At 52.3% G+C, this 138,483-nt stretch overlaps 2 protein-coding genes across 6 annotated transcripts; both read left to right on the top strand.

Moving 5' to 3' along the window:
• The first annotated feature begins 16,625 nt into the window (after positions 1-16,625).
• DTX2 (deltex E3 ubiquitin ligase 2) lies at positions 16,626-84,653 on the top strand. Of its 5 annotated transcripts, XM_050929111.1 has the most exons (12): positions 16,626-16,712; positions 17,810-17,872; positions 35,082-35,471; positions 40,449-41,043; positions 56,329-56,387; positions 65,494-65,625; positions 78,028-78,072; positions 80,098-80,168; positions 82,238-82,396; positions 82,551-82,712; positions 82,895-82,984; positions 83,891-84,653. In XM_050929111.1, the coding sequence occupies exons 3-12, from the start codon at positions 35,165-35,167 to the stop codon at positions 84,113-84,115; spliced, it is 1,845 nt and encodes a 614-aa protein (XP_050785068.1). In that variant the 5' UTR covers positions 16,626-16,712; positions 17,810-17,872; positions 35,082-35,164; the 3' UTR covers positions 84,116-84,653. The 5 variants fall into 5 exon arrangements, with proteins under 5 accessions (XP_050785068.1, XP_050785069.1, XP_050785071.1 ...); XM_050929112.1 differs by lacking the exon at positions 78,028-78,072; XM_050929114.1 differs by lacking the exon at positions 65,494-65,625 and having other exon boundaries at positions 77,986-78,072.
• A 7,927-nt stretch (positions 84,654-92,580) lies between these two features.
• Positions 92,581-119,561, top strand: LOC127037668 (uncharacterized). The gene is made up of 12 exons (XM_050929683.1): positions 92,581-92,729; positions 95,209-95,358; positions 97,516-97,738; positions 100,557-100,633; positions 101,280-101,409; positions 101,800-101,955; positions 110,552-110,655; positions 113,351-113,503; positions 114,716-114,941; positions 116,761-116,840; positions 117,649-117,778; positions 118,955-119,561. Exons 1-12 carry the CDS (start codon positions 92,669-92,671, stop codon positions 119,058-119,060), a joined length of 1,596 nt encoding a protein of 531 aa, XP_050785640.1. The 5' UTR covers positions 92,581-92,668; the 3' UTR covers positions 119,061-119,561.
• The last annotated feature ends 18,922 nt before the right edge of the window (positions 119,562-138,483 follow it).

Below are 138,483 nucleotides of genomic sequence, written 5' to 3' on the forward strand. Positions count from 1 at the left end.
CCTTGGTCTATAACAAACCGGGATCGATTAGAAGAGCTGAGAGGCGGTGGGGTGCTCCGTGCCGCCGCCCACGCTTTCTGAAGGCTGTCATCTGCTTCCTGCTCAGTCTGGAACTGTTCCCTTGAGGCTGGGGTCACCAGTTCTTCCTCAGACTGTGGACTTGGGCTTGGTCCCTCTGGAAGCGATGTAGGTGATGGGGTTGTTTCCGTTGCTGGTGAACCGCTCTCCGCTGGTGCACCTGAGGGTATTTCAGGCTCTGGCTGAGCCTTTTGGGTATGGTTGTCTTTTGCTTCTGCCAGTTCTGGCTCGCTGGCGCCCTCTGGCGTTGAGTTTGAAGATGTGGTTGCACTTGCTGGTGCTGGTTGCTGTTCCAGTTCCGGGCCTGGGACTGGAGGTGCTGTGGCTGTTTCAGTGGTTGGCATGGAATCCGGGTCCACTACCTCTGTCTGGGTCTCTGGTAACACAGACGGGGCCTCTGTGGACGGTTCAGGAACAGGAATGGGTCTGGAAGCTTGCCTGGTTTGGCTACGTGTAACCATTCCCACTCTCTTGGCCCGCCTCACCTGGTTGGCCAAGTCTTCCCCCAGTAGCATGGGGATAGGATAATTGTCATAGACTGCAAAAGTCCACATTCCTGACCAACCTTTGTACTGGACAGGCAGTTGAGCTGTAGGCAAGTCTACAGCTTGTGACATGAAGGGGTAAATTGTAACTTTGGCCTTTGGGTTGATGAATTTGGGGTCAACGAAGGATTGGTGGATAGCTGACACTTGTGCCCCCGTGTCTCTCCACGCAGTAACCTTCTTTCCGCCCACTCTCAAATTTTCCCTTCGCTCCAAGGGTATTTGAGAGGCATCCGGGCCTGGGGATCTTTGGGGTGATGGTGGTGTAATGAATTGCACTCGCATGGTGTTCTTGGGACAGTTGGCCTTGATATGTCCCAGTTCATTACACTTAAAGCATCTTCCATCTGATGGGTCACTGGGCCGAGGTGAGTTACTGGAGACTGGTGAGGTTGAAGGGTAGGGTATCTGTGGCTTTACTTGGGTGGTATGTGGGGTCTTTGGCTGTCCTCGGTTGTAGGGTTTATGGTCTGTGTGCCCCCTGGGGTAATCGTTCCCCTTGACAGTAGCTTTCTTGCTTTCTGCCAGTTCCATCCATTTGGCTCCAATCTCCCCCGCCTCAGCGATATCTTTGGGATTTCCATCTTGTATGTACCGTGTGATGTCTTCAGGAACACCATCCAAGAACTGCTCCATTTGTATGAGGAGGTTCAGTTCTTCCAAGGTTTGAATGTTGTTTCCTGTTATCCAGGCCTCATAGTTTTTTGCAATGTAGTAGGTGTGTTTGGGAAATGACACCTCGGGTTTCCACTTTTGGGTTCTGAAGCGCCGACGGGCATGATCTGGGGTTATCCCCATTCGGTATCTGGCCTTGGTTTGAAAAAGTTTATAGTCATTCATTTGCAGCTTAGGCATTTCAGCTGCCACCTCTGCTAAAGGTCCACTGAGCTGTGACCTCAATTCTACCATGTACTGGTCTTCGGGGATGTTGTACCCAAGACAGGCTCTTTCAAAATTTTCCAAGAAGGCCTCGGTGTCATCACCTGCCTTGTAGGTGGGAAATTTCCTGTGCTGTGGAGCAATATTTGGCGCCGGGTTGTTAGGGTTGGCTGGCACATGCAGCCCAGCTTTTGCCAAGTCCAGTTCATGTTTTCTCTGTTTTTCCTTCTCTTCATGTTGTTTTTCCATTTCTTTTTGGTGTTTTTCCATTTCTTTTTGGTGTTTTTCCATGTCTCGGCGGTGGGCCGCCTCTTCTTCTTCTTGCTTCCTTCTGTGGGCCAACTCTTCTTCTGCTTGTTTCCTTCGGTAGGCCACCTCTTCTTCTTCTAGTTTTCTTTTGTGTGCTGCCTCTTGGGCTGCCTGTTCTCTTTGGAAGGCTGCCAGTTTCATGCTTTCTTCCTTTTCTTTCATCTCCATCTCTTTTTGTTTTATTTCCAGTTGTCGCCTGTGTTCAGCTTCTTTGATTTGTTCTTCGGCGTCGATTTTTGCCTTAGAAGTCATGGTTCCTGTTTTCTTGTGTTGGGGTGCCCTCCGGTGTTTATCTTCTGAACTGCAGGTTCTGTTGCCTCCTGAAGTCTGCCTAGCAACAGTGCTTTTTCCTTTTCTCTCTCTAGCTAATGTTCAATGAAGGGAAACCAGAAAAACCACTTTATTTGCATGCCTATAAGTGCTGGTACTTGCCTCCTAATGGGAGGGCTATTGCATGACAAAAGACCCTCAACAGTCTCTTAATGGCTTCTCGCTTAACATGCAAGCCACAAACTGCCAGAGAGAGCAGAAAAAAAAATTCTCTCTGGTTCCCTTTTAAAACCAACTGTTTCTCTCTGCTAAAAAGCCCTTAGCAGAGAAAAGAAAAATATAATATTTCTACTGGCTTCTGGATTCTGTCTATATCCCACCACTGCTACACCATGTCATAACCTTAGTCCCAGATTTGGACCTTAGCGTCCAAAATATGGGGGTTAGCATGAAAACCTCCAAGCTTAGTTACCAGCTTGGACCTGGTACCTGCTGCCACCACCCAAAAAATTAGAGTGTTTTGGGGCACTCTGGTCCCTCTGAAAAACCTTCCCTGGGGACCCCAAGACCCAAATCCCTTGAGTCTCACAACAAAGGGAAATAATCCTTTTTCCCTTCCCCCCTCCAGATGCTCCTGGAGAGATACACAGACATAAGCTCTGTGAAACTACACAGAGTGACTCCCCCTCTCTGTTTCCAGTCCTGGAAGCAAAAAGTACTTTCCTATTCCCCCAGAGGGAATGCAAAGTCAGGCTAGCAATCCAACACACAGATCTCCCCTTGACTTCTTCCTCCCACCAATTCCCTGGTGAGTACAGACTCAATTTCCCTGAAGTAAAGAAAAACTCCAACAGGTCTTAAAAGAAAGCTTTATATAAAAAGAAAGAAAAATACATACAAATGTTCTCTCTGTATTAGATGATACAACACAGGGTCAATTGCTTAAAAGAATATTGAATAAACAGCCTTATTCAAAAAGAATACAAATCAAAGCACTCCAGCACTTATATTCATGCAAATACCAAAGAAAAGAAACCATATAACTTACTATCTGATCTCTTTGTCCTTACACTTAGAAACAGAAGATTAGAAAGTAGAACTACTTCTCCAAAGCTCAGAGAAAGCAAGCAGCCAGAAAAACAAAGACTCAGACACACAATTCCCTCCACCCAAAGTTGAAAAAATCCGGTTTCCTGATTGGTCCTCTGGTCAGGTGCTTCAGGTGAAAGAGACATTAACCCTTAGCTATCTGTTTATGACAGCCCCACTCTACACCATGCTTCCAGTGTACTGCTCTTATCTTGTTTTATCCTGCTCAGAGTGCCGCTGACTTTGCATCCATCTAAGGCACTTACGTTGCCCCATCATTGTAATACCTGAGCACCATCTTTAATGTATTTCTCCACACACTATCCCCGCATGGCAGGGCCCTGTTATTATCCCCATTGTACACACGGGGAGACAAGGCTCAGAGAGGCTAAGTGACTTTCCGAAGGTCACACTGGGAGTCTGTGTCATAGCAAGGACTTGAACCTGGGTCTCCCAACTCCCAGACTAGTCCCCTACCCACCAGTTTCATTGCATCGAAGCCATCAGCAAAGAGCATGGCTGCTGGGGCCACATGCTGTTAGATGTCAAAGACCCTCCTGTTCTGGCCGTCAAAGACCACTTCCCCTGTGAAGAGCGGGAGGTAACAAGGGGGAAAAGGGAGCCCATCCGGATACAGTATCAATCACCCTGACGCTTCACACACAACTTATGCACAAACCTTCCTTCCCACTTCCATGCTCCACTGTGCTTCCCGGCTTGGCGGGGCCGGAAGAGCGGTACAGAAACACTGCAAGACAGGCTGGTTGACTGAGGGCTTGCAACCCAGCCAGAAGTGACAAGCCCCAAACATCTCAGCCGGAAACCAAACTGGGTGAGATCACAAGCCCTATGGAGCCAAGAGGCGTTCAGAAAAGCTTCAGATGAGCAACCGAGCTTCCAGACCAACTTTGCTCCTCGCTAGTTAAAGATTGACTCAAAAACACTCCCCCAAACCGGAATTCCATTAGCTGCCTTGGAAAGAAGCCCCGATGTGGTACAACCAAAGCCTGGGGTACGTGTGTCATGGGCGACCTCAGAGCGAGGTGCTGCATTTGCACTGAGGAGCTAAAGATGCTGGCGACCTACAGACAATAGAGCGAGCGCTTTAGACCTATCGGCACGACGGAGCAAGGGCCGTAATGTAGATCTGTAGAAAATGGAGCGAGCGCTGTAACGTCCGGGACGTGCCACTGTGGAGAATTCCCGACTTCCTGCGCTCTCCCTGCTCGTATGCTGTTCCCTGAGCTCGCAGCGGGGACCCGCCAGCAGACAAACGGCTCCGTTATGAAGGGATGAAAAATAATCTAGTCCCCGCTGGTGTGTTTTTCAATACTCCATTCATCCCTAATGTGCCAAGGCTCCCTTCCGAATAATGGCACCTTTTGTCCTGCATGGCCCGCCCCACCCTCAAACCTAAACTGGCTGAAAGAGGGCAGATGAGGCTCTCCTGGGCCAGCGGCACATACCTGTTCCCTACCAAGAGAGGACGTGCAGCCAGGCTCAAAGGAAACCATCCCAGCCTTCCCCCAACAAGCAAAGCTCCCAGTGCCACCCGCCTTCCCTGCCTCCTCTAATGCACTCAGACAGGGGAGGAGGAGCAGCCTTTCCTAATCGCCTTCCCTACAAATGATCACCATCGGTGACTTCTGTGAAAGAGCCGGAGAGCAATGGACATCCCCTGGCAAGGGCACCGGCAGGCTTTAACCATTAAAATGACACCATCCGGTTCCCAGACTGCAGTGGCAACATCCAGCCTGCACTGTGTTGCTTGTGTGTGTAAAGTGCCAAGCTGCAATTCACTTAATGGATCCCTGCTCCCAATCCCTCTCCACCGGCACCAGTCTCCTCAGCTCCCAACTCCCGATTCAGGATTACACCCACTCGTCTTTAAACCCCAGGGGAAACCCCTTCATGAATCCCCATTGATTGAAAATTAGCTTTAATCCAACCCTGCAACAAGCACTCTCTCCATCCGCTTTTTGAGCCCAATGTGTTATAGAACCTTATTTAAAAGACTAGCATGCATTCTTCAGCCAGAATAGATATATCGCTCACAACCTATAGACTTGCCAAAATATTGGACAGTGCATCTGGAGTAACCTACAGGCAAAGCAACACTGATATTTCACAGGGCATAGAAAGTCCCTACGCTGTCGTTCCACAAACTGATAACTATGGTCTCAAACAAACGGAGCTTTAAAATAGCTCATTTAAAAATCCTGCCTTCGGCTTGAATTGGAAATGCATCAGGTACAGAAATGAGCCTCTGCACCATTGTTCTAGGGTTGGATCCATCTCTTTTTGTAGCCATGTCTCTTCTCGAAACTATTTAAACACGTTTATGAAAAACTAAACTCTTTCAAGCTCTGTTTCCCTGCCCGAGCGCTATGTGTGGGTAATGATCACACTGATAATAAAGGAGTGCCATCAAAATCACATACCTGCTTGGTATTTTCTTTCCAGTGCAGCGATGGTTCTATAAAATCCCACAAATAAATCTCTTCTTTTGAAATAAAGAAAAGAGCTGGCTACTTAATGAAAGGAACACAATTAAAAATAACAATTCAGAAGTCACTATTCCCCCCCACTCTCCGGCACCAGGAAAACAGGAGGGAAAGCAGGAAACTTTGGGGAGAATTTTTTTGCAAATGAAAAAAAAAAAAAAAGGAGGAAGAGGAAAAAAAATGTTTCACCCAGCAACCAACCAGCTCCAGCCTGTCATCTCGTTCACCTTTCGAGAATGGATGTTGCTGCTGTTGGACATGAAGTTGACTTAAAGCTCTATGGTATGGAAATAGCCCTGCATTGATAGCATCACATCCTGGGGTGAGTTTTCTCAAAAGAAGAAGAAAGGGAGAAAGAAGGAAAAAGGGACACGTTTAAAGAGACATAGTGGGGTGGGGAATGACTCAGGTTTCAGGCAGGCAGGCAAGAGATACACTCTTATGTTGGGGTCTAGCTCTGGGTTGCTGATGAAAAGCAGAGGCTGATTTGGCGTCTTGGAGGAGGGGAGACCACGTACTGAAGGCATTTCTATTTGTATGTTTTCTTCTCCTACAAAATGCCTCCGCTGGGAGTCTGCACTAACCGTTCTGCTTCACGCACCTTGGCTGCATCCCTCGGGATGGCCAGCGGCTGTGATGCACCAGCAGGGAACGGGTCCCAGAGTCAGATGACCCCTTGATTAGTGGGCACAACATATGCAGGATTCCTGGCTGAGAGCCTTGCACTACTTGAAGTCCAGCCCATTTACGCCGGGTAAAAGGGACAAAGCAGTTATGAAGGAGCCCTAAAAGTCTCCGTTCCAGCTGGGGGAGGATTCCCCTGGTGAAGGGACTGTGGAAGACAGGTTGTCCTCCAAGGGCCCCCTTGTAAACTCTGCCATAATGGTCGTGCCAGGGGTGAGGATGGGGCAACACTGGCCCCATTAAAGGACACCAGCAAGACTACATCTCCCATGATGCACCCACCCAGTGACTCCCATGATGCATCACCCACACTGTCCAAGAGGGAACACCATGGTGCATCATGGGTGATGTAGTCTAACCAGGCTATAGAGGAAAATGGGAGTATGAGGCACCGTGGCAGAACTGCCAAATCAAAATATTTCAGTTTTCAGCTGAAATTTGCTAGTATTCAAATTTTTTTTAAAAAAAAGTCTGTAGGGTTGAGAGAACCCCTGGTATTTTCCAACCAGTTCTATTGAAAACCTATTTATTTCCCAGAGTATTGCCAATGGATTCATTTTGGGGGCCCTTCTTTAATGGGCCCAGTGTGCTTATTTTTCATTTTATATATAACCTTTGAATTCCTACAGCACTTCCTGAGCACTTTGCTGGGGTGGGAGATGGGGCAGGGGCCAGAGAAAATGCTTTACAAACAACACTGTAGTGATTGTGTTACAGATAATGGGTCACGTCCAGCCCTGTCCGTGTATCTGTGCAACGTGCAAGGATCACGTATGGATGATGCCAACACACGAAACGTGTATCCTGCCTGGAAGGTATCCTCAGCCAAGCATGCTCCTGCCAGCAACGCTCCAATGACTGGTCCCTACATGCCTTGCACTTTTGTCAGCATGAGCTGCTACAGAGGAACTATTCCTATTGGCTGCACTGAGAGATGCGCAGCTTTACACCAGGGCTGAATTTGGTCCATTCTTGTCAAGAAGCCAAAGGGCCAATTCCTGAGCAGTGAGGAAGGTGGGATCGGATGTTCTGAGAAAGAAGCAGAATATCTGCAGTACCTGCTCTGTGCACACTCTGAAATACGGATCCTTAAAGGACAGGAGAGGCCCAAGATCTGGGGGATGTTATGAACCCAAACTGACCAGTATCTAACTAGCAAATCCTGAGTACGGGCTTTGAACACAGGGTCTGCTCCTAGCCCCATTGCAGTCCATGGGAATTTTGCCACTGTCTTCAGTGACACAGAAGCCATCCCCTAGAGTTCTCTCTTTAAACTCCTTTGTTTTGTTTTCAAGCTGAATATGTGTCACTAATTGCACTGTTAACCATCTGTTATGACTTTCATCTCTGGACTCAGTAATTAGCAATTAGGCATTTAACGGCTCTTTCCCAGTAAAATCAGAGTTTTAATTAGGCAGCTCACACACACAAGAGCATTACATTCTTAAGTCTAGTTTGTCTCAACTTTGCTACACTCCCGGCCATCCTGGTCCTTTGCTGGGAGGCATCAGGGCTATAAATAGTCTACATCAAAACTGGATCGAGATCCAAATCCCAAGTTTGAACAGCCCACACCAACTCACCTTAAATCCAGAATTCAGGGGTCAATCCAGCAGCCGAAGAAGCCCTGGACACTAGACTGTTGATCATATAAACTATTGGGGGGATTTCACAGTGAATCAAGACTGTGCTATTTTTAATCTCTTTACTTCCATAGTATCGGTGTCACCTTGCTTGGCAACACTGGGCCCATGCACCAAAGCTGGTCTGGGAACCAGTGAACAGCCCCACCCCTATCCTTGCACGCTCAGGAGAGCACGATCAGCAGCTCCGTCAGCAACACTATGGATTCCAGGTGGGATAAATGTGTTCTGTTCGCTGGACTAGAGAAAGACCCTCACTTGCTGGAACCTGCTGGCTAGGGAACTGCAAGGACTCTGCTAATATTCAGGGCGCTCACACAGCAAGGGAAGTCTCTGGCCTGGCCAGGATTCTGCTGACTGATCAAGGCCATTCTCACGTCCAGCACAAAAGACTAGGGAACGGAGCACCCCACTGTTTCCTCTGGCAGCCCCAGCAGACCACTCCCCTAGTGGTGTGAATGGGACCCAGGGCTGCTGTCTTGAGGGGTCTTCTACACATGCAATCCCCACAATGAGGGAGGAGGAGCAGGAGAGAGCGAGCTCTGGCTGCAAAGCTACCGGGAAATAGCATGGTGATTTATAGCGAAGGGACAGTGCAATATTAAGAACCGGGCAGATTTTTGCTGAGTGGGGAGGACGCTTACCGAGGTATCCTAACGAGCTCTGTTTGCTGAGCTCAGTGATCAGGCGTTTCAGAGTTTATTTCTCGCTGTCGTATGCAGTTTGGAGAGGCCTGCAGCAGAGGAGACTGGAAGGGAGCTGCCGTTAAGGGGGGATTGTCTGGCTCTGGTCAATGGCTTAGAGCCATCCCTGGTTCCAACCAAGGCTGAGCCAGCTCCCCTCTGACAGCTGCCATTGTATGAATTAGTTAGTGGACAGCAGAGAGGGGCCTGACCTACATACTTTGAATGCAGATTTCAACCCCACTGCAGAGCCTGGGGGCATTCTAGCAGGGCAGAGGCTTGGTTCAGGCCTTTAGCTAGTGAGGCAGGTGGCCACAGCAAAGTCGCCATCACTGGTGGCAAGAACCATGGGGACCAGACGCCTACAGGCAAGGCCAGTGCAACCATTTAGGCGGACTAGGTGGTTGCCTAGGGCGCCGAGATTTGAGGGTGCCAAAAAGCGCCCCCAATTTTTTTTAAATGGTTGAGCAGCCGCTGCTGCTTGGACAAGAGAGGGAGTCTGAGCTGCGAGCGGCAGCCGGAAGCCCAGGGTGTCCCCCAGGTCAGGGCGCCTCCGCGGCAGCCGGCAGCCCAGTGTGTCCCCTGGGTCAGGGCGCCTCCGCGGCAGCCGGCAGCCCAGTGTGTCCCCTGGGTCAGGGCGCTGCCACGGCAGCCGGCAGCCCAGGGTGTCCCCTGGGTCAGGGCGCCTCCGCGGCAGCCGGCAGCCCAGTTTGTCCCCTGGGTCAGGGTGCTGCTGCGGCAGCTGGCAGCCCAGGGTGTCCCCCGGGTCAGGGCGCCTCTGCGGCAGCTGGCAGCCCAGGGGGTCCCCTGGGTCAGGGCGGCTTCGTGGCAGCTGGCAGCCCAGGGGGTCCCCTGGGTCAGGGCGGCTTCGTGGCCGCCGGCAGTCCAGGGTGTCACCTGGGTCAGGGCGCTGCCACGGCAGCCCGCAGCCCAGGGTGTCCCCTGGGTCAGGGCGCTGCCACGACAGCCTGCAGCCCAGGGGGTCCCCTGGGTCAGGGTGCCGCCGCGGCAGCCGGAAGCCCAGGGGTGGGGGTCCCCTGGCCCAGGGAAACCCTGGGCTGCCGGCTGCTGTGGAGGCGCACTGACCCTGGGTTAGGCCATCGCTGCGGCAGCCGGCAGTCCAGGGTGTCCAGAGGGGGTGGCAGGCAGCTCCCATAGAGCTGCTGCAGTCATGCCTGCGGCAGGTCGGCTGCTCGCGCGGCTCCGGTGGACCTCCCGCAGACACCACTGCGGCAGCTCCACCGGAGCCGCGGAGCACCGGACCCTCCGCAGGCACCACTGTGTCAGCTCCACCGGAGCCGTGGGACCAGCACGCGGGGTGGCGAAATTGCCGTCCGCCTAGGGCGCTCAAAACCCTAGCGCCGGTCCTGCCTACAGGCGCAGTGGAGTTACCCCAGAGTCTCCAGCTCAGGAACCAGCCAGAACCACTAAGACTGGGGGAGGAGGACACCTGGACCAGGCACCAGCTGCCCTGCTGGGGTTCCCACTGCAGCAGGCTGGCTCTGATGCCCAGGTAACACTGATCTCAGAAGGTGTCACAGGGTAAGGACTTAGGGTCTGTATCTGAGTTGTGGTTCCTTAGCAGTGTGAATGGCCCGTCGCCATATGGAGTAAAGGACTGATGTTCTTTGAGCTCCTTTTTCACTTGGGATAGTTTTCCAGTCCCTTTAACCCCATCTTTTCCTTTCTGTCCCTTTTGCTTTTCCTGCCTGGAAAGATGAGGCCCAGTTCTCCTTTCACTGCATTCATGCGAGAACAGGATCAGGGCCAGGGCTAGTTATTCTGCCTCTGCACGACGACACTCCACCCAGACAGCCAAACTCAGTCCTTCTTAAGTCCGCTTTGGCAGCTGCTGCTGATTCCCAAGTGTAGGTGTCACGGAGTCACCGAGCGATGCTCTGGAACTGCTCCCCACCAAGCCAGGCAGGACTTTGGGGAGCCTCCTCTCCCTTGGAGCAGACTTGTTCAGGGCAAGAAGCTCCCACGGCTTCACCTCCTGGGTCTCTCCTTGGAGCATTCAGCATCCTCTGCCCCTCCGTGCGCTTCCCACAGCGAGTCCACCCCAGCGGGGTCCTGGGGAAGCCACAGGGTCCTGCACCCCCACTTTGCAGTCAGACGTGACTCTCAGCCAGCCAGTAAAACAGAGGTTTATTCGATGACAGGAACAGGGTCTAACACAGAGCTTGTAGATACAGCGAACCGGACCCCTCGGCTGGGTCCATTCTGGGGGGCAGTGAGCCAGACCCCCAGGTCTGCCCTCCACCCTTGACCCCAGCCAGCTCCAGACTAACAACCCCTCCCAGCCCCTCCTCTCTCCTCAGCCCCTTTCCCGGGCCAGGAGGTCACCTGATCCCTTTGTCTCCAACACCTTCAGCTGGCACCTTTGCAGAGGAGGGGCCCAGGCCATCAGTTGCTAGGAGACAGAGTGTCAGGTATTTAGGTGCACTGGCCCTTTGCTCTGCCAGATACTTAAGAACTGCCATGGGGACACTGAGGCACCAACACAGTATTCAGAGAAAACATTAAGAACTTTCCCAGTTCGTCACAGTAGGACAATCCTCAGCTGGCACAGGGCGTGTTCCAGGAGAGGAAGGGACAAGGGTGTAGCATGATGCACTCTGTCAATCCTGGCCAGCTGAATAGCTCCTTAGGAACCATTATTTCCTGATGCAAGCTAGAGCAGCACTGAGACTGCTCTAACTTATGCCAAGAACTGATATATCTCCCAGCAGCTCCATGATGGAGGGGAAGGGAGCAGAAAGGCGGTGTGAAGCCATCAATTCCCACCCCCCATTCAGGTTTACCAAGCACTGTCCAGTGCAGCTGAGGGGGCTTTTATTAGATATTTGTGAATAGATTCATTTCCATTGTTTACATGTTTTCAGAAAACTTTGTGTTCTAGTAAATGCTGACGGAAGGACAAGGGCAGAGGAGAGGAAGGCTGGAGCAGCAGCTGCCAGCTCCGTAACGTGCCCACGAAATGGTGCTGGCAGACAGCTGCACTCACAAGCATCTCAGTCAAAGGAGCCCATCCCCTTCCTAAACAAAATCACCTTTGTTTGTCCCTGGTAATCTGCTTCCTGCTGCAGAAGCCACCTTGGCCCAGGGAGAAAGAGCAGCCCAAGGATGCCTTGTTGAAAAGAGGCTGCCTGGAGGGGGCTCCGGGGAGTGCCAAGCAAGCTGTGCTACCGACCCACATGGCTGCCAGACTGTGATCTTGGGTGGGAGCGTAGAAACTGCACACCATGGGCTGGAAGGGGGCAGGGAGCAGCGAGGGTCCCTTCCCACGTGGCAGGCTGGGGATCATTCAAAGACGCAGCGCAGCAGGGCCCCGCCGAGGAGGCCCCTCGACATAGGGGGCATTCTGGGGACCCTTCGGCAGCCCTTCTATTCGGCAGGGCTTGGACAGCCCCACAGGTGCTGCCACAGCAGAGTGGAAGTTAGAGCATCCCCTAAAACTGCACTAGCCTGTGCCAGCCTCTGGCACGGCCAGCCTAGGGGAGATGTGTAGCCTCCCATCTCCGATGCATCAGCACAGGCCTGCATTCATCCGCATCTCCATGGTACCTCCATGGCCACCCATCGCTGAGCACCCACAGACCTTTAAAAGCCCCATTTCCACAGAGAGCTAGTGAAGATCCAAGCTGCTGCCCCTTGCCCATCTCTGCCCTAGCATCCAAGTTAACTCCCGAGGGGCACTGGGGGGAATGGAGCCACTGCCATGCCAGCTGATGCCAAGGGGGCGTGCCCAGGCCCCACTGCGTTTGCCCCTGTGCAACCGGTCACGATGGCAGGGCTAGCGGCACATTAACCCTAGGAGTTCGTAGTTGATAATAATGTCTCCTATCAGATAGAGAACTCTCGCCAATATTTGACATGCTGCCAACAGTTTAAAAAGATACCTCTTAAATTTCGGTCACGTTTTGAGCCCTTTTCCTTAAGCCCATCTCTTGTAACAGTGTCAACTTCTAATGGTTCTGTTTCTTGGTCCCAGCTATTGCAGGGATATGAAGTTAGTCAGTTAGATCTCAACAGACATTCATTCCATTGGGCCCTGTATTCAAATTGTAGTTGATGGTGTGGCTTTGCTAAAACTTGACAAAGTAGAAGGTCTGTTGAGGGCATTGACTGTTGTTTTACATCAGCAAGTGGCTACAGTAATTCATTTAGGACCGGCAGCCAGCAAAATGTTCATACTACGGACATGGTGGATGGATACGTTGTCTGTATGAAATCCACTTTGACATGAAGAGGAGCTGTCCTCCTTGATGTACCACAACCAGCTTTGACTGCATCACAGAACTTCTCTGTTGGTCTGACTCAGGCCTGATCTACCCTAGGAATTTAAGTTGGTAAACGTCATCACTCAGGGGTGTGAAAAATCCATATCCCTGAGTGATGCAGTTAAACTGACCTAACCCCCGGTGTAGACAGCACTAGGTCAATATCACCTCTCGGGGAGCTGGAGTGCCTACACCGATGGTAGTGTCATTACAGAGGTACCGCTGTAGCATGTTAAGTGTAGACAAGCCCTCAAGGTCTTCTAATAACCCAGCCAATGCACCTTTAGTCTGATCTTTCATAGCCCTGCACCCAGATCTGCTAAGACCAGATCTCTCCATCTCCATCTGTAACATCACCCACAGGGCCGGCTCCAGGCACCAGCAAAGGAAGCAGGTGCTTGGGGCGGCCAACGGAAAGGGTCAGCACCTCTGGCTCTTTGGCGGCAATTCAGCGGCGGGTCCCTCAGTCCCTCTCAGAGGCGGTCTTGGAGCTGCCACTGAAGTGCTGCCGATAGCTGCTTTCCCTCCCCCCACCCCCACCCCCGCTGCTTTGGGTGGCAAAAACGCTGGAGCCGGCCCTGATCACCCAGGGCTTTTTAGTCCAGAACCCCCTTACCTAGCTCTGCCAATGCACCTCAATGCTGACCCTTTTATTCCAGTCACACCCAACTGTCCTAGACACACAGCTCAACCAATGCACCTCAGTTTTGACCGACAGCCTCCTTATTACTCTGGCTTTGCCCCATGCAGCCTCTTAAAGCCTGCACAATAATGCCGTGGTACGAATCTGAACCTGTACCCTGTGCGGTGTTTATACACCCCCTCCGACCCCTCACTGCCCACACCTGGAATACTGTGTGCAGTTCTGATCGCCCTATCTCCAAAAAGACGTATTAGAATTGGAAAAGATACAGAGAAGGGCAACAAAAATGATTAGGGGTATGGAAAACTTCTGTATGAGGAGAGATTAATAAGACAGGAACTGCTTAGCTTAGAAAAGAGACGGCTAAGGGGGAAGATATGATAATGGTCTACACAATCATGAATGATGTGTAGAAAGTTAAGAGGGAAGCGTTATTTATTCCTTTACATAACACAAGAACCAAAGGTCACCCACTCAAATTAATAAACCGGGGGTTTAGAACAAACATAAGGAAGTATTTCTTCACACATCACACAGTCAACCTGTGGAACTCACTGCCAGGGGATGCTGTGAAGACCAAAAGTAAAACTGGGTTCAAAAAAAGATCCATCAGTAGCTATTAGCCAAGATGGTCAGCTGCCCCATGCTCTAGGTGTCCCTAAACCTCTGACTGCCAGAAGCTGAGACTGGACGACACGGAATGGGTCACCTGAAAATTGCCCTGTTCTGTTCATTCCCTCCGTTGCATCTGGCACTGGCCAACCTCAGAGACAGGATACTGGGCTAGATGGACCATTGGTCAGACCCAGTATTGCCATTTTTATGTTCTTTATCTTGCAAACTTTTCCAAATGTTTTGTAAACTTGCAGACACGTGCACGCTTGGTGAATCTGTAAAACATTTAAAAAACCTCCTCCCCTGTTCCTGAGATCAGAATCCGAGCCTCACTAATTCCAAAGAAAAGCAAAACCAAAGCAGTTCAAAAGCATAGAAGAGCAGCAGCGCTATAAATCAATTGCTAAGCAACAGCACTGGTATCTCTCCGGTCGCATGCAAGAAGCAGATTTCAACAAAAGGCATCATAATAAAAACCTACCAAAGACTCAGAAGGGGGAACGAGCAAAGTCATGTTGTCCACTGCTCCCCCCGCTACCCCTGCAGGACTGTTCTCTGCAAAATACTTTATTTAGTCTTTTATAGCTGACCCTGAATTTTGCAGGGGAGAAAACTGACACACTCCACCCCTCTGCTTTTCTAATTTTTCCTTTGCAGACACAAATCTTTTTCTCTCTTTGCCGCTGTTGTCTACAAGGCAGGGAACAGAAAGATTCTTTAATCCTCCAGGTGATTCTCTTCCTTTGTGCCGCTTCCATAATCCTGCCTTTATCACCCACAGGCAAAAATGTAACGATTAGTGTTCATCAGATATTGGCGTTGGAGGTGCCCCTAGTTCTCATTCAGTCCTGTTAAGCCTGTTTGATGTCAGAGGGCTAAAGAGCTAAGCAGTGCAGACAATTTAACAGGGATTGGGGATTAATCTGCATAAGTAAATCTTCTGTAAAACACCAAGTGACTGACGACCGATTACGATTTTTTTTAAACTAGATTTTCTGTGCGGGAAGCCTCAGATCATAAAACACCCATCTTTAATCCCATTTTCCAGACTCACTAGCTGTCTCTGTAACAGGTTGTTTCCGATAGGCCTTGGTAAGACAATAGAATCTGATAACATTTTGCGTAGCAGCTTTTATCCCACCTCTCTCTGAAAGTGCTTTAGGATAGATGTCATTTCCCTCTCCTTGTGCCAGTAAGAGGTGCAGACAAGGAAAGAGAAGAGACTCAAAGAAGATTTGAAACCAGATGATGAGTTTACGAGCTGGGGAAATCCAGGGAGGCTATTCCAGGAGGCAAGAGATGCAGAGGAGGCAGCTGTTGCACTAAGAGAGAAAAGGATATGAGAAGGAGCAGAGCTGTGATAATTGAGCAGAAGGGAAATGGAATGGCATAAAGGTGCCTGGAAGTGGACAAAAGTTGCCCCTGTGCAGTATAGACATGTAGCCTTAAAGCACTACACTGCAACTATCTCTGCTTCCCAGATAAGGAGCCATGGGAAGAGAGGTAAGTTAGAGCGGCTGGGAGGCTATGAGTCAAGCAATATTTGTGGTGTTTCTTAAAGCCCCAGCAGCCAGAGTCATGTGATTATATGAGAATCTCAGCTGACATTTAAATCAGCTAGCCTTCCTGGGTGCAGAGAAAAGCTTGAAAACAGGACCAGTGTGTGACCTGAAGGCAAAGAAATATACCCAAGTCTCATGATTTTTAAGCCAATCTTATGATTTGGAGGGGGGGGGGCGTTATGGCTTTGGAGCAGCTGGGGTCAGCGATACTGGGCACCTGCCTGTCCCAAGCACAGGAAGGAGTGTCTGAGAACTGGGTCCCGCTTATGTAAGGCAGCAACCAGGAGAGAGTGTGTGGGGCCCGGCTGTGCGCTTGCCTGAGAGGGGCTTTGAACCGCCTCCCACTTGGGCAGGGATGGTTTTGTCAGCAAACGCCCTGCACATGTGGATTCCAAGAAGGATCAGCCATTGAACTGGGGGGGACAGCATGTGTGTGAATATGGGGGGGGGTTTCAAAGGCCTAGAAGGTGCCAATTGGGCTGGGGGATCCCCAGTAAGGCCCCAAAGAAACTATAGGGGGAGGTTGGGTGTTGCACCTTAAGGCCCCAAAGCTGGGGAAGTGGGGGACTCCCAACAAAATCCCCCAAACAAGGGGTGGGATGGAGTGGGGGAGCCCTCATAAAGCCCCCCAAAGCTGTGGCAGTGGGGGGCTGGGGGAGCCCCAATAAACCCCCCCAAGCTGCAGCGGGACTGGACTGGGGGATCCCACCCCCGGGCAGGTGGCCCCCCTGCTGCTGGGGCAGGGCGAACCACAGGCAGAACGTGGAGGAAAGCCGATGGCCGCCCCGGACTACAAGTCCCAGGGTGCCCCGCGCGGAGCGCGCATGCGCGCTGGGCTCGCTGTGTCGGCTGGGAAGGAAGACGCTGACCCCGGTAGCTCTCGCTGTTCCTGCCGAGCGCCGGCCGGAGCGGAGCCGGAGTGAGGGTGAGGGGCGCCCCGGGCCTCTGAACGGGCGGGGCAGGAGCGGGGTGCCTCGGGGTCTGGCACCGGGGGTAGGAGGGCAGGGGGGTGACGGAGGGTTTGACCCCTGGGGGGGGTAGGTAGGAGGGCAGGGGAGTGACTGGGGGGGTCTGACCCCTGGGGGGGGTAGGTAGGAGGGCAGGGGGGTGACAGGGGGGTCTGACCCCTGGGGGGGTAGGTAGGAGGGCAGGGGGGTGACGGGGGGATCTGACCCCTAGGGGGGGTAGGTAGGAGGGCAGGGGGGTGACGGGGGGTCTGACCCCTGGGGGGGGTAGGTAGGAGGGCGGGGGGTGACTGGGGGGTCTGACCCCTGGGGGGGTAGGTAGGAGGGCAGGGGGGTGACTGGGGGGGTCTGACCCCTGGGGTGGGTAGGTAGGAGGGCAGGGGAGTGACTGGGGGGGGTCTGACCCCTGGGGGGGGTAGGTAGGAGGGCAGGGGGGTGACGGGGGGTCTGACCCCTGGGGGGGGTAGGTAGGAGGGCAGGGGGGTGCCTGGGGGGATCTGACCCGGGGGCGGGTAGGTAGGAGGGCAGGGGAGTGACTGGGGGGGTCTGACTCCTGGGGGGGGTAGGTAGGAGGGCAGGGGGGTGACGGAGGGTTTGACCCCTGGGGGGGGTAGGTAGGAGGGCAGGGGGATGACAGGGGGGTCTGACCCCTGGGGGGGTAAGTAGGAGGGCAGGGGGGTGACAGGGGGGTCTGACCCCTGGGGGGGTAGGTAGGAGGGCAGGGGGGTGACAGGGGGGTCTGACCCCGGGGGGGGTAGGTAGGAGGGCAGGGGAGTGACAGAGGAGTCTGACCCCGAGGGGGGGTAGGTAGGAGGGCAGGGGGGTGACAGAGGAGTCTGACCCCTGGGGGGGGTAGGTAGGAGGGCCTGGGGGTGACTGAGGGGGTCTGACCCCTAGGGGGATAGGTAGGAGGGTGGGTGTCAGGTCTGGTCTAGTCTGAGGTCTGGTCCTTGGGGGTGTCTCTGGGAGGGCAAGGAGATGATGAGTGGAGTAACTTGGGGTTCCCGTGGTGATTTGGAAGGAGGTAACTGATCCCTTCCTTTCTTCCTTTCTCTAGTGAGACGTGCGTCTCTGCAACTCAGGAGATCTGTCTGCGCCTAGCATCTGAACCACTCCTCAGGTCTGGTCAAGTCTCATTACTCTGGGTGGGCACTTCACTTACAGCCTCTGTGTGTTCTGGAGATCTTCTTCCCGCTTCCCCCGCTCCCGTCACCCCATCTGCTTGGCTCTGAGAGGGCTTGTCCAGCTCCAGGGGCCTGGAGCCCTGGTGTACCCCTCTCTATCCCCCTCCCTAGAGGGCTGTGGGTGTCTTCTACCCGCAGCCTCCTCCAGCGTGGCACACCCAGCTTTGCAAACAATCTGCCAGTGTTATTCCCCCTTGCAGAGTGTGCATGTCCAGTTCAACATCACTGCTTTCATTTTCGATATCGACTGTCTCCACTCAGCTAGGACCCTGGTCTCTGGCAGGTGCTCGTAGCAGATAACTATAACCCGAGAGTGTACAGTGACACCAATTAAAGCTAGTCGCTTTTAAAAGAATGAGTAATAGTTTCAGATCTCACACCTGCCCAAGTCCTCCTGCCAATGTGTGTGGGTTTAAAATCACATGTTCCTATTTTTTAAAATGTTTCTCCCTCCCTCGCCCACTGCTGTGTGCAGAACCCCCACAGACAACAGGGGAAACTGACTAGACTGGCAACCGTGAAACTGACTGTGCTCAAGGTGCTGTCAATGTGAAAGCTGTAAAAATAGAGAGAGGCTTTGTCCTGATTATCACGTACCTCTAGTTGTACCTGTGCAAACCCCATGGATGGGCAAAGCTGTCCAATGTGAGCTGGTGCAGCACATCATTGCTTGGAGCTGGGGTAAGCTGCACTGATGAATGGACGCGAGGCTGTTGTCTCATCCTTCCACTATTGTAACATTTGGCCCAGAAATTCCACTGGCTGAATTAAATCAGTTTATCTCCATTGCAAGCTAACTCACAATCAGCTCCTCATAAGCGGATGTCCACATTGCAAGGCGGATATGAATTTAACTTGCAAGGGGTTTGTGCCGACTTAACTAAATCTGTTTAGAAATCCATTTAGTTCAATCAGAGCAGCTTGGGTGTGTAGCCCAGCCTTTGCTTGTTCCTTGGGAAAGCACTTTCGGACAGATGCCGGGGTTTTCAACTGATGTTGACCCTTTAAGATAGCAATTTATTTTCATTCTCAAAAGTTATGAAATGTCTGGGTCCTAAAGATTTTTTATTTTTAATCTTGCATCTTTTAAAGCAGTTTGCTTAGATACTTAGAGGGAAGTTCTGTGGGAGCTGCCTTTTATGGAAATGAGGGGTTAGATTAATTTTGATTTTGGGTTAACTTTTCAAGTGCCAAAGGCCCATTTTCATAGATTCCAGGACTGGAAGGGACCTCGAGAGGTCATCGAGTCCAGTCCCCTGCCCTCACTTAGTTTTAGTGAGAAATAGGGCACTTAGAGTTCTTCTACGCAGCAAGCAGGATCCCGTGGCAGCTCTGAAGACCCTACTCCCTAACCTTCAGGTATCAAACATCTACACAACTAGACCCGGGCTCTCTGACTCGCTGCTGCGGGATCCTGCTTGCTGTGTAGACATGCCCCAGATGCCCAGGTGACTTTTGAAAATGGGACTTAGGCTTGTACGTCACATGAGTACTTTTGAAAATGTTACACTTGTCTTAACTGTAGGACTTTTCTTCCTCAGGGTCTGATCCTGCAAATGCTACCAATAGCCCCCTGAGGACACTGTGCCTGGTACTGTTTACTGGATGAGGCCCTTGGGTCCTGCTCCTGCATTTGGACCCACAAGGGTCCAGTTGTAGGTTCTGGACTTTAGACTGTCACTTGTTCCTGGCAATATCTGTGGTATTACATGGCCACCCATTGCTGTAGTAACTGAGGACAGTGAGGTGCTCACTGTGTGTATCCTCACAACAGCCTGTGTTATTCCCATGTTACCGCTGAGAACCAGAACCAGAGGGGTCTCTCCCAGAGTCATACATGAAGTCTGTGGCAGAGAAGAGAATTCTCATCTCCAGATTCCTAGGGTAGGATTCCTTCACGTCTCCAGATTCCTGGGGTAGTACCGTAACCACTAGCCCACTCTCCCTCACTAACAGTGCCATTTATATATGGGTCTACCATATAAATAGTCGTTTCTGAATTTGATTCTTTAAAAGGACACTGACCACTTAGTAATATTTCCAGTCAGAATTCCTGGCCCGTGTTAAGAAGAGCACTTGGTTTACTAAAATTGAACTAGTGTTGAAAATCTAATTTTCTTTTTGCTGGTTTGATTGTTTATTGTGATTCTCTCAGTCTGGGCAAATAAATATTTGTTGAGATAATATAAACCAAAAAGTGGAAACTTCAGTTTCGCTTTCAGGCTCTCAGTGGAAAACCCCACCCCCAAAAGCAACTGTTTCTTGTTTTGCATTTGAGCAGCATCCTAAAATATCTGTATAAAACCCTTTTCCACTGGAATGAAAGAAATGAATGGCTGCATGTCTCTTGGGTTTGGTGTAAACATGTTTATACAGAATCTGAAGTGTTGGCCAGCTTTGAGTTGACGTTGTTTCTTGAGTGCAAACCTTCCTGATGAAGGGTCTGATCCTGGGAGGTGCTGAGTGCTTTCAGCTCCCCTTGGCTTCAGTAGTAGTTGAGAGAATTTGGTCTTTTGCAGGCTGGTCTCTGAACTGATATGATCTGAGGGGAGCGCTCTGTATTAAGTACGTCTACACTGAGCTAGGGGCGTGATTCCCCTGGTTATGTATACACACCGAAACCCATGAGTATGTACTCCGCTGTGGCTCCACTGCTGCTGTCCACGCTACCGTGACAAGCTGCAGACCTGCTCCCGGTCTTACACTTCCACCAGCGTACACACAAGTAGGGACACGTGCAGCTGCAGTAACACACAGACTGTCCAGCCACTGCATGAACCAGCCATAAAGAGGCTACAGCCAAAATAACCGCCAGCTTCTCAGCTAAGGACCCCAGAGCTGTACCGTCCTGCCCTGGTCAAAACCCCACCAGTATGATTTTATTATCCAGTTCACCTCCACTTCAGTGTGGAGAGGAAATGCCCCTGCCCCTTGAGCTAAGATTCCCAAGCACTTCCTTCAAACTCACTGCTTTAGATGAAAACATAAAATAAGTTTATTAATTACAGAAAGATAGATTTCCCATGATTATAAGGGCTAGCAAACAGATCCCAGCAGATCCCCTAGTAAATAAACAAAAATGCAAACTAAACCTAAGATACTAGAAAGGTAGGATATGAACTAGAAAATTCTCACCCGGGCTGTTACAAACAGGCTTGCTGATTCTTAAGGGACAAATTGCACTTGGGATTCCCACCCCGGTTCCAAGTTTTTTTCTTTAGGAGCTTCTCAAGGTGTTCAGTTGTGGGGGAGTGAAGAACAACCAGGGAAGTCACTCTCTGCCTTGTATAGCTTTAGCATATGGCAGGAACCCTTTGTCCCAAACTCGGTTTGTAGAAAACCACTGGTATCCGAGCTGGAGTCTGGTCACAGGCCCTGGCATACCTTGCTGAGTTATAGCAGCCATTACTTCCCAAGTGTGACTACATGTGAAATACAGGTACAGAGTCAATATTCATAACTTCAGATACAAAAATGATACATGCACACAAATACCATAATTGTATTCCGCAAAATCACAAGGTTTCCAATGACACCTCCTTGTACAAAATGCATCATAATTATGCCGTCGTCATATAATAATATCTCTGAAGAATATGGGGTGCAATGTCACAGTGGGCGCATGAGCGTGGGACTCAGACCCCAGCTCGCAGTATGTGTAGCCTTAGTGACTCCTGAGCTTGGTCGAAGCCTCTTCTGTAAATACTAAAGATTCGTGATGATCGTGAAAAGGCTCTGGAGCTGGAAAGTCATTCCGATGACCTTGAGTCAGGGTGCAGTCTTAATTTTTTAATTGTTGTGAAAGCGCTATCATTGCATAGCGTGAAGAACTAGTGTACAGTTCAGTTCTCGCTTACATCAGGCTGTCTGATTTCCTTCTCCACGTTCGCTAATAATACTTTCTCTAGCATTCAGGTGGGTCTGCATTTCTACCTCAAAAACCCCTTTTGATATTACAGCCTGAGATTAGCTCTGAAAGGAACCTTGTGGGTAGCGAATTATTGGCTGATGATTGTAAATGCCCAGTGGTATTTATGCAAGTGGATACGAGCAATGCGATGTTCATCTCTTCTGATGCATCCACACTTATGGCATGCCATGTCTCGTTAAAGCCCCCTTGTGTCTCCCTGAGCTTCGGATTGGCATGTGCCATGGTGGAAGACAGCGTTATCCGATGTGATTTAAAGGGCACGGTGGCTCACTTGCCAATGGGAGTTGAGCTTCAAACTCCTCTTAAAAGCATGTTGGAATCCAGCTGCCAGAGCATAGAGGGCAGCCTCCTATTCTGATCCCTTCATTGTAATGGGTACTGGAGCCTGTTACCTGCAGTCCCTGGCATAGTTCCACTCCTGGGTCTGGAGAGGAGGTATTCTTTCAATGGGTATGTCAATACTATAATCACAAGGTGTGACTGCAGCTTGAATGGACATACCCAAGCTAGCTCTAATCTAGACAGCTCTGGTAATGGAGCAGTGAAGTCACGACAATGCGTGATTCAGCTTGGCCAGCCCTGCAAGTTATTACCCAGTGGTCCAGGTGGGCCTGTATTGCCCATGCTGAAGCGGTTTCATTGCTTCAGGATGCGAGCTCACCCTGTGGTTGCAATACAGACATGCCCTATATTTGGGGGAAATGAAATGTCACCTCTGAGTTACCAGCGGAGACGTAAGCAAAACCAGGTGGCTCTCTGGGCTCAATTTTACCTGGCAAGTGGGCAAAAAAATCATCCCAGAGCCACTGTGGAGAGCATGCAAATGAACGCACCACATACAGCTCAGATTTCCTACACAGGGTTGTGCCTGAAATAGGTTTACCCACCCCTGGAGGTACCTGTTTCACTCCATATCTCATTTCATTTTCCTCCCTCAGAGGGATTTTCCTTCTTTAATATGATTTTTCAAATGAAGGGATTTCAGAATTTTTAGTGGGCAGGTTTTAGTTTAGTTTCTTTTGGCTGCTACCTCTCACGGTGAGTGTCGCTGATGGCCAAGAGAAATGCAGACACATATGCTACTGTAGAATTGACAAAACACTTCTATCTCGTCTTCTATCCTCTTTGCTCAGGATCTCTCACCCCTCATTCTGGCTAATCGTTCTACTTGTTCTGTTTGCCTGTTGTGCTTGGTGCTGGACAGAAACAATAAGGAGCTTATAGTCTAAGGGGAAACAGAGACACAGAGTGATAATGAGTTGATCAGGGTCACACTAGAGGTCAGTGGCAGAACTGGGAATAGAACCGGGGTCTCCTGATTCCTAGGCAAGAGCTATGGTCATTTCTCGCCCGGAGGGAGGGATAGCTCAGTGGTTTGAGCATTGACCTGCTAATCCCAGAGTTATGATTTCAATCCTTGAGGGGGCCATTTGGGGATTGGTCCTGCTTTGAGCAGGGGATTGGACTAGATGATCTCCTGAGGTCCCTTCCAACCCTAATAATCTGTGATTCTATGAATCCCAGGTCAAGTTGGGGGTATGGACCATATCATTCCCTGAACCCCCAAGTCTGGGTTGGATATCTTTCTGCAAGATCTACTGTAGGCCACATAGAAGTTAAGGGTTTGATGCAAAAATCACTGGGTGAGAGTCCCTGGCCTGTGTTATGCCGGAGGTCAGACCAGGTGATCAGAATTTTGGCCTTAAACTCTATGAATAAAATGGATATGATCCTAGTAAATTTCACCTGGCTGCTCCAGGTGGGATCAGGCTGGGCCGGATTTAGCCTATAGTGCCGAGGAACAGCGCAAGTACCTGAGATTTCTCTACAGCTGTGGAGACTCCTGTTTCTTTCCAGGTATCTCCCCCAGCACCCACAGAGAGCTCTGAACAATGGTTGATGATCATGGTAGTGCCTCTGTTGCTCCTGTAAATTCACAGCAGAATGAAACTAAAATTTCAGTTGATTTGCTGTGGGGCTTGGCAAGCATCAGGTGTAGCAGCAGGGCTGTTAATTTGATCTTCCCTTTGGGGTTTCCGAATTGTGGGGGGTATGGGCTTCCTGCAGTCCTGTAACAAACGCGCCCTCCTGATGCTGAGTTGTCAGCCCGTTGGAGACCCCTCGCCTAGACACCTAGGAATCTTTTAATTCAAATAAAATCTATTGACCCTGAGGATATGTAGTTGTTTGTTTGCAGACCTCGGGTTTCCTAAGTGTGATGTTAATGATCCTTGCAAATCTTTCCTGGGCATTGTCCTGTTTGAATAACATGCCAAAAAGCCTTGTGCTTTAAAAGAATCCCACTCTGTCAGCACTTGAAAACTGCCTACATCCACAGCATGGATCTAGGGCTCCCTGGCCTTTTCTTTTCCACTTGTGAGGCAGGCTACATTGTCACTGAGTTTTTATCATCACTGATGAGTTCAGTCTAGACATTTTAAAGGGACATTGTCAGCTGGATTGTAGAGCCAAAGTTCAGATTGTTATGTGTTTTAAAAGGCTTTTACACAACTGGATAGTTGTTGGGTTTGTTTGTTTTTCTCCAGCTTGTGTTTTAAATTTCAGTGGAAACAGATGTTAGGTAATAAAGCAAGTCCTCACTCACCTCTCCAGCACCCGAGTTCGTGCGGAGTTGGTATGGGGCACACAATTCTGTCAGAGACCAGACACCAATGCGTTGATCAACGGGCTCACACTATCCTTAGCTCTCAAAGCTTTAGATTAAGTGTGGCCCCTTTATTAGGGGTGAGCATCAATATTTATACACAGAAGTAAACAAAGTGATTAACAAAAGATAATGGTCATGCATAATCAATCAATATTTTACAGGAAAAGCAAGTTTAACAAGTAAATGCATAGAGATAAAGGCTAATGGCTACTTAATAAAGGGGGTGTCATGAGTAGTTTGCAGGTCAGTGCTTTGTTCGATAAAGGGTTCAGAAAGGATTATGCAGAGACGGCCAGTCTGGGTGTGTTTTGGCTCCCCAAAGTTCACCAAAAGTTTAGACCCAACATTCCTCCATTTGTAGCTTTGAGATAACTATTAATCAAAAAGCTACACCCTATTTCAAGATCTCAAGGGCCGCTTGGCAATTTCAGCCTGGGCCAATTCGAAGAGAGTAAGGCTTTTAGCTGAAGTGGGAAAAGAATAAACTGACTTACATGAGTTTATGAGGGAGGGGACACACTGAATACAGCAACACAGTATTATAAGGACTACTATGGCCCCAACAACACCCACCAAGAGGTTTTTAACCCACCCAAGTCCGGGCAGCCAATTCCATAAGGCTCCCCACCAATCATAAGGTGGCTGGCCAGAGGAGTAGTTTTTAGCCATTTCCCTTAGGTGTTTGGTACGTTGAAAAGTGTCAGAGTAGGTGTCATTTACAAAAACACAGCATTCTTCATTTATGAGGGCGCAAGTTCCTCCCTGGGCTGCTAACATCATATCTAAAGCCATTCTGTTTTGCAAAGCTAACTGGCGCAGCTGGGACATTTCCCCGGCCTGATTTTCAAATAGGGTTGCAGTTTCATTTGTCAAAGATTCTAATAGTCCCTGTAGGCGGATGATAGCACCCTTCAAGCTAGTGTGACCAGCCCACCGCTGCCAGGACAAACCATCACGGAGATTAATATCTCTGTCAGTTTCACGGATGTTACGAACGTGGGGAAAATGAGGGGGAGTGAGGGAGATGCGAGAAGGCGGTGCTAGCCATGCCAAATAATATGACCCTGCCCAATCAGGGGAGAGAAAATAATAAGCCTTGGGCCCGCACACCCAGTATGTTCCATATAATGCGTTTTGGGTATTCCATTTCTCAAAGTAGGAGGTAACCCACCACCCGTTGTACCACTGTTCCCCTGGTAACGCAGAGGGGTCGTTGTGTGAACTGCAGAGGCACAATTTGGTAGTGTTGTCCTCAAAGGGCAGTGTAGTACTGCTTGAGCAGTTGTAGAAGGCAATTGTGTATCCTTTAACAATTAGTTGGACACCCTCGAGATCTGAGCAGGGCTTTTTAAAAACTGACTCTGAAAACCTGCCCCTCCATGAAAAAGTTGAAAAGGTTGGATCGGGGTGAGGGATCCACATATGGGATAAGTGGGATGCGCAAGGCTTGAAGCCAAGATTTTTACTAAAGGCGGTGCCATTAAAATATATGTTGCATTTACTTGTTCCCACAAAAGTTGACCCTTTTTCTTTAACAAAACACAGTGATCCTGTTTGATTGGTTACCCTGAGATATTTGTTAATTGGCACTCCTGTTTTGTCCCATGTAAGATTGGGTTGGACTGGATCTTTTATTCTAGTCGGTGGCATCCAAGTCATATTAGCAGTGGTTAGGGGAATGGGTGTGAAGGGGAGTCCCTGTGCTGCATTTACTGGAAATTGAGTACATACCCAGCAATCACTTCTATTTCCTAAAATACGAGTTTTAACCTCGTGGGAATATCTAATAAAAGCATTATCTTCATAAGCAGAAAATAAACTAAAAAAGCATAAAAAAAACCATACAGTTGTCAGAATAAAGGGTCCTCTCATTTTTTTCGAGTCAATTTAAGTCTAATGTCTGAGAGAGGTAAGCTGGTCCACTGGTCGAAGGCAGTGTCCTCAGTGGTGACAAGAGCTGCTGGTCCGTCACTGTGGTCCACTACGGCTGGCTTGACGTGGGAGTGGTGGATCCAAGATTTGCGTCCTTCCAGGAACACTGCAGTCTGGGTTGTCAAAAGAACCTGGTGGGGTCCAGTAAACCTTGGCTGGAGGGTGTCGTCACGAACGAACTTTTTGGCCCAGACGAAGTCCCCTGGTTGGAACGGGTGGATTTGTTCCTCCAGCGGCACGGTCTGGGAAAACTGCGAGGCTTTCCAAAGGGTACGAAGGCGAGCCTGTAGGGAGAGAAACTGACACGCGGTCATATGATCCCCTCCCAATAGTGAAACATCAGCACGTGGTAGCGCCCCGCCTTTGAAAGGGGGGTGTCCATAGAGCAGTTCAAAGGGGGATAATCCCAATGCGCGGGTTGGGCGAGTACGAAGGTGAAACAGGACCAAGGGAAGTACCTGAGGCCACTTTAATCCTGTTTCCTGACAGTATTTAGCCAATGTAAACTTAAGTTCCCTATTCATACGCTCAACTTTCCCGCTAGACTGGGGGTGGTAGGGTGTATGAAAGGAGTGTGAAATGCCCAGTCCTTGTTCTAAACGGCCAAGGACATGACCAGTAAAGTGAGGTCCGCGATCTGAGTCGAGCACAAGAGGGATGCCAAAACGGGGTACAATATCTCTAAGGAGAATCTTCGCCACTGTGGCAGCAGTACAATTAGCAGTAGGAAAAGCTTCGACCCAGGAAGTCAGAGGGCAAACCAAAACAAGGAGGTGCTTTTTCCCAAAAGCCTTTGGCATATCTGCAAAGTCAATTTGAAGATGTTGAAATGGAGCAGCAGGCGGAGGTCTTCCACCCTTAATTTTGTTAAGAGGCGGAGCAGGTCCATTACGCTGACATGTGCTGCATGCTTTCACTATTGATAGGCAATAGGGTTGAATGCCTGGAGCATACCAAAAGCGAGCGATAGTGTCCACGAGGGCGTGCGTGCCGTAGTGACCCCCTTTATCATGGTGCCAGCGAACTGCCACGGGGTATGTGGAGCGAGGGAGGCAGGCTCGGCCATCTGGCATAAGCCAGGTCCCTTTGACCAGAGTGGCCCCGAGGCTTTCCCACGATTGTAGTTCAGCAGCGGGTACTGGTACGGGGTGTGGTGGAGTAAAGGAGGAGGTTGCAATAGCCAATGTGGGCATGGCTAAAGGTAAGGTGGCAGCCTTCTTGGCGGAGGCGTCAGCCAGGGCATTCCCACGGGTAAAGGGGCTACTATCTTTAGTATGGGCCCGGCAGTGAACTACAGCCAGGACAGAGGGTTTTTGGAGGGCGTCCAAAAGCTTGTGGATGAGGGGGAGGTGCTGAATGGGTTTACCGGCAGCTGTCTGGAAACCTCGAAACTTCCAGAGGTGGATATGACAATGCACAACTCCAAAAGCATATTTGCTATCAGTAAAAATGGTAACGGTCTTACCAGCGGCCAACTGGCAAGCTCGGGCCAGGGCATAGAGTTCAGCGGCTTGGGCTCCCCAGTTGCCTGGCAGTGAGGCGGCCTCTTGAATGTCCCATTCAGAGGTGACAGCATAACCAGTGAAACGCTTGCCATCAACATAGAAGGAGCTTCCATCCGAGAAGAGGATGCAATCGGGGTTGTCCAGTGGCACGTCAAACAGGTTGTCTCTTATCTGTAAGATGCTGTAAACTACTTCCACACAGTCGTGCTGATCCTGGAGGACTGGCAGGTCAGGAAGCAAGGTAGCTGGATTAAGGGGTCCACACCTTTCAAAAATTAGGTTAGTGTCTTCTAAGAGTTCGGCCTCTAGCTGTTGCTGACGATGGGCCGAAAAGACTTGGGTTGTGCCCCTACGCAGAAGGGCTGACAAGGCATGAGAGGTCCAAACCGTGGTAAAATGACCCAGGGTTAGGCTCTTTGCCTTTGTGATCAGCAGGGCAGCTGCTGCCAGAGTCCGGGTGCAGGATGGGGTTCCCTGAGCGACAGGGTCGATTTGCTGAGAGTAAAAAGCAAGCGGGAAATGGTGGGGCCCGCTCAGCTGGGTAAGGACACCACTAGCAATTCCGCCCCTCTCGTGGACAAAAAGGTGAAAGGGTTTGCTGTAATTGGGGGGGCGGAGAGACATGGAGGAGGCCACACTGTCCTTCAGTAACTGAAAGGCTTGAATAGTGTCTGGGGACCACTGCAAAGGGTCAGGAGCAAGGTTAGCAGTGAGTCGGTGGAGCGGTTTGCTTAACTCCCCGCAGGACGGCAACCAGGGGCGACAGAAGCCAATTAATCCTAAGAAACCTCGAAGTTGTTTCTTGGTGTTCGGTAGAGGGCAGTTTTGAATAGTCTTTATGCGGGCTGGGTCCATCTGTCTTCCCTCTGGGGTTAACATGAAGCCCAGATATCGGACCTTCTGTGAGACCCACTGAATCTTTTTAGGGTCTACCTTGTGGCCTCTGGTGTGTAGGTATAATAAAAGTGCCTTACCATCGATGCAGAGGGCAGCTTCTTCGCGATTACCTAATAGGATGTCATCTACGTATAGGACCAGTGTGGATCCCTGCGGACTGGTGAAACCTTCCAAGTCGTGGCGGAGGCACTGGCTGAAAATCGTGGGGCTGTCTCTGTAGCCTTGAGGAAGTCGTTGCCAGACATAACTTTGTCCCTCCCAGGTGAAACCAAAGAGATACTGAGAGTCTGGGTGCACAGGAATGCTGAAAAAAGCTGATTTTAAGTCAATAACAGTGAACCACTCAGCATCCCAGGGGATTTGGCTGATGATAGTAGCTGGGTCAGGAACTACTGCATGAAGAGGGACCACATACTGATTAACAACTCGTAGATCCTGTACAAAGCGCCAACGAACAGGGTCTCCGTCCTTTTTAGGAGGCTTTTTGACAGGCAGTATAGGGGTGTTACAGGGAGTGCGCTGAGGGCGGACTAGCTTTTGTGCAATGAATCCCTCGATAATGGGGCGGATGCCCTCCCGGGCTTCCAGCGACAGGGGGTATTGAGGGACTGACGGGGGGGTTAAGGAAGGCTTCACCTGAATCCTTACGGGCTCTGCCGAAAGGAGCAGGCCAACATCAGTGTCAGAAATTCCCCAGAGGGTTGAAGGCAAGTCAGTGAGGTCAGGGGAGAGAGAGGGGGGTGTTTCCCAATTACCCTGAGTAGGGGCCGAATCTCCTAACACTGTCATCAATAATCCTACCCCTTCAGGAGTGCAGGTTAAAGTAGCCTCAAGCTTACAGAGTAAATCCCGGCCCATCAAAGGGATCGGACAAGCTGGGGAAAAAAGAAAACGGTGAGGAAAACATTTATCAGCATAAACAACATTCAAAGGCAAAGTGAGTTCCAGAGACTGTGGGTTGCCCTCCACCCCAGTCGCAGTTTTAACCTCAGAGGATAGCCAGGGAGAGGGGGCATGATTTAAAAGAGAGAAAGTAGCCCCAGTATCAATGAGGAAAGAGACAGGCAGTCCCTGGACTGAAAGGGTTAAACGAGGCTCTTTGCTGGGAGGGGAGAAAGTGAGAAAGGAGCCGGCTAAAGACATTAAGGAAATAAGACCATCACATTGTTTGCCTTCGCCCCCGGGGTACCGTCATTGAGGAGGCTGAGTTTGCTGCGGCTGCTGCTGTTTCCCGTAGTTGATCCAGGCCTGGGGAATGGGCTGAGCTGGTGGTGCAGGGGTGTATTCCTCACTTGTGTAAGCATCTGCGGATGCAACCAGACCCTCTGGGCGTCCCCAGGGGCATTCACGTTTAAAGTGACCGGGCTGTCCGCACTGAAAACAATTTCCTGATGGCTGGGGTCGCCAGGACCCTCTTCCCCGAGCACCCTGGAATCCCCTGCCACGGCCACGGCCTTTGCCTCGAACACCGCCGTGAAAAGCTAAAGCCATCAGCTTATATTCTTCCTTTTTCTCTTTCTTTTTACTACTTTCCCTTTCTTTCTCCCAGGCAAAATCAGCTACGTCCAACACTGAAGTGACTGACTCACCTCCCCAACCAGGGCGAAACTTTAAGAAGTAATCCCTTACAGGGGGCACCGACTGATTCACAAAAAATGAAATAAGAGTAGGGTGGTCTGCTTCTCTCTCAGGATCCATCTGAGTGAACATTCGGGCCCCCTCCAATAGCCTCGACCAGAACTTTCTGGGCGGCTCATCAGATTCCTGCCGAATCTGCATGAACTTAGCCTGATTAGGCGAGCGGCGAGCCATTTCCTTGAGTCTCTCTAACAATCGCTCTCGATCTGTTCGCAGCTGAGTCAGCCTTGGCTGAGTCCAGTCTAGGGGATTCCAGCCAGCGGCCAGATCCCGCCTATCCATCCAAGTATGATTAGCTGCATTGCTATCTCCCCATGTCCTTTCTGCCATCCACAATCTACTACGTTCCTCTCCGGTCAAAACTCTACTTAACAACTGATCCACATCCGTATAAGTAGGATTATAACTTAAAAACAATCTTTCTAGAAGTTCTATGATCTTTCGGGGATTTTCCCCAAAAGACCCTGACAACTGTCCCCACTCTTTCAAGTCCCATTCTAGCCATCCTTTATATTCCACAATATTAGCATGTTGTAACCGTCCATCATTGCCCATATAAGGTTGATCGTGCACCTGTAAAGGCATCTCTCTAACTATACTTTTATTACTCACAAGAGATTTGACGGGGACATCCTCTGGGCTATCCTCAGGGGGGGGGCATGCACCCTGCCGTACCTGCTTGGACATGAGCCTAGTAACCACTCCTCCCGAGGTTTGCCCCTCCATTTCCTCCTCATCCTTCTGCAGAAATTCCAATCTGGTATCCTGCAGATTCCCCTCTGCTACAAGGAGAGAGTTCCCCTGCGGAGGAATAGGGGCAGGTGCAGAGGGGACCAGCTGACGAGTCAAAACACGCCGTGGTCTACACCCTTCATCGAAATAACCTGGAGGGGGTTCACTCTCGGGAGAGTACCTGACTGCCATAATTTTTAAAGATTTCCACAGCTCTGCTGCTGTGTCCCAACAAAACCAGTAACATAACTGTCCCGGATGGTCTTTTTCGAAATGGCTCTTTACTCCTCTTAAGGCAGCCTGTTCGAAAGAGCCATACGAAGGCCACCTCATCTCCGGGTCGGCCAATACCGCGGTATACCCAGTCCAATTCCTTACACATAGTGTGTACAACTTCTTCCTAGACATTCCTGTCTGTACTGGGAGTTTCCCTTCGTTCCATAACTTATTTACAATCCCCAACGGACTCTCAAGAGGCACGCTAGTCCCTTGACCCATGGTGTCTGACAGGAGCCCTCCAACTGGCGTTTACCCTGCTGTCCAGTACACGACCCCTCAATATTGAATTGGCTGGGAGAAATCTCCTGTGGCGCCTTGCCAATTCATATATGAGTGGTCTGACCACTGGACAGAGGTACCGCACCAGAAGGAATCCCGGACGAGCCCCCAAATTGTTAGGTAATAAAGCAAGTCCTCACTCACCTCTCCAGCACCCGAGTTCGTGCGGAGTTGGTATGGGGCACACAATTCTGTCAGAGACCAGACACCAATGCGTTGATCAACGGGCTCACACTATCCTTAGCTCTCAAAGCTTTAGATTAAGTGTGGCCCCTTTATTAGGGGTGAGCATCAATATTTATACACAGAAGTAAACAAAGTGATTAACAAAAGATAATGGTCATGCATAATCAATCAATATTTTACAGGAAAAGCAAGTTTAACAAGTAAATGCATAGAGATAAAGGCTAATGGCTACTTAATAAAGGGGGTGTCATGAGTAGTTTGCAGGTCAGTGCTTTGTTCGATAAAGGGTTCAGAAAGGATTATGCAGAGACGGCCAGTCTGGGTGTGTTTTGGCTCCCCAAAGTTCACCAAAAGTTTAGACCCAACACAGACTTTGGCTTGAACGTTGCCTGGTTGTGCTGTGAACCCAGCTCTGCTGCTCTCTGCTAGGACTTGCGAAGCAGGAAGTGACTGTGAAGGAGAAAAAAAACCTGAAACTTACCAAACTTTTTGTTGTCAGAGTCCCCAGTCCTGCAGTCAAATCCAGGTGGGTGGATCCTTACCTGAGGCTCTGCCCCAGGGTCAGAGATCCACCCGTGCTGGTCTGATTGCTGGATGAGAGCCCAAGTTAATAATCAAGTAGCTGAATGGTGAAAAATAAACTAGACGCTTACAGTCTAAAATGCTGTTAATAACAGGGGAGAATGTATTTTTTAAAACTAAAAGCAAAGTTGTTCTGTTGTGAGATTTAGCACTGACATGAAGCTACTACATCTGGGCCTGCAGATCTCTGAAGAGCTGGACCACTAAAATTTAGTAGCTGATGCAATGGGCATGTGGTATCGTGGGAGATGTGTGGTAGATATGTTCATACAAAACCACAGCCGTATTTTTCACTGTTCCATGACTCTACTGGTCAGTGACAGAAAAGCAGTGGATGTTAGATATATGAGAGATCAGCAGCCAGACTGAGAAGTTCATAAAGTCCTTATCACAATTTACCTCAGACTGTTTCCATCTTACATGCAATAACGGTAGATATGCAAGGGATGAGGATCACAGTTCAGGGTATGCGTGACCTTAACTTTGGATTTCCAGGCTTTATAAAATGTGTGTGTCACTGTTTGGGGGTGGGAGGATGGGTTAAGTGTTTTATTTACTGAAAACAAAAAGGAAACTACAGATTTCCCTTAGGAATCCCCTACCCCGATACCCTTCAGTAACTAATAGAAACATACAACCTTAACGTCAAGTTGCCAAAGTGCTTTGCCCAAGACATGGAACTTGTGTTTGTTATTTCATAATCCTTGCACACAGCTGTAGGCTAGAATTCCATTTAGGTGCATAAACTAGGAAGCCCACATCCCTTTAGATTCAGTTTTCTGATCCAGTATCACTTACCTACTAGGAAGTGACTTTTCGTTTACACTGAACTCCACTTGCAGCCAATCAGGATGCTCTGATTTGCATATTTAGTGCTGATTGGCAGCTGCTGCTCCTCCAGATAGCCTAGCATTGTTGACCTCCTCAGAGGTCAACAGTAGACAGTTTGTTACGTGACTCTTTTCAGCCAGTCATGACCCAGGATTTCACTGTACAGTAGGTAAGGAGGTTGTGTACCCCCACCTCGGTTTTGTGGCTGTAGTGCTTTGGGGGAAAGCTACCACGTAAGTGAAAGTGTTAATAGATCTATATCTGCCGTGACCTCTTTTTTTTTTTTCCCCTTCTGCTGCTGCTACATTTCAAAAGGAGCACAAGTCAATTGTGTGACCCCCTCCAAAGTAGAGCCTCCCCCGATGGCCTGCTTTGCTGATGGGTATTCAGGCCACCATATATTTGGAAAGGCAGGAGCCCTTCATGTACGGAGGTCCCTTTCCCAGTGGGGCGCAGAGTATCCCCTGCTTGCATACATTGGGCACCAGATGAGATGGAAGACTCTGCAGCAGAGCTCTGAACTGAGATGATCCAAGCAGGGCTCAGCAATGCTGAGTAACAGTGTGTGAAATCCAATGTAAAAATAACACACGAGGCAGGTGTTGAGATTTTGCACCTGGGGTTTGTTGAAGTGACTTTTAATTCCAAGCTGTAAAATAACCACCCCTGGGGCATTGGGGGGTGCTAAGTGATAGCAGTAAATGTCTCAAGATTCTTTTTTTTTTAAATCAAATTATCTGGGGGGGGGGGGGTGTCTTATTTGCTGGTGGCGGCTCGTAAGCCCAGGGGCGTTGAGTAGAACCACACGGGAATGACTCATTAGCTATCGTTTTCTTTAAAATGCATCGCTCTCCTCATGTGAACGCAGCCATCTGGGTGGCTCTGCTTTATTCCATATGGATGATTTGGAAATAGCAAACCACAGCACCCACCTTCCGAAGGGCCCCGCAGAGCCTGCGTACGCCAGTGGAGGCTCCATTGCTACCTGCATCTCACCGGACGCAGGCCTCTGATTGTGATGAAAGAAACCTTCCAGCCGACTGATGGCTGCTCTGTTGGTTAAATTGTGCCCTGCTCTTGAGCTTTTCAGGACCCAGGTCATTTTAGAAGGCTGTTAGCATACAGTGTGACACACAGACTGACCCTTTGACTGCGACATGGGGAGGAGGGTAGTGATTGGGTTTTGGTTGTGTGTTGGATCAGGGCCTCTAGATCTATTGCAATACCCGTAACGAATAACATTGGAAATCCTGGGTTCCTGTTGCACCACTTGTTGGCCTGCTTGTCGGTGCTGACATAATGTGCCTGGGGTCTAACCCTGAGAGTCTTTGCCCCCAAAAGCTTACACTGTCGGTTTGATTGTAAACCCCTCAACGTTGGCAGCAGGATTCTGGCCTGGGTAGGACCCCAAACTACATTTAATCCCCTGATTTTGAAATTGATTCGCTTCTGAGTTACCGCTGCCCCTTGGATTGTTCAGCGATTTCACCTCCCAGTTGTCTTTTATGGAGAAACACCTGCATTTCCTCCCCCCGGGTTCATAGACTTTGCCACCTACCTGCAGGATTGCCTGCTCTTCGCTCAGGGCTGTAATTATTAGCTCTAACAACGAGGAGTCCTGGTGGCACCTTAGAGGCCAACAAATTTATTTATTAGCGCTGTATGTCTTGTCTCTCTCTTTGCAGGCCTGACATATGCCCTTGGAGAGGATGGTTTGAAGGTGGGTGAACAACGCGCTGTGACTCGGCTTGCTTCCAGACCTTGGAAAATGGCAGCAGCGCTGGGTGCCGGAAGTGGTTCTGCTGGGCCACCTGGTCTCCCCAATTCAGTGCCAGGGCATACCGCCCTGCCTGCAGTGGCTGTATGGGAATGGCAGGACGAGTTCGGCAGGTGGAGGCCATACAGAGGGAGCGTGTGCAGCTTTATCGAACAGGCTCTCCAGGCCCCTGCGCAGAAGGGCAGACGATCAGGAGCCGGGCTGGCCAGCAGCAGTATCCCGTTGGGGCAGGCAGATGCCACGCTCGCCCCTTATGTCATCGACATACCAAGCCTGATGCAGTTCCGACAGGACACGGGTAAGAAACCTCTTTCCCGGCTGCATTCGGATCACTGTGCACTTAAAGCTTCTCTGGGATCACTCGTGCTTAAAATTGCACATGTGCTTAAATGCTTCGCAAGGTTGGGGTCTGAGAACCATATGCCCTCTTCCCCCCCCCCCCCCCCCTCCTCCCAGTGCATATCCCTTCAGTGGAGTTGTATAAAAAGACCTTTTTGTGATTAAAACACTTGTGTTTGATTCCCTTGTCCCCCTGCTCCCCGGCTGCAGCACCAGCTGCTCTGGCTTGGCCTACCACCCTGTGAATGCTGCTGAGCTAATGCCTGCAATCCCCACAGAATGACATAGGGCAGTGCTAGAACACTACCCCTTCACATGGATTTTCTTCTTCCACATTTTTTTCCCTTCCCTCCAGGGAGGAGGGAGGTTGGCTTTTGAGGGCAAGGTGCAGGATTAGTTTCCAGGAAACCTGAGTTCTGTTCCCGCCTTTGCTCCTAACTCACTGCACAACCCAAGGAGGTCACTCAAGCCAACCGTTCAGTGGCCATTACATCTGGATGATCACCTTTAGCACCTCGGGGCTGACTCCTCCCCCTGCCCCCGGAAGTAGTGAGCACCTACAGCTTCAATGGGGTTTTTGTGTGCTCATCTCCTCTGGAAAATCAGACCTGAGTGTCTCAAAGTGAACAGCCAACATTAGTGGCCACTTCTGAGAGCACAAGCCTATCTGTGCCTCAGTTTACCCATCTGTAAAATGACACGAACACCTGCCTCCTGTGATGTGGCAAGGCTTGGTTTGCTCTGAGGGCCTTAGAGAAGGGCAGAAATGTTCAGATGTCTTGAATCCAGTAAATCAGCTGTGTTCACGGAGCGTGAGGGGTGATCGGATGATTCCTAAATGACAGGCCTGTAAGCAAGGACGGCCATGGCCTTCTTGATCATGTTCCCGGCCCATATTCCTACTTTCTTGCTCTAATGTTAGGGTGAGTAGCACACAGCTGGGCTGGGCACCGCTCTGGAAGGTACTTGGGGCTTTGACACCTGGCTAGGAAGGTGTCCTGGGTGAGAGATGTCATCAGCAAGATGAGTGTGTTTGAGAGTGTCTGTCGCTGGCTTAGCACCAGTAGCTTTGAATATTCTTTAGGCACCCAGCAGCCTTGTTTGGGTGGGGCTCATAATTCTCTGAAAACTGCTGTGAAGCTCACCAAGCAGGCACCAGGACTGCCTCTTTCCATCCTGCTCAGTGACCAGAACCCAGGAGTCCTAACTCTCAGGCCTTGCTCTCCGCAGTAGCCAATGATCCCCTCTCTCTGGGCCCCCCATTTCTTCTCGGAAATTGGCCCTTTTCTGACAAGGTGATTGAATCAGTAAAAGCGATAGGCTTTGTCCCAGCTATGTGATGAGTTCAAATGGCCTTAGCACTGGATCTGGTTCTTGGTGTAGGTGGAATCCTGTGAGCAGCTGGGCTGGAGGACCACCCAGGGAGCACCATTCTGTCCTAATGACCAAACTGTGACTAGAATATCCTCCCCCAGGAGAGGGGCAATCTCTCTGAAACCAGCTACTGATGCTTCTATTTAGTCCCTTTCACTGGAAAAGATTCCACAGTGCTTCACAAATTATATTCATGCAGGGACTGCTGAAATGCAGCCAGCTCTGGGGTGAAGAGAGGGTAGCAGCTAGGGTGGCGGAGTGAACGTTTTGGCAAAAGATCTTGGGGTCAAACCTCTACTCATATGAAACTATAATGGAACCTTTAATGTCAAGGCTGCTGGCTCTGTTTTGAGGATCTTATCTGAAAATCCTCTCCCCGTGAGTGCATGGGGCTCAGTAAATTGATCTTGAAGGGATGATGGACCGAGATGGCCTGGCTGGGATTTGGATCCCTTGCTGCAGGGGCCGCAGACACATTGCCACCTGTTCGGTTTGCATTTCAGTGTGATCCTTTAAAACTCTCTTGTCCCCACTTCCTCCCCTTCTGGTGGTGCAGTTATATTCAAAGCTCCCCCGTTTGAGCAAGGCTCCCTGCCTTTAGACATGAACGTTTTGTAAATGATCAGCCAGCTGACCTTTGTGATGCGCTGGAGATAAAATAAACTCCGCAGGAAACGTTCCTATGAAAATCTTTTAACAGAGCGAAAAAGAGGCCACTGCATTCTCCCTGCTGCTATTAGACAGCCAAGTAGGCTCTTCAAAGGAAGGGAGGAAGAATAACAGGAAGCCAGTGTTAACAGGTCTAACATCCCCATAGAAAGGGAGCGACAGCTGCAGAGGCGGATCTCAGGCGCTGGATGAGAAGCCAGCCTCAGCTGCTGGTCTGTGCAGTGTAGCTAGAAGTAAATATCAGGCGGGTTCAGGAACTGTCCTAAAGCTACCACTGTCTGTGTGGCCAAGATAAGAACGGCCAATGTCCTGCCTGCTGGGTATCCCAGAGTGGTACCACCTCACCCTGTATGTTGAGTCCCAAAAGCCACCTCTCCCCACAGCTGGGGGTGGTGGGTGCTGCGGTTCTGTGCTCTGAAAGCCCTGGTGCTGCTTTTATCCTGTGGTCTGCTAGGACAGTAGGATATCACTGCTGCCTTTGAACGCTAGCCCCCAGCTGTGCATCTATCTCCCACCATCGTTTTCACACACTGTCCATGGTACAGACTCTCTGGGTGGCCACTTCAGCTGTCAGGGGTGAGGTTTGCTCTGCCTCTCTTAAATCTTTGCCTTTGCTGCACCTCGAGGCTGCAGTCTCAGCCCCGTTTCTCTCCCCGCCCCTGCATTCCTTCACCTGTGGGTTTCGCTGCAGATCCAGGTGTGTTGTAAGTTCACACCCCCTCCTTTGCTTGGTTTTCAGGGAGCAGCAAGCTGGGAGCAGTTCCTGGAACTTGCTTTGGGGCATGTACTCTGATTTCCCATCCCAGAGCCGGCTCCTCGGCTGGTTAGCCTATCTCTTGAAGTCAGTGTTACACTGAGAATCTGACCCACTAGAATTTCCAAGCCCGATGTTTGAGCTGCAAGGGCTGGATCTAAGGGTAGAGCTCTAGTAACTTTCCCAGGGCCTTTGCTTTCAGTAGCTCTTAAGTAGCGTTGGTCACATGTTTTCTTTTGTCATGGGTCAGTATTCTGTTGCTGCAGCACACTAAACTGTGAGCAGTCAGTGCTTTTGTATGGAGCAGGTCATTTGCTGAGCTAACCTCTAAAACAATGATCTGTAACTTTCATAGCCAATTTCCGTAATATGCTGAAGGACCACAAAACAGCCATCGTATGAGATACTGAGGTCGTATTAATTGGTGATAGTGCTTTAAAGTAATCATGAAACTCTTTTTCATGTGGATGCATGTAATGGGGTATGTGAGGGGCAGTGTTGTCCAATGGTCAAGTTAGGACTCCTGGGTTCCTTTCCTGTCTAGTCCTGTCATTGACTCACTGGATGGCCTTGGGCAAATCACTTTGACACGGTGCCTTAGTTTCCCCATCATAAAATGGGTACCTCACCGGGTCATGAGGCTTAATGTTTGCAGAGCATCTGGGCATTCGTGGATGACAGGTTCTTGTAAATCAGGGAAGTCCCCACCCCGCTCTCCCTGCAGCGCTCGTGGTAGATTATGCTCCATAATGTCTGTCTTTATTTTTAACTTATGTAATAGACCCCTGAGGCAGGACTGCACTTACAGATATAAGCCTTCACTTGAGCCGTCTGTTCCTAGGGATGTTCCTTGACCCACTTGTCCCTTCCTTCTGGCTCTTTTACCTTGACGGAATTCTCAGCCTGTTGCATTGGAGTTGGAGCTAATGAGACCCTCCTGATCTGGTTGCCATAGTGAGTCACTAGAACAGCTCTGCACCTCTATAAAGGGTCTTGAAGTCACACACCTGAAAGTCAGATCACTACAGCCCAACACTGGTCACAATGCTGTATCCAAAGAGCGCAAAATATGATTAACCAAACACATTGTCCCAGAATCCAAACCAAACCCACAGAGCAATGTAGGAAGAGGCTGACTCTACGGGAGTTCCCATGAGACTAAAATGTTCAAATGCATCTAAGTGACTTAGGCTCCTGAGTCCCATTTTCTCAAGTGACATAGGCACTTAGGAGGCATTGAAATCATTGGGACTGAGGCTCCGATGTGCCTGATTGACTTAGGCTTGTGAGCCATGTTTTTGAACGTTTTCCTCTGGGTGCTTCTCCTGTACAAGCGCTGTAGCTGCTGAAAAGCCTTCTTCTGTGAATGTGAAGGTTTGCTCATGCCTCCCTGGTCCCCCCACCCCTTATGTGTTCATCCCCAAAGACACTAGCACCGTGGAGGAGTGGAGTTCTGGGGGCCCCTCTGATGCTGCCGGTGCCTGGGCTGGTTCAATCCCTGCTGGGGGAAGACATTTTTGCTGACTTTTAATTTCCCCTTTTATTGGTTGGTTTCTGTCCTCCTTGAGCTGGTTTTAACAAAAATAACCAGGGGAAATGTGCTTCTCAGATCACTTTGCTTCTGGGAAGCAGAACCTTCGATATGTGAGCGGGCTTGAGCTCCCACTGCTGGTCTAGCATAACCCTTGAACCAGCAACTCTGCTGTGGTTTTGTTCCCCTTCCCTCTGTATGAACAGCTGCTCTCTCTAAACTTTTCAAACTGCTTTCCCATGTTTGCCTCAGGCTGTTGCACACACGTTCGTATGTGTGGGTGCGGTACCTGGCAAAGTGGCCATTTCAAAGCATCTCCCAGGATTGTTAAACCTCCAAAAGCCCACATCTACTAAGCAACCAGACCTGGGTGGTTGGCCCTTTGGTGGTCACTTCAGCAAAGTTCCACTGTCCCTTTTGTGTGTGATTTCCTACAGTGCCCTAAGTAAGTGGATGCCGAATTCCCATGGAAAGTCAAAGGGAGTTGGGTGCTTGACTCCCATAAGCACTTTTAAAGCACCCTAGGGTGCTACTTCTCCATAGATACTGCATTTCCATGTTTTTGCGTGGTTTTGACTGACGTTCAGTGTCTGTTTCTCTTGAACCAGGAACCATGCGATCCGTCCGCAGACATCTCTTCGCTCAAGACTCCGCGGCTGGGCAAGGCATCGTGTGGGAGTGGCAGAATGATGAAGGCGGGTGGTCTCCATATGAGATGAAGGTCTGTGTGTTCCTGGAGCAAGCCTTTACGCATGGCCTTCGGCATGTAGACCTGAGCTCCTTGGGCTACAACTATGACATTGATTTTGTATTGCTGGTCCAGACCAACAAGACCTCCAGGTTCCGACGAGGTATTCAGAGGCGCATGGACACCCCGTATCCAGTGACCACGGCCACGGGGCCCCTTCACACGGCAGTGGCTTGTTCTTGTCAACAGTGCTTGTTGAATAGCGGAACTGGCCCCATCACCACGCGCTATCGGCACTCCATGATAAACCTCCCCAGTTCATCGGCTGTACCGCAGGTTTCCAGTCGGACAGCTGCGCTGAGCTCTTCTGGTCTCGGCTTTGTGCCCTATAACAAACCAACCTTGTCTGGAGCAAGGTCAGCGCCGAGACTCAATACACAGAGTGCATGGGCGCTGCCTCAACCCGGGGCAGCTGGAGGCCCAAGCCCAGGACTGTCGGCGTCTAACGGAGTCAGGTACAGAAACTGAGTGCGTTTAGGGCCTTCGAGAGAGCATAGTCTAACCTACTAGAATTTGCCATGTAGCAGGCATTTGAATCCAGACCCACGTAACAGTGGTTGGATATGATAAAGGAAAGAAAAAAATGTAGTTTTGCCCTGTCTGGCTGCTTTGTGATGGATAAAGGTGGCCTGGAAGGAAGCTATTGCGTTCTCCTTCCCCGCTTGTTTTTCACATTAGAAATCCAGGCCAGGTCTTCTCTAGAAGTGTCTATGGGCTCCTGGAGAACTTGGCAGGATTCTGATGTGGCACATTCCAGGCAGGGGGAGGTGGTCAATGGAAGGGACAGGGTTTTATTCAGGCAATTTAAAACTGAGTTAACACAGAAGCCCCCCCCCAAAACAGCCAGCTGTAAAAGAGTTGCGTTCAGAATCCCGTCCTGTCAATGAAGGACCAAGAGTGCTCACGGCGTGCGTCTGAGACCCGCCAGTAGGTCATCCAGGAAAGTTCCTCCTTGATAGCTCTAAGTTTAGTTTTTATGAAATTAAAAAATCTGGGAAGGTCTTTTTTCAGGACAAAGAATTTAAAAACAAAAAGGAAAAAGTATAAATCCAATGTTGTTTTTCTTATGTTGCTCACCTTTGAAGGCACTAAGCGAGGTTCATCTCTGCTGTATCTGAAGTCAGTGGAGTGATGCCATTGATGAATTTGACCCATTATATTTGACAGAGCCTCCAGCTTTATAAGGTTAAATGCTGAGGTCTGACTGGAGAATCGGAGACGCAGTTTGTTCTCCATGTGCTCTGATGCCGTGAGTAAGGCTAAGATCTTGTCACGGAGGTCGCGGAATCCATAACTTTGAGACCTCTGTGACATTTTCCTCTTCAACCCCGGGGCAGCGTGGCTGGAGGTGTCAGCTGGCAGGGGCCCAGCAGCTCTCGGCTGCCGGGAAGCAAGGGATCGCACAGCTCCCAGCCGCTGTGGGTAGCAGGGAGCTCCTGCAGCTCTGAACCAATGTAGGCAGCGGGGAGCCCTCTCTGCAGCTCCGAGCCACCACCAGTGGTGGGGGAGGGGGCTTGCACCAGAGGGCCCCCCCCCCCCCCCCCGCAGCTCCCAGCTTGCAGTGGCAGCAGGGGGACCCAGAAGCCCCAGTGGCCGTGGGTACTGGACCCTCCTCACTTCCCATTTTGTCATAGTTATTTCTAATAAAAGTTAGGACCAGGTCACGTGGATTTTTGGTCATTGCCCGTGACCTGTCTGTGGCTTCTACTAAAAAATAATCCTGACAGAATCTTAGCCTTAGCCGTGAGCAGCGTCTGCCTGACGTGGCAGGACTGAAAGCACAGCAAAAAGGTCAGTTTTTGAAAACACAATCGGAGGCTTGCCTCGTGAGGGCTGGCTGCTGGGGGCTTCTGTTTTCTCCCCTTTCCACTGAGCCCGCTTTCTGGTGGGGGCTTACGGACGGCTTCCAAATGTTTTCAAGGGAGTAGCCAAGGTGGAGCAGAAGTGCTGCACTTGGTCCTGTGCTCTATCAAACGATTTGGTCTCACTTGATTCTTCTTTACTACAGTCCTCCCTGGTGTAGAATTCTGTTCACACTACAGCCACTACACGATTGGCTGTTCCCTGACCCGGGTGAGACAGGTTTTCATCTTGTGGTGTAAGTGGGCTCTTAGCTGTGTCTCCTGAACTGGGCTATAGCGCGGCAAAGGGAACCATGGGGGGGACATGTTTGGTTCCTGCCTACGCTACAAGGTAAGTGTTTCAAAGAGCATTGTGGCTGTGTTGGGGAGGAGGCGACTGTGTGGTAACTGGGTGCAGAGGTGGGTGCAGGAGTTTTTCTCGATCATTTCATTGTTCTGCCTTTAACAGCTGCCTAGGGTGACCAGATGTCCCGATTTTTATAGAGATGGTCCTGATATTTGGGGCTTTTTCTTACATAGGCTCCTGTTACTCCCCACCCCCTGTCCCGATTTTTCACACTTACTGTCTGCTCACCCTAGAGCTGCCCCACTTCTGTGTCATGGTGTTACATTTCTTGGAGTGGTTCATGCCGCCTTTCCCAGGAAAGCAGTGAAGCTGAGCGTGCCCTCTCCTGTTGCTTCCTCTCTGGGTTTTAGTGTGACATGGATCTTTTGTGACACGTCCCATTTTTGCTCCCTCCCAGCAGCAGAAGTGTCAGCCTGACTCAGTTCCCCGAGTGGAACAAGCTGATGGCCTCCTTTCTTCAGAAACATTCCAACCTGCTTAGGATTCTTTCCCTTCACAAATAGCAGCAGTAAGAGGTGGATTGTTAGTTGTAAAGCACCTTCCGTTCAAAGTGTTTTGTAAACAGAGAAGAGCTGAGACCGCAAACCCCTCTCACCCAGGAGGTAGATATATGTTCCATTTTACAGATGGGGAAACTAAGGCACAGATGGGACTTCCCCAGGGTCACACTGCCACAAGAGTCAGGAGTACACTCTTCTAGGGGTTTATCAATACTTGAACGAGGGCGGGGAGGAGCCTGCAGTAGCGAGACTCGACTCAGAGCCCGAGTTATCTATCGGGCTAAAAATAACAGGGTAACCGTTGGACGCTGGGCTCTGAAACCCAGTGAGCAGGGTGGGTCTCCGAGCCCAGGCTCCAGTCCAAGCCTGAATATGTACAATGCTATTTTTAGCCCCGCAAGCCCTAGTCAGTGGATCCAGGCTCTGAGACTGTACCACCAGTTGTGTGTGATTTTGGGGCTGGAATGGTTTTTGTGCAATGTGGACAAACCCTGAGACTCGCAGGCTGGAGGCATATTTTTCCAGTGCAGAGGTACTCCAGTTCTCCTGACTGCTGTTGCTCTTGTATGTAGCTTATGTGCCGCTTTTATGATACTTCAGAACCTTCACCCATCAACAAATAACATCTCCCGTCCCCTCTCAAACTACAGAACAAATAAGGGAGCATTGAAAGCGGGAATGATTCCCTAATTCACTACACAAAGCTACTCCTGATGGACGATCAAATTGAGTTGAAAGGAAAACTCCAATGTAATGTGGTCACTGCATCCAAACTGCAGAGCTCTGATCACTAAATAACGTTTCTTTAAACTCTCTGAGGTGCAATTACCATTCCTAGAGGAAGCTGCTGTCTCAGCTTCAACCTTGTTGTGGTGCAAAGTCAGATTGAGAGAATTCCTGTCCCATTGGAAAGCATTTGGAAGTCAGGGGGCTCATTTCCCAGCTGTTCTGATCTTGGAATTGTTCTGGTTTCTCTGCACTTTCTAAAGAGCTGAATTTTCTCAGTCCTATTGTGCATCATTTGGCCGGGCCTCATGCTGAGAAGTGCACTTCTCCCAGTAGTGGAGAGGACAGCTGAATAGAGATCCCAAAATAACGGCAGGCAGGCAGTGATTTCTGAAAACTGTTTCAGAAATTAAGCTGCTTCTTATCTGTCCTGCTATTTTGTGCATTGCCCGGAGACCTTTGCTGGTTTGCCGTTTACAAGTTGTAATGTATCTATATGTAAAAAATGAATTGTTGGCCATACAAAAGACCATGGTTTGTAGTACACTTTGCTGCAAGGACTACCTCAATTCATGCGCTAGTTTGTTACCTTTGCATTCCATCTCTCCGCACTGCTTGCTTTCTGTTCAGTAAAACAGAAGAAACCTGCTTGGCCTGTTAAGTCAGTTTCAGATGCTTGAAACGTGCAATCTGCATGGTTTGAAGATCACAATGCCAGGACCCAGGCAATGACTCCAAAGGGATCTCCTTGGCTCTCTGGAGGCTTTCTTTCCTCTGTCCACAACTCCCCTGCCCCCAGCAGAATTCAAAGAACTCCTTTGGGACTGGGTCGGGAGTCAAGAGACTTTGGGTCTTTCCCCAGTTCTGCCTTTGAGTTTCTGTGTGGCCTTGGGAAGTCACCTCACCACACTGTGCCTCAGTTTCCCCATTTTCTAGGTGGGGATAATATTGACCTTCCTCTGTAAAACGTTTGGAACTATATAAATGAAAAGCACTAAATATTATTGGCTCTTAGATTTGTGGTTTAAAAAGGACATTACCAAAACTAGGGCTAATGGAAACGTTTTTGTGACTGTTTTTGTCTGATTTCCAGTGACAACAATTCCCTGTTGTGGATTTAAACCCCCCCAGCAGTGTTTGCAAAGCTGTTTGTGGACCCGACACATGATTTATCTGTGGGCCCGATCCTGCAAAGTATTACACATGTAGCTGTTACTCGTGTGAGCGGCCTCCTGGAAAGAAAGTGGGAGAACTTCATGTCCAGTGAAAGTTTGCCTGAGCCCATGTGTTTGTAAAGTGCTGTGTCCGTTTACAGAGCTGTATGTGTTTCACTGTAATAATAATAATATCGTATGTGTGCAGGAGAATCTGAACATGAACTTGCTAGTTCACTGGGCTAGTTGAATTGCCCAGGCTGATCCAGTGTAAAAATATAAACAACATGAAGGTTGAATAGTCTATAGGACTTTTAAAGTGCTTTGTATTGTTAATACAAGAGGATGGTAGTAAGGGGGATTTGAATGTTGTTTTTTTTAATTATTTTTGAGAGTCACTGTCCTGATTTTAAAAAGAAACATTTACTCTGATTTCTGATATTGCGGTATTCATTCAGACGAGACGTTTACAGATGAAGCCCTGGCTGAACATTAAATCTCTAGCATTTTGCATACGAGGAAAAGATTCTTCCTGTCCCAAATTCCCCTTCTCTTTCCAAACTACTACACAATGCGCTAGGCTTTTGGCCTAGCTGGCTGCTGACTTTCCTCCCCAGAGGTGGCTGCATTTCAGTGGGGCATTTCTATACATCGTTTGCGAAGTGCGTACTGATCCTTGTGGAAGGAGGCTTTAGGAATGAACAGAGAGGTACTGCAGACATCACCAAAAGACAGACCTTCCCTAAGACTAGGTTAGGTACTAGCAGTAGGGTGGTCAAGTATCGGGAGGTGGCCATGTTAGTCTGTATCCACAAAAACAACAAGGCGTCCGGTGACACCTTAAAGACTAACAGATTTACCTGGGCATAAGCTTTTGTGGGTAAAAAACCTCACTTCTTCAGATGCATGGAGTGAAAGTTACAGGGCTCCATGCATCTGAAGAAGTGAGGTTTTTTACCCACGAAAGCTTATGCCCAGGTAAATCTGTTAGTCAGGAGGGTTGCGTGAGCTCTTTGTGGGATAAGTACTGCTGTGAAATCAAGGAGGGGGAGTAACTGATTCCTGCTCATGCTCATTTCTGCTACCTCTGTGGATTCAGCCAAGGAGACAGGCATTCCTCTGGAAGAATACAGCCCCTCTCATGTGTCTCGTGGGCTACTGTTTCCTGTAGTAAACACACAGCTGGTTTGGAAACTCTGGTTCACAAACAGAACCAAACTGTTCTGTCATCTCAGGAGCATTAAGGGATGCTCAGATAAGCTCGCTCCTAACTAATATGCTTTGTCACTGATGCTGTACTGGATTGATTCTTAATCCCCACTGAGCAGCATAATACCAGAGCGCCCGGAGAGCCATTGCATTTCCTTCTCTTCCCCACGTGCACTAAGCTTTTGGGACCCATTGAAAACTGCTCACTAGGGCCCTGGTTAGGATTTGGACTGAGAGTCAGACAGTCCTGGAGGCCCAAGGGCTGTGAGCTGTTAGTATATTGAAGGTGGCTTTGGAGGAAGCTGGTCTGTAGCTTGGCAGGTGGGGGTGCCCATTGGTGAAGTCATGAAACTGGCTGACTTTACTTGCAGACAGTGTGCTGCCCACGACATTCACCGTAATCAATGGCCCATTAAGTCTTTTAGAGGCTGTGGAGGGGTTACTTGATCAGGCATCTGCTGGGAACAATGCAACACCATGGGGAGTATGGCTTATACTCTCCAGGTTATTGGAGGGGTGTGGGAAACTAGACACACCTGCAAAAGGTGAGACAGGAGTGGTCTTACCTGCAGACTGTGAAATCTGCCTTTGTGGCTTGACCCTAGCCCTTCCAGATCATCGCCTGGCTGTTAGTCAGTGCATGGAGCAGGAGAGAACAGCCTGACATTGCTGTGAGGAGAGTGTCAGGCCAAATTTGTGGGACTGGAACTTGGTTTGGAAGGTGAGAGTTTTACTGGCTTCCTTCACTCTGAGCTTCTGGCTGTGGAGGTTTCTGCCTTAGCTGTGGGGGTTTTGGGTGGGGTGGGGTGGGGACGATATCTAATATTAGCCTGTATCCTAGCCATTCCCTTGTCGTTTGTTTCGGGTGCGCTCCATGTGAAATTCACTGGAAAAGCTGTTGCTTTATTTGATGGTGGCAGATGGCTATCAGTAGAGCTGGGGGAGACTCTGGGACGACTCCAGAGACCATGCTCTTGCACTGATGGGGGGAGGACAGCAGCATCGGAGGAGCAAGCTGAGACCCTGTGTTTCAGGAAAGCATGGCCGTGCAACTCTTTGTGTCAGAGGATGTTTCTGGATGTCTTGTGGCATCCTCCTCACTCTGGATTTTGAATATCTGGGGGTTTTCTTGTGTTCTCCCTCCCCCGTCTGACCCTACACATAGGGATTCAACTAGAAGGGGGACAGTGAGGGTAATTTGGGCCTGAAATAGCAGCAAATGTAAAAGGCAAGCTGTGAACGGGACAATTTTACCCCGAGCAGAGCCCTGGATGGCTTCTCCCTTTCTTTCCACGTGATGGACTTGAGTCGGAAGCCCAGTTAATTATTCCTGTCTGGGGTTCTGTTCTCCAGCTTGTGAAATTCCATTTTCCAACAGAAAATATTCTAATACCCCTGTATTAGAGGAAACCTGAGCAGCCGACTCTCACAGTGTGTTTCATTTTACTTCTAGCTATGACATTCCTGGGTTACTTTATACTCTAGATTCCCCGTCCTCCCCTTTTCCTCCTCAGCTAAGGTTTGTTTCCGCAAAATGTTTCTTCTTTTCTTCCCTCACAGTCCATATGGGTCTCCTCCTTTGTCGCTTGTACATTTCAGGGAAATGTTACTGTTTGTGGCTGATTCAGTGTCAGTGAACATAAGGGACTAATTACCCTGGCAAGAGCTGGGTGTCTGGGTGAGCTTCCAGCACAGAGCTCTGCTGATGCATCTCCGTTGTGACGTACCCTTGCCAGTTTTGGAGTCCGCGCTCAGAGCCCCAACTGGTCTGATGACAGTTCTGACTCTGGGTTTTGTGACGCTGACCTGTGTGTACAAGGGGCAGTGAAGAGATTTAGGTCTCCAGAGCAACCACCCAATGAACAGGTTTGCCCTCCTTTCATCTCTGGGTATTTCCTGTCCAAAGACTTGAGTACACAAGGAGAGGGGGGCTCTCGGGAAAGTTAATATGAGTGAATTTTAAGTGGATTAGTGAAATCACATTAAACCCCTGTGTGGATGCTCATATTCAGAATTAAAGTGGCCATAGATGAGTGTAGCTTTAGTTGAATGTAACTGAATTAAGAAATAGGCAGAGCTGCAACCATGTGTCACCCCTGGAGGATACCTAGGTCTGAAACAATTATAATGTGTATTTCTCTCTACACCAGCAAGAATGTGGCAGGTTAGAATATGGTTTGAACAGGGGGTCTGCTCTTTTGCAACAGTGGGAGCAGTGAACGAAATGCATTAATTTTACATTTATCCTGGGCAGTGCAGAGGGGTTCAACACGTTTTTCAAAGATAGATGAAATTCCTGAGTCCCTTGAATCATTGCTAGATCAAGTTAATTACAGAGGGAAACAGTGTGGCCCAATGGGTAGGGCACTGGATTGGAACTCAGGAGACGGGGGTGGGGAGGTCCATTCTTGGCCCTGCCACTACCCCGCTGGGTTGCCTTTGGGAGTCATTTCATTTCTCGGTGCCTTATTTTCCCATCTGTAACATGGGGGTGGGGACGCCGCCCTTCTTTTGCAAAGCACTTTGAAATTGGCAGCTGCAACACCTCTCCGTAAGAACGGTGTATTCATTATTCCCACTGCCAGCCGGATGTGTAGCAGCAAGAAACTACAGTACAGTCAGCACCTTACAATGCTGGCGCCCTGGGCCTGTTGGAAGCTTGGCTGCTTTCTGAAGATAACCCCAGGAGTGGGAAAGGGTGGATTTCAAAGCAATGGGATCCACAGCATAGTAATGCTCTTTGCATCACACTGGTTAATTACGGAGAGGAATAAATCGCTGAAGTTTGGTAAGAAGCGTCCTTGATGTAATAAAGAAAGATCTAACACTGCTGCGGGAAGCTGGTCGACAATGTAATAATTATAAAGCGGACCAACGTAATCCCTGGTGTAACTCCATTAACGTGACTGATATTAAACCAAGGGTAGCTCTGGCCCCAAATGTTCAGTTCAGCAGCATGTGGTGGCAGGAGGCTTTCATAGCTGTCAGCTAGTTTGCGTGTGTTTAAAAATCAAAGGGGGGTGAGTTTACAGTGGTTTGACACACACACAGTATTTGCAGATTATGGGTGTGGTGCCAAGTACCCACAATTTGCATTGACTTTACTAGAGGTGGGCAGATGTTCAGCATTTGTCAGGGTGGAGCACCATGTGAGAAGCAGCAGGGCATAGTGGCTAGGGCAAGGAGGAGGGAATCAGGGCTGGGTTCTCTTCCTGCTCTGCAACTTTCTCTTTTTCCCCTCCCACCAGCAGGGCCGGTGCAAGGAAGTTTCGCGCCCTAGGCCGCGCCCTAGGCGAAACGTCCACCTTGCACCCCCCACCCAGCTAACTCAGCCCCCCCGCAGCAGATACCCTCCCCACCGCGACAGCTAAGCCCTCTACCCCCTGTCCCCCCACGGCAGCTAACCCTGCCTGGGGAGGCCTCCCCCTACAGAAGCTAACCCTGCCTGGGCAGCCCGCCCCAGCTCACCTCAGCTCTGCCTGCTCCACTGAGCACGCCGGCACCGCTCTAATTCTCCTCCCCACCCAGGCTTGCGGTGCTGATTGGAGGAGACTTAGAGCTGGGCTGTGTGCTCAGCGTAGGAGGCAGAGTGGAGGTAAGCTGAGGCAGGCAGCTGTTCCCCTGTGTGCCCCACCCCATTACTGCAGGTAGCCCTCCCCGCGCGGCCCCCCACTCAGCTCGCCTCCACTCCACCTCCTCACCTGAGGGGACTTTTAGGCGCCCCCAACCACTAGGCGCCCTAGGCAACCGCCTAGTTTGCCTAAATGGTTGCACCGGCCCTGCCCACCAGTCACCTGTCTTGTCTGTAGACAAGGAGGTAAACGCTTTAGGGCAGGGACTTTCTCACTGTGTTTGCATAGCACAGTGGAGCCCTGATCTCAGCTGAGATACAAAGAATAGCAAACCACTTTCTATTGTTTCCCATTTTGTTAAAAAAAACCCGAAAGAAATCTAGCGAGTGTGATGATAATTCTGTGAAATGGGAGTCCAGAATTTTCATTGTGTGCTATGTACCCAGCCATGTGGCCTCACGTGAGCAGGTGATTTTATTCCTGAGGTCGCTCAGGATTAACTGTTAACAATCCATGGATGCAGCTGGGAGGTTTGATTCGCTCAAGCCAGCCTGCCAAAAACAGCAGTGTGGCTGTTGCGGCATGCACAGTCCCGGGCTATGCGCCTGTGCTCAGACCCAGGGGGCTGGGCAGGCTTTGACTTGGGCGGGGATCCATGCTGCTGTTTTCAGGGCTCTAGCTTGAGCGCAGCTATTGCGAATCTGTCTACCCGGGCTGGGGCACACACCTCCCAGCTGGAGTGTAGACATCCCCATGTGGCCGGGTATCACAACACAAAATGTCTCTCTTGAGTGAGATCTGATAACTTCTGTGTCCTCTGTAAAAACACAAGTAACAGTGAGTTTGGGCCAGTCTGAAGCAGGAAATGTATTTTTGGAGCTGGGTTTGTTGTGCTCAGTCTGGTTTCTTTTGTTCAGAATCAGGTCAGGCATGGCCATTTGCATCCTAATAGATCAATACAGAGTGCTGCAGAGAGAGCCTGGGCAACCTTTAAAACATTGGCGAAAAGAGGAACAGATCTTCTGTAGAAACAGTTTTCCCAAGCTCAGTGATTCTGTCGTGCTGTTGCTTCCTTATTCACATCGGCAGCTTTAGCTCTAGTTATTCAGAGCATGGACAGAAGACCAGCTGGGTGGGTACATGAGGAGTTTTCTCCGGCTACTAAGGGGTGGGTGGGAAGAGTTTTCATTACAGCCCATTGATTATTGCCACTGCACCACCTTGCTAGCCACACAAGTCAAAGCTTGCCCAGCCCCCTGGGGTTGAGCTCAGGTGGTTAGTTTGAGTGAGTCAAACCTCCCTCAACTTCAGTGTACTTACAGCATAGCAATGTGGCCTAGTGGATGGGGCACTGGACTAGGACTCAAGAGACCTTGGTTCTATTCCTGCCTCTGCTACTGACCTGCTGGGTGACCTCAGGCAAATCACTTTGTCGCTCTGTGCCTCAGTTTTCCCATCTGTAAAATGGGGATAATTCTACTGACCTCCTTTGAGTAGTGCTTGGAGATGTACTGCTGAAAAGAGCTAGGTGTTACGGTTCCCATTAAAACAATGTTTCATGTCATGTCCCCATTATAGCCAAGGCACTTTAAGGTAAATTATTGCAGTGAATTCTTCCTGTTTGTGCCACGGTAAACACAGTTCTGCAGCTGTTCAGGCTTCTGCTTGATGGGCCTCCACCATCACTCTACGAGCAGCTGTTTGTTCAGGCAGGTGGTACAAAATGATCAGGCATCTGCAAAACATAAGAGAATTATTGTACTCCGAAGGCCTTGGAGTTATTTGACTTTGGGGGTTTTAATCCAAGCTTTAAACTTTACTGTTCCCCAGCTTGGTACTGTTTCGGTTAGAAACACATGGGTCAGATTCCAGTGGAGTGTAGACATTGCCTACGCCAACAGGAGGGGTTCTCCCATCCGCATCAGTAATCCACCTCCCTGAGAGGCGATAGCTGGGTTGATGGAAGAATTCTGTCACCAACCTAGCGCTGTCCATATGGGGACTTACGTCGGCTTAATTATCCTTTAGAGGGGTATTGCTTTAGGGATGTGCCTGTGTCCTGAACCTTAGCAAGGGCTGCCTCAGTGAGGGGGGTTGACTCACCTTTTCCCCTCCCTGGGAACGTGTCCTGTTTCACAGAGGTACTGTGAGGGTTGCTGCATTAAAGACAGGGAGGGGCTCAGCTGCTGTGGTGATGGGGGCTGCAGAACTTTGGCTGGATAAAGGGTGATACAAACCCCAAGCTTTAGGCGTGTTAGTGTGAGTTGTCCAGAGTCGTTTGCACTCTGGTGTCATGGGAGTAAAATCCACTCTGTCCTAAACAGGCAACTGCGGACATTTCCATTTCGAAATGGATGTCAAAGACGGTCTGATTTCTTCCCCGGCGCCTTTGTCCCTGCAAGGAAGGTGATGCAGCAATGTTGTCATGTCTGCCTTTTTCTCTTTGAGCATGTATGTGTGGCAGATGCTTTACTTGTTCAGAACTACTTAGTTTGGGTCAAACCCAGTCAGCTCTTCCTGTGCCAAGGTAGAGAGAGTGGCTTTAAAATAAAGGCTCTTAAAACAAAGATGCCGCTGACATAACAGTGAGTAATCTCACGCCAAGGCCTCTCTTTCTCGTGCAGCTTCAGACAAGTGTCTGGGAAGTCTGGTGAGATACATTGGTGTGCAGGCATCTGTCGGAAACATGGACCAAGGGAAATACTGCTCCATGAGCTTGACTATATCAGCAGATGAGAGGAGTCTTTGAGGGGCGTTTCCTGCCCCCAAAAATATTACTTCTGCTGTAGCTGCGTTTATGGTAGCAACAGCAGGAGTCTCAGGCTCTGCCCCTTTGCCCAACTCCTTAACATCTCATGTAGCCGAATGACAAAATGCTCTCAATTCATTTTGCTGCAGCTTGGTCAGCTGGCTTGCCCTGTGGTTCTCGGATCTAGGGTCAGTCTTTGGTGAGTGACTCATTGGCACAAAACTTTATACCCTGTACTGTGGCTTTGAATATACCCGCAAAACCATATGGTGAGGAGTCTACCCAGCAAGAGGACCCATCACTTCCCTCCATTTCACCAGGCTCGGGTCTGTGACCCTAACGAAAAAATACACACTAGGCACAGGAGATTGTGTGCTTGTCCTTGTGGGCGTCCGGTGCACATTTTGAGCACAGATTACCCAATGCTCCACCCTTCTATATAGTGTAGCAGTGACAGGAAACCTCAATATATTTGTTCCAGTTGAGGGATTTTGCTTCTGCTTTGCAGGGGGCAGTGGTGCTTTCGCCAGTTCAGCTACTCTGGCGATGTGGGCCGTACAAGTACTTAGTGGATGCCTGGTATCTGCATTACTTGCTCTTTCCTTAGCTGGCAAAAATGGGACGTGCAGTTCACCACCAGTGCCCACGAGTACAGGGTGGTAAAAACACCTGAGCCTTACTACTCTTGAGCTTCCAATGTTGTTACCACCATTGAAGTTGCACTTATGAGGAATTATAGATGAGGCACCTCTGCTGCTCTCTCTCATCTGTAGAGGCCTCTCTGAAGCTTTTAGTACTCTTGCAAACGGGGAGGAGAGCTATGCCGTTTTTGTGTCATTCTCTGAAGGCATACCTTGTAAGAGAGCCTCACTTATCCACCCACCTTCCCTGCAGAGCCAAGGATTTGGTTGCATTCTTTAGTGTTTTCTGCCATCCACAAGAAGGATAGCACTAGAGTCAGCAACTCTCCACTCAGGGCAGGGGATGAACTGGCTAGCTGTTGGGGGTGTGTGTGTGTGTGTAATAACGTGGAGGTAGCTCCACCCAGAATAGTGAAGCTGGGGGGATTTCCAGCAGTCATTTGCTGGGATCACGGACCCAAAGCTTAGAACTTGAGAGAACAGATCTTCCGGGTAGGACGTCGCTCTGTCCTGTGCGGTGTTCAGGAGGGAGGAGGCGAGCCCTTTTGGTTCAGGCTTGTCAGCTCATTGATGTTGGTAGAGCGATCCTCAAATTCACCTTCGCTCACTGAGCCTCGAAAACGTTCATTGCGTTTGGAGGGCGAGATGCATCCTCCCTGTGGCTCTGCTCCTGAGAGGTGACCAAGGAGGGTGGTGATGGTGGAGGGTAGAAACGGGGCGTGGGAAGAGATCGGGCTAGAGAGGAAAGAGATTAAAACACACCAAGAAGAGAACTGCTAGGAAGAGGCCAAATCAGAAGAGAAATGTCTTGAAGAATGAAATGGTTTTTAGGGTCTAATCTAAGCCCTTGGCAATCCCTTGGGGCCCTTCCAGAGTCTTCTGTGGACTTTGGATCACGCCCTTAGAGAGAGCAGTGAAGTGATGTCTCACTTGAAAAGATTGCGAAATTCTGGACAGCTTAGTGTGAGGGGGAAAACCCAGCCACTTAAATAGCCAGCTGGGAAAACACCATGATGCAAATTCGTAAGGCCAGAAGAAACCATTATAATCCTCTCCTCTGACTGCCCGCACTCTGCAGGCTATAGCTCCTCAGCCAGTGGATTCCTGCCTCGAGCCCATAACCTCTGTCTGAGTTACAGTGCGTCTCAAGGCATGTCAGGTAGGAGGAGAAATGGGGGGAGAAAACAGGAAAGTGGGTATTGAAAGTTATTTAATAGAGAACTTGCTTTGTGCAATATTTGGAATCTGATTTTTATTGGCGGTCGATCTCATCTCTTTTGACCTAGAAACAGAAGCTACTTTTGGCATGTGGGGAGAGAGGGGGGATTGGTCCATCTGTCCCAGAGCCCTTAGACCACTTTAATAATCTGAGCCCAAAGACCCCGGGGCCTTTGCTTTTTTGTAAAAGTGGTGCTGCCACTTCTCTTGCTCTAATATCCTGTGCAAAATTGCCCCTCCCCTCCGTTGTGCTGTGTGCTTGGCCTGTTGCTTTCTTCCCTGCACCCCAGAGATGGCTGCATTTCAGTAGTCTTGTATGTGTATAGTTTGTGGTGCCCTGTGGGGTTCCTTTGAGGTGACAGGCACTGTGCAAGTGTAAAACATGATTATTCCTATCTTACATTGAGTGAATTGGGATTGACTATCTCACTGCTGCAGAGCACAGCTACCAGTCCTCCTTGGTTAATACTCCATCTTAGACTGAAGTGTTCTCACAACCCCAGTACATGAAACATCAGAGTTGGATGTTCCTTTTCCATTTATATGGGCTTGTCTACATGGGCTGCTACCAGGCGGCAAGCCAGGGTGTGAATCTACTGTGCTATAGCAGGGTCCACACGGGACGTGACTTGGTGGCCAGCTAGTGTGCTGCAGATTCACACTCTGGCTTGCTGTCCGTGTAGACAAGCCCTTGGTCTCCTTTCCCCGCTCCACATAACCCAAACCCTCTTCCTCCTGCTGTGACCTCTTGTCTCTGTGTGTTTTCAATCTGCTGCCCTCGCTCTCCTTCCTAAGCGGCAGCGGCAGAACACGCTTCTGCAGCCCATGTTCAGGTATCTCAAATTCACCTTGGTTTGAAATTCTGTCCCCTTGCAGGCCGCTGGAACCTCCCCCCCCAACAAATTCCCAAAGGAGCTAGGCTGGGCTTTCCAAGCGGGGTGGTCAGACTCAAGGGAAATTGGACACCTCACTCCTTTAGGTCTCTTGGACCTCCCATTGCGTTCCCATTCCCAAATTCCAATGCGGTCCAGTCAGGGGCAGATCTATGTATTTTGCCGCCCCAAGCACGGCAGGCAAGCGGCTTTCGGCGGTACGCCTGCGGGAGGTCCCCCGTCCCACGCCTTTGGCGTACCCACTGCTGAATTGCCACCAAAACTGCAGGACCGGCGGACTTCCCCCAGGCGTGCCGCCAAAGGCAGCCTCACTGCCGCCCTCACAGCGACCAGCAGGGTGCCCCCCGTGGCTTGCCGCCACAGGCACGCGCTTGGTGCCCTGGTGCGTGGAGCCGCCCCTGGGTCCAGTGGATAGGGTGCTCGAACTGGGATTCACACCAGACTTCTGCTGCGACTTTCACCTCCCTGTGTTTCATTTTTCCCCATCTGTAAAATGGGGCTCATCTCCATTGTCAAGTGCTTTGAGATCTGCTGCTGCAAGTCACTCTATGAGAGTAGTTGGTGGTATTTTGCAGTGAGGTTGCTTTTATTTTCACTAGCATCAACCACCAGTGCAGCAAGTCACCGGGAAGGTCTAATGCCTTTCTGCCTTCGCTGTATCCCTTGCTGTACTTTGGTCTGCACCAGAGACCTAATTCTGCAGCGATTGACTTTACTAGGTACTATGGGAAAATGCAACTAACACAAGCGCAGTTCTCTCAGTGGCCACTGGCCAGAATGCCACGTGCTGCTGAATTGCCCCATCTTGTCTGTCATCCGTGTGGCGATGTTAAACATTTTATTTTGTTGTTGTTTTTTTTTTCTCCCCAGTGTCCCAAATCTGCCGGTCGAGATGCCCAAGCCCAGCAAAGTGAACCAAGCTTTGGCAGGTAATGACTCCTCCTCGATTACTTGTTTTCTCCCTAGGTTTTTTCCTTTCCTTTGTAACTTGCTTCCTCACGTAGCCTCTGATCAGAATCTAGAGTGTCCTGTCATGTAGACAGAGCCTGGCACAGGATAGAGAATAAAGCTAGTGTATTTGAAAACGTATAGAAAATGCACACACCAGAGGCTGGTAGGCTTTTCTTCAACCACATTGCGGTAAGTACCTACTTGGCTTTGTATTGCTCTCCTTGCTTTGGAAATAGGGTGGGAACGGTCCCACCTTTGTCTTTCCACAATGCTACAGTGTGTAGACTTGTTACCTAGAAGGGCAAAGGCTGACAGAGAGGGGAAGTCGGGCACTGTAGCGTCAGCTGTGAAGTCAAGCGTTTGGAACTTGGTTAGCAATGCTGTAGATGAAGCATGAGTTCTCCTGTACCTGCAGGAGTAAGTATGAGGAGCTTACGTTTGTCTTTGGAGTCTGCAGCTCTGACTCTGAATACTCGCAGGTTTCAGATCTGTTAGGGAAGGAGGAATCCATTTTTACATAGTTGCTTTTCAGGGTAGAATTGCAGCCTGCAACTCTAAACGGCATTGTCTGGATAATGATCCCACACCCATGCGGTTTGCAATGTAAGCACTGCTTGCCTGTGTCCCAGAGGGTGGAAAGCTTGCCGGTATGTTTACCGTCTCTTAATTCAGCTAGTGCACAGCAACTGGGATTGTAGTTTGGTGGCATCTTCTGAAACTGGATGCTCTGCTGATCACATGATGTCTTCTGCATACTAATGCAGTCCATGCACTTTAATAATAGCACAATACAGTGTTGCTGTCCTGGGACAGAACGGCCACAAGGCCTGTATGGTATTGTGCAATGTTGCCCTTGCATGGCAGGACATCTTTCAGTACATAACAGAACATCCTCCACTCCTCTCTCCAACTCCCATCCTTTGTTTGGATTGTAGGCTCTTGAGTGGGGGAGCTTACTGAGGCGAATACTCCACAACCTGGGTGTGTCCGTCCTCCAGCACTAGGGCCGTGTCTGTAGTCGTGTCCTTGTCTTGTACATCTAGAAAGCGCCTAGTGCACAATTAGTGCTGTCCAGTTAGTCGTAGCAATGACATATTGGAAATCATCGAAATGTTTTGCCAAACCGATCCCTCCCTCCGCTAAAAATTCTCAAACCTACTTAATGCACATGAGACATTGGGCCAGACTCAGACCTGGTGTAAGTGGCTGACCTCAGTGGAGTTTCACCTTTTATACGTGCTCTGAATTTGGCTTGTTACTATCTGCAGCGACACGTCAAATGGACCCATTCTATAGGCACGTCTAGGTTAACCATATAGATACAGATTCAACAAAGCATGCGCTGAAAGGTATTGTTGAGTCGAAGCTATATTAATAACCGGCTCCTGGTATGTTCCATATACGGGTCAGCCATTCTCAGTTTGGAAGAGGCGGTTGGACTTGAACAGATTGTTCATTCGATGGCATGCTTTAATATAGGAACTCCAGGAGATAACCGGTTGATAGCACCAGCCTTTCACCACCCCCTTTGTTTAAAAAGTCACTTTTGCAATCAATTCTTCTTCTCTTGTTGGAGGCAGGGGGTGCAGGAATGGGAATTTTAAAACTTTTAAAATCTCTTTAGTTTAAAAATGAGGCCAAGGTCTGCGAGATCATATGTAAAGCAACTGACAAGATGCACGCTGCACTACTGGAGCCCAGAAATGCTCAGACTAGGGCGCGATCAATGGGCAAATGCTAGCTTCTAAAAGGCAAATGCTCTTCTTGTTTAGATCTGAATCTTTTCAGGGCCTGGCTTTGACTGGGGTGAAGGGTGGTCATCTTTAACGGAAGCACCATGTTGACTTTCGTTCAGTGTAGCAGCCTTTAAAAGGTCTGAGGGAGCTACAGCAGGACACAATTTTTCTTTTTCAGCAGAAAATCTATATTAGAACGTGACAGTGAAAGGAGTCACAGAGGAAGAGTGTGGGTAGCTTAACTAGTCTGTGTAAGGAAAGAAAATGCCTAGGAACATCTCTGAAGAACAGCAGGCAGTGGAGTTTGGGGGACAGGAATGCTGAATTTCATCAAGGCTTTACTTGACACAGCCTTTAATTGGTGACCTCTCTTTCCCATCTTATTTGGCTACTGTGTCTTTGGTAACTTTAGGACCTCTCTTTGGAAACTTGAAAAGCCTCTGTTGATCTTGATTCCCCAACTTTTCATGCTTCAGATGACTTGATAAGGCAAAGATCCCCTCCTTGGACACCCGAGCTCCACTGCGTGGTTTTCAAACTATTTTGTTCTGTGGATCAGCAGGAAGGGCTGTGCAGGTCACTGGAGATCCGTAAAGTCATGGGAGAACCTCACAGAGGCAGTTCAGTGATGGTCTGTACCACCGATCTTAATAGTCTGCTCATCGTTGGCTGTGCAGAGAGACGCCCTTCTGGGGTGAAAAAGCAGGCACAAGACTAAGGCTAGCCAGCTGCTGAAGAGTAATAAATCTGTAGCTATGCTGGATTATCTCTCATTTTGGCCATTCATTAGGAAACTAGTTATATTCTGGGACGAATGGACTGGTGTCTCCGGAGCTTTGGATACCAGTCAGAGATGCTCCTCAAGATGTTTGAAGCGGGCCTTGTAACTAAAAGTAGCACCATACTAAAAGTACACTTTGGGGTTCTTTGTATTTACCTTCTGGTTTTTGATACGTTCAGGTGCACATGGCCCCTGGTTTCCAGTGTTAAATCTCCATAACCATGGAGGTCAGGAGTGATCTTTTTTTAAAATGCAAGCTGAGATTCTCATATATGCACATGATTCCAGGGGCTGGGGCTTCGAAAAAAAATTCCTCAATATCACAAGATCAATATCAGTCTAACCTTGTGAGAGTTGGCAGTACTGTGTAGGATCTCCATTGTCCAAAGGAAAGCTCTGGTCCCTGTGCAAGTCTTGACTCTAAAGTACATTTGAACAAAAACTGGCAGCCGGAGAGAGTGACGAGTTATAGCGTGCTCACGTATCCAGAGCCTGTATGCCCACAACCTGCTGCCCCTGCCACACTCAATTTTATTGACCGCTGCTCCCCATCCTCAGTCCTTGCACAGCACAGCACAGTAAGAATTTCTTTGAATGGGAGACCAGTTAGATCCTTGTTTGCTGTGACCATTGCCAGAGGTAAGGCTAACCTGGCTTACAACACACATGTAGTTTGTATGCACAAACAACATGTTAAGATCTGCACTGCACTGGAGGTGGATTTTCAAATTTCAACACAGATCCAATAACAGCAGCCAAATTCTCTGCTGGAGTCAGTGGAATTAGTGTCACAGCCAAACTCTCTGCTGATATAAGGCTTGGTCCAAGCTACAGAGTCTGTGTTGGAGCACATGCATTGGTGCCGCTGCAGTGCTGTATGTGTCGCATGGCTAACCTGCTGAGTAGCTCTGAAAATACAAACCCTTCCTGTTCCTAGACAAACGCTTAGTTTGCATGTGCCGCTCTCCTGCAGTGGGAAATCTGCTTCCTTAAAAAGCTCTTGCCACTCACTAGCCAACTTTAAGGAAAACGTAGTTTAAATTACGACCCATCCTCATGTGCTGTTTCTTCTGTTTCGTCCCCACGTAGATCAACGTGGTAAAAGAAAGAGTCAGAAATACTTTCTTTGAGCCTCGTAATATGAGCCCTGGTTCTAAGGTGCTGAGCTCATGGCCATAAATACTTGTCATGAATGGATACAAAAGTAATTGGCTCCCTCCTCGTGTTAAATTGACGCCAAGAGCCCCAGTGATGAGACAGAGTTAACGGTGTCACTGGGTTGACCTGGGTTGCAATCGGAGGGCTGCTCAGGTAGGCGTACTTGCGCTCGCTTTAATCCGCCCAACACAGCTAAAAATAGCCAGGAGCTCACCATGGCATGGACTTGAGCATGAGCTGGAAACGTGGTTTCGTGCCCTGGGTAGGTGGGCTGGTACAGTCTGGGCTGCTGCTGCTTGCCTGCTATTTTTAGCTGTGCAAGCTAAATTTAAGCTAGCGTGGGTTTGTCTACCCAACCTGCAGTCACACCTCTGATTGCAGTGTGGACGTACCCAGTGATTTCCGGGTGCCGAAGAGGAGTCAAGCGTGATAAGCCACTGTTTCAACAGCAAAGCCGGCTTATCTGCATAAGGAAGCATCACAAGTAATTTTTACCATCAGGGTCCGCAAGGGTTGATTGCTGAGTGCTAAGATTTCCTGTGTTATGTTAGAAGCTTAAGGGAAAAACAGCTGCTGGCTACGCAAATGATTCAAATGGGAGTGAGCCCAAAGAGTGATGCACCAAGTAACTGGCCTCTTGCTCAGTGATTCCGTGGTTTCAGGAAGGATGTGCTTTGTCACTGTTGCACACTTCATTTTGTGCTGCGTTTGATTCCTCTGCCACGTGTCTTCCCCAAAGACAACAGACAGTAGAGGAGGAGGATAGCCCAGTAGTTCATCTCGTCCATCTTCCTGCCTTCATGCTAGATGCTCCGAGGAGGAATCGCTCCTGATGTCATGTGATCGTTGCTGTCTATGTTGAATAGTAGATATAGTTTCATCTCCTGGCGTGCTGTGTGGGTATAAAGTTCATGTAATACATTTCTATTTTATTTATGATGATTCATCACCTCGAATATGCGTTGTTAGTATATTGTCCCAGATGCACACTGGGATCAATATTTTTCTGGTAAAGATGAACTAATGAAACTGATATATTCTGTTGTCTGTGTTCTACAGGAGGTCAGACTAGATTACCATAATGGTCCCTTGTGGCCATAAAAATCTGTTAACTCAGTCTTTTCAGGTGCACAATTCTGCAGCTCCTGTGCTTTCCATTGGCATACGCGTAATATTTCAGTGATATTTCCTAGAGCAGTTAAGCTTAGATCATTAACTTTTCAGTTACATGTCAGTTGTGTACATTTGAAGATGACCATGTTTGAAGTTCCTTACAAACTTTAGCTGATTGATTAACATAATCAAATTGTCCAGTAAAGATGACAGTTAAAAGGAGCTTTACCATTTCTCCTTCTGTGGCAAGCTGAAGAATTGTGTTTACATCCCTGCCTGATCAGAAACTTGTAGGCTGATTTATTATTTATTAGAAGCAATTTTGCCTAGTGGCTAGAACACTGGACTAGGGCTCAGAAGGCCTGGGTTCTATTCCTGGCTCTGCCACTGGCCTGCAGAGTAACCATGGACAAGTCATTTCCCCACACCTTGCCTCTGTTTCTCCCTCTGTAAAATGGGGATAATGATACTGATCTCCTTTATAAAGTGTTTTGAGATCTACAAATGAAAAGCTCTGGATTGAGAGCTAGTATAATTACCATAGCACCTAGGACCCTAGTTATGGATCAGGATCCCATTGCGTTAGGAGTTGTACAAACACAGAACAAAAAGAGAGTCCCTGCCCCAAAGAGCTTACAATCTAAATATAACACGAGGCAAATGGATTCAGACCAATAGGGATGTACAGGGAAGCAATGAGGCACTCTTGGTGACAGGCAGTGGACTCAGCACACCAGCACTCCAACGGTTGTCAAGTGTAGGCTTCATGGCAAAGGGGAGTTTTGAGGAGGGATTTGAAGGAGGCTAACAAGGTAGCTTTGCAGACATTTACAGGGAGCCCCTCCCAAGAGCCAGGGGCAGCATGGGAGACAGTGCAGAGGTGCTTGTTCGAAAATGTAACCAGTAGATACCTACAGAGATCAATATATCTTGTCTCCTTCTGAATACGAAAGTGTGTTATTCCTAGGGCTAATATTCCAGTGTGGATTTGTGAATCTTCCTGCGTTAGTACCATTTTGACAGTCTAGAGAGGCACATAACACTTTCGTTTTTGTAGCCAAAATCCTTAATACACGTGGTAAAGCAAATTGAACGGCGTTCTGACTCCAAACTCAGTGGGTCCGTACCCATCAATGCTAAGGATGAATTTGTTCGTCCTTCGGCCAATGAAAAGTGGCCAGTGGCACGTATGTGCAGCCAGTCGGTAATAGCATGGTTGCAATGGCTGAGGTTAAGAAGGCTGGGATAAAAATCATAGAATCGTAGAATGTTGGGGTTAGACAGGACCTCAGGAGGTCATCTCATCCAACCCCCTGCTCAAAGTAGGACCAATCCACATATTCTCTGTTAACGAAAAGAAGGCCGCGTCCCATTGTTGTGGAAATGCTTAGGATATTGCAAAAAGATTTAAGGTCTAGGCATGCTCGATGCTTCCTGGAAATTGAGGAGTACCCTCAGCTTGCACTGGAAATCAAGGGGCACAGCAATCTTGCAGGAACCAGGTGTTTAGTCCAGGATTGAAAAGAAATTCGATTCTGACTAGCATTTTTCATTGGTGAGCTTACAGACCTGATTCTTAGCTCGGTGTAAACTGGCATAGCTCTGACTTTGACAGAGGTACATTGATTTCTAACAGCTGAGAACCTAGCTCTGGTATCGTTACCAGGACAATAGGCCAATAGCTTAATGTTTTCACCCACTAAAAATCAGGAGTCTCTCTTTACCACAGCCACTGGGGGCTCTCTCTGCATTTCCTGTCCCATTGCTGCTGCTTAAGGAGTGTGTGTGTGTTGTGGTGCCGCAGTCCACCACGGTGGAAGCTGTTTGGAGATCAGGAGTGCTGGACTCCAGCACGGTGTGTGGCAGATGCCATTAGCTGGTGAGGAGGCAGAGGGCTTCCGTTTCCTCATGTCTCTTGGTAAGCAGGAGTGATGTGAAAGGAAACCCAGCAATTGACATTCCTCGGAGATTTAGTTAAAAAATGATGATTCATGTCTGTTGGAGTGTGGCTTGTGGTTTATCCATGTCCTGTGTCTAGATCTTGGATAGAACTTAATTCATCTCCCAAAAGCCTCTCCCTCCTCTATCTTCTATCCCCTTTACCTCTTCCCTTTATTTTTCTCTCATTTCCCCGCCTTCAATCTTCCATTTAAAAGGGGTTGCCTTGTTTCTTACATCATCTCTGGTTTAGTCTGACATGCAGTTCTAACATGCCCATCACCGTAATCCTTGCCTGTCAGAGGAACGATTTGTGATAGCTTTTGCAATACTGTAGAAAGGATACAGATATCAGGCCCAGTTCTTCACTGCCTGGCACCTCTGGTAGTCGCTTGTTAGAGAGGAAGAACGATCTTGTTGTTAAGATGATGGACTGTGGCTTGGGAGATCTCGGTTTAATTCCCAGCTCTGCCATAGGTGTTGCAGGTGACCTTGGGCAAGTCACTTAATCGCTGTGCCCCACTTTCCCATCCGTAAAGGGGGTTAATAATCTTTCCTGTCTCTCATCTTCCATGGGCTTTGGATCAGACCCTGAGGTTGTCAGGTCTTAGAGTAAGGGGCTGTCCGTAGCTGTATAAGAAGGAGCTCTAGGAGTTACTGTAAATTGGGTCAGAACGCCGTCAGTGCTGTGAGTGGAGAATTCTTACTGGACAGCATTTCGCCCTGACCTTGCACAGGGGCATTTGGCTCTGCAAAGTCCATAGATGCTCTCAGTGAGTTTTATATTTTAGGCCGAGCTGATAGTGTCCCCTGAGGCGTCTCATGATAACACCCTGTTTTCAGTTGCTTTTCGCTTGTGTGCATGTATATGGGATTTTATTCTACTAGTTAAAGAACAATTTCATTTTGTGCATCTTTTATGCTGCCTTTCCCTCCCCAAGCGAACAAGGGGTTGAAAAACAAAATACTTAAAAATATCAGCTAACAGAGTTATAGGCTATTGGTTACCAACACGCCCCATGTAGGGGGATCTCTAAGATAGGGATTCTCAAACTAGGGATTGGGACCCGTCGGGGTTGTGAGGTTATGATGTGGGGGGTTGCAAGCTATCAGCCTCCACCCCGAACCCTGCTTTGCCTCCAGCATCTTAAAAAGTGTTTTAATTTATGGGAGTGGGGGTCGCATTCAGAGGCTTGCTGTGTGAAAGGGGTCACCAGGACAAAAGTTTGAGAATCAGTGTCCTAAGAACAGGGAAATACACATCGCTACATCTCATGTACTACCCTGGTGGGTAGCTCTTGCTAAATGTTGACCACCGTCAAGAGCTGCATTTAAAAGGGATTTTCTAAATATCCTGGTGTCTGTCAGGGTCGAATGCTCTTCTGCTGGGGAGTGATGCAGGCGGTTCCTTGAATATGTCAGCATTAGGGCAGTTTTAGTATATTAGATTGCATTCCGTTACATTACAGGATTGGAACTGGCCTGTATTTCAATGGTGAATGTTGCAGCATTAGATCAATAGAGTCAACCCTGAAGTTCTGTCTGTGCCAAGTTCCCTTTAGGGAGCAGGTGTCCTTTTAAGAGGCATAATTAACATTAAGAACCCGAATTCAACAAATCCGTGGTAGGACAGTGCTTTCCTGTGGCTTTGATTAGCAAAGCACTGAAGAGATCCGGCTGAAGTCAATGAGGTGCTGTAATGCTTGAAGCTAAGCATGTGCTTACGTGTTTTAATGAGTCAGGGTTGATGTGCAGACATGTTCCAGGCTGTACGAGGCCTAGAACGTGACAGTGAGCCCAATTCTGCTGTTGCACTGTGTGAATCTGGCGTAACTCCACTGAAGCCAGTTGAGCCACTCCAGATTCACACCAGCGTAAAGGAAAGCAGGGCCCTCAGTCTCAGTTCACAGTCTAAGGAACGGATTTGGAAAGTGCTGAGCCTCTTCGTATGGAGTCAGAAGTACTCACCACCTCGCAAAGCTGAGCCTTAGAGGCACTTACCATGTAACTAGCGGAGCCCTGCGTCAGCGCTAATCCGTAGGCTCCAAGTCCGAGGTGGAGACAGGCTGGTTAAAGCAGCGGCTTCAAGCAGCATTTATCAGATTCATGAACATATTCCTCCGTTTTAATTTACCATCCAAGCTGTTCCTCCTCTGGATTCCCCAGTTCCTGTCCTTGCACTGAAATCAAACTGAATCACCTTTCCCATTTATTTGCTTTACAAGTACTTTGTGTTCTTTGAATCAAGGGTTTTTTTTTTATTTTCTTTGAAAAATTTATTCCTTTTTTTTCCCCTCTTTAAATAAATTTATTTCCGCCTTGTTTCCTTTCTGCATGTTTACCTCGTGTCCCCTGTAGGCATGACGGCTATGCTGATGTCAGCCACTGGACTTCCTGTGCGTCTGACCTGTGCGCCACAACCTGCCAGCACCCGTAGACCCACTAAAAAACACAGCTCAGTTAAGGAAGGGAGGAAAGTGTCCAAGACAGGTAGTTGCTGCTCAAACTCTCTGGTATTTGCTTCAATCTCCTTCTCTTTATCTCTGCACTCACTATTCGTCCCCCCACCCCCCTCCCTTGGCTTGCCTGTCTAAATTGCCATGATTGGTGCACTCCTTTCATAAAGAGGAGCAGGGCTTTTCTCCCTTGCTCTAAACGCTCCTTGGCGCATCGGAAAATAAGCTTGTAAAAATAGACTGTGCCTCTAACTAACCCAACCCCGTTCAACCGGTGATTAACATTGAATAACGCGGCAGCCAAAAACACTCAGTTCAGACCTGTCCCACTGGGATCCTCTATCCCTGACAGCCATGGCTTGCTGAGCACTCTGAAGGTCAGTTGTTACTATCTATTATTTGTATTACTGTAGCACCAAGGAGAGTCATGGCCCAGGACCCAGTGGGCTGGGGGTCCCTTGCTGACCAGGGAGCTGGTGAGTCCCAGAGTTGTGGGGTCCTTGTGGAATACATCCTTCAGCTGCTCTCCAGTGGGTCTTCCGCTTGAGTGGCCCTGCTGGTCATCCCTGAGCACAAGGAAAGAGGTGTCTTTCATACAACTCAGTCCCTGGCTGTTTAGGGTTTGCCGAATGAAATGGGTTAAACCCACTTCCTACAGCTCAGCATTGGGTTGAACCGGTGGAATGGGGCCGGCTGCATGTTGGTTTTCAGTATCTCTACACAGAATGACGGCAATAGCAGCTACCGGGGCCCTGTTGCAAGGCTTAGTCATCTCCCCAGTGGTTTCTCCACTTCCTGCTGTTCCCCATCTCCCAAGCCACGCAGTCTCAGCTTTGTGGAGGTCATTGTTTCACAAACTGCCAGCCGGGTTGGGAGAGCCGGACCTGCGTGTCTGTGTGCGCCAGCCCAGCCCTGTGCTCTACCATGGGGAAAGGCCAACGGCAGAGCTAAGGTGGAAAGCTAGGTTATTCCATCCTGGCACTAGTGTGCTGACTGTGTTTACCAGCCCAGCCCCAGAGCCACTGGGATAGTTTCCCTTCCCGGCCCAAGCTAAGCCGCTCGTCCTGGGTGAAGCTGCTGGGCTCAGATTTCTGCCTTGAAGAGGGCACTTGGCGCGGAACTACACTACCAAAAAGAACGGGTCTTGTACCCAGAGCTGCAGCCTGAGCTGCCAAGTCTCAAGCTAGCAGGGAGTGTCATAGGGATGCGCCACTTCTGCCTGGCCATGCCTCCCATCAGAGTGCCCCCCCCCCCATTCTGCACTTTGGGCTGTTTGCAAATGGGGGAGGAGGGCTAGGAGAGGCAACACAGCAGGTTTAAGCAGAAAGAAATGTTGGACTGGAGGGGACCTGGAGAGATCAGCTAGTCCAGCTCCCTGCGCCGAGGCAGGACCAAGTACACCTAGACCTTCCCTGACAGGTGTTTGTCCAACCGTGTGCCACTGGTGACCCTTCCTATCAGGAAACCCAAATGGGGTCACTAAAGGGGCAGAGGGAAAAGGTTCTATGAATGCGTGGAGGGGGGAAAGATACTGGAGATCTTGGCAGTCAATGGAGGGAGGGAAGTGGGTTGCAGGGAGGTGACACTCAGGGGACCCTAGAGAGGGAGATGGAATGGGCATGCACCACCCCGGGAGGAGAGTGATTCTGGTGGAGTAATGAAAGGAAGGGAACAGAAGAGAAGGGAAAGGGGACAGAGAGACCAGGCTGCGAAGCAGAAGAGGAGAGGAAGGAAAGGAGGGTAGGCAAGGAGTGAGGGACACCAGACTTCGGAATGGGCAGGAGGAACGAGAGAGAAGGTGAGGTGGAGAAGAGACGTAGTGTGGAAGTGGAGAGCAGTGACGAAGGGCCGAGCTGGGTGAAGAGCTCTGCCCTGGCAGTGTAGGCATTGAGCTCCTGGCATTATTACAGAACGTGTATGATTGAAACACCCTGCCTGGCACTTCTCACCCATATACAGAGAGGGGTGCCTGTGCCAACGTGCTTCTGATCTACTTGGTAGCGGGAAGATGCCCTCAGAATGACTGAGGACCAGATCCTCAGGTGTTTAGGCACCAAACCAGGGCTGCCCAGAGGATTGAGGGGGCCTGGGGCAAAGCAATTTCGGGGGCCCCTTCCATAAAAAAAAAGTTGCAATACTATAGAATACTATATTCTTGTGGGGGCCCCTGTGGGGCCTGGGGCAAATTGCCCCACTGGACCCCCCCCCTCTGGGCAGCCCAGCATCGAACTGATTTCAGTGGGAGTTGGGGGCCGAAATTCCTGTGAGGATCTGGGCCTACAAGCTTAAATTGGGCTCCATGGGTCCCAGATTTGCTTGTTTAGGGCTCTGAATTATTCTGCTGCAATTCGAGCTGCATTAAAGGCCTAGGAGGGGCAAGTCACAGCAAGGGGGTGCTTGCCACCAAATGCAGCTGGAGGAATTGGAGCGGGAGGAAGGTTGCTTGGCCTGCTGGAGCTTTCCCACAGACGGGGAGCAGCGTGAAGGAAAAGGGAGGGGAAGGGCACCAGGCGGGACTGAAACAGCACGATGAATGGGTGTGGTGGGTGTAGTAGGAGGTTAGGTCTAGGCTCTGGTCATAGCCCCATTGACTTCAATGGAGCTGTTCTCCTTTTCCCCAGCTGAGGATCCGGCCCTAAACAGATCCTCCTAGCTCGGTCCAATTGTAAGTTCTGTGGGGCAGCGACAGGAGGTTTTTACAGGGCCTAGCGCAAGGGGAGCCTCTAAGCAGCATCGCACTGAGTGAGTGACTGGCTATGAAGCAGGAGCGCGGTGGACGTCACGCTGCTGACAGGAGGGGTGGTAATGGGGCTAGGACAGTGCTGTGCCGGACTCAGAAAGGGCCCGGGCGTTTCAAGATGATGGGGAATGAGTCAGGAAGTCGACAGAGGAAGGGAGAGGAGGGTATCGGTCCCTGGGAGAACAGAGGGGTCAATGTTCCCACGATGGATGTCACGTTGCCCTCCTGCCTAATCCATTAGCCCTTCTCCTTCCATCTGATCGGGCTGGAGCAGTATGTGTATTGCCCTAGTGCCACCCTGAAAAGCAGGCATGCTCCCCTGTTTGCTGAGGGCGTTTAGTGCCGCCTTGGCTGAGATCTCTTTTGTAGTGATCCTCACGTGCAGCCTAGAGCTGTTAGCGTCACTGAGCCCAGATATGGAGCAGTGCTTCCTGCAGCCGTACCTTGAGCCCATCTGTGTCAGTCACTGAATGAGTTTAGCAGATCCAGCCTGGCAGGGGAATCGCTGGGGGCTTTCTGACATTGCATGGAGCTGGCCCTAGACAGCACGCGCTCAGCTGAATCCTCCTGCCCCAGTCTGCCTGCTGGGACCTGCCAATCGCCTGCCAGCCGGACTGTGGGAATTCACCTCACTGCCCGCCGGGTAACTTGCATGGACCAACCCTCCTCAGAGTACCAGCACCTCTGTCTTCTGGAGGAAATACAAGCTTTTCTTCCAGCAGTGAGTGAGGGGTGGTACCACATCAGTGGGTGAATGATCGCTCATGGCACTTGGGCATGGTCTGAGGGGTGCTGTATGGACATACTTCCCTAGCCAGGCCTTTTCCAGCACAGATGTCCCATATTACTACACAATGGTTGGGTGTCTCTCCCCCTGGAAGAGGAGAATGACTTATTCCATTAACCGTTGTGTTTGCTCATTGAGGTTCGTTTGCTTTATGTGGTGTGAGCCCAACCCTGCGAGGTTCTGAGCATTCAGCTCCCTGGGAGTAAAGGGTGCTCAGCACCTCCCAGGATCAGGCCCTCTAAATTATTATGTCCCTGCTAGTATTAAAGGCCTCTGTCCCTGCTGGAGATCCTTAGCTATTACTGCCATGGAAATAAGCAAGGGCTACTTCAAGGGTGTGTTTCATTTTAATTAATCTTTTGCCCAGTCATCCTTTGTAGACCTGGTAGCTGTAAAGATCAGAAATGACAGTTTTACCCCTTTGGTCCTGTTATGCTTCATAAGTTGTTGCATCACAAACACACACATTCTTGTGTCCCAGAGAGCTTTGTAAACTGATGCATCCTTGCGTGAAGGCATCAGTAAACTCTGTAAATAATTCAAATCTCTCTGTTCAGATGCCCAGAGGCGTGGTAGTGGGATGCTTTCTGAACCTAAACATCAGTCGCTTCTAGCATCCTAGAACCCAGGAGGCTGAACTTTGTCAATTTCACTGATGGCTGGTTTTAAGTCCTGCATCAGCCATCCCAAATGCCTGTGTTGTTGCAGTTTGTTTCCATAGCAGCACTGCGGGATTTCACAGCTGATCACACAGAGCGTTTTAGTGAAGAGATCAGGTCTGTACATCAGCACTTCCAAGCTGAATGCTTTTTAAAAGAAAGAGTTAAAGAAACCCAAAGTGGATTATGGTGCTCTTCTGCAAATGCCCAGCCTCTATTGACTGAGGAAGAGAATTATGGATACCCTGTTGTTCTCTCAGTTCTGCAGATGATTTTCTGGTATAGATGACTCATACAGCTAGTGCATTTCAAGTTGCCTCAGCATTTCTACCTTATGTAAAAGCAGCAACGAATCCTGTGGCACCTTATAGACTAACAGACGTTTTGGAGCATGAGCTTTTGTGGGTGAATACCCACTTCCTCAGATGCATACTGATCCTCTGATACCTGATACCTTATGTAAAACAGAGAACACAACATTTTTACCTTGGTATAAAGCTACAGCACTAATTCTGCAAGAGAATGTAAAGGGGAAAGTAATACAATGAATACCTTGAGATTAGGGCCACCCCACCATTTCTTCTTCCTGGCTGTCTCAGAACCAACCACCTATGTTGGCTCAATGGAGAAAACTGGTGCAGCAGCCCAAATAGGGTAAATTGAATTGAATGCTAGTCCTTCCCTAGGGGGAGAGACCAGAGGACGCAGCCAGGGTTATGGCAGAGTACAGTATAGCACAGCCAAAACGTCTTGTAGCATGAGGTTCTCTAGGTAGCACCTCAGCCATAGCTTCCCTGCTTGTCCCCCTTCTCCTGAGGTGGGTTTTTGGGGGGCAGGAGCAGGGTGGGGTTGCCTCGTGTTCCCAGTTGCTAGTCTGTGTTTCCATGGGTGCATGGCTAATCCATCGCCCATCGTAGTCCAGCAACTCACCCACGCTAGCTCTCAGATGGGCGTAAGCATTTTGCCGATTGTCCTTCAGCTGGCAGAAAGCTGCAGACCGGGGCAGTGGGGAAGTAAAGGAAAGTACCTCCTGTACTTGATTCATTTCACACTGACGCAACAGAAAAGAGCTGAAAGGGGGTCTCAAACCTCCTTCTTAAAGGGACAGAGCACCTTGTTCCAATGGGGACGGATTCCTCCACCAAGGGTCCCATGCCGCGTTGTTCTTCTAGCCTCTCCCGATTGCCTCAAGGGAGATCCTTTCTCTGAGGTCACTAGAGACATGGCATTAGTAAGAGGAAAATGAAATAAAAACTCCAATCAAGGACTCATCCATGCCAAAAAACAGGAAAAACCAACTGCCCTAAAGCACGTCAGGCACAGCTGGGTTATTCAGTGGAGGGCGAGTCTACGCTAGAAACGCTCCGTGAGTGCAGCTGTAGTGCTGGTAGTGCAGACGCTCTGTGCTGCCGGGAGAGAGCTGTCCCGTCAGCACAACAAATCCACCTCCACGAGGGGCAGGTGGCAGCAGGAGAAGCTCTTCTGCCACTATAGCACTGTCCCCACCTGTGCTTAGGTCGATGTAAGTGACGTCACTCAGGGAGGAGGCTTATTCACACTCCTGAGTGACGTAAATTATACTGGCATCAGTGTGTGAAAGCCCTCAGTGTAGCTGAAGCTTAAATCCCCTGGCTTCAAAAACAGGAGAAAGCTGTGCAAAAATATTTGGGGGAGGGGAGAACTCACTTTCCCCAACTTTAATTAGAAATAATGTCTCCATGTGTTGTGTGTGAAATAATAGCTGCTGCAAACCATATGGCTCCTTTTCATCTCCAGAAGGAGGTGTGTTACTGCTTTAAGCCTCCAAAAACACAGCTGCTAAATGTTATCCCTGGAGAGTCCTCATCTTATCAACCTCCTACTCTCTCCAGCAAATGGGCAGCGTTAGGAAAAAGGTTCAGGGCGTGAGGATAAACCATTCTTCCCTTCCCAAATGATCAATAAAGTGCCAAAGGACCGATGGGTGATGGACGAGATTATTAGATTATGCTGTAGTATTTTTTCAACCCTGTGTTGACGCCAAAGAGCCATGGAAGAGTGTTTAGTGTTAGATGAACCAGGGCGGGGATCAGTTAAAGATTTGGACAAAGGCCTCGAAGCAAATATCCTTAAGGTACAGATTGGGGTAATACAAGGTGGTACATCTGGTGAATCATATGTGGTTGCTCTCAGATTGTGTCTTAACCTCTTGGTAGGTATAACTGCTTAGGTCTCTGCGTTCAGTTCTTTCTAAATTTCCAAATTCCCAAATGCTCAGCACCCACTATTGGGGCTGAATTTTCAAAAGAGCTGAGCAGCTGGCATGCATGAGGCACGCTAGTATCCCCTGGAGAACCTGGTCACCTCCCGTGGTGCCTGTAGTGCAGAGATCTTTGAAAACCTGTCTCCAGCTGCTCTGAACCCAAGGCTCCAGCTTTGCAGGGAGCTTCTTAGAGCTTGACAGGGCTCTTGTAGCTTCTCATGGGAATTATTGGCATAATACCAATGGATAGGGATAATGTGCCAAAATCTGGTGCCTCTTTGGTAGAAACTAGCCAGTCCTCTAGTGAATGAATCCATCCCGCTCAGGGCAGGAGACAGACCCTATGGGGGGCCCCTTGCTCTCAAACACTCCCTTGTTGGCACCTTCCCCTTGGTGCTGTGGGTTAGCGCAATGTCAGAGGAGATTGCATAGGGTGACCCAAGCTGCTCCTCCCCATGGAGGCTAGGTTACATCCTGCCAAACTGTGATGCCTTTTTCCATACCCATTCCTACGGGGCCCTCTGCTGTGGATACAGGCCTGTGCAACATTGAGGCCGGCAAAAACCCTGCTCCCCTCCATTGGTGCAGTGCTTAGTGGAGATGCAAAGCGAAAAGAGCCGGCAGGAGGCTACGAATTCAGCTGGTGTCATGTGTAGCAACAGGTGTCAGAGGGCCAGCAGCACAGGAGTGTATGATCATTTTAAACCCCAGGGCCAGAGGAGTCCCCATACTAGCCTCTAGCTTGTGAGATGGCAGAACCCTCAGTATTTTGAAGTGGTGTCCCAATTGCTGTGACCAGCAAGACACATCCTAGCTTTCAAAGTCTCTGCTTGACCCCATTGTCCTCGCCCCTCTCTGTAGCGTTTGCCTCCTCTTCCTGTCCTCGTTTTAACAGAGACTGGGGGTTCTTCTGGGCAGAGGATCTCTCCTTATTTGCTCTGTAAAACCCCACGCTCTTGTGTGGTGCTCCGTAAATCATTTGGGAGAACCCAGGGTTTATGCGTCTGGGCCGCGGAAGGTTTGAGCAAGGAGCGTCCTCAGTATTTCCGCACGTTGGTGAATCTCGCTAACAGCTTTCATTTGTCTTGTGCTGTAGAAAGGGACACGCTGGTCGATGGTGTTATGGTGCCTCCTAAGCAGACCTCACTGCTGGTGTAACTCCAGCCATCTGCTTCCCTCTGTCCTTTTGCTGCCTCCTCCTTGTCGGCCTCCTTTCCCTCTCCAGCTCCAGCCCAGAGGACAAGAAGAATCTTAGAAAGGAACAGCCCAGAAGCAGACGCTCCAGGGTGAGGTATCAGGTGCCTGATCCTGCAGTCAGAGCTCAAGATCCCAGTCACGGGCCTCAGACTGGCATTGAAGTGCTATCAGACTGGGCCACCTTGGAAGAAGTGGGCGGTGCTGAGCATTGCTTGCAGCCATCCATGTAGCTAATCTGCTTAGGGCTCAGCCCGTGCTCTCCAGCCATAGATCTCAAAGCACTTCACAAGCCTGCGAGCCTGTTGTCTGCCTCCAGGCTGGCCCAGAACCTGCAGAGCAGGCTTGTTTCCCTGCAAGGAAAGCTGGAGCTGCTGTCTTCGCAGCGACCACAACCACCTGAGAGATTTCCAGCCCTGCACGGCTTGCTTGGCTGGTCCCACCTGCCAGCCGTGCATAGAACCCAATCCCCTCCCCTCCTCCTCCAGCTCCCTGCATTCCACAACTGTTAGGCTAACGTGGCAGTTGCCTTCTAGAACATCCCCCTCCCCCTGGGGATCTTCTGGCAGGGTAAGTGCTGGGCAGGGGGAGCTGGGACCCCCCTCTCTCCACCCTGGGACCGTGGCAGAGAGGACTGACAGCACATGCCATAGCGAGCGCTGCTCAGCTCCGGATCTCCCCCTTCTGGCGCCAAAGGGAGTCAGCCTGTTCCGGGTGCCAGCGCTGCCCCTGTGAATGGAGGGGGTGGGGGGGATTGCTTGGAAACACTCTTGGATCCACGCAAGGTCACTCAACCTTCCCACTCCTGCTGGCTGGTACCAAGCAGCTGGAACCAACCCTGCCCCCCTCAACCCCAGCATCTCCCCATGGCTGAGGCTGAGATTTTCCTGCTGCCTGCGGGCCCGTGGGCCTCCCTTTGGCTCTGAGAGGCTAGACTCCATCATGTCCCTGGGGCTAAGCCAGTCCAGATGTGCAGGGGGATGGTTTTGACAGCATGGCTGGGCGGAGAGTCTTCCCTGTCCCCACCCATCAATCCTGCTGGGAGCTTGCCTTAGCCCTGGTGAGATGTCCACTGGTTGGGGGAAGAACCCAAGTCTATAGCCATCAAATAAGCTGCTGGTAAGTTTTTCACAGTGCTCCTGGTGGCAGGAGCCCAGTACCCCCGACCTCTATCTCCTCTGGCTGCGCTGGATGAGCACAAGGCTGCGAACATTCAGAGGGCAACAGAATCGCAGTGAAGGTTCCCGTGAATGGTGCAGTCTTGCTCTCACATTTGGTGGGAACTAGAAAGTAAAGGAGAGTCTCAGCTTCCATAGAGGCAACTATGCCCTCTCTAGGACGGAAGGAGCACAAGCAGCTGGATCTAATCTCAGCGGGCTGGAAAGAGACCTGAAGATACACACGCTGCTTTACCAGTCCTTTGGGTCTGGGATAGATGCTGTCACTGACCCCTTCTGAACCCCCAGGGCTTACACTTGCTGTGTATGCCACCCCACCTACGGTTAAAGAGCCAAGGCATGGCCCTTCCCTAAAGAACCGAGCTGTAGTGGAGAAGACTGAGAAATGTCAGGGCCTTGTCCTTCTCTGTCTCATCTCTCTTTTCGTGCTCTGTCCCTGGACACAGCCAGAAGGATAAACCTCCCAGTCCACCAGCACTTGGGGTCAGGGCCGTCCTGCACAAGAATATCCGGACCCCGAACAGTAATCCTTCATACCGAGAGAGCCTTTCAGCCCGGAGAGCCCAAAGGTCTGTGGGAGAGGGGAAGAGTTAGGGACTCCGAGAATGAGCTAGGAACTTGCCCAGGGTCACACAGATGGGGCTGTGGTGGAGCTGGGAATAGACTCCAGGTCTCCTGAGCCCAAGTTGGCGCCCTAAGGATTACTTTTGTTTCCTTCATTCGAAGGATGTGTATTCACCCCTCTCCACGTAGCCCAGTGATTGGCAGCTGGTCACTCGTGTCCCCCACCTTCGGGTTGGTGTCTTTAGGACCTTCATGAAGATCCTGATTGACCAAATCCATGAGGAACGAACTTATCTTTGCTCCACCACACAACCCGCCCTGAGCCAGTCCCGCCCCGGCTCCCCTCAGCAAGGCTGAATACAGGTGTGGCGTTATCATTTAAGACAAGGACAATGTTTAAATTCACTCACAGTCTCACCTCTCTGAGTATCTCTGGTCTGTTCCCCCAAACACACTCCTTCCTATAATCTCCCATGGCTCCTCCCCAATCAGAGATGGCCTCTCCCACAGGTGAATCTTCTTCCTCTTAATAGCTCCCTCAAAGGGCAGTGCAAACAGCTTCCTCTCTAAAATTGGGTCTAGCTGTGATCTACGGGGTGGGGCAGAGGCTTCTGTCAAAGGGCTCCTTAACGCAGGCAGGCTTCTGGTGAGGAACCTCTGAGCTATTTGTATTGAAATCATCTGAAGTGTCTGTTTCACAGGCTCCTGATGCCATCTCAGGTACAGACCTGCCTACAGTGGGGATCTTGGTATCAGTTTGTGCTGCGGTGAGTGTCTGGTTCCTCTAGGCCCAGCTGATAAGTGCTAGCTCCTAGAGCTGCTTTTGTCAGTTAGGACCTTTGAGGGTTCTGTGGGGTGTCTCAGCCTTGTAGGAGCGTGAGCTTTAGCCTGGCCACCTAGGCTTCCCTATGTGGTCATTGTGTCCTGGCTTGTTGAGACAGGCAGTTATACCCACAGTTGAAGGGGGGAATCTGTGGGATTCCCCAGTTCTTGTGGCTGTGCCAAGCCACTGCTTCCTGTCTGTGAGACTGTCTGTGATCCCCTGGAGAGGGCGCTAAGTTTGTCAAGGTCTGGATGAGCCCAGAAACTGCCCAGCTAGCTTGCATCTGTACTGGCCGAGCAGAGACGCTAAGCATCTTCGCCAGACCCTTTGAGCCATTATCTGAGTGAGGGCCTTGGGAACAGCATCCTCCTACCTCCTACTGCTCAGAGAGTAATAAGAAAACTGAGGCAGGGCCCCTGCCATTTGATCAGTCCCGGGCTGGCCCTGGCCATCATGGGTTTCTGGCCCTGAGCCTACTTGTCAGGTCAGTCAGGAAGATCTCCCCCACTTCTTCACCCGTCCTGAGCATTCTACGGCAGGGAATCTGATGGCTGGCAGCATGAGGATGGGATTTCTTGGCACAGGCCCGAGCTCTTGGTGCCCAGTCCCGTCTCACAACGTGCAGTGGGGTTTCCTTAAGACCAGGCTTCTCGCGGACTAGCACTGTGGGGGTGTAAACAGCAGCCATTTGTACTAGTGGGGCTCCTGGACCTTAGTTTCTTGTGCTTATTTGAAGTTATGGGCTTGCTGCAGTTATCCCTGGGTGAGGTTCTCCATGCTGTGCTCTTCAGGAGGTCAGACTGCAGAGTCATGGCCCCTTCTGGCCCTTAAAATCTAGGAATCTCTGTTCCAGGCCATCAGCTAGAAACTCTTTGTTGCTAGCATAACTCTGCTGCAGGGCTAGGGGCGGGGGGGGAGGTCTCTTGTCTTGATGGGGCGGGTTTCCCTGGAGCTACAGGCCTTGGGCTGGATCTTGGTCCCGTTGATATTAGTGGGAGTTTAGCCGTTGACTCCAGTGCAAGTCAGAATTAGCCCTCAGAAAGTAGCCTTTCAATAGCCCTTTCTTCATCTAGGAAGGCAGATGCAATGGAATTGTTACACGTTGATCTTTCTTACTGGACAAGGTAGCTTTTCATCTCCCCTCTCACTGTCCAGAAGGGTTATTCGTTTCTCTGTTCCTATTCATCAGTATGTAGCCTGGAACCTGGCCACGTCTTCTGGGCGAAAGCTGGCTGTCGAGTGCCCCTGGAATTCTTTGTGCCCCAAAACCAGGTCTTCGAGAACTGAAGAGACCAATTTGTCCGACATCCAGAGCGAAGGGAGGGACCTGAGGCAGCAGAACCTTTGCCCACTTGATCAAGGAATGTCACCTTCGCATAAAAGTGGATGGTCCTCTCTGTCTGCCTCGTAAAACTACTTTCTACTCTGAAAAGTGACTGCATGAATGGTGCCTGTCAGACACAATCCCTGTGTAACCACAACTGCTCTCTTCAGTGACCAAAATAAGTTGTAACTCCTGTGTTTTCCTGTTAGCGTTTCCGAGCTGTCGGAGAGAGTGCTGGAACCTAGGCTGTTCATCGGTGATGGGGTTGTTTATTGAGTTGCCTTTAGAAATACTGCTCTTGGCCACACCTGAGCCCAGGAGCCTGCATCCTGCTCCACAGCAGTGGGGTTAACAGGGTGACAGAATTGGAAGACAGGGTCACCCAGGTGGAACTGCCTTAATGAGCCTTCACTCTTGAGGACCCTACAAGAGGCACACAGGGCGTGTTTGCGGCACTTAGGGAAATGCCTTTTGGAGTGGTAAACTGAGGAAACCTGACCAGGGGACGCTGAGAGCCAGTTCTGCCCTTCCAGGGACACTGAGAACGTGGTGTCCTCTTGGATGGAAAGGCCTGGAGCGTCAGCCGCTGAAACTCCTCTGCCTTGTGGTAGGCCTGAATTCCTCATTGCAAGCTGCCTTTGCTGGGTCCTGTAGGCCCCTCTAGCTTTGCTGGCTGGGATGGAGGAAGAGGAGAAGGGGCAAGGAAAAATTACTGACTGGTAATAGCATTTGTCGTGGCACTCCTCTTCCCCCACCCTGCACCCCTGCGGCCCCTCTCTCATCTGTAGGTCTGTTTGGCTTTTCAGGAGGGCTGGGTGGGGAGGGAGTAGCCGAGCACTCGAGACCAGCGGAGTGACTAGTCCTCTCTTTTGCCCTCTGCTAGGTGGAGTCATAACGTTGATTGTGCAAATGTTTCCCTTTACAGGCTGGTGGAAGAGCCTGATCGCGTCTGTGATGGACACGGTTACTGGTAAGGAGCTTTTATTGCCCTGCCGTTGGGTCGCGTGGCACCTGGTGACAGTGCAAGGGGCACCAGCCCACTTTGCCCTGGCTCGTCTGACCCATCACAGGTTCTTGGCTCCCAGCTGCGTGGTGGGGGCTTCCTGAGCGCCTCTGTCCCACAAGGAGCCAATCCCAGTCTAACCCTTTTGGAAGGCAAGTGAGCTGCTTAATGGAGCCCCCTTGTCCTTTATGACCCCTGAGTGCTGAATCGCAGGGTCAGGGTGTCTGCTAGAGCAGGGGGACCCCTGAGCTGGCCAGCTCTCATTGCATTTCAGGGGGCACTGGGCATGGATGCCCCGAGGCCCCTCTGCCAAACCCAGCCCCTGCTGCCATTCAGCAGGCAGCTCACGGGGTGGTCTGCAAAATCCCACCTGAGCTTTGTGTGCATGTTTGGGGGGGCCATTGCCATTGGGGGAGGGAGTGATTTATCCCATCTCCTTGGGCTCAAAGGGAGGACGAGTTCATTCTCTTCCTACACATGGGCTGGGTCAGGGCCATGACGGGATTCTTCCTCCTTCTCCCCATGTTTCAGGGCAGGAGTGGGGGAGCCTCCAGGGGGCTTTTCACCTGTGGGAAGAAGTGTGGTGAAATGCCACCCTAACCATGCTGGTCAGGAGCAGCTAGCCCCATGGCCCATGCCAGGACTGGCAGGAAGTTGGTCTTTGACAGCTGTTTGATGTCCTACCTGAGAGGGGCTAGAAGTCTCCATTCAGAGCCTCATAGACCAGTGTCCACCATTGTGGCACTACAGGTTCTCTGCCACATAGCTGAGCTCAGTGAAAGCGCTGTACCTCCCCAGCCCCGGGGTGATCCTAGACCAGAGTCCGGGTAGGATGGTGGGTGGGGAGGAGAGGGAAGGATACCCTGAGGTACCAGCAGGGGGAAAATCCATTCCTGTGCTGAAGGGCAAGCCCTGGGACTACAGTGGGGCGTACATGCTTGCACTGGCTCTCAGCTTGGGGAGAACTCAGGTGAATATAAGGATTTCAGGCCCTGCTCCTCAGAGGTACCTAGGCACAACTTACATGAAATCAGTGGGATGCCTCAACACCTTTGTGGATCCGGGCCTCTGCCCAGTTAGTAATTCTGGAGACTTGCTTTCATTGTATTAAGAAACCCGCTTATTTTAGAAACCCCAATGACTTGTGTTCCGTGGGAGGTGCTGGCCAAGATCAGCCATGAGGTGTTCACAAGAAAGGCCCTTTTCTTTCCAAGGAAGTGTTTGCTTTCCTGCTAGGAATACAGCATCCAGCAGTGATGCTTATTGCACTCTCATGCTGCTTCATGACATAAGGAGAACACCTTGACAAGTGCTGGGTCTGATCTTGGTTGTGTCTTCACTTAAGATTTTTGCCTGGCTCGCTTTGGGATGAGAGCACTAGTGCATCTAGATAATGGTTTTCAGACCGTATGTGTCCCAGTGATGTAGGATCTATGGCACTCTTCCATCGTTGCAGTGTGTATGGTTCTTGAGCCTGGTTCTGAGACACGGCAGCAAAATACTGGTCTTTGAAAGGTGGCAGTGTCTAGTATGAGGGGCGGGCATAGGACAGCCAAGTGTCGGCAGACTAAAGAGGGTCCTGAGGTCTGCTTCAGATTGACTGAGCGTCCGCAGCTCCCATTGACTTCAGATGGAGCAGCGGCTGTTAACCCCGTGCAGTGGTAGCTTTTACGACCTGATTCTTTCTCTCTTTGGCATTTACCGAGAGACATTTTCTGGCCTGTGTTTTGCAGGACGTGTGAGCACTGGTCCCTTTTTTGGCCTTAAAATCGACACATTTCCTGCACCCGTAGCACCTGAGCACTGTAGCAGAGTAGCGCCGACCAGTCACAATGGCCCCTGCTGAACTAACTTGCTCCAACTCTAACCCTTAACCGTTTTCCTCGGCAGGCTGGCCTGCCCTGCTTTGCTCTCCTCTCTCCTTAGCCGCCTCTCGCTCATGTTTATTTCCCGATGGGCTTTTTTTTTCTCTTCTTCCCTCTCTTTCTTCAGTGAGCCCAAGCGAGCATGAGCAGGTGGTGAGGAAATACTTGGAAGAGCTGAGAGGAGCCCCCGCTGATGAGGTGAGTGCGAGGACTCAGAGGAGTCTCTGACCACACCCCCCAAAGAGGGAAGAACGGAAGAAAAGAAAGCAGTTGTGGGCTGGATAAGAGGCTGCCTTACTGCATATCGGGAAAGGCTCGTGTGAAACCTATACAGTTCTTTAGCCTGTTCTCCAGATCCTCAGCTGATCGCTTCACGGACGCTACGTTCACACACACCAGCTGAGGATCTGGCCCACAGATGACTTCCCAATGGACCCCCTGTTAATGGTCTTGTCAGCACTAGGTGAAAAGGCCTGTTGGTTGGAATATCTTGTATCTGCAAGGCCTGTACGCTGCCTTGAGCTCTCAGACCATACCTAACAATGCATGTCAGTGACGCTCCAGGGTCCCTGTTCCTGCCCTGGGACACCACTGCTCTCTGCCTTTCTGGTGGGTGTGTGAACTGGAGTGTCTCCAGACTCCAGCACAGCCAGAGTTTGAAGCAACCCAAACTTCCCTGTCTGTTGGGAAGCACCCAAACAAATGGGAGGCAGTGGTGGATGCTGACTTGGGACCTTAGACTGGTAAAAGTGTCCCCAAAGGCTGGGACATGTATTTAGAGGGTCCCGTGTGCAGACTCTAATGCTTGGAGGAGGCAGCTGCAATGGGACCTCCCAGCAGAATATTTGCAGCTCAAATGTGTGTTGCCTACGGAGATCTCACGGGGGGGGGAACTGCCTTGCTCAGCAGCTGACAAAATACATTTCAGTGCCCCTGAGTCCGCTTTGGCTCCAGGAGCTCTGAGGAGGGATATACGCTGCTACTCGAGATAGGAAGTTTTACAAGGCTGCCTCCTTATTTAGCCTAATCCTCAAGTGCAAAGAGGTTTGGCTTCTTCTAATCTGTAAGCGAGTACGCTGCTCTCAGACAGAGACCAGACTAGCGAACCCCACTCCCAGATTGGGCTGGCCCAGCTTTCCAGGGCGCTCTCCTCCCGTATCTACGAAAACCGTCTCGTCCCTCCACCTTTCACCAAAAACTCCAGGGTGTAAACTTCCGATGCTAGCCCCGCTTGGCCATTCACTTGTTAGTTGCTGGCCTCTAAGCCAGAGGTTAGGATTTCAGGGTGTAGGTACAGTAACTCCTCACTTAACATTGTCGTCCTGTTCCTGAAAATGCCACTTTAAGCAAAATGATGTTAAGTGAATCCAATTTCCCCATAAGAATTAATGTAAATGGGGGAAGTGGGGGGGTTAGGTTCCAGGAAATTATTTTTTTTTTTGCCAGACAGAAGACATTATGTACATTTTAAACAAGCAATTTAAAACCGGTATTAAACAGGCTGGCAACCCCCCTACCAGCTCCCATACATCCCCCCACCCCACCCCGCAGAGCCTCCCACCTGCTAGCGGACCCTGCAGATCAGCGCCTCACCCCACCTCCTGCATGCAGCAATCAGTTGTCTTGTGGCGTTCAGGAGGCTGGGGGAGGAGCGAGGAAGCAGCACGCAGCCTCCCTCCCTCACCTGCCTCCTGAACTCCACAAACCAGCTGATTGCTGGCAGGAGGTGGGGGGAGGAGGAGGAAGGCACTGATCCGCAGGGTCTGCTGGCGGGTGGGAGGTGCTGGGGGGGCATAGAGAGCTGGCGTGGGGGCTGCCAGCTGTGGACAAAGCAGGCAGCCAAATGACGTCATAGCGGAGCATTGCCCAACTTTCAACGAGCATGTTCTGTAATGTAGCAGAGACGTAAGATCGATACAACATTAAGCGAGAGGACATTAAGTGGGGAGTTACTGTATAGGACTTTGGGATCCTTCAGGATGGGAAGTGGTGTAGAAATACCTTTTTTTAATGAGATTATAGGAACAGATCTCTAGAGATCACACTGATCGGCAAGTCAAATAAACTGGAAGAATCAGTGTTTTCCCAACAGGTAAAAGCTTGGGGGTGGGGGGACAGGGACTTCCTCAGACTTCAAAGGGGGTTTTTAATGCCACTGAAGACTAATTTTAAATAGTCTGTCTGGCAAGCTGATGCATCAACAGAACTAATGTTGAATGCAGCCCGATGCTGACGGTAAATGGCGTCTCTCCTTGCTCTGTTTCAAGGACTGTATCATCTGTATGGAAAAGCTGGCATCACCGTCTGGCTACAGTGATGCCTGTGAGTGCAAGACAATCAAGCCGGAAGCGGTGGGGCAACTGACCAAATGCCAGCACGCTTTCCACCTGCTCTGCGTGCTGGCCATGTATGCCAATGGGAACAAGGTACTGCACCGGCCTGACCCACTCTTCCCTACGAGACCTAGCGCGGCGGGGTCCTGCCCCATGAGTAGGGCCCAGGACGGCAATACAGATACTAGTGCCAGTGTCTTCACGAGTGTCGTGAAATCCTGCTGACGGTGACCCTTTTCACCCACAGGATGGCAGCCTGCAGTGCCCCTCCTGTAAAACCATCTATGGCGAAAAGACAGGCACCCAGCCGAAAGGGAAGATGGAGGTTTCAACTTTCACTCAATCCCTTCCCGGCCACCAGGACTGCGGGACGATACAGATCGTGTACTCCATTAGCAAGGGAATTCAGGTATGCAGGCAGCCATAAGCCCCTCGGGGCAGCGACTGTCTCCGGTTCTGTCTGAACAGCACCCAGGCCCTGCTCCATGACTGAGACACCCAGGGTCTGTCGTCATGTGCCTAGTACACAGACCGTGAGCTAAAGGAGCCGGCGTTGGTACAGGATTGATTGATTGCCTCTATCTGTTGCAGGGGCCGGAGCACCCCAATCCAGGGATGCCATACACAGCCAGAGGCTTTCCCCGGTACTGTTACCTTCCCGATAATGAGAAGGGCAGAAAGGTAATGAAAGTTCTGATCCAAGTGATGACTTCGCCAGTAACTGCCGCTTGACCTGAGTCTGGTCTTTTTCCAGTGGGGCTGAATGGACTTACTTGAAGTCTTACAAGAACCACGCGCTCACTCCCCGTCTGTGCAGTAACTGAATTCACGTGGTGGCTCTTAAGTTGGCAAACCACAAGTGACTTGCAATCTTAGTCCGTGGCTGGTGCGTCCTCTGCCTGGAGCACGAGCACATACTTCATGCCTCCTACAATCAGGCAGGGTTTTCTGCAAGGAGCTGAGTGCCTTGGACTTCCACTGAGTTAAGTGAGTGTTGGCACTCGGTACCTGGCAAGGTGGGTCCCTTTGGTAACTGCAAGGACAGTTGGGTAAATGGAGCAGATTGATAAGGGAGGCTGTGGAATCTCCACATCTCCTTGGTTTAATGCCATGTTTTTGGAGGAGGGGAAAGGCACTGGAAGCCATTGGCGCCAGCTTGTACCCATACCAGGGATGGATTAGGAGGATATTGCATAGATCCAGAGGGAGCAGGGCTTGCATCTCCTGCCTCTCTGGGAGGGAAGGAAGTCGGTCTGCTGGTGCTGCGGGTCATTAATACTGATACTTACCCACCTTTGCAGAGTGCTTTGAAATCCTTAGGCGAAAGGGGTTAAGTGTTATTTCCCCCACACTGTACAGCCAGGAAACTCAGGACCAGAGAGGGGAAGTGATCTGCGCCAGCTAGGTCAGGAATAGAGCTCCTGACTTGCAGCCTGTTGCCCCAACCACTAGGCAATGCTGCCTTCACCACTTGGGCAGCGTTCCCACCATGTGGCCATTGAGCCTGGGAAAGCAGGGAACTGCAGGGAGGGGAAATCGGCTCTGGACTTGGGTGGATAATCGAGCTTTCCCCTTTGCCGTCTCTAGGTCCTGGATCTATTGAGGGTGGCCTGGAAGAGGCGCCTGATTTTCACCGTGGGCACTTCCAGCACGACCGGCGAGAGCAACACGGTAGTATGGAACGAGATCCACCACAAGACGGAGATGGACACCAATCTCAGCGGCCACGGTTACCCCGACCCCAACTACCTGGACAATGTGCTGGCGGAGCTGGCAGCTCAGGGCGTCACCGAGGCCTGCTTGAGACAGTAACTCGCCTCTGTCCCAGCTCCGCGTCGCGTCTGTGCAACGCACAGCGCATGCCTATCCCAGCCTCTGGCAGGCGGCTAGTGCACTTATCCCTGATGCCTTAAGTTCCTGTCCCTTATCACTTGTGTTCTGAGCAATAACACGGTATTTGGGAGTCACGTGCTCTGTACAGGCTGTTTTCTGGAGAGCAGGTTATTTTTGTATAAGCAAAGGGTCCTGATGTTGGGGTCTCGGGTGTGACACCGGAGCGCTCCTGCTGCAGCCAGGGCATGCTTGGAATATCTTCCCTAGGTGGCCGATCAACTCGCTTCTGTGTACTTTCGAAGCACTTGGGAAGTCCCAGTCCTGCTCCCTCGCTGCGTAGAGGGACCTCTTGCTGGCTCTGGATCAGCAACGAGTGGCCAGTAATGTCCGTACTCATCTGGCTAATGCACGGGAGCACTGCTCAGACACTGCCGAGTGCATCCTTTCTCCCCCTTCTCCCCGGGTAGCTGATTTAATACATGTGCTGTACTCCTAATAAACACTGCATTGCTATGGAGAGTTGTCGTTAGCCTTGAAGGAATCTCGTGTGTCTGATACTTTAGTCTTTTTTTGTTCTGATACATGGTCCTTCACTGGAGTTTGGCTAATGCTGGAGAGAGCCAGACCTACTGTTCTTCTGCTAAAGATGGTGGTGGCCACCTGTCCTGCCTCAGCAGGGCTTTCTCCATCAGGTGTGACCCAGTGTGGCAGGGATACAGCAGAAGCAATCCTGCCAGGGGGAAGGATGGTTCCTGGGGTCCGTGGATGGGCCCTGTGTCCCTAGTCATTGGGGTGCTGTTGTCGAATTAGGAGTAGTGAGGTGGTCTGCTGCACAATGCAAGCTGTGCCTTTCCTGGCTGAGGCTTTGCAAATAGCGCCGCAGGTCTCGAGGAGAGAGCAGGGCGTCGTTCCCCAGCAGCAGAGTCTAGGGGCTGTGGTCAATTCCCCACCCTCCTCAGATGCCATCCTACAGCATTACAGAGCTGTCCAACAGGAGCTGAGACCCAGCAGCAGCAGTCCCCAGGTGAGACAGGTTAGCAGGTGACAGCCAGAAAACCCCTCCCCAACTGCAGCTTCTGGCTGAACAAAACCAGGGGCCCTGCCCCTGCATAAAGAACTTAGCAGGCTCTAAACTTGGGTAGGAAGGGAGGTATGAAGCTAAGCACAGCCTGAGCCCTCAAGGAGTGATGCAGTGCCCTGAACACTGGCTTGAAGTGGCCTGGCACTCCAGACTAGGTGAAACACTCAACAGTGATCAAAAGATGGGACGTGCTGGCACTTAGAGGGATTACTGAGGCATGCTCTGCTGTCGTTAGCCCTCCCTGAGTCCTCCCTTCAACTCCAGCAGGGGGGCCGGGCAGACATTAAAGTGTTAATTGAGGAGGGGCAAGTGTCTTCCCTTCCAGGCAGGAGTAAGTTAGAACCATGGAATATCAGGGTTGAAAGGGACCTCAGGAGGTCTAGTCCAACCCCCTGCTCAAAGCAGGACCAAGACCAACCCCAACTAAATCATCCCAGCCAGGGCTTTGTCAAGTTAGTGAGGCTAAGCTCTGGTCTACACAAGATAGGTCAATGCAAGACAGCTCACATCAACCTAACTGTGTCTACACTAAAATGTCACTTAACTCCACCTTCCCAGGAGGCGGCGAGACAAAGTCGATGGCAGTGGCTGGGTAGACATGGCCTTGCTTACGTTGATTGGTGCTGGTTTTCGTGTCCGGGCGGGAGCCTGTGCACGGCTCCACACCCAAAAGTTGCACCAATCTAACTACATTGGTTTCGAAACCAATGTAACTAAACCCAGGCCACCCAGTAGTGTGGATGGCCCAGATACTCAGAGATATTTAGGTGCCTCGCTCCCTTTGCAATTAATGGGGCCAGGTGTCTAACTACCTCTGGGCCATTGGTCTTAGCTCGGTTTGAATTTTAGCGGAGACCAGTTTGGAGGAATGTGGCGAAAGGACGCCAGGGAGAGGGAAGCAGCAAACCAGGGCCAGGCAACAGGGTGGCCCATTTCGGTACAAACACGCTGGGGGAGTTCCAAAAGGTCAGTGTGAGGGAACAAGGAACTAACCAAGCAGCAACTTCACCAGGTGCTGCATGGTTTGTTCCAACCTCTTGTCCCCATAGTGGCATCAGGATGCAGCCAAGCGAGGGTTGGTGTTCATCCTCTGAGTGCAGCAGGCTCCCGGCAATTGTTTGAACAAATGAGGCGGGGGTGGAGGAGGCAGGGGACGATAAGCAATTTGCTCTGTGTTTGTACAGGGCCTAGCACCGTCCACAACTGGGCCTCCTCGCTGCTACCGCAATGCGACTGACGTCTCCTCCCAGATGATGGCTCCTGGATTCTGTGAGAGTTGGGGATAGGCCCAGGGCAGCTTAGCTCAGAGGTGATCCAGCTCTTAACCTGTTTCCTCCTGGCTTGGCGAGTACCCCACGCCTGCAGCCGTGCCTGTGCTTACCCTGGAGCGTGTGAGTGATCCCAGACAGGAGAGTGAGCAAGATGAAGCATTGGCCTGAGCCAGTTACGGGACAACGCCTGAGCTCAGCTGAGCTGTGTGTAAGTGGTTGCGGGACCGGGGCTTCAGGCATTACTGACGCCAAGGGTCTTGCTCACATCCTGCCTCTTTACTGGGTTAACTGAGTGAGAGGACCCATGTTAACCCTTAGAGCCCTGCCCAGTCCTTGCACCATCACGACTGGATTATGAGGGTGCTGCTAGGGGGGGCGTTATGGAGAAGGGAAGGGATTTGTGGGGGGAAGAGGGAATGATAGCTGGAGCCAGCCCTGTCCCTCCTTCCCCCTACCAGGTTCCTCCTTGGCTCCCTGCCCTGCTCTGGGATCAGCATGGGACGAGCATAGCAGAGATGAAACCAATGTGATTCCCTGGCATACACTCCACCTCTGTGCTGGAGAGATCGCTGGCAGCAGAGACCGGGCGGCAGGGGGTGACTTGGCTGTGGGGCTCCTGAAGGTTGTCACAGGGGTTGAGGGGCAGCTGCTAGGGACCGAGTCAAGAGAGGAGAGCGACTGGAGTCCCTTCTGCTCCTGTCACACCACAGAGCTTGCACAAATCTGCTGAGATGGGCTAAGGCCAGAGTAAAATCTTTCTCAAGGGGCAGAAGTCCTCAGCTGGAAGAGGGAAGAGAAACAGAACAGCACAGCAGGGGCCTGTCCGATCCCCTGAGGACAGTGACACTGTGGCATTTCTCACCCATAGATGTCAAAGTGCTTTACAGAGGAGGGCACCAGCGTCCTCCCTGCTTTACAACTGGGGAAACTGAGGCACAGACCAGGGCCAGCAACTTGGCCACGTTCGCAGAGCAGGTCCTTGGCCGCAGGGGAATAGCACCTAGCTCACTAAGGAACGGAAACCCGGGGAGAGCTCATCCAGCCGCAGCACCTCTGGGCAAGGTGACGACCCTGTAGACGATCCTTTCCTTGTGAGACCAACTGGGTCAATAATTAGCGTGGTGACGGCATCTTGGGCTTCCAGCCGTGCTCTGGGATACTGTGCATGAATGAGACGGTATTTAGCATGTGTGGATCAGCCTGGGGGCTCTCCCCAACCTGCTCAGTGTGGGGCGGGCCTCCACTGGACATTGTGCAGCCAGATGCTAGTGGAGGGAGCCCACATGAAAGGCTCAGGTGCTGTTTAACCCCTGCTGAGCACTGATGCTACAGCAGCCTTCGCTCAGGGCTGAACCAACGCGAACAGAGCTGCTCGGGAGGGAGTTTGGTGCTTCAGTTTCCCCTGTCTGTAAAATGGGGATCCTGCCCTGCCTCCGAATGGGAGATGAGGACGGCCAGGCACTCGTGTAATGCTGCAGGACGGGTCTGAGCTGGGGAACCCAGCGCGGGGGAGATAAGCGATTAACTCCCTCAGCGTAGGTCTGAGCTGGTGGGAGGGCAAAGCAGAGGAACTCCAGTGCTGCAGTACCTGTCTGAGGTGAAAGCAGACGCATGGCCAGAGGGAGAGGGGTGAGGACAGCAGAGGAGCTCTTGTAATGTGGCAGGACAGGCCTGACCGAAACCTCCCATTGTCTTTTGTCTGGCCGTAGCAGAGTCCCTCTTACACGCAGCCGCTGCATTTCCATTCGCCCTGGGCTTCCTCCTTTGCAAATGGCTCGCGTTGTCTTTGACCGGAACATGGTGGGGTTCTGCAGATCGCCCCTGGGGCTCTCGCTGGGACTCGGGGCCCACTGCGCTAGAACCCAGAGGCCTTATGATGCTGCTTACAAGGGAGCGGAACCGGCAGAGGGGGGATTGTGTTTCTTTAATGCTGGAGGTGACTCGGTTTTATTAATTATTGGTGTATCGGCAGCACCTCTGGCCCCAGCCCCGTTGGGCCACGTGCTGTACGTGCCCAGAACAGTGGACAGTCTCTGCCCTGAGGCGCTTATCATCTAACAGACCGGCCAGGCCCCTGTTGGCCGCAGTGTTCTGAAGCTGGGGGATCGGAGCCTTGGGCAGTGAAGGGCCAATTCATAACCGCACAGGCAGTGTTTGCAAACACAGCACGATCTCCTCCTACAGCCGCGGCAGCCTTTCTGAGCACCCTGCACCCAGAGCCCAGCCGAGGGCACAAGAGGCGGCTTGAATACAATAAGAACTGACCCCAAACCTTCCCTGCAAAGCCGGGGGAGACCAATGATAGCAGGGAATGAGGCAAGTTATTAGCACGCTGCATTAGCAGGCCAGGATGGGGGCCCCGGACTGGAGCAGCACCACTGGCAGATAAAGGGGGGTTGGACGCCTGTGCAGCTTGCAGCTGGACTGGCTGGCGCTGTGAAGCATTTCGGGTGAGCCTGGTACTAGCTGGATGGGCCATGCGGTAAGGAATGCAGAGAATCCAGGTTCTCTCCAATTATCCCTAGTGCCTAGGCCAGGGCCGCTGGTTGGTTTGTTATTAGCTGGGGACTGACCCTGTAAAGATGTCAGCCAAGCTGCTGAACGGCGCCCAGGGGCTCCATCAACCCATGACTCGTAGTGGCGCACAAATGTCTCACGTGGCGAAGGCGGGTCACCGCCTAATGCCGGCCAGCTCACTGGCAGAGCTCCCCCGGCCTTGCCTGGGAGCAGCCCTTGGCAGCAGGACACTGTGCTACTGAGTCCCATCACGTCCACGGGGCTCCACACCGGAGGGTCCTTCTGCCGCCCTGTAATGCTGAGTCGCAGAGGATGACGTGGTCGCCCTGTGCAGCCGTTCAGCGTGCCCTAGCTATGCCCCCAACCAGGCTGTGTGCAACCCACGGCTCTTTATTGTTTCCTATGGGTAATGGGTTTTAGAGCCGCTGGCAGAGCTGATTCTTCCCTACATCTCTTGCCATCACCTGCTGCTTAGCTCTCCCTGACTGCCCCGCCCAGTTAGTGCTTGGGGTGGGGGCGTGTTGACTGTGGGCGGTTATGGCTGTGAATGTGAATGGGGGAGCCCAGCATGTACATAGAATCATGGAATACCAGGGTTGGAAGGGACCTCAGGAGGTATCTAATCCAACCCCCTGCTCAAAGCAGGGCCAATTCCCAACTAAACCATCCCAGCCAGGGCTTTGTCAAGCCTGACCTTAAAAACCTCTAAGGAAGGAGATTCCACCACCTCTCTAGGGAACCCATTCCAGTGCTTCACCACCCTCTGAGTGAAGTAGTGTTTCCTAATATCCACCCTAGACCTCCCCCACTGCAACTTGAGACCATTACTCCTTGTTCTGTCATCTGCCACCACGAGAACAGCCGAGCTCCATCCTCTTTGGAACCCCCCTTCAGGCTGCTGTCAAATGTTTCTAAGGTAACAGGAATCCAAGTTACCCCCTGATCCCAAATGGAGGCAAGGGGCCAGCTGATCACTTGGTGTAAATTGCCATATTGAAGCTGTTCTGATTTTCACCTTCCTCCTGCACAGAATCCCACAGCCTGATTGTGATAATAGCACCGAGCTCTCGGCTAGCGCTTTTCATCAGCAGAGCCCAAAGTACCTTCCCACGGTGGGGGGTAGCATTAGCCGCACTTTTCAGAGGAAGTCAGTGAGGACAGAGCCCATTGCCAAGTGGGCCTTGCAGTCCTGTAACGAGGAACAGCAAAGAACGAGGTACAGTTTGTAAGCTGGAGGCAAAACTCATGGCAAGAAAGGTGAATTTAGGGGGCAAAAAATGGAAACCCGCCGGAGATCTTAAAGTTGCTTATTGGAATTAAGGACAAAGTGGTTTAGCTCGTTGAAATGACACTTCAATGGAAATAGAGACGTGTCAAGATATGTGGCTTTGCTGTCTGGAAACCTGCTGTCTATATTGAGTGCATTCATGTCTGATTGCATGGACAGTGTGCATCTGTTCTGTGCATCTGACCAGGTTCTGCCCACAAGGGGCAAGGCCTGGGTTCTAGCCACTGTAGTTACCGAATGAACAGTGCAAGGACGGGACCTTCTAAAGAGTGGAGCAGATACTGGTTCATTTGGCCCCATCAATCTCTCTCTGACAAAAATGCTTCCCAAAAAACCCACTCCAAATATCTGGGATTAAATGAGTGGCCCCAATTTATACCTTTAGGGTGAAATCCTGGCCCCATTGAAGACAGGGGCAAAAGTCCCAAAGATCTCTGTGGGGCAGGATTTCAGCCTGTCTGGATTCTCTTTAGGTAACATTTTGCTGTCATTGGAAACCCCGCCCCCAGCCCCGATTTACTCTCTGGCCGCTGAAAATGCAGTCCGGCCCAGAGAGCTTCCTTTTCCTGGTGATTTGTACACTCCTCTCTCCTAATTACCCTTGAAACAGATCCACCTGTCTCTGTAATAACCTCAGTGCCGGAACTGGGGGCAGGACCCTCTCACTTTGCAAGAACACCACGTTCTGGAAGAGTTTTTTCTGCACTCTGTAGAATGGCAGGAAGCTGAGGGGGCAGGTGTGTTTCCAGCCCCGCAGGCCCAGAAGGGAGTGGGACAAGATAGGAATTAGCCTGTCGCCGACGTGTGCACAGTACAGCTCTGAAGCCCATAAGGCAGCACGGTGCAGTGGATAAAGGCACCATCTAGGCATCAGGAAGCTCTGCTACTTGCTCACTATGTGACCTTGGGTAAGTCACAGGGGCCAAAGTTTTCAAAAGTGGCCTTTAAATGTAGGTGCCTCCAATTTGGGGTCCCAGTGTTGGACACGTAGCAGGCCAGGCTTGCAGAGGTGCCAATTCAAAGCCACGAGGCTCAAATACTGAGCCACTCAGAATTAGAGCCCACTTTGGGAACATCAACTCTGGAGGGCGCTCCACCTCAGTTTCCCCATCTATAAAATGGGCATAATGCTATTGATCCATCTGTGAAATGCACGAATGAAGAGCGCTCTCCATCCACTAATCAACCTGATTCTGTGTATAATCAGAGGCCTGAGGCGTAACGCTCAGAGCTGTAGTTGAACTGGACCCCACGTGGAAGGATGTGTGGGTTTGTGTCAGTCCACTCTAGAGATTAACCCAAATCGAATAAGGCTGGAGTGGGTTCAGGACAGGTGGCTTGGCAGCCCAGGCTTTGGACAGGGACTCGGGAGATGCACGCTCAATGTCTAGCTCCACCACCACCCTGCTGGGTGATGGAGGAAAAGGCACCTGGGCGCTGATGTTCACGCCCCCGCAGTGGGCTAGGGGTTCAAAGAGCCCCGCTCCTCTGCAGGCACCTAACGAGGGGACAGATGTCGGAAAGATCTCAGCAGCTGATGGGCTGAAAATCTGGCCCGGGGTGGGTGCTGAACCCTTCTGACCATGCTGGTCCTACACCTCTCTGTGTCTCCATCAGCAATATCCTCCTACCGCTAAGGGTAATTTAATGGGTGTGAGCGGATGGGAGGCTATGAAAACTCTGCCAAACCTCCCTCAACTTCAGGGCTTTTAAGACCAGAAGGGGCCATTGTGATGCTCCTGCAGAACAAAGGCCAGTGAACCTCACCTAGGGACCTTGCCCGGAGCTCGGCCTCTTGCCTTCCCAGGTGAGTGGGGTTCAGATCCAGGCCCCTGGGGAGCAACACAGGAGCCTGGGAGTCAGGCTCAGCCACTGGGGGCTGGGTGGAGCAAGGCAACACGCAAGGACACCGGCCGTGGGGACGTTCATTCCACTCTTGCAAGCCGAACTGGGCTTGAACTGAAGGTTGCAGGCCCTGGGCTAGCCCAGCTCAGCCTCCAGAGGGGAACAGCCGCTAGCCTTGGGCTCTCTCTGCCCCAGCCAGAGGGAATTGTCCTCGCTCCCAGCTCAGCGACTGCATTTTCATTGCCAGCCTTTGGGGCCCTGGCGCTTTGCTGAAGAACCAGCCCGGCTTGTTTGCTATCTGGGCCTCCAAGGAATGCAGGTGGCTGGGAACTGGAGGGCACAGCAGAGACCCTGGGGGCAGGGACATATCTGAACGAGGCGAGGGGTGGGGGGAGATCTTTCCCCTCTGCCATCCTCTTCACACTAGTTCCCAGGACAGAGAGCGAGGCACAGGAGACCTTGCTGTCCCAGCTGCGTGCTCCAAGTCAGACCAAGCCACAGACAGAGAAGCCAGGCTGTCCTCGGCTGCGATGGAGCTACCGCTGCTGCTGCTGGTGGTGCTGACTGGGCTCTGCGCGGGCAGGGTCCTAGGTGAATCTTTTGACTATAACAGGGGAGAGTGGGCTGGTGGTGCTGCCCTCTGGGGAGGTGCACGTGGATGGGGAGGGAAGGGAGAGCGATGGGGTGGGTGGAGGGAGAGGGAAGCTATGGGGAGGTTGGGGAGGGATGCTATGAAGTGAATGGGCAGAGAAGGGGAGGTTTGGGAATGGATGGGTGAGGAAGGACACTCTGGGGTCAGGAGAGGAAGGGAGAAGCTGTGGGGTGAATGGGCTGAGAGGGGGATCTGATGGGGCGGAAGGGTGGGGAGGGACGCTATGGGGTGGGTGGATGGGGAGGGATGCTATGGGGTGGGGAGAGGAAGGGAGAAGCCGTGGGATGAATGGGTGAGGAGGGGAAAGCTGTGGAGTCGAAGCGTCTCTTCCCCTAAATACTTAGCAGAGGGAGAGAATCTGGGAGTCTTCTCTTCCCCAGACGGTCTTTGGCGGGGGGAATCTAACCCCCCTGCGTGTATTGGGAGCTCAGACTGCTGTTGGGAAGCAGTTTGGGGCCTGAGCCAAAGCCCACTGGGGGGGGCCCTTGACCTCCAAGGCGTTTGGAGCAATCAGACACTTGGCGAGTTCATTATCTGCAGTCTGGGGCAGTTACCTGCTGGGGAAGGCAGCCCCGGCTTCAGGATGAAGCTGGGCTGGCTCCCACCAGGGCTTTCCCTTGGCGAGGGGGAACAGGGGCCTTGTCCCAGGCATGGTCCCTCAGCGTAGCCTGAGCAGGAGTTGGGTCTCTCGCTTGGATGGCGATGGGGATAGAGCCTTGCCCCTCAGGCATGTGGCTTCTGAGCCAGCCCATTGTGGGAACGACTGACAGCTGCTGCCTCGAGCGGCGATTTGGTGCCAGCCTGCAGACTCAGTCCAGTTCCCCGCTGCCCCTGTCACCAAATAGTCCTTTGTGGTCAGCTGCAGCAGAGAGGCCACGGAGCTGGCTGGGCTGCGGAGGCTGAATTGCCCTCTCAGGCCTCTTCATGCCTGAGGGGGGCATGTGATCCCAGAAGCTGGTGCTGCCCACGTTGTGCCAAAGCAGGTGAGCTCCGTGGGGCAGCGGGGCTCCCAGGTGCTACCACACTGACAGAACCACCAGGGGAGCTGGGTCCAGGCGGCCAGGCCAGCACAGAAGTCCTGGGCCCGCGGACCGCAATGTGCTGAGCATATCAGCAGGGACAGCGCTCCTGGCGTGGGTTTGTGTTTGCCCAGCAGGGCACAGTGACCCGCTGGTGCTATTGTGTTGCTGCGTCACGACGTGGCTGGGTTCGAGTCACAACATCACACCAGGTCGGGGCGACACTGCCCCCCAGGGGCAGGCAGGGTGCTGCATCAGTACTGATGCCACACGACATCACCAGCTGCCGTGCCCATGAGAACGGGGACTTCCCTGTGCCTTGCAGGATGGCAGCCAGCTGCCTTCTCTCATCGGGCCCCCCAGTTCTCCCCGACACAGGCTGCTCTAATTTCATATGGTGGGGGGGTGGAACTTAGTTCAGCTAAACCAGTGTGAATCTGGCTTGACTCCGGATTCCCACTGCTCTAAGGGACTGAGTTTAGCTGGTCTACAGGAACCTCTTTCCAGTGCTGAGGGGGGCATCCATCACATTGGGCCAGATCCTCAGCTGGTGTAAATCTGGGTCACTCCAGGGAAGTCAAAGGAGCAGTGCCCATTTACCCCGGTAGCCAAATGACGCCAGCTGAGGAGCAGGCCCCAGATGCCAGTAGGGTCCATTCAGGGAATCCAGCTCGCGATCAGAGGCCCGGGCTTGGGCCCAGAAGCTTTGTGCTTTGTCTTAGATTCCTCAGCACTAAGTATGATAACGCTGGATCTGATTGTGATCCAGAGCCACGTCCAGTCCCTTTGTGACTCGTGCTGAGGGACACGCGAGGGTACTGGTGGGTGCGACTGAGCCTTTCTCATCTCGGACACGGATTCAGGTCCACTCCAGGTCAGCAGTGAACTGAGCTGATAAGAGCCAACAGCCTCGTTGGTCGCCTGTGTGAAATGGGCACGACGACTGGAACTATTAACGAGTGCCCTGGCGGGTGGTCTCTGCTGGGAGACAGAGGGCCAGATTTGGCTCTGTTACACTGCTCCAAAGCGGGGCAGGTGGCGTGCGAGAGGAGGGACCAAAGGGAGCCCAATAGAACCCCGAGCCCATCCTGGGCAGCAGGGTAAGCAGCTGTCACAGCTCACCAGCTGCCTCACACTCATTTGAGGGGGGTTACTCCAGATTTACACTGATGCAGCTGAGCTCAGAATCTGGCCCCCAGGGTGTGGAGGCTGAACGGCTGGTCCAGCAATGCTCGCGCCATGGTCACCACTGCCGTGGGCCCGTCAGCCTGGTGACAATGCTGGGGAACACCTGCTATCAGCGGGAAATGAGAAACGGTGGGTTCACCGCCCCTCTCTCTGCTGGGCCCCGTATCCGCCCCGCGCCTCGTGGCCTCACTCTGTGTGTTTGTTTCTCCAGAGATGGTCCCCTACACGCCCCAGATCACTGCCAAGTCGCTGGAAGGGAAGCTCACCGCTACCACCTTCACGCTGGACCAGCCCATCTGCATCTTCGATCAGTACGTGAACAGCACCGATGACATCTGGCTGGTCGTCGCCTTCACTAACGGTACGTGTGGCTCCAGACCCCGCCAGGCACCTTTCTCTCTGCCTACAACAGCCTTTGCTAGCCCCGATATGGCACTGTCTGAGGAGGAAGTTCACAACCACCTCTATTCCCCTTCTGGCTTGTCCTTCCTCCGGCTCACTTGGGAGATTGTAGGGCTGTGTCTCCTCTCTAAGCGTCGCCAATGTGCAACTACGCTGGGTGACTCCCTGCCCTAGTAAAGGCAACGGGGTCAGAGCCCGGCACTAGGGGGCCTGTGTTTTAGTCCTGGCTCTGCAACTGAGTCACTCTGCAGCCTTGGGCTAGTCCCGGAGGCTCTCATTTTCAGAAGCAACCTCTGAACTTGGCTGCCTCAATTCTTTGAGGCCTGAGCTAGCAGGAAGCTACATAAGATCCTCTGTCCAGGCTAGAGTCAGGGAGGGTGGAAAGCTGCCATCCAAATGAGCTGCACTGTGCCCAGCCAAGCGGTACAGAGAGCCAAAGGACACCCTGGCCCCTAATTTAAATAAGTTCAGAGAAATCCGTGTTTGCATGAAATTTTAGGCTGGGCTCTAGAGATTCCTAGGAATGTGGGGTTTGTCACACCGGATCAGGCCGCCGGTCCTTCAGGTTTAGTATCTTGCCTCTAGCTGCGGCTTCAGGAGAACACCTGCTCCATTATGCACCTAGCCAACTGCGCAAGGCTGGGAATGGAGGGGAAATGCTCCTGCAGCCCTCACCTTATGCCCTGGAGCATGACTTTGGATTGCTCATATCTGAGCATGAGGACAACAGCTCTTTATGACTAGATCACTTTACCCAGCCCTTTGAAACAATCCCACTGCAGATCGAGAAGCTAACCACCTGCCAGCATTCCTAGGGGAGCAAGAATCCTCTGGATGCCTAACCCAGCCAGTCTGGCTGATAGTGATCTCACGTTCATCACCCACTGCCCCATTTCCACGAGGGCGCTCTGTGTTTGTAGAATAAAGCCTGGTCTGCCCTTAAAACGGATCCCGGCCTAGCTGTGCTGCCTCTGTGGAAAAACCACTGTCCCTGTGCCAATGCAGTGTAGACGCAGCTAGGCTGACAGAAGACGACTCTGCAGTGTAGAGGCAGTGTCTTGCCCATTCCCCAGCACTGGGAAATCGCAAACGTCCTGTGCATTTCAGCCCAGCAGCATGTGTCTCTGCGGCAAATCAGCGCTGGTTGCAGCGTTAGCCTGTTCTCCGTGCCCGATGTGACGCACTTCTCTCTGTCCCGGCGTGGCAGCACTCTCGCTGGGACCCGCAGGCTTTGGGCACAAGGGTTTCACTGCACATGACCTGGCGATATGCCATCCCCAGGCCACTCTCGCGATTTTGGTTCCTGGTGTGCACGGGGCGGAATTATTGCTGGGGCAGGCACTCGCAGCAGGAGAATACCAGCCTGTGGGCCATCCCTCGTGCGTCCGTTCACACTGCGACACGTACACTTAGGCCCTGAGGCGCTGGCCATTGGAGTCATTGGCAAGACAGCCAGTAATGCAGCAGCTGGGCTGAACACGGTCCCCACCCACCGAGCAGACAGTCAGATCTAGGGAAGGTCTTCGCTGCAGAGTTAACTCCGGTGATCAGCCCCTGGATCTGAGCACCCGGGTTAGCCTCGCAGTTAACTCTGCAGTGAAGCCAGACCCCTGTTCAGGTCACACACTCTAACGCTGCTCTCGCTAATGTAGATCCTATGCTGGCCCAAGGAGCAGCAGCTTGTGCTTTCAGTGCAGATAAACCCAAGCTTCATCCTTATTCACAGCCACAGGGGGATGCTGAGTTTGCTCAAGCAATGACCTTAGCAGTCAGGGGTCTGCCCCAAAACAACCCCCATTCCGAACCTGTGCCTTTCTATACTTCTGGGGTTTGGGGTGCAGATTTTTTCAGTGTATTTAGGGGCTTTTCTAGGCTCCCTATCTCCACAGCATCTGTGCCACTCAGCACCAATGGATTTAGCTTCCCAGCACATCTGTGACATGACGAAGGATTTACATATGGGGAAACTAAGGCACTGTGGGATTAAGTGATTTGCCCAGGGTCAGCCTGGGAGTCAGTGGCAGAGCTGGGAATGGAACGACCATCTCCCAAGTCAAGTACCTTGACCACCAGCCCAGCCCTAATCTGGTAACACTCTTTTCTCTTTCATCCACAGTCACATCCCATTTCAAAAATCCAACCTCAAAGATCCGAATCCCTCCCTACCAGAAGCTGTTGACCGCTCTCCATTACATGACGCTGAAGACTTCCCTAGCCTCCTACCCATGTGCTGAAAACAGTGCCGCTAGCGTGCTCCGGGTTGGCAGTGACACCACCTGCAAAGATGACGGCAGCCTGGAGTACTGCAACGGACCCCTGCCTCATCCTGGTCCTTACAGGTATGACGGTCTGAGCCCAGGCAGCCCAGCAGATAGGGGCCTGGCTGCCTTCTCCCTCACACAGCGGAAATCAGGAGTAACGCCTGGGCAGGCAGCAGGCTCACGCTGATGGCAGCAGGAGGAGACAGTCCCATATAGTTAGAGATTAGAGGTTTATTATCACCTGTATTTGCAGTAGCACCTAGGAACCACTGTCCTGAACCAGGGCCCCACTGTGCAAGGTGCTGTACAGATACAGGATAGACAGATGGTCCCTGCCCCAAAGAGATTCTTGATAAATTCAATCTCTTTAATGTTAACTCCCCCGTCCCATTCCCACCCTCTCTGGCTTTCTGTCTCCTCCAATCAGTGCAGCACCCCAGCAAGCTTCACACCATCAAAGCTTGCTCTTTCCCAGTCTAAAATTCACTCGCGCACCGATTCCAGCACATGCATTTGCTAAGGAGGCTCCTGGTTCTTTTTAACCCACTCTCTGCAGCTGGGCTGGCTGGGGTGCAAGGAAGTTCAATCCTAGTTCCTAGATCACAGGCCTGGCTCTGCCACCTCCTTCCACTCCAGCCACTCAGTTGCCTTTTTTTAATTACCGGCTCTTTAACGAGACGTGCCCCAGCATGTTCATTTCTGCCATCCTCGCAGTCTTGATGCTCTTCCTCACCTGCCGCTCAGGAAAAAGGCATTCCTTCTCTCTTCTCACTAGTCTTCCGTTCTCGCTTTCTCCCCTTATTTCTGAAGCGTTACTCTCCAGCTAGACACCAGCTAACTCCTGAGCATGGCAGGCGGAGTGGTTTGCAGATATCTAATCCCACATGGTGCTGGGGAAAGGGGCATCACCAGGAAAGCAACCAGAGAAGACCCCTGTGCTGGCTACCTGAGAGGAGAATTGGGTTGGATTCTGCCTTTAGTATCCATCCTTCCAGCCTGTTGACTTCAGTGGGGCTGTGCAGGTGTGTCTCAGGGCAGGATCTCACCCAGGAAATTTGCTGGCACTAGAGGGCTTTGCATTTTGGAGGTTTCTACAGACATAGAAAGATAGAGAACAAACCTCTCTTCTACTTCAGAAATAGTTCCTCATGCTGTGTGAGGATAGGTTACTTGCAGAATAACATTCAGCCACTAGATGTCTCCCTGTGCTCCATGCACTTGCAGGCAGGGTGTGGTCCTTGGTAAACAAGGGTAACCATGCTGGAATTTGAGCTGTGTTGCAACGTGTTTGTGTCTCTAGTCAGGAGCTGTATTCTTTAACCAATCCCTCCCACTTAAGGGGGACTTTGAGTCCATACACTGTCAATAAGGTTAAGATTTTGTCACTGTTATTTTTCGTAAATGTCATGGGCAATAAACAAAAATTAATTGGAGCCATAAGCAGGGCTGGCTCTAACTATTTTGCCGCCCCAAGCAAAAAAGAAGAACACCGCACTGCTGTACCCGCCCCACGAGTGCCGCACCACTGAACCCCCCCAGTGCTGCACTGCCAAAACCCCCACCCTCCCGAGCACCACGCTGCCAGAAGCCCTGCCTCCCAAGCGCTGCGCAAGCCCCCGCCCCCTCCAGGGCCGTGCCACTTGAAGACCCCGCCCCCCCAGCACTGCGCCAAGCCCCCATTCCCCCAAGCACCACGCCAAACCCCCACCCCTCTCTGAGTGCCGTGCCAAGCCGCGCCCCCCAAGCACTGCACCACCCAAAGCCCCGCCCCCCGAGCACCGCGCCACCGAGACAAAAAGAAATCCCTCCAGCACTGCCCCGACGAAGCAAAAAAAAAAGAAAAAGAAAAAAGAAAGCTGAGTGCCACGCTGTCCCACCCCAAGGTGCCGCCCCAGGCGCGTGCTTGGTCGGCTGGTGCCTGGAGCCGGCCCTGGCCATAAGACGGGAAAGAGAGAGCTAGCGGGGAGGGGGAATGACAGCTGGACCCTGGAGGGGGGAGCTAAGAGCCCAAGCCCCATCCCGGGTGGTGGGGGGACTGACAGCCCAAGTCCCACTCCCAGGGGGGAGGGGCATACAGCTCCAGCCCTCCGTCCCCACTGCTGACAGCTGAAGCCAAAGTCAGGGAGGTCCGGTAAAGTCACAGAATCTGTGACCTCCGTGACTAAATTGTATCCTTAACCACAACAGTCTGAGTGTCCCTCTTAGCATACAGTGCACCTGCCGATCGCTGTCGTACCTAGGTCCTGAGATACCAAAGGCTAATAATACTGGACATCTGCTTTGGGGGGTCTTTAATCTAGCGGAGAAAGTTCAAATAAGATCCACTGTCTGGGAGCTGAGACTCAATGAATTCAGACTAGGAATAAGGCATAAGTATTTAATAGTGAAGGTAATTAACCACTGGACCAACCGACCGTGGGACCCGGGGCAGTCTCCATCTCTGAAGTCTCTAAGGCCAGAGCGGATGGCTTTCTAACAAGTGCGCTATGGCACAAGTGGGAATTAGGGGCTCGACCCGGGAATGAGTGGGGAAGGTTCTGCAGGAGGTCCAGCTACGTGATCAGAATAGGCCCTTCCGGCCTTGAAAAACTAGGAGTCGGGGTAAAGGTGATGGCAAGGAGGAAGAGCCAGATCCTCTACTGGTGTCATTCACCATAGCGCCACTGAATTCAGTAGAGTTACATCGAGATGTACCAGCAGAAGATCCAATTGATAGGTGTCTTGGGCCAGCTGTCTAGAGACAACCTATGGACAGACAGACCCACGATCTGTTGGTGACAAGTTGGGTCAGTTTTGCTCTCCAAGCATCGTAGGTCTAAGTGGCTTTGTCATTTGCGGCTGGAGCCCTGCCAGATTTCATTGACTTTCTCTCTCCTTTTGTTGCCCGCTCTTTCAGAGTGAAATTTCTCATCCTGGATACCAATGGGTCCAAGGCAGAGACAAGATGGTCCCAACAAATTATGCTGAAGCAAGGTAACCCTGGAAGAAGAGGGAAGGGGCGTCTTTCATTGTAAGCATCTTGGGGGAGGATTCTTGTCTCCTTTAAGCCTTGTAAAGGGGGCTGATCCCACCCCCACTCTCAAGGCAGCACATAAGGGCTTGGGTTCCTGACTCAGCCTCTGCACGCTTTCTGGGGTTTGTTAGACGGGATGGTACATACTAGCCAGAGCTGGCAGTTTTCAGGGTGTCTCCTTGCAGGCTCCCTGTCCCTCCCTGCTCAGAGATACTCAGTCTTTTAACTTCCTGAGTTGTTAATTGGGCTCACCTGGTCTAATTGCCAGGGTGAGTCAGTTTTGCATCTCCCTATAGGCCCTACAGCCTGACACTCGGTCAGAAGCCTTGAGTGACCAGGCTACGTTACAGCTCTCTATTGGGGATCGGACACTAAGCTACCAGGGCATTGGGTCACCCATACAAACCCAGGAGAGGGAAGTGACTGTCTGAGCAGCACTAAGGGAGCTGGCCCTAAACAATCGCAGCTTCCGCCATCCTCCCCCTATTTTCTCTCCTCCCTTCCCTGCTGGATCCCTTCAGTCCCCACCACCGTTCCCAGCACCTCCCATCCCGTCCCCGACCCCGTCCATGCCTGTGGTGAAAGCTTCCCTGCCGTGTGCCTCAGGTCGCAAGGCGCGCTCCATCGACACCTGGCCCGGCAGGCGCAGCGGCACCATGGTCGTCATCACCTCCATCCTCTCCAGCTTCATCGGTGTCCTGGTGATCTTGTTCCTCTGCACAGTCGCCTACGAGTGGTGAGTGCCGATGCCCAGAGGGAGGCGCAGCCCGGCTGAGCCTTGAAGCAGAGATGGGCTAGACCTGGGGGGACAGGAAGCTGTGAGCCCAGGCCAGTGGGAAGGCTCTGGATGTGCCGTCCCCACCTGGCACTCACGCAGCACCGACCCTCTCTGCTCAGCACCCTGGGGTCATAGAACAGCAGCCAGGGTGGGGCTAGCGTGCCCCGGCCATGCCCCCACCCCCCCAGCATGGGGCTAGAGTAGACACAGCCACCCCCGCCGCCCCCAAGCAGCCAGGCTGCCAGGCGCTGTGGGAGAAGGGTTGGATGCTGTGCCCACCGAGCTGCCGGCTTTGGCGCCACGTGGGCCATGCTGCTCACCAGCTGCATGTCTGTGGGTTGTTTACAGCTTTAAGCTTTGGCGGCGAGAGGAGCCTGCAGTCCTGGAGGAGCCACGCGCCGGGTCCTTCAGAGAGAGGGAGTACGACACCCACCACATCCCCCCATCTCAGGCTTCACCCCAGCCCCCCAGCGATGTGCCCCGGCCTCACTCACCAGCCGCTTCGCCATAGGAGCCCAGAGCTTCCCGCAGGCCATCGTCCTGGGCTCAGCAGTCAGCACGCAGGTACCCCCTGAAGCCTGCCATCCCATGTACGCACCCCATGCCTTCCCTTCACACACCCTACTGCCGGCATCCGCTATACCTCAACCCCAGTGTCCCCTACGCACCCTGTGCCCTCCCCATCATGCACCCTGCTGCCAGTATCCTCTATATACCCCAGCCCCAGTGTCCCGTATGCACCCCGTGCCCTCCCCATCACTCACCCTGCTGCTGGCAATCCCTTTAAACCTCAGCCCCAGTGTCCCCTATGCACCCCGGGCCCCATGCCTCCCCATCACTCACCTCGCTGCCCAGCATCCTCTATATACCCCAGCCCCAGTGTCCCCTACACTCCCCAACCTCCAGCGTCTGCCATCATGCACCCTGCTGCCCAGCATCCCCTAGATGCCCCAGCCTCAGTGTCCTGTACGCATCCCATGCCCTCCCCATCACCCACCCTGCTGCTGGCAATCCCTTTAAACCCCAGCCCCAATGTCCCCTATGCACCCTGGGCCCCATGCCTCCCCATCACTCACGCTGCTGCCCAGCATCCCCTATATACCCCAGCCCCAGTGTCCCCTGCACTCCCCAACCTCCAGCATCTCCGTCACACACCCTGCGGTCCGGGGGCCCCTATATACCCCAGCCCTAGTGTCCCCTACGCTCCCCAACCTCCAGCGTCCCCCATCACACACCCTGCTGCCCAGCGTCCCCTATATACCTCAGCCCCAGTATCTCCTACGCACCTCATGCCTCCTCATCACGCACCTTGCTGCCCAGCATCCCCTATATACTCCAGCCCCAGTATCCCATATGTACCCCAACCCCCAGCGTCCCCATTGCATGCCCTGCTGCCCAGCATCCCCTATATACCCCGGCCCCAGTGTCCCCTACACTCCCCAAACCCCAACATCCCCATCGCATGCCCTGCTGCCCCATGTCCCCTACGTGCTCCAAACCCCAGCATCCTTGTCACACACCCCAGGGCCCAGCGTCCCACACTCACCCTGGTGCTCTAGGATCCCCAGCCAGGGCCGGCTTTAGGAAGTGCAGGGCCCAATTTGAACACTTTCAGCGGGACCCTGGCAGGGATGACTTAAAAAGAAAAAAGTGTAAAAAAAAAAGGCTTCCACTTCTTCCATGTATTATTTACTTCCCATAACTATATAAATAATAAAATTGTGTATTATGTACATTGCATCATATATGCTGTTGATTGGTTATTAATGACTGCCGTTTCACATGTGTGGGTCCCTGCCACTCCCTGGGGGTGTGCACATGTGTGGGTCCCCGCTGCTTCCTGCCCCCCTCATTGAAGCAGGTGTGCAGGTTACTGGCCTGGGAACAGCAGGGCAGCAGTGGACATGGAGCTGGTTCAAGGCAGGACAGGGGCTGACTGGAGGTAGGGTCTGGCTGCAGGCAGGGCAAGGAGTGCGGGGCTGGCTGGAGACAGGGGAGTGTGGGGTGGGCTGGCTTCAGGCAGGGCCACAGGGGGGTGCAGCAGGGGTTGGCAGGGCTGGAGACAGGAGTATGGGACTGGCTGGCTTCAGGCAGGGGGGTGCAGCAGGGGTTGGCTGGAGACAGGGCAGGGCGGGCAATGCAGGGCTGGTGCGGGCAGGGGTGTGTGGCAGGGGTTGGCTGGAGACAGGGCAGGGGGTTTGGTAGGGGCTGGCTGTGGGCAGGGGGTGCAGAGCTGGCTGCAGGCAGCGGGGGGCGGGGCTGGTGTGGGCAGGACAGGGGGTGCAGCAGAGGCAGTTGGAGCCCTGGCCCTTTAAATAGCCCCCAAGCCCCCCGCTATCCCAGGGCTCTGGGGGCTATTTAAAGGGCCCGGGGCTCCCCTGCTTCTACCCCTCCCCGGACCTTTTAAATAGCTATGGGAGCCCTGGGGAATGCATGGGGGCGGCGGGGCTCCGGCGGCTATTTAAAGGACCGGGGTGGCAGAGGCAGCTGGAGCCCTGGCCCTTTAAATAGCCCCCAGAACCCCCTGCTACCCTAAGGCTCTGGAGGCTATTTAAAGGGCCCGGAACTCCAGCCGGGGGCATGGGGCTTGTCGCGCTCTGGCCAGAGCTCCAGCTGAGAGAGCTGGGCTGTAGGGCAGCTGCGCTCCCGCCGGCACTTTGGTCAGGGGAGCGGGGCCATGGAAGACCCCGGAGCAGACCGCAGCCGGGGTAAGAAAAAAATTTAGAAGGCACCTAAAGTGCGGGGCCCTCTTAGGCGTGGGGCCCGATTCCCAGGAACCGGGCGAATCGGCCTAAAGCCGGCCCTGTCCCCAGCCCTGGGAGAGGGGAGGCTCCATGCTCCCCGTGTGGGGTATCTAGCCTGGCCTGACCTGCCCTTCTTCCTCCCACTTCCCTGTGGCTGACTTTACAGGACACAGAGCAACAGCTGGGGAAGAAGGGGAGCACAGGCTACGCCCTCTGCACCTGCCAATCAAAGGGTCATTTCTATTAACTCCAAGAGGCAGCTGCCTGGTGCATGGGGCTGGGCATGGGTGACGCTCAGGGCACCTCGGTCATTTGTTTCTCGCAGGCTTTATTCACCTCCTGGACCTATTTATGAAGCCAAAATAACTGGAGGAGCTAGTGGCAGGGCAATCCTGTGATGAGAGCCGAGCTCCATTTACAGAGCTGGAGGGATTAAAAAGCCCTTGACTATCCCCTCCCTGGCTAATAGCCCCCCTGCTCTGATCCCATTCTGTCCTATCAGCGGGAACATGATGCTGCTCCAGGTTCACATGGGGCAGGGCCGGGCCCCGTGCCACGCTCCTCCTGCGCGCCGGGGAAGCTTGGGCCTGGATCTAGAATCGCGATCCTGTCACAGACGCAAATTCCAGCCAGAGGTGGAGTCGGCTGATTGGCACCTGAACACACAATGACCCCTCAGCACCGCACCCTCCCCACCACCTGCAATTGACGCAGAAGCCTTCAGGCTAGAATGACAGCCCTGCCCTTGCTGGGCCACCATGAGCCCTGGCGCACCTGTGCTTTCATGTGCTGGGAGGCCAGAGCCCAGGGATCTGTGCACAACCCCTGCTCACGTCAGTGTGGCTTCGGGGAGGTGCCTGATCTCTGACGGGAGCCCTTTCCAAAGTCTGCAGCCCTGCAACAGAGCCAGCCCCTGGACCCCTCGGACCAGCAAGTGCTGAGGAAAGAGGTCAAGCCAACCCCCTCTCGCCCCTGCTCTTCCCAGATCTATCCTAGGAGTCTAAGATTTCAGCCCCGCAGGACCCCAGCCAGGCCCCAGGGGAGGAGCAGGGACTCACCCCAACACCCATGGAAGTCACTGGGCTCTGGAGCAGGCCCCCAGCTCAGCAGGCTGCAGGAGGGAGCGGTCCCTCCAGGAGATGGAGCAGCCCAGCAGCGGTGCGGCTTTAGATGCTTTCCCCTCCAACCCTCAGAACTTGTATAAAGGACCAGGGCCCAATCTCTCTCCCCTCCCCCATTGGAAGCCAGCCTCAGGGACCAGCTGGCCGGCCGGCCGACATGAGAGGTTCAGCTCCTGTGGTTATTGTATATCCTGCTGGGGGAAGGGGGATTTCTCTTTCCAACTCATCAGTGCCCAGCCAAGTAAACCGTAGTTTGCATTTTTGACCCGCTGCCTCGCTGTCATCCTTTGCGCCCTCCGCAGCGGTCCCAGTCCAGGGACTCTCAGCCCTTGGGCCATAGGAGGGAGCTGTTCTACAGAACAGCTGATGAGACACCACAGGCCCAGAGGGTCCACGCAGCTCGCGTCCCAGCCTGGCTGGGCGTTACCAGCCCCGCCATACCCCATCAGGAATGCCAGGCAGCACCCCGTGCCATCTTGTGGCTGAGCAGCATAACTGCAAGTAAACGTACCATTACCGTGTGCGCAGCCAGCGATGCCATTTCATGCTCTTGCACTTATGCGGTGCCTTTCATCCAAAGGGACGGTGCGGCGTGCATTGGAATCAGCCTGCGCAGTGCTGTTTAGTGCGGCCCAGGGCAGTGCCTGTTCTTCCCCAGCCTCAGAGGTGCCCAGGCCAGCCATCTTGCTTCCAGCATGTCTCATGAAGTCCTGGCCCCGTTCTGTAAGGAGGGGAGTGTTGTCATGGACAGGAACGGGGCAGTGTGCCTTTTCTAGTGTCTGCTGCAGGGAAGCCACCAGCCCCTAACACAGCAACAGTAGGGGGGTGTCCCTAGGCTTTGTACATTTGTAGCTAGTACCTAGTTAGTAACACGCTGATCTGGAACTCAACCGTGGCCATGTGGATTCCTCAAAATCTTACACGCTCGAGGGCCATCGGTGTGGCCTAGTGGCTCGAGCATAGGCCTCGGCAAATCACTTTATCTTGGTTCCCCCTCTGTACAACCACGATAAAAGTAAGCGCTTTCAGATCTGCTGCTGGACAGAGCCGGGTGGTATTAGTGGTGTGGCAAGAGCAGAGGTGGATGAGGGGTTTGTGGGGCCCTGGGCCAGAGTGGGGCCCCCCCCAAACCTTCTGCCTGCAGTCCCTCCTGCCCCACCTCCCCACCCAGTGCTCCTGCTGGAGATTGGAGCATGGGGGCTTTCCTCACTCCCAGGTGGGTGGGGAGAGTGAGACAAGCCCTCACTCCCCAGCAGGAGTGCTGAGCGATTCGGGGCATGGGGGTACCCCAACTGGCTGGGCCAATCCACCTCTGGGCAAGAGCAATAACACATCGTGTCTCATCCGCAGGAATTCAGTGTTATTCAATGGCCTTTTCCCCTCAGGGCAGAGGGCATGGTATGGCTGCATGGCCTTTCTAGGAAAGCCTTCACCTCTGCTTTCCTCTTGGACAATGTCCCTGAGATTCTGCGCCTCTAGACTCTGCTGATCAGGTCCTGGCACAAACACCTCCCTCCTCTCCCTGCTGCCATTTCTGCTGGGGAGGGGCAGGAAGGCCTGGGGCGGGGAGAGGGGAGATGCGATGGGAGTGGAGCGGAAGGAAGGGTGTGTGAAAGAGGAGGATGGAGGAGGAGACCAGCTCTGACATTTTGAGGGACAGGTGGGGTTGGCTGCTGCAGACTAGAGAAGGGAAGGAATTGTAAAAATCCAGGTGTGCCCCAGAGAGCAGCAGGAGAGTGGGGAGCGGGTGGCGGGGGAAGCGACAGCTCAGCATTGTTCTGTGCAACGCTCAGTACAGAACATTGGGGTGGGAGAGGATCTCTCAGAACAGAACAATCCTGCTGGTTGCCGCCTCGGGCAGCCCATGGGGCGGTCAGGGCATGGTGCAAGTAGCACGGGTGGCAGTGGTGTGCAGTGGGTAGAGCATGGGGACTGGAGATCAGGAGATGGGGTCATGGCTCCCTCTGGGACAGTGGCAAGTTCCTTCCCCTCTCTTTTCCCATCAGTAAAACCAGGTCAATGACCCTGGCCTGGTGCGAGCAGTAGCTTCTGTTTTCTTCCTGAGCTGTAGAGAGGGGGACAGGAGCTGTCTGTCCTGTGAGCAGAGGCTCCATGGGCCTGGGGTGCGATCATGTCATGAGTGGGGCTTACCCCGGCATGGAGAAATTCTTCAGCTTCTTACACACACACACGTACACACACACACACCTGGCCTGTAGCCCTAACCAGCAATCCTCTAATAAATCCAGCTGTCCTACGCGTCCCCCAATGAGTATATCTCTAGCTGCTCTCTGCTCGTTTGACTGTTAGTCGGTGACCAGTTACTCTAAGCAACCAGGGGCACTGTGCCACTAGCCACATGGGTAGGCAGATAAGCTCAATGTTTATCTTCAAGCATTTTTTTCAACTTTGATCGATTTCAAATTTTCCCAGTTGCAGGAAATTAGGGGACAAGGATCAGGCGGGAGCGGGGGATGGTGTGTTTCAGACAATAATGATTTAACGGCAGCAGCCGCTGAGATGCTAAAGCATTAAAAACCCTTAAAACACAATTGGTCAGCACCACATGTGGAAAGCTACAAAGTCAACCCAAGAAGGACTCCAGGAGCAGGTGTCTCGCTCTGCCTGGCGGCACGTTCCGATTAGCAGCACCAGAAATCTCTTCTCCTCGGTTTGTGTGTGCGCCTGCGGCAAAATCGACGGTGACCGATACAAACCTGATCCTTCCCAGGGCTGGAGACCTGCTCCAGTCCTGTAAGCCCAGGGGAAGGCACCGCTCCCCCCTGCCCCAGAGCTGGAGCTAGCCCGGAGCAAAGCAGAGATCGGAGCAGCCACAGGGCTCCCCTCCCGGGGCGGGGGAGCAGGGTGCCAGTGCTGCCACATGCCATCCCTAGGTAGCTCTACCTCCCCATGGTATGACAGCAGCTGAGTCAGGTGCAGTTGGAGCAGCCCAGCCCACTGCAGACAGGTGCAGTGTCCCTCCCCTCTCCGGCACTGTGCATATTCCCCATGGGCTGGCAAGGGAGATGCCTGTCAGGTTTGCTCACACGCTCAGTGACCCGAGCAGGGGAATGCACGGGGGAAACTACCACACCCACCTTGTCTCATTGCATTCAGTGCTAATGCCTTTTACTGGCTCAGCTTCTGCTGGTGAGAGAAACAAGCTGTGGAGTTTACCCAGAGCTCTTCTTCAGGGCCATCCAGAGCTAAAGGCAGGGGCTGCTCGTATCCCCTGCAGCCCAGGCACAGAGCGGGACCCCAACGCTCAGCCGTGGGTCACGCAAGCACTGGGTGCAGCCTGTGACGAAGTGGGAATGTTCTTAATGTTTTCTCTGAATACTGTGGGTGCCTCAGTTTCCCCTGTGCCTTTCTTAAGTATCTAGGGGCTGGGATAAGGGTGTGTGGTTGTTGCAGAGCAGTGGGCCAGTGTGATGCTGTCTGCACAGAGAATGGCTGACACCCTGTCTCCTGGCAACTGATAGCCTGAGCCCTTCTCCTGCAAGGTGTGAGCTGAAGGCATTGGAGAACTAAGAGATCAGGTGCCCCCCTGGCCCAGGAAAGGGACAAAGGCTGGAGGAGGAGCCAAGGGGTGTGGCTGGGGGGGAGCTTGCTGGAGGGGGTCAGTTTGAAGCTAACAGCCAGCTTCTTCCCGCATCCTGCCTCAGACAGTCACCAGCAGCACCTGCTTCAGAGGGTTGTGCAAGAAACCCTTCAACTACGGGGCAACCTGCCACCAGGGAAAGACTGCGGAGGCCAGGGACTGGACTGCAGGGGCCACTGTTGGAGGACGGGATACTGGGAGGGGTGGACCTTTGGTCTGACCCAGTAGGGCCGTTCTTATGGAGTGACTGATCCCACATCAGGTAGCTGTAACTCACTCATTAGCTTTTCTCTTCCAATCAATCACCGTTTCTTTTGTCAGCCACTCCTCTTGACTTGATTGTGGTCAATCCTGAGTTACCCTCCTGAGCTGCCTTCCTCCCCACCAGTCCTGCTTCCTGCTCCTGCTGATTCCCTGTCCGCCATGCCTGGTGGAATCACACCCCTGCCAATGGCCCATTAAGGAAGGATGAAGCCCCCACCCTGTGCCAGTCCAGTGCATGGCAACCCAACGTGCTCACGACACTAGTGATGCTGATTTTGATCACCTGCGGGTGGGGAATACAATGCAATCTGACTTCTCATCTATTATGCAAATGGTATCCCCTCAATTCTGCTCTGCATTCAATGTAATAAGAGCAGAGAAATTAAGAGGTACAGACAAGGCAGACATATCAGGATGGAATCTGATCTCGCTTTCCCAGTTCTGCGCCGTCTGCAGTGGATTTACCCAGGGTAAGGGAGATCAGAATCTGGTTCTGTGCGCTGCTGCTCGCAGGCCTGGTTGACCCAGCTATGTCGCTCGGGAGTGTGAAAAACCCACAGCCCTCAGCGCTGGAGTTAAGCCAACCTAACCCCTGGTGTAGACAGCACTAGGTCGATGGAAGAATTCTTCCATCGACCTAGCTACCGCTTCTCGGGGAGGGGGATTACCTACGCCAAGGGAAGGTAGTGTTTACATTAAAGTGCTACAGCAGCGCAGCTGCAGTGTAGACGAGCCCTGAGTTACACCAGTTTAAATCCGGAGTAACTGCACTGAGGGGAAAGAAATTACTTCACGTATGTGCCAGTGTCACAGAGATCAGAATCTGGCCGTCTGTGTTTGCAGCTGAGGCTTGATTCGGGCTGGAGTGCTGATGAGCTGGAGAGGCAGGAGCTGCAGAGAGGTGTGGGGGGAGATTGTTTGGAAGGGCAGAGAGAAGTCTGGTGCTACATAACTGGTAGGAAGGGAGAGAGGAGAGAGATATGCTGGAGCAAACCAGGGTCATCTTGAGTACTCCCTGGGGATGCCAGGGCAGGGGGCCATGACACTGGCCTGGTGTTAAAAGGCGAGCCAGGCTCCCATCTCTGTATGCAATGTTAGATCAGTGCCCCCAGGGAGCTGGCCCAGGGAGGGCGATACAGGACAGCTCTCTCCAGTGATGCCCCTGTCCCTGGCGCTGCCAAGCCTGGTGGGCACTCATGCACAGCAAATGCTCCCTAAGAAACTGGCCTGACCTGTTTGCTGTCAGTCAGCTCTTGGAGGAGAAGAAAGGAATGCATGTGTCCAGGAGAGGGGAGGGTACAGGCGGGGCCCACAGGGGCCGGGACACAGAGACCGTGCAGCCAGCGATCCTCTCGGCACTACCGCCCCAGCTGCCGAACCGCCAAGAGCCCAGTTCCACCAGCTGCCACCGGAATGCCCCTCCTGCTGGCACTACTCCTGCTGTCCACCACCACCTGCCCCATGAGAGGCCAAGGTGAGTCTTGGGGATGCTGCCTGGTGCTGCAGTCTGGTGGGGAGGGCAACGCAGGGGCGATTCTGAAGGATGGAGCTGGGAATGCCTTGGAACTGCCGGGCAGGGATCCATTCACGCTGAGCCGGCCTGCCACCCCTGTTGGCGACCAGCCCTCTCCTCGAGGCAGCACTGTTGCAGGCGGGCAAGTAACCAATCGGGGATGGGAGCCAGGCGCTCAGAAGCAGCAAGGCGACGGCTCGGCTTGGGGCCTGTTTACTGAGCTAAATCCTCCCTGAGCCGTGCCTGGCGCACAGCTGCAGGTCTAATCCACACAGCCACGCTGTTAGCAGCTGAAACCGCAGAACGAGGCCCGAGCCGAGCCCCGGCCAGCCAGGCTCAGGCAGACGCAGGCATCTGTCATTGGACCCACGCTGGGAAATTGCAGCATGGGGCAATCCGGGGGGGGGGGGGGGCGCTGTTTGCAGAATATGGTGCTAGTATGAACACAGTCAAGTTCAGAGTGCGTCAGGCACCCACGGGTGCTTCTATAGGGATCCATCTAAGGCTCAAAGTTCTGCCATATCGGAAGCAAATCGCCCCCTGGCTGGAGAGGTGGGATGGGGGTTTCTGCCGGGAGAGCAGGTCTAGGGTGACCAGATATCCCAGTTTTATAGGGATGGTCCCGATATTCGGGGCTTTGTCTTAGATAGGCAGCTATTAACCCCACCCCGTCCCGATTTTTCACACTTGCTGTCAGGTCACCCTCAGCACGTTCCTCCTGTTCATTAACGATAAGGTCTTGACTCACGCACTGGTCATCCCTTTGTGATTAGCCCTCCTCATATGCCCGGAGGTGGTTGGTTCTATCCCCATGCTCCTGATGAGGAATCTGATGCCAGGAGGGAAAGGGACTCACCCGAGATCACGTGGCTCGATCTAGCTGCCTCTCTGGGTGTGTGCATGGCCTAGAGTGACCAGATGTCCCAATTTTATAGGGACAGTCCTGATATTTGGGGCTTTGTCTTATATAGGCTCCTATTACCCCCCACCCCTTGTCCTGATTTTTCACACTTGCTGTCTGGGTTCCCTAGCATGGTCCCAGCCCTGAAGTACATGTGCCCCTCCTGAGCTCTGGCATCATGCCTCCCAGTCCCCCAGCATCAGTAGCGAGGTGCCAGGTGCTGTACAAACACCAAACGAAAAGGTGGTCCCTGCCCCAGAGTTTACAATCTAATTGAGCTTGATAGTCTTTTCCCTTGCATCAGCTGAATGCCACCAGCTTCATTGCAGTTACTGCTGATTCCATCCAGCTGGAGAGCGGGATTTCTACCTTCGTAACCCTTCTCCATTTTGTTCTGCTGCTGCAGTCAGTCAAACTAGCAGGGGGGAAATATCGGTAAAATTGGGTGGTACTGTCCCAAGCTCCACCCACAAGCCAAGTTCCACCTACTAATGGTGCCAGATGAGACCCCCACTCCCAGTAGCATGCTTGAGTTTCATTAGGCTTCAGAGTGAACAGTCCATTGGAATTAATAGAGACAGTCTGCATCTCTCTCAGAGCCACTGTTTCAGGCTGATGGCAAACTCAGGGCTGGGCAACACAAGTTGTACCAATTCCACTAAATTGGTTTCTAAGCTGTCTGGTTTCCACGTGAAGCTATATCAATAATAGTCACTCTTCATCCAGGTTAAGAAGCGTGTCAGTGTTGTAATTCAACTGATTTAGAAACCACTCTAGGTGCAGTTTGTGTGTGTGTGGCCCAGGTAGGGTGATCGGACATCAAATGTGAAAAATTGGACGGGGTGGGGGTAATAGGAGCCTATATAAGAAAAAGACCCCAAAATCAGGACTGTCCCTATACAATCGGGACATCTGGTCACCCTTAGCCAGTGGTCCCCAACCTTTTCGTCTGGTGTGCGCCAGATGAAGGACCGTGGCGGCGGTGGAGCATCCGTCGAAATGCCGCCAAATTTCAGCAGCATTTCAGCGGCGACGCCTCTCAATGACGTCACTTGCCGCCGACAAGTGACGTCATCTAGAGGCGTAGCTGCCGAAATGCTGCCGAATTTCTGAGGCATTTCGGCAGATGCTCGAGCGCCAGCCAGGACGTGGGGGCATTTAGGGCACAGCGTTGGGGATCCCTTCCCTAAGCCCAGGCCTTGGGCAGACAGCAGTGCATCACTGCATGTCTGGGTCACAGCTGGAATGTTTTCTGTGCAACTGGAGGGCCTGGAGACTTTGTTTGCTTTTTTTTTTTAACCAAATTTTTAGATCCTGGAGCACATATTGCAGCCACCGAGGGAAAGTCATAATTACACCTTCCCCTCATCCAGCACTTCTCATCCCTAGCCCTCAAAGCGCTTTACAGAGGAGTTCAGTGTCCTCAGCCCCAGTTGGCAGATGAGGAAAGTGAGGCACAGAGAGGGGAAGTGACATGCCCAAGGTCACCCAGCAGGTCAGAGCTGGGAAGAGAATCCAACTCCCCTCAGTTCCAGAGCTCTGTTCACTAGGCCATGCTCTCTCCCCCTTGCTGTCATCAGCTCGCCAGCCCAGTTCAGCAGCAGCCTGAGTTTCAGAGACATCTTGAGGTTTGCTCCTGCATTTCTGCAGCTGCATTTCTGCCCCCACGGTGACCTGCCAGCTCAGAGAGTAGAAGGTAAGTGGCTGGCTACGAGCCTGCTCCGACTCATGGTCTGTCTCCTTGGCTTTCTGCAGTCGTCACCATTCCACGTGAGCCTGCAATCGCTGCCCTGGCGCCGGAAGGGAACATCACTTCTTCCACCTTTGTCCTGGAGCAGCCCCGCTGTGTCTTCAACAACACTGTTAGCGACACCGACGAGATCTGGTTGGTGGTTTCCCTCAGTAGCGGTAGGTGTCATTCCTGCGCATGGGACGCGCTTTGCTCAGCAGAAGGATCTGCGATTGCAGGGGCTACTGACATAGCCCAGGGGCTTTGTACTGAGTGTACGCTGGGTATCAGGCCCCCACTCCACAGCTCAGCGCAGGCACTGGGAAGCCTGGCCCTGCCAGGGAGTCCTGACTGGCTGGCGATGGGCAGACAGGTGAAACGGGCCTCTCCACCCTGCCCCGCAGAGCCCTCGTTGGCTAGAGATCCTGCCCGTACTCCTGCTGCCAGCTCCCTCTGATTGGAGACTGGGGATGTCCCTGCAGAAGGGACCACGCAGGCTGCAGGGGAAGGCATGTGCTGGCCTGAAGAGATGCAGCAGGTCCAGACAGAGCCAGACGGGTGGGGCACAGGCCCGTAGAGCTGCCTGTGGCGTGTTCCCTGTGAGCACTGCATGGAAGAATCAGCCACTCCCGAAGGGCAAATAGTGAGGTGAGGAGGTGAGGTCGCTGGAGGCGCAGACAAGACTCTGGCTGATAGAAGGAGAGCTTCCCTGTGGCCTCTGACTGCTCTTAGCAACAACACCAGGGTTCTGGGGCAGATCTGTGCATTTGAGCCGTTCCCTGCCAGAGCCAGTAGCTTCAGAGCAGGCACTTCATTGTGCAAGGGCATCAAGCTAGGAGAGCAGGTGCTTTCTCTCCATGTGTCACCCTCATTAGAGTCCCTACAGGTGCCAATTTTTGCCCCGGCCTTACTGGGCTCTCTGCCTCAATAATTTCCTGTGGCAATGAGTTCCACAGATAAATTATGTTGTGTAAAAAAGGAAATGTCCTTTCCATGCAATGAGTGTGCCGTTCTCAGGGCTGGATGGCTCAGGGGGTTAGAAGACCAAGGCTTTTGCCTTAAACCCACTGGGACAAGTCCCCCCGGTGGGAAGTGGCTGAAAGTCCTTGCCACCTGGCTAGATGTTGAGTGGTCTACAGGGTGGGATTGCTCATGAATCTGGGCCAGGCAGGGAACAGGGGCTCCTCTCTACTGCCACTCCTCCAACACTTTGGAGCCCAGTTTGATCCGTATTGTTCCGTAACTGGAGAGAGTCCATTGGTGTCCGAAGACTTCATTCTCCCCTAGCTTATGTGGGTGTCGCTCCGGAGTGACTCCATTGAGGTCTTTTCTCGCACTGTTGTAAATCAGGAGTAAAGCGTTTAACTTGCTTTTCACCGTTGTTCCTGCAGCGATATCCAATTTCACCAACCCCACCTCCTTGCAAAGCCTCCCTCCCTTCTGGCAGTTCCCAGAGACCCCCAATTACATGACCATGGGCACCTCCTCCTTAAACTACCCATGTGAAAAGAGCTCGGGCCAGATCACGGTGCTGCGCGTCGGGAACGAAACCGGGTGCGTTTTGGACAGATCAAGACCAGATTGCAACGGCCCCCTGCCTGGCCCAGGGCCCTACAGGTGAGCTGCAGTGGCTGGGCTGTCGTGTTCATGTGCTAATCCCAGGGCAGCACAAGAGATCTAGGTACACTTCGTCCTGCCTCAGAGCCAGGGGATGGCCTGGATGTGACCCCTTGCAGCCCCTTCCAGCCCCACATTTGACACATGACTCCACATTGACAGGGTAACAAGCCTTCTGGATGAGGGGGAAGTGGTAGATGTGGTATATCTTGACTTTAGTAAAGCTTTTGATGCTATCTCGCATGATCGTCTCATAAACAAACTAGGGAAATACAACCTAGATGGAGCTACTATAAGACGGGTGCAGAAATGGTTGGAAAACTGCTCCCAGAGAGTAGTTATCAGTGGTTCACAGTCATGCCGGAAGGGCATAACGAGTGGGGTCCCGCAGGGATCAGTTCTGGGTCCGGTTCTTTCAATATCTTCATCAATGATTTAGATAATGGCAGAGAGCTACACTTATAAAGTTTGCAGATGATAACAAGATGGGAGGATTTGCAAGTGCTTTGGAGGATAGGATTAAAATTCAAAATGCTCTGGAAAAACTGGAGAAATGCTCTGAAGTAAATAGGATGAAATTCAATAAGGACAAATGCAAAGTACTGCACTTAGGCAGGAACAATCAGTTGCACACATACAAAATGGGAAATGGCTGCCTAGGAAGGAGTATAGCAGAAGGGGATCTAGGGGTCATAGTGGACCACAAGCTAAATATGAGTCAACAGTGTAACACTGTTGCAAAAAAAAGCAAACATTCTGGGCTGTATTAGCAGGAGTGTTGTAAGCAAGACATGAGAAGTGATTCTTCTGCTCCACCTCGCGCTGATTAGGCCTCAACTGGAGTATTGTGTCCAGTTCTGGGTGCCACATTTCAGGAAAGATGTGGACAAATTGGAGAGAGTCCAGAGAAGAGCAACAAAAATGATTCAAACATGAGCTATGAGGGAAAATTTTAAAAACTCGGTTTGTTTAGTCTGGAGAAGAGAAGACTGAGAAGGGACAGGATAACAGTTTTCAAATACGTAGAAGGTTGTTACAAGGAGGAGGGAGAAAAACTGTTCGTCTTACCCTCTGAGGACAGGACAAGAAGCAATGGGCTTAAGTTGCAGCCAGAGTGGTTTAGGTTGGACATTAGGAAAAACTTCCTGTCAGGGTGGTCAAACACTGGAATAAATTGCCCAGGGAGGTTGTGGAATCTCCATCATTGGAGATTTTTAAGAGCAGGTTGGACAAACACCTGTAAGGGATGGTCTAGATAATATTTAGTCCTGCCTTGAGTGCAGGGGACTGGACTAGATGACTCCCAAGGTCTGTGATTTCTATGGGTCTGTGCTGTCTGTATTGGAGTGAAATCCCATAGAACCTCCCTTCCAGCGAGGAGAGGGGGATCCCCCTCTGCACAGCGCCAGCCCAGAGCCGATCTGTCACTTCAGAGCTATGTGGAGGGCATCAGTGGTGCCTTTTAGGCCCGTCGTGTTCCCAGGGCATTCCTCCGTCTACCTCTCCTCATTGCCCACAGGGATGGGTGATCCTCCTGGGGTACAAGGGCAGATCTGGAGCTGGTGCAAACTGGGGTAACCCCAGTGACCTCGAGAGAGCGATGCCAGTTTGTGCCAGCTAAGAATCAGGCCTCTTAAGCTCATTTCCCACCCCTCCCCATCTCTTGATATTTCTGCAGGCTTGGGGTTGGCGTTGCTGGGAACAGAGCCTGTCACAGGCTCACCCCTTCCCTCTCCCCAGCTGCTTCCCGCGCCCCCTTGTGACCGTGAGCCCCCAGCCTGTGCATTTCCATGTCCTCTTCCCTTTTCTCTCTTCCCAGAGTGAAGTTCCTTGCGATGAGTCCTGCGACTGGCCCCAAGGCTGAGACAAAGTGGTCAGCCCCCATCACGCTGAAAACAGGTAACTGCCCGTACAGCTCAGTCCCCGGGAGATGCAGGTGGCGCCAGGGTTCTGACTGCCCCAGGCCGGCAGTGAAAGGAGAGAGTGAAGCATTAGCAGGTTCCGGTGGGAGGCGCGTTTGGCCTGGGCAATCGGCCATGCCAGAGAGGTTTTGTGGGAAGCGGGTGGAGGGGGACGGCCACATAAAAAGAGGAGTGTCTGGAGAGGGGGGAGAATGGTGACTTGGAACAGCTGGGCTCAGTTCGTAGCTCTGCCGCAGGCTCCATGTGTGGGCAACTCACTTAGCCTCTGTGAGCCCCAATCCCCACCTGAACTCTGGGGATAATCGCCCGGCCCTGCCGCACAGGGGTGTTGTGAGTGTCAGGGCTCAGACGCCGCTGGGAGCGGAGCCGCAGAAGAGTCTAAATGGCTAGAAAGGGACATGTCTGCGTTCATCTCTATGGCCCTGGTCCGGTGACTTACAATGTCTAGTGCTTTTCCCCAGCAGATCTCAAAGCCCTGCACAAAGGAGGCTAGTGTCATGCTCCTTATTCTACAGGTGGGGAAACTGAGGCCCAGGGCAGTGAAATGACTTGCCTAAGGTCACCCGACAGGTCAGGGACAGAGCTGGGACTAGAACTCTCCTGAGTCCCAGTCCTGTGCTTTATCCACTAGGCCACCCTGTTTGCTTCTTAACTTTAAGCACATGACTGGTCCCATGACACCCGGGGCATTAGAAGAGTTATTCATGTGCTCGGAGTTCTCTCCCCTCCAGCCCAGGGGGGTCTCTGCCAGTGACTGTTTCCCCTTCCCCCACTCTCTTTTCCAGTGAATGACCCCGCCAGCATTGACACCTGGCCCGGAAGGCGTAGCGCGGGTATGATCGTCATCACCACCATCCTCTCCATTCTCCTGGCTATCCTGCTGGCCTGCTTCATTGCCACGCTGGTCTATGGATGGTGAGTGCCACATCCAGGGGGCGGGTGGGCAGGGCCTCGGTGCTGATCAGAACTGTGGGAGGCCTCCATTCCCATTTCTCAGTCCCCCTCAATCCTTCTCCTAGCCCCCTCCAGCCCTACACTCCCATAGCAGGGGAAGGTCACCAGCTTGAAGTAGCAATAACCCTAAGTGCCTGGTTTCCGCCTTCAGCGCCCCCACTACAAACATTGTCCCAGCATGACTGGTCCCTGTGCTGGGCAGTGGGCAGCTGAACCAAAGGAGGAGGGTACCTGAACAGGTGAGCTTCTGCAGAATGAGCTTGGCCAGGGACAGGTTTCACTTTCCAGGCCTTTTCAAAGGAGGTATTTCTCTGGCCTCGGTTCATCAGGCATCTGCCGGGCAGCGCCTTGTGTCTTGCGCTCTTAGGTTCTCTCGTCACAGGGTGTGTTTGCAGTTTGAGCTCTCCTATCTGAGCCTGTTGGATATCGGAGCAGCGAGGCCAGGGCAGCACGGGCCTCGGCGCAGGCTAGTCCTGCCAGGAATTATCCAGGGTTCCCATCCAGTTCGCACACCCTGCACTGAAGCTGGTGCTTCTGGGGCACTATTTCTCCAGGACCAGAGCTAACTCCATTAAAGTTGGCTCGAGTAAATCACCCCCTAGGACTGCAGGCTAGACCCACCCTGAGGAGAGATGTGTCTGCCGTGGTTAGCGCAGCCAGCGTGGCTCTGATTTCAGCACACCTGGCTCTGGAGCCACACCTCATTAATTCCTCTCCTGCCCCAGAACAGTGCAGGCTGCAAGGGCCCGGGAGAGGTGCCGGGTCTTGGCTGGGATGTTAAAGCTCTCATGGAGATTCAGACCTGGACTGAATTCACTGTAAGGGGAGAACCCGCCATAGGCCTGGGAAGGTTGTCCCATGTGCTGTGTTTATTCACTTCTGAACCTGTGCAGAGATACCCTGAGTCCCAGTTCTTGGGCTCAGCGAAGAAGCCCAGCCCAGGGAGTAACTGGGGATAATTAGAAGGGTCGGGGGGAGAGAAACTGACTTGTAACGGAGTCGCTCACAGCAGCAGTGGGCAGAGATCTGACTGTATCTGACCCAGTGGCTTAGGTTCGCCCCCCTCCCCACTCTCTGGAGCACCCCTTTGGAGCCCCTCTGTGGAGCCCTGATCTGCTGTCCCCCTTCCTTTGGCAGTTTGGACATTTCCGAGAGTGCGGAGATAATGGGCAAGCAGGACCCAGTGACAGTGAAGAGATACAACACCCACCATATCTACGACCAGCCTGCTTTCAAGAACTGAGCCCCTCCCACGAGACAGCCACCCCCTGCTACAACCCCATCCCATCATGCGGGAGCTCCTCGGCCGACTCTCCGGCACAGCCTGTGTGCGCCGTGAACAGCACCGGGAGAGGCGGGGACCTAGGGACAGTGATCCTGGTGGAACTCCCCCGCTTCTCCGCAGTAATAGTGCCAGTATCAGCTGAGAGCCCTTCCCCCTGCTCCTGCCAGGCTGTTTCTGCTCCCTCCCTTCCTCTCTCTGCGGCATTCGTTAGCCGAGCTGAGTCCCAAGCCCCAAACCCAAATACTCCAGTCCCAAGCTGCAGACTCAGAACCTGGTCCTCCTCCTAGTGCTGATCCGCCAATCACCCCTGACCTCCTGGGGGAGATTTGACGTTGGTGTCAGTCTCTTAGGCTCGGGCGCTGTGTCAAGAACCCAGTAGCCTGGGGCCAGTGTTATTTCCAAGTCTGTGGTACTTGAGCCCAGGGGGCAGTGGCCCCCTGTGGGTCTCTGGCTGCAGAGGGCTCATTCTCCGGACTGCAAGGCCACTCCTAATCCCTTGCTCGCTGCCCATGTCTGAATCCAGCTGGCCACGTTCCCTGGCTGCCCCGATGTCCGCTGGGGTCCATGTCTGTGCCACCAATTTTGGTGCACCATTTCTCATGGGAGAGCGCTAGCCCGCCTGGACTGCGTATGGTCCGGTGTGATCAGACAGGCTCAACCCAGACAATAAGGATCTCCTTGTAGAGTCCACTCCAGCCAGGCATGGAAATCCAGACCGGGAGATAATGGGGGCCCAGACGCCATGGTGATGGGCAGCTGTAAATCCAAGCCAATTCTCCACCAGCATCCCAGCATCTCTTTCCCACCAGGTGAGGCACATTAACTCCCCCAAGTGTTAGCCTTAAAGTGAGGAGGCCTCTGGGAATAACGGAGAAGCCGGACTGGATTTCCACGTGCTGTGGGAATGGATTCTGCCTGCAGTTTGTAGGATCCTAAGCAAGGTACCTTAACCCCCACTTTAAAAGGGTTTGGGGGGTGGGGGAGGTGGTTCAAAGGAACCTCAGGAAGTTGGCCACCCTGCACCCTGGAATTTCACTGGGTCTCGGGCCCCTCATTCCCCTCTGTGCTTGTGGAAATCCCAGCCAGCGTTCCCAGGGAGGCAGAGGCCAGGCCTGTGTGGCAGGGCCATTCCCCGTCTGCTTCTTCAAACGAACAATTAAAACTGACTGTCCCCAAGACAAGTTTCGCTGTGAGTCGTTGATGGCTGAGTGCAATCAGCCTCAGGGCCATCTGAGCCCAGGCCAGCTCCCACCCCTGTGTGCTCAGCAGGGAGCATTCGCCACCAGTCACAAGAGTGGGTACAGAGCTGGACGGATGGGGGCTGCTGAACTGTCCTGCAAGCCTGAGAACATCTGCCCTGAGCTGTAACCCAGACTAATACGGTACAGGGCTAGCCAGGGGAGGAGAGCTGTGCGGGACCAGCGCTGAACAATTTTGTTTGACTCAACCCCGCCGACCTGATCTGTGACGGGGCAGTATCGTTTCCCCGATTCTACAGGTGTCGAGCCAGCCGGCACATGCATAACTCATGCAAATTCAGCCTAGCTCTTTGTCCCCCTTCAGTGGCTAGCCTGTACATAGCAGTATGGCGCCTGTCCCTGCCTTAGGGCAGTAGAGGCTCATATTCTAGATCTCCTGGGTTCAAGCCCCACTGATACCCTGCCTAGAGGTGTCATTACACGTGCTGACTCATACAGGGATGGGAACTGTTGTGAAGCCTGAGACAAGTGTCCCTGGCTCCGAGGGAGAAGAATCATGAGCCTCGGTGTAGGGTTCCAGATGATGCTGGTCTATGCAAGGAGCAGCAGCATTTCTGATGTAGGGTTTTAGCATCATGGTGGGTGTTTCGCCTTGCAGGGGGAGGCTACGAGTTTGGCATCTGACTCATGGTGAAAACAATCCGTCTCTTTGAGGCAGAAAAGCTGCACCTAATGTGACTCGTCCGGAAGTTATTTCAGGGGGTAATTATAAACAGTAGAGCTGGCCAAAGAGATTCAGGGGGAAAATCTTAATCAGAAAACTGGGTTTAATCAAAAAATGAATTTTTAGTAGAAAAATTTCATTTCTGAATCATGTTTTAATATTATTTTTCCAAAATGTAAAACCAAAAGCATATTTTTTACAACCCCGATATTTTTCTAATCTTGTTTCTTTTTTCTCCCACTTTCCTGCAGTTTTGCAGCTGGCAAAATTTGTGGAAGAGTAACACGGCGGGAGATAACCTACAGTCACCTCTTTTCGTGTAAACAGAAAAGAAAATTGGGAAAAGGAGGGGTTTTTCCACACTTTCTCACGCATTCTTACTCTTCCCCAAATTTTGCCCGTTGGAAAACAATATAAAGTTGTGGACAGTAGATTTATTCCATTTTCTCACACCTTTTCCTCTCCTTTTTCTAGTAGATAGAAAGTGCCCACGGAACCTTAATCCAGCCCCCTTGTGCAGATTCATTCTGATACAGCCTTTCATTGCATGGTCATGTGCTATTTTTTCCCCACAAGGCACATTCCTGGCCCCAGGCTGACCCTCCCCCTGCCACCACCACCCCCCCCCCGCCAAATTTTAGAGCTTCTCACTGAAACAGTTTCAAGACTTTTTCACCAGGGGAGAACAACGTCCTTGGAAAGGGCTGAACTGTTTTTGCTGAATCTTTCCGACGCCTGGCGTGGAAAATTCCAGCCCAAATGGTTAAAGTTTGTCAAAGTTATAAGCCACTGAAAACAGGGTTTTATACTAGACATGGCAGGTGACTTTAGCAAGAGATGTCATTACCAGCTCTGCCTAGACTTCTTAGCTTGTCTAATAACAATTGCTTTTATTCGGGCGCACGGGGGCATTCACCTGCTTCCTGAGGCCGAGGGAAGGTGGGTGGCTGTACCTCTGTGCTGAGCTTTCCCTCTTGGGGTGACTTGTGGCCCAGCAGGCAGAGATTTCCCAGTGCAAACACACCCTTTATCCTTTCCAGGCTTCTGATGAAGTTGGCCACTAGATGGTGAAGTTGTACAGTTTCTGGTGCGCTACAACAGATAACGACCAGTTGGCTTCGCTGTACCCCTCGAGCTCTGGGTCAGTCTGCAGAGAACTCCTCCACCCCCCATTTATCATGATCAATAAATGCACAAACCAAACAGATCCCCAGGAGCACGAAGAGCAAGCGGTTAAAAGCCACAGGGCCCTGTGGTTCCAGGCCCTCGGCTAGCTGAGGGCCCTGGCCCTGCAGAGTTTTCTTGGTCCTATTAGATGGAAGGCTGTGTGGACAGAAGAGCATGAAGAGGGTTTTTTAGTCCCAAAGCCAAGAGCCTTAGGGCACGATACACAGATCAAAGGCTGCCAATGCCCAGATGCCATGGTGATGGGCAGCTGTAAATCCCAAGCCAATTCTCCACCAGCATCCCAGCATCTCTTCCCCACCAGGGGGCATCTCTGTCACCCATTCACTGAACGGCACAAGGGGCTTCAGGCAGATCTGCTCTCCCATCCTTTCCCTGATGTTTCCCGTCTGCACTCTGGTGTAGCCAGCACGGCCCCACCTTGCCCTCAGGTTTCACTGCAGTCTGGCTCCCCCTGGCGGGGAAACGGCAGGAAGCCACAGCCTGGCAAGCGAGAGTGGGGTTAACCACCCAGACGCGTACTCTGGCTCTGCCATATGCTGCCTGGGAGGGTCAGATAAAGCCCAGCTGTGTGGCCAGTGATCGGAGCTGAGACGGGAGCTTAGCTCGCTGGGGTCCGTTAGAACACACCACCTCTGTACGCAACCGTTTATTATCATTACTTGTATTGCAGTGGTGCCTAGCATCCCGGTCACGGGTGAGGGGCCCCTGGTGCCAGGTGCTGTACAAATGCAGCACAAAGAGACAGCCCCTAAAGAGCTTCCAATCCACCTTGGCCTACATCTATCATTTATATTAGAGGACTGATGCCCATGTCATCTGGGGTGTGCCGGCCTGTGATTGGGCTTCAGCAGGTGGAGAGGTGGGTCCTTTGCTGATCATTTGACCCAATTGGTGGCAGCAGGTCTGGAAAAGGAGGCGGGACATTGCCCAGGTGTCAGGCAGCAGATGGGGAGGGATAACTCAATGGTTTGAGCACTGGCCGGTTCAACCCAGGGTTGTGAGTTCAATCTTTAAGGGGGCCATTTAGGGAAGTGGGGTTGGCCCTGCTTTGAGCAGGGGGTTGGACTAGATGATCTCCTGACATCTCTTCCAACCCTTATAATCTGTGAAAGAGAAGGGGCTCTGGCCAATGAGGCAGGGGCTGCTGGGAAGAGCCAAGCAACATTTCCGCCCCCAACTGAAAAGGGAGGTGATTAGCTCCTGCCCTACCCCCACATGCACAGACTAGCCAAAGCCCCTTGTTTTCAAGCAAGGGGTTTTATTCTTTGCCGATCAGTACGGTAATTGGCACCAGGTGCAATGTGCTGTGCACAGCACTGGAGACCGGGCAGCAGGTGCAGTAACGGACGCCATGCCAGGAAGCCTATAAGAGCCAGCTAGGACTTGTCATCAAGGCGAAATTGATCAGCCAGGTTGGAGGAGTGGGTCGAGGAGGGTCCCCGGCCGTGAAACAGCAGGTGTGTTGTGGGAGGAGGCACTGGCCTGCTCTGAAGCTGCTGCTGGAGATGGGATGCTAGAAATGAGAGGCCAGCAGCCTGAGCTGGCATGGTAGGCGAACCAGGTCGGGGAATTCATGGTTTGGTCCAGAGTGGCTGCAGACAGCACGTCGGGGGGGTCTGGGGCAGCAGGTACCCCAGTGTGGTGGGGGTTCTGGCACAGCGGGGGGTCCCAGGCTCTACGTGGGTCACTGTTCTGATCTGCTCTGACTAACCCCGTGTTCTGGAACATGCTTTTCTGCGACGACTCTGCCTTTCTGTTGCGGGGGCCGGTCCATCCCCTACCACGCTGTAACAAGCTCCCTGCTCGGGTGGGAGAGCAAGCAGCTTAGCTGAGCGGGCTCCTCCTTCGGCGCGGACGCTGGCAGTATCTGTGCAAGGAGTGAGTCAGGCACGCGGTAATCAGCACACGCTCCCAGGCAGCAGGCCCTCATATTGCTGCCGTTAACTCTTTTCAGTGGTAGGGCCCATGTGTGGGCTGGCCGGGGTGCGGTGGAAGGTGGTCTCTGGAGGAGCCCGTATGCCCATCCAGCCCTGCAAATAGCTGCAAGGTGATACATCTCAATAACTCACTAGGGGCTCTGAAATGAACACATCAAGGCTAGAGGGGCCAGAAACCCAGAGCTGCCGAGTGCAACCAGCTGTAGAGAGGACCATCCGATAACACCGCTCTGCTGACAGCTTCAATGACGCTGGGCCTATAATGCAGGGAAGAGGGGAAAACAAAGAGATAGAAACCAGCCAAATCCCAGTGATGAGCATTTTGTGGCACTCAGCAGCTGGGCGTTGGTGGCTAGGAGCTGCTGAGTGCTGGATGGTCACGGTCCAGCCACATGGAGAAGGCTTTGCCCAGCAGTCCCATGGGACTGAAAAGCTAGGGACATATCGCACCCTGCTGGCAGCACAGGGTATAACTCCACTGTATCTGCAAGGGTCTTCCCAGCACAGCAGAGGGTAGATGCATCCTACAATGATGAATAGGGCTACCCCGCAACTCGTGCAACCCCCATCCCTACAGTGCTACACCTGCTGAGTGTGGGTGGGACATGCTAGCCAGCTGCAGCCTCAAATCCTAAACACAAGTGACTTGCAAAGACTTTGCCCCAACCCCAGTCTGGATCCCTCCCTAGCTGTCCCCATCAGATGTCTGATTGGCCATTCACTCTTGGCTGACCAGGTTTAGAAATGGCACCAGTCCCAGCCAGACTCCTTTGAGGTGGCAAAGAGACCGTTCCAAGCTGCTCCTCTCGTTGGACTTGCATCTCCCTAATACACACGCCCTGGGACCTCGTAGGGCACCGTGGATGGGTTCCTGGATGTGGGAGCTTTGCAATTTCTCTGTGGCCTGCGGGGTAGAAGGCGGCTTGGCAGCTAGATGGAAATCACTCATTTTAGCAGAGCGTGGGCTGTACAATCTACCAGCACACCAGCCATAGATCACACCGAAGCATGGGGGGGGGTGGGGAGGGGAAGAGATGGAGCCATGTCAAAGCAATAGGAGCAGTATCCGAGCAGCAAAGGCTCCGGCCTCTCTGAGGTCGTAAAAGGGGAGTGGGGAATGTCAGAGCAGATAAGGGGCATTCAGACGGCCCCAGTAAATCACAGCCTCTTTTCACTCTGCCAGAGTGTGCCGCCTTTAAAGTGCCCTGGTTACCTCCGTGGTTGATCAGCCCACCAGACAAGTCCCTGGACCGACCATTGTCCTCCGGCGTAGAGAGGCATCGTTGTCAGAGCGACGGTGACAACCTGGCTAAGAGGAAAGGAACCGTGGGGAAATCCAGCTGGCTGGGGGACCACTGAGGACAGCTCATCACCCCGCTTCAAGCCACTCACCTCTTGGACGTGGCTGGCCGGAGCTCTGGCCAAGTCCACGGTAAGTCAGCGCTTTACTGGGGTCATTGGGACGCTCGCTCAGTGGCAGGTGGGCACACTGCACCAGAAGCTGCTCTCTGTGCACCCCGCAGGGAAACTGGTATGTACAATGGTGGGCTTGATGCCGACCCCTGGGTAGCTTTTCCCCCCACCAGGAAGGGTGCCTGGAGGCCTGTGGAAGAAGGAGTAAGCAAACGCAATGGATGCTGCACCGTAAGGGAACTCAGGTGGAATCCAGGGGCCAGGATTTCACTGCTGTGTTAATGGTGCTGTCTGGGTCCGTTGTGGATAGCTGGGTGAGGAGACACTAGTGAACATGTCAGCGCCAATGGCCAGGAGCAGGGCATTACGGCTACAGATTAGCCTCTGCTCTGGTCTCCGGAGGGGAGCGGTGGAACGTGTTGCTGGAGCTGAGAAAGGGGCATTGCCTTGCAGGTCGAGCAAGGGGCTAGAAGCCCTGGCGCTCAGTCGTCTTGAACAAGTCACTTAACCCTCTCTGTTCCTCAGTTTCTCCAATGGGGCCAATAATGCCTAGCTCGTTGGGGGCGGGGAAGGGGGTTCTTTCATGCCAGTAAGGAGCTTGGCTGGATGTGCCAAATGAGGCCAGTGAGGGGGGAAGCTTCCTCACCTGTCCTTTCCGCGGGCCACCTGAGAAGGGGCCAGGCACTCCCTGATCAGTGGGGGACACCCCCTCAGCACCCGGCAGGACCAGCCTTCCAGGCTGGCCAGCAGGAGGTCAGCAAAGCACTAGCCCCATGGCAAATTTCCTAATTCCTCTTTGCTGTAGGGTCAAGCACTCGGTCAGCCCCACAGCCAGGACTGGATTTCCCTCCAGAGCCCAGTGCCTGATGCTCTCTTGGGAATCTGGCCCATCAAGTAAATGGGCCATTCCCAGCCAAAGCTAGAAGTGGGGTAAATCAGGGTGTTATAATGGAAGCTGTTACCCCCTGCACTACTGCCTCTCCACAATGCCCCTGTGAAATCGCCATGTCCATTGGATGGGGCAAAAAGCAGCTGGGAATGTCACAGGAACCACGCACCTTCCACTGCTCCTGGCCGCCGCTCCAGCGCGTGGATGTGTGGTTCAGTAACACCGCAGCCCCTCTGTCCCAGGGTGTTTTTCTCCTACTCTGACCCGCAACTTGAGTTGCTTGAAAATGGAAACTAATTCTCTCTCTAGACATGTAACTGGACTCCTCCAAACCTCAGCACTCCTGCTCGGGAGCTCCGGTCACATTGGGTTGGTTCCAGGACTTTGGGCCAATCAAAGTACCGGATGTCCCGCAAAAGTGCAGCCGAGGGTGCGGAGCTGAGCCCGTCATGCTGGGACAGGGCTTTGGGCACAGTCGGGGCTGCGCAGTCTGTGTGCAGTGCCTGTGTAACCTACAGGAGAAGTGCTACCGGGCCCCACTGTGCCGATCCACGGAGCACATGACCTGTTAACGCCTCACCCAGCCACAGAGCTTTAACTCAAGCTGTAACCGCACCTGCTTTTCACCTTGGAGGTCCCTGGGTCAGCCCCTAGTCGTCCCTGCTAAGACATACAAACCCAAGGAGTGAAGCCCAAGCTACGTACATTTAGAGTGACCAGACAGCAAATGTGAAAAATCGGGATGGGCGTGGAGGGTAATAGGAGCCTATATTAAAAAAAAAAAAAAAAAAAGCCCAAATATCAGGACTGTCCCTATCAAATCGGGACCTCTGGTCGCCCTACGTACGCTGCTCACACAGCCTCGGTCTAGGAACTCGGGATACAGCTGCTCTCGCAATCCCCACTAATAACACAGGGCTGGATCTCAGCCAGCGTTAACTGGCGCCATCCCAGTGAAGTCAGCAGAGCTGTGTGGGGACCTGGCCCCCACCTTTCTTGTTATAAATTCAAGGGTGGCTTTCAGGCAGGTGCTGTTAGTAGAACAGGGGCGGCGAGATTGATGCCCACGGTCTCCCTTTGTAGTGGTGCAGCAGATTTCTTCTGTCCTAGGCACAGACAGATGCCCATGTCCATGTGCAGGCCGCAGAGATAAGCTCTCCTAGCCCGGGAGCGGCGCAGAGAATGGGCCTGAGTGATGGGGCCCCTCCGAGGAGCTAACACATTGTACAAAGGGAGTAAGGAAGGATGGCACAAAAGCTGCACGGCTTGATTTGCCTGCCTGTCTGGGCACCACAGTGTGTACACAGCCTGTTAGGAGAGGACAATGGATGAAAGGAAACCACCAAAGGCCGCAGAGAGACAAAAGGGCTGGAGGCTCAAGCTGGCTAACAGCAAGGGAGGAGGAGGGGAGTGACTGCCGGAGGAAGTATTGTCTAGTGGTTAAAGCCCAGGGCTGGGCTGCAGGAGATCTACGTTCTAGCTCAGCAGACGTGCTGCAGGACCTTGGATTGTTAGCGGGTGCCTAGGAACTCCACCCTAAGGAGGGAGGTGGCTTATCCACACGGGAGTGGGGCAATCAAAAGGCTCTGTTGACTTGAATGGAGCCATAGCCATTTTCCCCAGCTGAGGGTCTCTGTCCAGCTAAGTGACTTGCCCTAGGTCATGCAGGAAGTCTGTGGCAGAGCAGAGCCTCCCCCACCCCCCTGGTTTCTCCAGTTGCAGGCTAGCACCCTGCACGAACCTTACGCCTGCCTGCAGGGGCTGAGCGGGAAGCCGTGCAGCAAAGCTGCAGCCCGGGAACCCTACTCATGCGTCTTTCTTTCTAAATTAGCAGGGAGCTAACAGAAGAGCCTGGGGACCAGCGCCAGGAGCAACGCTCGACTCTCCATCCATCCCGCCTGCCGCAGCCAGAGCTCCCCGAGTCAGCCAGGCCGCCTCCCGTCATATGGCCAGCGCTGACCGGGGCACCCACAGGCAGTTGCTTCCTCGTGTCCTTGCTTGGCAATGACCCGAAACAAAGGCGGCCCCGGGCCGGTCGCCAGGCTCCTGCGGGAGGCTCAGAGAGCTCTGGCATACTTCTTAGTGATGTACACGCTCTTGCTGGGCGGGCTTCTGTGCACTGGCTTGATATTACAATACCTGGCACCGCTGTGAGAGGAGACACCACCGCAGGCCCAGCCTGGGTCCCAGGAGACCTGGGTCCTCGTCCTGGCTCTGTCAGTGACCTCGGACAAGTCACGTCCCTGCTCTATGCCTCAGTGTCCCCACCTGTACTAAGGGGACAAGGCTGCTGGTCGCCGGTGCAAAGTGCCTCGAGATCTACTGAGGAAAAGCGCTAGAGCAGAGCTAGCTCGTGTGATGATGCAGGGAAGGATTGAAGCTGTCTCACGAGCGGCCACGTGGATTTTAAAAGCATGTGTAATCCACACCTACTCAGCGTGGTGTTCTGGTCCCCTTTTGTGGGGCTGGGGCCACCTGCAGAGAGGCTGATGAACCTGCTACAGGAACGGTGGTGGCTCTGTTAGCTCGGGCAGTAGCAGAGGCTCATGCTTTAAGATCTCCAGGTTCAATTCCCCCTCTGGCAGTGTTGTGTAACACATTCAGTTACTGCTGCTCACGTGTGCGGAGAGGGTGCTCCTCTGCTGGGAGAAGTGGGCCCACAGGGAAGATGTATAATGGCCCCTCAGCAGTGGGATGAACAGCAAGGCCCTGATCTTGGCTGGCAGGGCTGGCTCCAGGCACCAGCTTATCAAGCAGGTGCTTGGGGTGGCAACTCCGGGGCGGGGCGGCACTTTCAGGTATTTGGCAGCAATTCGGCAGAGGGTCCCTCACTGCCGCAGATCATGATTGTGGCTTCTTTTTTTTTTTGGCTGCTTGAGGCGGCAAAACCCCTGGAGCCAGCCCTGTTGGCTGAAATGTCTGTGTGTGCAATAGGCTAATCATCATCATCATCATGTTGACCGTGGAAGTTTTGTATTTGCCAAAGCTGTGTCCAGGCTGTGGGGGCCGCTGCCTTCCATCTAATGCTGGCATTTCCGGGGACCCAAGGCGGGGTGTGGAGAGGGAGAGATACAGCCTGGCGGACAAAGGTGATCATTTCTCTCCTCCATCCCTCGCCATGTGTCAGCCCCTCACTCCCACTCGTGGGGACCCTTCCTTGTTTCTGCAGGACTCTTTGCGGTGGAAGAAAATGCTCCTTTGAAAGCTGTTCCTATGGGGTGGGGATGAGCCCTGGCTCCCTGCTAACTGCAGCGCCGGCTCCGAGTGCGTTATGAACACGGAGGGTTGTTAGGCTGGCTCCTGCCGTGCCCACGGGAGTGGTGCTGATAATGCTCTGAGACAGCCTCAGTTCGAAAGCCGCCCCCTCTTGTTCTCTCTAGCTGCCTTTCTACAGCCGTTTCCTCCTCCCTTTCCACGGAGGGGACAGCACCCGTTCTCAGCTCTCATCATGTCCCTGTCACAAGAGAATGACGCCTGCTGCTCCTGCGGTTTGCTGCCCTTGCCAGAGACAGCCCTGGAAAACGCAGGCCCTGGGACAGCCCCAGGTGGGGGCAACTTTCTCTGCGCCCAGCCAGCCTCTCTTGTGAGGCCATCACACAGAGGCTTCGGGCCCAGCAGTCCCCACACACCCCCTGAGGCCTTGAGCCCCCGTGGAATGCTCAGCAGGGCCGGTAAAGTTGGGCTCAGGTGCGAATGGAAGCCCTCCCTGGGCATGGAGGGAAGATAAGCTCTGCCCACAGACCTGTCCCACTCTGCGCCTGCTCCCCTACTCATAGTGCCCTGGGTGCAAAGGGGTGTGAGCGAATGGAGGGCGGGCATGGCCAAGGCAACGATGCGCCAGCCCCAGCCTGCCAGCGAGTCTTGTGCCACACGCTCCCCTGCAAGGCCTGGTGCCAGCCCTGGGGCAGCAGCGAGATCTGGGTCTGCAGAGCTGCCTGTCCGGCTCCTGCCCTTCTCCCTCGGGCTGATACGTGCAACGCTCAAAACCATCCCCCCACACAGGTCACCCGCTCTTGGCTGGGGGTCTCGGTCCCTCTCATTGGATTGCTATAGATTTGTATGATGGTGGCGCTGAAACAAGCTCTCCAGCATCAGGAGCCCACCGGCCAGGCTCTGCACCGACACAGCGTAACAGTCCCTGCCCCAGAGAGCTGAAAGTCCCTCGGGGCTAGGGCAGTAGGTGGCAAGTAAGGAGACCTGTATTCCCAGCTCTGCCACTGACCTGCTCGGTGACCTTGGTCAAGTCACTCCCTCTCCATGGCCCTGTTTCGCTTCCCACCTGCTGGCTGTCTTGTCTATTTGGATTAGAAGCTCTTCAGGGCAGGGAAAGTCTCTTGCTATGTGCCTGGGCCTTGCCCAGCCTGATCTTGGTCAGAACTTCTAAGTGCGACCACAATACAAAGAAATAATAATAACACTGTGCCTGCTGCAGCCTCAGCAAAATGGACGGGCTAAATGTTGCCTGCAGAAGCTGTCTGTTATGAGGCAGCAGGGACACAGCTTGATTTTCAGAGTGGGAGAATCAGCGTGGTGCAGTGGCTCGCACTCTCCCCTAGAAATCAGCCTCTGTGGCTTCCAGTTGCAGCTGTGTGACGCTGCGATCTGTAAAGCTGAGTTAGGTGCCCGGGCTCGCTCCTGAGTGGGGAGAGAGCGGTGCTAGGCAGGAGCCCCCGAAGCCCACCAACGGGAGCGGTGCATGCCAAGCCCTGCCTCAGAGACAGGTGCCTGCGTCCAGGCTGCAGGGAGGCTCCTGTCTCTGCTAGCGAGCCACAAATGGGAACCAGCCCCGTGGCTTAGATGTCTGTGGGAACGAACCAGGCAGCTGCCTCACCCCACACCAAGTGGCAGGAGTAGGCACCTGCCTTATAAGCCTTAGCCCAGTGGTAAACATACTCGTCGGGGACATGGGAAATTCAGCTGCGATTCCCCCCTGCCTGCCAGAGGGGTGACAACAGATCTGCCACCCCTCTGGCGAGTGCTCTAACTAGTGGCCTATGGGGTATCCGGGGGGGCAAGGGGAGGCTGCCCCAGTCTCTCTGTTGAAGCTGTGCCACTGTTGCGAAATAACAAACCAGGGACTTTAGCCAGGGTCTCCTCCTGGACTGCAGCATCAGTCTCACCCTCTCTCTGGCCCAACCACTGCAAGGATTTAGCCACGGGGCCTTCGGAGAGAGGCAGGGGGCCTGGAGATCACACCGGCGCCAAACCTGGGCACCTAAACTTGAATCCTTGGTGCTAAATCTGGGGCTTTGGTGCCTAATTGCCTGTGTGGATCTGCGCCTTTCCCTCAGTGGGCCTCTGTTTCCCCTCCTTCTCCCCTCTCCCTCCCCTTGGTCTGGAAACTCCTCAGGGCAAGGACTAGGATAACGGACCTCTGGGTGTTGCCCTGACGCACAGAAAGGGTTAAAATGGGGCCACCCTGGGCACGCCGGACAGTTAATAAAAGCATCCCGCAGCCTGGCATCCCCCACACCAGGGAACGGCTGCAGCTGGAAGGGTAATTGGGGCAATTGCATTGGCCTCAGTGGATGGTGATTTATACCAGCTGAGGATCGAGCCCAGGTTGCATTGCAGCCTGATTAACAGCCTCCAGGCAGGGCTCCCCCGCGCTTTCCCCTCTTGCTCTCAGCCTGCCTCGGACTCCTTTGCAGCCTTTCAGGGGACACTCTGGACAGACCCGCCCGGTGGCGAGCCCAGATAACATGGGAGAAGGAGCAGCACGCGCTGACGTCCGAACAAACTGACCTTTCCCAGAGCTTGATCGGAGCTCACTCTGACAGCGCCTCCCCCACCTCTGGCCTGCTGCATGCCATGGCTGGGGCTCTTAAATGCACAGCCCACCACAGCAGGAGAGGAGTCCAGCTCCACGGGATGGCAACTGGATCAGCCCTCCACAGGTAAGCAATAAGTCGAGGTGTTTCTCGAACTGTGTTGCACGGGGACTGGTTGTGCACTGGGCTCATGTGGGAAACATGCTCTGTGCAGTGAGCTGCAGATGTCCATTCAACTGGCCAAGCCACTCGCCAGGGAAGGTAGCAAGGCCCAGGAGCGAATGATCCTTGGAGCCCGAATAACCCGTATAAATAGCACTACGGCATTCTCCAGTCACGGCCCAGCCGCAGTTCACAATAGCGGTTCTGCCGCACCGACACAGATCGCTCCCCGTGCTGCTGTCAATGCCGGAGATGACCGTGGCAGGTAGGAGCCCCGCAGGGCGAAGTGCTTCACAAACATAGGAAGGGACCGTCCGTGCCCCTAAAAAGATAAGCCAGACACAGGAAGGCTCATTCTGCCCATTTTGCAGACAGGGGGCCTGAGGCCAAGAGCAATCAAGGGCCAGATTTTCAGCTCGCCTAGAGATGCAGATAGGATTTTTCAAAAGCAGGCGGCACCTAAGTATGTTTGAAAGTCTGGCCCTGAGGAGCATGCCCAGGAATGTTGAGGCAGAAGTAGGCCTCAAAGCCAGACCCCTGAGCCACAGGTTACTGTCTTCACCACCCAACCAGCCCTTCAGTCAGGATATTCTCACATCCCCTTCAGGGGGCTCCTTCACATGGGGGCTGAGGGACTTTGTCAGACAATGTGGGAACCGTCTCAGGAGCCTAATTGGCTTTACAAATGCCACACTCCAACTCCCGACTCTAGGTAAGCGTTTTGCCTGGCGTCCTCCCCAGCTTCCCTCTAGATAGAACCCAGCATCCATGGGGCCTTCCGTGAACCAGCTGCCTCCCGCTGGCTGTGTGCAGTCCCAGCCCAGGGTTTTAGCCCCAGCTGATGATGCATGTTGTGCTGGCCTGGCAGCCTTATCCCCAGCTGAGCTGGCATCCGAGTGAAGCAGCAGCTCATGGAGAGGCAGCCGCGTGCTCTGCAAATCAGAGACGGTTTCAGTGTAGTGCCTGGGGAAGCAATGCTCAATCTGTTCTGAAATCCTGTGTGGGATGAGTCACAAAGCTGGGAACCCGCTGCAGGGAGCTTTCCTGAGCCGAGTTACTGAGATGTTCCTTCTGGCTAGAGATGGGGCTTCGCACAGACAGGGCCCTGGACTCTTCACAGGAAGCCCACAGGCTGGGAGAACAGCTCTGGGGGGGAAGGTGTCCTGGGGGAAGGCAGCAATTTAATGGTACACGTGGCAGCCTAGATGCTCCCTCAAAGGGGGTGGCGTTCCCCAAGCCAGGGGCTTTCTTCCAGAAAGGTCACCACTCAGGGAAGGAAATGGCAGGAACAAAGGGAACCATTAGTCTCCTCTCCGACCACTAATGAGTTGTCCTCCCAGCCCTGACGGAATTAATGGTCTCTGTTATCTCCGCTCTGCAGCCTGGCGCCTGCTTTGTGATGCCAACCTGTTGAGAGAGAGAGAGAGAGAGGAAACAATGCCTATGTCTTGTATAACAGGCTGTCCCAGCCCTACCTGAAACTGGTTTAGAGAGTTTGGCAGCCAGGTGCAATTCTAATCAGTTTAAGATATAATTCAGGCCCAGAGGAAGTGTCAGGAGAGTATTTCTGTCCTGCGCAGCTTGGGGACAGGATGAGTCTGCTGGGAATGGCCAGTTTTACTGTACCACAACCGTGCCCATGTGTCCCTGCTGCTTACCAAGCTTTGGGTACAGAGAGCTTCTTGCTCCGAGCAGCTGGCCCTGCCTGTGACCTGGTCTTAAGTGATGCAGGCTTGGGAGTGCAGGAATGGAGGTTGTTCAGAACTCTGAAATGCTCGTAACTCCAAACAAAACATTACGGCTGTTCTTTCAAAAGTTCAAAAGGAGCATTGACGTCATACAACTTTGAAATTTTACTAGGCAGAAGAAAAATGCCACTTTCCCTTTATGTATTTGTTTGTAGTAGTCTACGTTTAACACAATGCTGTACTGTTCTGGAGTTGATTTTGTGCGTGTGTGAGGGCTTGTCTACATCACAAAGTTGCAGCGCTGGTGAGGGGGTTACAGCGCTGCAACTTAGGAGGTGTACACATCTGCAGGGCACCACCAGCGCTGCAACTCCCTGTTTGCAGCGCTGGCCGTACTCCCGTTTTGTCTCGGGTGTAGAGGATCCAGCGCTGGTGATCCAGCGCTGGTAATCAAGTATAGACACTTACCAGCGCTTTTCTTGACCTCCGTGGAATAAGCAGGTATCCCAGCATACCTGAGGAAGCCTCTGGTAATCAAGCTGGTCTCCTTCCCCGGCTTGCTCTCGCGTTCCCCGAACCCCGAGCAAGCAGGTCTCCTTCCCTGAGGTTTGCTGGGTGGTTCCGGGAACGCGAGAGCAAACCGTGGCGAAGCTGGTCTCCTTCCCCGGTTTGCTCTCGCGTTCCCCGAACAAGCAGGTCTCCTTCCCTACGGTTTGCAGGGTGGTTCGGGGAACGCGAGAGCAAACCGGGAAAGGAGACCAGCTTCGCCGCGGTTTGCTCTCGTGTTCCCCGAACAAGCAGGTCTCCTTCCCTGCGGTTTGCAGGGTGGTTCAGGGAACGCGAGAGCAAACCGCGGCGAAGCTGGTCTCCTTTCCCGGTTTGCTCTCGCGTTCCCCGAACCCCCCTTGAAGCCGCCCAACAGCGCTGCAGTGTGGCCACATCTAACACCACTTGCAGCGCTGGTTGCTGTAAGTGTGGCCACTCTGCAGCGCTGGCCCTATACAGCTGTACTAATACAGCTGTAACAACCAGCGCTGCAAAATTGTAGATGTAGACATACCCTGAGTCTCTGCTGCTGTCAGATTGCTTTCGGTTTCAAATGATGTGTGCGGTTGACAGGTCAGTTCATAACTCTGGTGTTTGTAACTCTGAGGTTCTACCGTAGTAAGTATTGGGTGGGAGAGCGCCAAGGAAAGCCCAGGGTGCCCCCAGAAGCGGTGGTGGTGAGTCAGTAGGTGGTCTCTGGATCAGGGCTCAGCCAGTGCCGATGTGACGCTTCAGGGAATCTATGTGCAACTTCAGAATTCTGGCTGATCTTTATGAAATTGCTGTGTAAGGGAATTCGCTGGTGTATGTGGGCTCCACTCTCATCTCTCCCAGAGCAGAGACAATAGAGAGTCATTAACCTGAATGGCTCCCATTCGTATGGGAGCACCCTGAAATAAGGAGGATCAGTTTTCTCTAACTTCTGTGCAGGGGGCTGGGGTCTAGGGCACCAGAGTCAGGGTGGGGAGAGGGCTCCCAGGATTTTGGAGAGAGAGGGGGAACATCTTGGACTGCAGGGGCTGACCAAGGTCAAAGAAATTGGCAGGAGAAAAGAGTGAGATTCCATGATTCAGAGAAGCCATGAGCTGCGGGAGGAGGGACCCTGAACTCCTTAAAAGACTCTGGCCTGAGAACACTTGAGAGTGGGGAGGGAATTGTGTGGAAGTGGTGATTGTTGGGTCTGGAGCTGTATATCTTGTGTGCTGGCTAAAGTAAAGCCTCTGTCTTACGTGCTTCAGCTACAGGGGTGAGGCTCCCCAGGGTTGGTGCTCTGGAAAGGGAGTGCTTACTCAACCGGGGAGCTGGCACTAGTCCTAGTGCCTAGGCACTTGGACTGTGGGGTGTCCACTCCCAGAAAGGGATGCTAGACAGAGCATGTGCACCCCAAGAGTTTGCACAGAGACACCCTCTGCGTTCAAACAGAGGCAGCACCTGAACTCTGCTCAGACTCGGGCAGCTTAAAGCACATGGTGCCCAAACACTTCAGCAAGGGGTGCTCTACCCGGATTGTGTGGCGGCTCCATTTTGATGTTCCATCTTTCAGACGAGGCATAAAACCAAAGTGGTGATCACTGGGACTCTCTCCAAGCGTGGGAACATAGCATCTAATCTGGAGGCTTGCACTCCACTAGGGTGACCAGATGTCCTGATTTTAAAGGGACAGTCCTGATATTTGGGGTTTTGTCTTATAACTGGGCCTATTACCCCCCACCCCCATCCTGATTTTTCACACTTACTATCTGATCACCCTAGCTTACATTCCACCTGCTATGGTGCTGTTAAATGCCTGCTGTGTCCCATCCCCCTTGGAAGAGATGGTCAGATGTCTCTTGTGGGTATAGTGAGTTTTACACAGACCGTTTGTAAAATGTGGCAGGCTCACATGGGATGAAAGCTGCTCTGCATCTCCACATTATAGTTATGCCTCCATACATAGTCACACTTCTACGTAGTCCGTCCATACCACCCTTCTCCATTAAGTCCATTAATGGCTATTAGCCAGGATGGGTAAGGAATGGTGTCCCTAGCCTCTGCTTGTCAGAGGGTGGAGATGGACAGCAGGAGAGAGATCACTTGATCATTACCTGTTAGGTTCACTCCCTCTGGGGCACCTGGCCTTGGCCACTGTCGGCAGACCGGCTACTGAGTTGGATGGACCTTTGCTCTGACCCAATACGGCCATTCTGATTCTCACCCACTGGAGTATCATTACTGTTCCCTGGAGGCTGGTTATTAACCTGCCTACGCCACCTATTGCAACCTAAAATCTGGATTTTGCTGCAGAAGGCCCATCTCCCTCTCTCCCACCCCCCAAGCACTTTGTTTAGCGGCTGAGGTGTATGAATAGGATTGGCAAAGGGGCTGTATAGCATCTTTAGACTCATTAGGGGCAGGGTGGCTTTTATAGCTAATTCCACAGTATGTCGCACAGCTAATATCCCATCCTAGGAATTGAAGTTTCATAGATACTGTGCATTTCGGCTCTGCCTCGTGCCAAACTCTGGCCTCAAAAGATCTGGCTCCTACCTACTTCTGGCTGTCTAACAGTGTGCTGCCAGCGTGCCATCAGGTGCATCCCCTCGCCAGTGCCATGAGATATCATCATGCTGCCACTTCACTGCCAAACCGCCCCCTCCCCCAAAACTCTGGTGGGTTTGTCGCTATTACACCCGGGCTGCCCCTGTGTCCTGTCATCCTGAGTCCTCCCCAGTTCCTTTTTGGCCAGGAGAACATCCTCATGTTGCCGCATTCCATCAGGCTACCATTATTATTAAAGGAGGGTGGGGAGCTTCTTTTACTGGGCCACCTTATGCTGGTCAAAGAGAAGCTTTCGAGCTCCACAGAAGGTTCTTGGAGCATAGATTCATAGACTCTAGGACTGGAAGGCACCTTGAGAGGTCATCGAGTCCAGTCCCCTGCCCTCATGGCAGGACCAAATACTGTCTAGACCATCCCTGATAGACATTTATCTAACCTACTCTTAAATATCTCCAGAGATGGAGATTCCACAACCTCCCTAGGCAGTTTATTCCAGTGTTTAACTACCCTGACAGTTAGGAACTTTTTCCTAATGTCCAACCTAAGCCTCCCTTTGCTGCAGTTTAAGCCCATTGCTTCTTGTTCTATCCTTCGAGGCTAAGGTGAACAAGTTTTCTCCCTCCTCCTGATGACACCCTTTTAGATACCTGAAAACTGCGATCATGTCCCCTCTCAGTCTTCTCTTTTCCAAACTAAACAAACTCAATTCTTTCAGCCTTCCTTCATAGGTCATGTTCTCTAGACCTTTAATCATTCTTGTTGCTCTTCTCTGGACCCTCTCCAATTTCTTTCTTGAAATGCTGTGCCCAGAACTGGACACAATACTCCAGTTGAGGCCTAACCAGCGCAGAGTAGAGCGGAAGAATGACTTCTCGTGTCTTGCTCACAACACACCTGTTAATGCATCCCAGAATCACGTTTGCTTTTTTTGCAACAGCATCAAACTGTTGACCCACGTTTAGCTTGTGGTCCACTATAACCTCTAGATCCCTTTCTGCCGTACTCCTTCCTAGACAGTCTCTTCCCATTCTGTATGTGTGAAACTGATTGTTCTTTCCTAAGTGGAGCACTTTGCATTTGTCTTTATTAAACTTCATCCTGTTTACCTAAGACCATTTCTCCAATTTGTCCAGATCATTTTGAATGATAACCCTGTCCTCCAAAGCAGTTGCAGTCCCTCCCAGTTTGGTATCATCTGCAAACTTAATAAGCGTACTTTCTATGCCAATATCTAAGTTGTTGATGAAGATATTGAACAGAGCCGGTCCCAAAACAGACCCTTGCAGAACCCCACTCATTATACCTTTCCAGCAGGATTGGGAACCA

Source organism: Gopherus flavomarginatus, chromosome 19 (genome assembly GCF_025201925.1).
Source record: "Gopherus flavomarginatus isolate rGopFla2 chromosome 19, rGopFla2.mat.asm, whole genome shotgun sequence".
Lineage (NCBI taxonomy): Eukaryota > Metazoa > Chordata > Testudines > Testudinidae > Gopherus > Gopherus flavomarginatus.

What these genes read in the sequence shown, in the direction of transcription:
- LOC127037668 (XM_050929683.1), top strand. Translation starts at nt 92,669, where the DNA reads ATGGAGCTACCGCTGCTGCTGCTGGTGGTGCTGACTGGGCTCTGCGCG. An exon ending in TGCACAGTCGCCTACGAGTG is followed by an intron (nt 101,410 to 101,799) that starts GTGAGTGCCGAT and finishes GGTTGTTTACAG; the next exon opens with CTTTAAGCTTTGGCGGCGAG. An exon ending in GGTGGTTTCCCTCAGTAGCG is followed by an intron (nt 113,504 to 114,715) that starts GTAGGTGTCATT and finishes TTGTTCCTGCAG; the next exon opens with CGATATCCAATTTCACCAAC.
- DTX2 (XM_050929111.1), top strand. Translation starts at nt 35,165, where the DNA reads ATGGCAGCAGCGCTGGGTGCCGGAAGTGGTTCTGCTGGGCCACCTGGT. An exon ending in GAGGAAAGTGTCCAAGACAG is followed by an intron (nt 65,626 to 78,027) that starts GTAGTTGCTGCT and finishes TTCCCTTTACAG; the next exon opens with GCTGGTGGAAGAGCCTGATC. An exon ending in ATAATGAGAAGGGCAGAAAG is followed by an intron (nt 82,985 to 83,890) that starts GTAATGAAAGTT and finishes TGCCGTCTCTAG; the next exon opens with GTCCTGGATCTATTGAGGGT.